General features: G+C 32.8%; 4 protein-coding genes and 2 long non-coding RNA genes across 7 annotated transcripts; 2 read left to right on the top strand and 4 right to left on the bottom strand.

Annotated features, from left to right (window-relative positions):
• Positions 1–37265: 37265 nt before the first annotated feature.
• Positions 37266–38458, bottom strand: LOC148176622 (uncharacterized). Its single transcript, XR_015770062.1, has 3 exons — positions 38198–38458; positions 37487–37544; positions 37266–37432 (listed from the first exon to the last, which is right to left on the bottom strand). It is a non-coding gene; the product is annotated as an uncharacterized LOC148176622 (long non-coding RNA).
• Positions 38459–38460: 2 nt separating this feature from the next.
• On the bottom strand, positions 38461–39106 carry LOC148176621 (uncharacterized). The gene is made up of 3 exons (XR_015770063.1): positions 39054–39106; positions 38854–39001; positions 38461–38602 (listed from the first exon to the last, which is right to left on the bottom strand). It is a non-coding gene; the product is annotated as an uncharacterized LOC148176621 (long non-coding RNA).
• A 10814-nt stretch (positions 39107–49920) lies between these two features.
• On the bottom strand, positions 49921–53498 carry LOC148176620 (uncharacterized). Its single transcript, XM_088035155.1, has 5 exons — positions 53459–53498; positions 50486–50819; positions 50148–50438; positions 50051–50094; positions 49921–49950 (listed from the first exon to the last, which is right to left on the bottom strand). The coding sequence occupies exons 2-5, from the start codon at positions 50769–50771 to the stop codon at positions 49921–49923; spliced, it is 651 nt and encodes a 216-aa protein (XP_087891281.1). The 5' UTR covers positions 50772–50819; positions 53459–53498.
• Positions 53499–62432: 8934 nt separating this feature from the next.
• LOC148176619 (angiotensin-converting enzyme-like) lies at positions 62433–64577 on the bottom strand. The gene is made up of 6 exons (XM_088035154.1): positions 64383–64577; positions 63648–64334; positions 62963–63600; positions 62773–62913; positions 62549–62724; positions 62433–62498 (listed from the first exon to the last, which is right to left on the bottom strand). The coding sequence occupies exons 1-6, from the start codon at positions 64575–64577 to the stop codon at positions 62482–62484; spliced, it is 1854 nt and encodes a 617-aa protein (XP_087891280.1). The 3' UTR covers positions 62433–62481.
• Positions 64578–69270: 4693 nt separating this feature from the next.
• On the top strand, positions 69271–78048 carry LOC148176618 (angiotensin-converting enzyme-like). Of its 2 annotated transcripts, XM_088033862.1 has the most exons (7): positions 69271–69664; positions 69759–69960; positions 76134–76820; positions 76868–77505; positions 77552–77692; positions 77741–77916; positions 77964–78048. In XM_088033862.1, the coding sequence occupies exons 2-7, from the start codon at positions 69760–69762 to the stop codon at positions 77999–78001; spliced, it is 1881 nt and encodes a 626-aa protein (XP_087889988.1). In that variant the 5' UTR covers positions 69271–69664; position 69759; the 3' UTR covers positions 78002–78048. The 2 variants fall into 2 exon arrangements, with proteins under 2 accessions (XP_087889988.1, XP_087889987.1); XM_088033861.1 differs by having other exon boundaries at positions 69271–69960.
• Positions 78049–81964: 3916 nt separating this feature from the next.
• Positions 81965–133202, top strand: LOC148176617 (centaurin-gamma-1A-like). Its single transcript, XM_088033738.1, has 2 exons — positions 81965–82460; positions 132645–133202. Exons 1-2 carry the CDS (start codon positions 82286–82288, stop codon positions 132728–132730), a joined length of 261 nt encoding a protein of 86 aa, XP_087889864.1. The 5' UTR covers positions 81965–82285; the 3' UTR covers positions 132731–133202.
• Positions 133203–135529: the final 2327 nt, after the last annotated feature.

Here is a 135529-nt window from a genome sequence, read left to right as displayed (position 1 = left end):
TCCTTTTTCCAAACTGATCAGAAATTCTGTTTGAATGCCTGTTGTCTCTTAAAAAAAAGTCGACTCTCTCGGGCGAATATAAAGATACAGAAAACGATTTTAATGGTTTTAGTAGTTTAAACATCGTATAATTGGTAAAAACTGTCGCAAAATCTAAAAAAAGTCCTCACTTTCAATAAATCTCAATTTTATTTTACTTACGTTCCCATCGACGATCAATAACAGGTAATGCAAATATATTTGTCAAATTATTCCACTTCCACTCAGATTCTGGAATGTCCAAAGCCAAACTTGTATTTTGGGAAGCTTCAGTTGTTGGTGGGTGCAGGAACATGGTTAAGTTGTTATTGTTGGTGGCACAAATGATCTCTGTATCTTTTTTCAGTGTGATTATTTCTTCGCATGATCCTTCATAGTTTGATAAAAGACATGAAGAGGCTACTATTCCAATCAAGCAGAACAATAAACGCATTGTAATTTCTTTTTTTTGACGAATTGGTTGATCTGAAATTCAAAATAAATAAACATTGCATATGGTTTGATCCGTGGAAATACATAGGTATACTTAGAAATATGTTAAGTATTCAATGCCGACAGTATTCGGCTGTTATCGACTCACCTCTCTTTTTGGGGTGGAAGCAAATTGTACCAAGTTTATTTTTAAAATAGTGTCTTTTACAAGTAAAACGATTTCAAATAATAAACGCTTAAACAGAACGATGTTTCCATTTTTTCTTAAACTGATTTCACATCGAATACGTTATATGCAAATTAAAAAAAAATCAGTTCATGCATATAATTTAAAAAAGGTTTGGAAAGTAGTTAAAAAGACTTTTGGTTCAATACTGAATTTATATTAAAAAATTGTGATGATTGAAAAAACTTAATAATACATTGAACTAAATTTATGAAAAATACAATTTAAATTTCCCAAACAACCAAATTTCGTCAAAAGATGCTGACGTTTCGATAGCACTGCTACCATCATCAGAGCGATGATTAAACTGTTTAATCGCTCTGGAGATTTCAGCACTGTTATCGTAACAATCTAGCATCTACCCATGTTAAGTTTGCCTCCACTAGCCGTCAGAGGGTGGTAATCTCGCCCCATTTTAATTCACCCTCTGTAAATGTAAAAAATCGAAAATGTACCCCAATGGCATTAGTGTCAGATTCAAATTGCAACCGCACACATTTGGCATTGCAAGTTTTGTAATAAATTCTAGAATTTTTAGTGAGACCCTTTGGGATGTAAATTACACCTATGAAACTTAATAATTACAATATCTCATTATTATTATTTAATGTTTATCTTCATAAATAAATTAAATTTTTCCCGAAAAGGTGGGATTTGTGTAATTGCAAAAATTGAAGAATTAATAGATGCACTGAGATCTTCGAATTTTGTCCAAGATTTTTGTAAATGTAACAAAAAATAGTGAACATAATTATAAATAATAATTATATTCTGTTGTTTAGTGATTTATCTATCTTTTAAAACCTTTAAATTACGAGAAATTTTTCAGTCATTTCACCACCCCAAAGTCATAATTTTGACAACAAGACGTTGTACTACTCTCTGGTCGTTCTCAAAATACGTATGTGTGAATTTTGAAAAGTCTACGTATGTGAAATGCTAAAAATTATTTCGCTTTCAGCCAAGTTTTCGTATTTAATTAATCAAAAAGTCATTAAATATTCACTTTACAAAAATTGTATACAGCATTTAACATAGTGCACTTTGAACAGATTCATATGCAAAAAACAAGAACCAATTTACTCAAGTAGTTTTCGAGTAATCGTGTTTGGAAAAATACATTAAATTTGCCTTATATTGAAATTTGTTTAAGATCTCCTTAAAAAATAAAGATATAGGCAAATATTTATCACCTAAAACTATTCTAAAACAATTTAAAATCCTAATTCATCAGATATAAAGTTCAAAATTTTAAAATGATTATCCTCAAAGCTACGTTCAGTTTGAATGAAAGAGAAAAATCTTGTTTCAGGCAAATTGAAGATTTTGTGTGTTTATGGAAAAGCTTCAGTTGTAAACTATCCCTTCGGCTACAAAATTGATTTATGGTACCCGCATTTCTACCTACCAGACAGACCTCTCTGGTACAGAGAAAAGAGATGTCACTGCTAGACAAGGATAACATGCTTTGAATATGAAATTTTCCAAACACGATTTTTCAAAAACTATTAACTTTCAAAAAAATAGATTTGGTCGATATTATGTAAAATTAGTCTACGCATGTGGAGTGCTAAAAATTATTTCGCTTTTAGCCAAGTTTTTATATTTAATTAATCAAAAAGTCATTAAAGAATCATTTTACAAAAATTATATATAGCATTCAACATAGTGCACGTTGAACAGATTCATATGCAAAAAACAGAAAGCAATTTACTCAAGTAGTTTTCGAGTAATCGTGTTTGGAAAAATACATTGAATTTGCCCTATACTGAAATTTGTTTGATATCCCCTTAAGAAGTGAAACTGACATAAAAATAAAAACCACGATTTTATGTTTTTTTTAAAGCCGGCCTTTATGAATTCGTCAAGTTTATTCGCGATATTTATAAAACCAAGATATAAATCTCATAGGGTAACGTCACTACAATTTTTTGTGCTGTTTCAAACACAAAAAACCGCATTAAATAGCTCTTTTCGTTTTCGTGCAATTTTGTACGAACTTTTACATTGAAACGCCCTATCTTCAAATATGGATAGTTCAACCTTGAAGTGAAACTGACGTAACAACGAAAACCACAATTTTATGTTTTTTTTAAAGCCGGCCTTTATGAATTCTTCAAGTTTATTCGCGACTTACGACACAGCCTGCTTATTAATTATAAAACCCAAAATCTTACCTAAAGGAAATCTTAAAATTGTCACAAAATTCAATCATTACTGTAAACGTGTTCACTTCAAATACTGCAATTTTATTCACTTCGTTATCACTTGAGGCGGAGGGGATGGGGTAACAAACAAACAAACCGATTGACGAGAATTCAAACATTCAAATTCAAATTTTTCTCATTGTAGACTAATTCTTAATTCTGGTAATTAATAATGGTAGTAGCGAGAGCAAATTGTACATTAACTTTAACCTAAATATTAGTAATAACGACAAAACTAAATATGTTTTACACGACCTTTTATTGTATTAGTCACGGCTTGTGCAAACATTGCAATTCCCATTGAACGCGTGATTCCAGAGAAACGGCGATCTCTCCCACTCAATTTGAACTCATCGTGTAAGTGCGACAAAAGAAGGCACGACAACGGAAATTATTAATTTAAATTATACAGTTACAGCAGGTACCAAATAGTGATTTTATGGCTTACTCACTACACAAAAGCAATAAACCGGTAAATTAGCAGATTCGGTAAAATTCAGCAGCCGCTTGTCTGATGGTCGTTTTTTTCGGGTGAGGATGGGTGTGGACTGTGGAGATCTCCCTTGACTTTCGATAAAATCGCGCCAATCTATTTTTTGATAGTCGAAATTTCAATAAAAGCCCGCCAAATACTTGCTATCTATGCAAATTTTTTATACAGAGTGTCAACAAATGTTTGTCCATCATATGATAATTTGTGATAAATAATGAATTCGTGCTTGTAAAGAGGAGTTTCGAAACATGCTTTCAGATGTTCAAGTGTAAGTTACGCATACATACCGAGAAAGCACACACCTTGATGGTCAAAGAGATCCTGTATTAAAAATAAGCCGAATTCGATTAATAAATCAATCTTGGCTAATGTTTTTTTCGTTGCTCGGACCGATTTAAATAAGTGCCGAAACAAAAAAGTCGTTACCGTACATGTTATGTATACAAAAAAATCAGACTCATGAGAGATCTTTATGACTCTCTCGACATAATAATGGTTATGGTTTTGTCCCCGAGACAACCGACGTACGGCGATATTTAAAAATCGATTTTGCGAAAATCAAACGGCCGGAGAGGACGAAAATCCGCCACTTTGTTAGTTTGGAAACTCGTCGGCGAAAGGGCAAAAGAAGCGAGAATGGTAATACGGTTCGGTCGTGAAAACTGTCAAATTTTTGACGTTTGAAAAAAATAGTAGATTTTGTTAGACGGCAGAAAAGTGGTACTTTTTGTCGTGCAATTAAACTGTAGTAGCAAGGCGAAGCGTAGCGTATGCAAAATTGCGAGACCGCAAAGCCACTTTTCGCCCAAATAACAAATACTACTTTTTAGAAAATAAAGCCTGTTATTTGATATTGAAAGTGTATCAATGTAAAGCCTAACAATCTATAAACCTATGAAAAAAAATTCAGTGCCACAAAAACGTTCAGTTCAATTCAGAGTACTTCAATCAATCTAGGTCCGTCAAGTTTGAGCATCATACATCGCAAAAAAAATTCAAACATATGCCATAATTTTGTGCTAATTCTGTGCCAATTTGTGCTGCAATTTTTAAATTCTGTGCTCTTTTCGTTTTCGAGTTATTCAAGAAACAAAAATGATGCTCAAACTTGACGCCTAGCATCATATGTCATCAAAATGAATCAAACTAGTCTTATAATTTTGTGCTAATTCTGTGCTAATTTGTGCTGTAATTTTTAAATTTTGTGCTCTTTTGGTTTTTGAGTTATTTCCAAAACAAAAATGATCTCAAACTTGACGCCTAGCATCATGACTCACAAAAATTGATCAAATTGGTCTTATAATTTTGTGCTAATTCTGTGCTAATTTGTGCTGCAAGTTTTAAATTCTGTGTTCTTTTGGTTTTTGAGTTATTCCAAAAAACGTACAAAAAATAGTAGGCAACCCGAAATACAGATTTTAACAATTTTTCTTTCAAGAAGCATCATGCATCACGAAACAGCTTAAATAATATGCCATAATTTTGTGCTAATTCTGTGCTAACTAATGGTGCAATTTTTAAATTCTGTGCTCTTTTCGTTTTTGAATTATTTAAATAAACAAATTAGAACAATCGTCAAGTTTGAGCATCATACATCGCAAAAGAGCTTAAGGGATATGCCATAATTTTGTGCTAATTCTGTGCTGATTGATAGTGCAATTTCTAAATTCTGTGCTCTTTTCGTTTTTGAGTTATTTAAATAAACAAATTTGAACAATCGTCAAGTTTGAGCATCATACATCGCAAAAGAGCTTAAGTGATATGCCATAATTTTGTGCTAATTCTGTGCTGATTGATGGTGCCATTTCTAAATTCTGTGCTCTTTCCGTTTTTGAGATGTTTTCAAAAATGTACAAAAAAAATTTAGGCAACCCAAAATACAGATTATAACGAATTTTCTTTGAAGAAGCGTCAAGTTTGAGTGAAGAACAAAAACTGTTGAACGAAATAGACAACTGGAAAGGAAAATGCGACAACAGGATCACGGAAACACCTAAAAGAACAAAAATCAAAAAGATTAGAAAAAGTTTTTATTTAAATCCTCAATCGGAGTGGTCAACAAATGAAATCAAAGATCAAACAATGGACACTCCTATAAAAATACCATTGTTAAGAAACGGTGGATTAGCAAAATCAAAAACAAAAAAAGTCAACTTTAGCACAGTGTCTTTAGCGAATACTTGCGCTGCTGATAGCATTTTACAAATACTGGCTGGCTGTCTGTGTGACAGCAAAAATTTAAATTTAAATTTTGCTTCTAGCAATCTTTTTGTACTTGCTAATTTATTAGCTCGAAATGACAACATGACTAAAATTTATAATACCCGTGCCGAAATTCTCTACGGAATTTTCCCTAACGAAAAGAACATACTTGGATTCAGTTTTATTAATTGCGAAACTACTATTTTTTCTGCTATTACGAGATGTAACATTTGTAGTATGGAAGAATCATATACGTGTTCTTGCCGTACTGATAACAATTCAAAATTTCCGACAATCCCGACCAACGTAAATACGTTAAATGAACAAGGCATTTCAGCATTAAATGACTCTATTTTAATGTATTTAAATCAAATTAAAAAGTTTTGTAAAAATTGTGGAAAAAAATTTACAATAAATAGAATTTTTAATGATATCATTTTCATTGAAACTACAAAATATGTAAACAATCGTGAATTTCCACAACGAATAACACTAGCTGAAATACCAAAAATTTTAAATTTAGATTCCGTTCCTAGGTATTTAAGAGGCGTTGTCGAATATCAAGGCGCAGGTGTACCGAATTCGTTGGGACACTTCATTTCTCATTGTCGAAGATTTGACAATTCTTGGGAAACCTACAATGATCTAAAAGAAAAAGTTGATAAAATTTCACAATTGTCTACCATGGATGTGTATGTTGTGGTTTACTCAAAATAATTTTGTTTAAATCAAATAAAGATTCGAGATACTGATGTGTCTGCAAATTAATGGCTGTCGTAAAAACTTTTTTTTCTAATTAGAAATTCGTTTGTTCATAGCAACCGTGATCGTGAATCGTTTATAGACATATTTTTTAAAGTTTGTGTTTTTATGAATGCATATTAATATTTTTGTATTTCTCAACAATAAAATCTGTAAAGAACAAGTTATTTTTTATTAAAATGTTTTCCGACTTTATATCTAGAACAGGTATTTACCAACTACTTCAATTATCTGAAATATCAGAGGAGTATGCATTGTCTCCAACTTGACGCAACTGAAATATCTCAAAAACGAAAAGAGCACAAAATTTAAAAATTGCAGCACAAATTAGCACAGAATTAGCACAAAATTATAAGACTAGTTTGATTCATTTTGATGACATATGATGCTAGGCGTCAAGTTTGAGCATCATTTTTGTTTCTTGAACAACTCGAAAACGAAAAGAGCACAGAATTTAAAAATTGCAGCACAAATTGGCACAGAATTAGCACAAAATTATGGCATATGTTTGAATTTTTTTTGCGATGTATGATGCTCAAACTTGACGGACCTAATCATTCTCCGATTATGTTTTCGTCGCCGCTGGGATCGATTTCAAGTGGCAAAAAAATCACTACCATAAATGTAAACCCTTTTGGGTGGCCGTCAGTAGCCGTATTTACATCTCAATCCCCCAAGAATTTTTCACTATGTCGACGAACATTCCTCTGTTTCAAAGCATTTTGAAACGTCTAGCACGTCAGCAAAACCGGACGAACAAAAACGATTTTCAAAAGTCTCTCACGCGAAAAGCAAAAGTTGGAAAAGGACAAGACCACACCCACCGTAATCTCGGGAAAGTGTACGTTTGGGAAAGCTCGGCGAAAGTGTCGAGAAAAAATCGGTGAAAGAAGGTACTCGCGCAAAACTACGTCACTCGTTCGCCGGTATTCTCGTTTTAAAAGAGGGGTTCCGCCTGTACACGTTTTATATATATATATATATAGTAATCATTACCTCTACAAGAAGATCTAAAATAATCACTACACTTCCGTTAAAGGTAACACTTTGAAAAATTTTGCAAAACGCACTCGATAAAACACAACACCTCCGTAATTCGGAAGTCGTACGAAGAATCCTAGATAAGGAAGCAAAATAGATAGACCACTCTCTTACACTTATTGTAACTATATGATTTTTACCGCCATCTATGAGATTGACGCAGACGTTTAGTGACCCAGCCACGACACGAACCAAGCATAAGTAGAAAATAAATAGTTGCACTAAATTTAAAAATGTCACTTCCACTTTGTAAATGTTTCTCTTTACCACTTTTCCACTTTTCGAGTCAGCTTTATAAGTATGCAGCTGAGACGCCGAGAAACGAACTTGGTCTAAATGTTCTACAGACTGTAAAAGAGCGGGTCTTAATAAATAAATTACAGCATTTTAAACAATGCATACTAATTCCCAAAAATATCCTAGACTTCTCTCACTGCTGCATGACAATTTGAAGTGAAATTTTGTTTCACCAGTCCTCAAATTTGCCCTTGGTGTATAATTCCTCATCTGCTTGTAACACTTTTTTCGTTTGTTGTTTGCGGAAAACTTTTGTTCCATTATGGGGTTGTCGAACAATCTGTAACGGTAAATTTTGCTTCAGAATTCTGCGTAAAGAAAAAATTATATGAAATATCTTAAACATCCAAACGTCAAATGTAGCATCTCCCTTTAACCCTCATTATTTGTAGACGGCACTCTTTTAGTAAGTACCTATTTTAATTTAATTTATCGAAACATGAACATTAAAATGTATCTAATACGTTTCTATGCTTAGATGTAAAGTAGATACATTATAATATAATGATGATACAAATAATTCATAATAACATAGTTAGGTACTCTTAATCCATAATATTCAATGTATTTTCGGAAATGAAAACAACTCCGAAGATTAAAATCTGATGATTTCCATTTATTTATATTAATTGTAACAAAAAATATGTTTAAAAATGGTTTCCTCGCTATTTCAAAACTTAAATAAAAAATTGGAAATTTGCAGAACTGTTGGGTGGTAGCATTGCCACCTTCATACATGTTTCAATAAAGCTTTGTATTTACTGTGGATATTAACTAATTCATAAAAAACTCGGACGTTAAGAAGTAATTATTTAATGTCCTTCTCAAATAATTAGCTAGAATCCATTCACAAAACATAAAAGTTATTATGGTTGGCGATAAAAAATAACCCTAAACGGAACAGTTGGTGAGAAACCAAATGGACATTTGTCAATTATAATGCTAAAATTTTAAAATAAAATCTTTAATTTCGACTCACTCTGCAAGAAAGCGTAAGAAATAGATAATTTCTACATTGGGAAATTTCAACAAGACACTAAGAAGTTCTGTAAGGTAAACTAAAATTAAACAAACTGAACTGACATTGACAACAAACTTCAAAGTACAGTCCCATGAAATAATAATTGAAAAGTACACTCTGATTTTACAGAAATCAAAGGTAACTTGATTTTTATGTTTTGTGAATGAATATTATTAAATTACGAACAATTTTTCAGCCTTTCCACCACCCAAAAGTCATAATTTTGACAAAATGACGTGATACTACTGTCTAGTTGTTCTCAAAATACGTGTGTAAATTTTGAAATGTATATGAGTGCCTATGTACATACAGGGTATTATATGCACTGGCTTTCAATAACTTTTTTCTTGCGGCCTTTTTCGTAATGCTTGAGCTTCAGCTTATAAACATTTTTTATAAAATTTAAGAATTACGTAATTCTGAAACAAAACAAACATTATTTTTGATTAAAAATTTAAGTTTTAAAAAACCGTAAAAATCTATTACCCATATTTTTAAGCTCAAAAAATAATTGAGTTGAGACAAAAAAACGGTAGCCAATCCGGAAGCTGAACAGAATATTGACAATCGATAACTATGGACACATACATCATCCATTGGTCAGGAGAACAATGCACTCGCATTGCTAGGAAATTGGGATGGTCTTCGGGATTGGTTGTCAATTTTTCATCCTTTCTCGAACCTTAATCAATTTTTATTTTTAATCAATTTACCATCTGTATTGTTGTCGGTATCCTCCCTTGCTCTATGGGTCATGACTCCTAGGACAGCCTGTACAGGTATCCCAGAACTTCCTTTTAATAGGAAATTTTCCATCAAAATCTGAGTTGATTATCGTATCGCACAATATTCAGGCATTTATAGAATCAAGTTACAAGCATTTAAAGTTAACCATTCACAGGGCATCTTTGTGCAATTTAAGGAAAAATTTTTGCTGGTAACGTAGCAACAGAATGTTATCTAAGAATTTATGGGCTGTGATTGGTCAACTTAAAGTGCTTGTAACTCAAAAACCATAAGGGCCTTAACATTGTGCGATACGACAATAAATTCAAATTTTGATAAAGAATTCCTATCATTTATAATACCTAAAATTAAAAACACAATAATTAATTAAAAAATCCACTAATTTTAATAATAATACATTCACTTCCAGAACTTCTCCTCTTCTTTAGCACCAACTGCTAAAAACAGTTTGAAAAATCCCTCTTCCACCTCACAGATCATCCTCACTTTTATTTGTTCCTACTGGTTGCCCAACCTCTTGGTAGAATTTTGCGGAAATTAGTTGAACAACTCTTCAAGTTCCTTCTTCTGTTCCTTGAACTCTTTACCTTCAGTGCCTTGGTTACCTTCCAACCAGTTGAATCTTTCATCAATTTTTGGAATCTTTAAAATCTAATTTAATTTTATCTCTGAACTGGTTGATAAAAGACTTTTTACCTAAATTCATGTCTTCTGCAGTCAATCTGTTCTGGTTAGTCTTGGATGGTTTTTCTCGCTAAAAAATAATTAGATTTAGTTCTAGCCATTTAATTCCTGAAAATTAAAATCGCCTGTTTTTTACATTTAACCATACAATTAATTTCTAGTCAGATCAAGAGAAAAAGCTTAGTTTAGTTATTGAACCTGTCAAGTTTTATTTTCATATCTCGAAAGGTAATGGTGCTGTAAATTTTTAAGTCAGACACTGCAACTTCAAGAATTTTCGGAAAAAAATTCATAGCTTGACAACGCTGCGACCAAAAATTTGAAAGTTGTGAGGGGCATTAGATGGGAGATGAAGCAGACCTTTAAAGAGTTTTAAACGTTTGATATGTGAACATGGCCGTATCGCGTAGCGTCATTTTTCTTGTTGCTTATACCACTAACTATACATCCGGCGGTAAATTTAAAAATTTAAATTGAAATACTACAAAGTTAACAGTTTTGAATAGCCTACCAAATAACTCATGGAAATTCTTCATTAAAAGTGGTAGATCGCATTTAAAGATAAAAAGTTGAATGTGGTCCTGCAAAAATAGTGCACTCCTCACAACTGAAATTAATTCTAAAATATGCATTTTTTTTAGACATTTACCTTTTCAAAAATATAAAATAGTTAGTTATAAAAGCGTCACAGAGAGACTACGCAAGCTTGACTCACCCTGTATATATGGCAGCTCTACAGGCCTTGTAGGCTTCTGGCTTTGATCTCTTGATGATCTGCTGCCATTTCCCTCCAGCTTGTTCTCTGCGCTCTTATTTTCTGGCTGGTTCCTGGTTTTTTGAACATATACTTGACTTCTCGGTTGGTTTTTCTCTTCCATTCCCCATCCTGTGTCTTAACACCCCCAAATATCTTCCGTAGCATTTTCATCTCCCAAATTTCAAGTTTTTCTTGATCTTCCTTATTGAGTGTCCAAGTCCATCTGTATAGAACAACCGGTCTTATCAGACTTTTGGAGTTTGTTACCCAAATTTATCTAAATGTCTTGCAATATACTTCTCCTTTCAAATTTAATTTTAAATGTTACTTCAAATTTTTTTACAGTTTCGTTTATTCTTAATCAATGTTACGGGATTGTTATAGGGCGCCTCCACCATGTAAGCTCAGAGAGAAGAATATATTCGGACGCTTAGTTTCTTTCTACTCGTTTATTTAATGCCTTAATCTACTTACATTGTTGCGCATATTGTTGTGTGGATCTGACCTCGCCAGTTTGGGAATCAAATGGAGTCATTTTACCTCGAAGGAACATTTTCCTCCGTCTCCTCTACAATTCTTGGTAACTGTACTATTAAAATTTGGTTTGCTACAAGCTCTTCGTCTAAAAAAGAAAATCGAATAAATTCAAAATTCACACTTTTTGGAGAAACTTACAGTCATGTACTTTCCACTATGTTTTTTTGTGGATTTTGCTGCAATATGAGTTGGACCTAAACCCATATATCTGTGAATAATATCGCCGTTCTATGATGCTATTTTCCAGATAAATTGTGAAGTGGATCCAGATGTTATGGGCAGTTTCATTATTGTAGGTGCCTGCAGGAACTTGGTTAAATTATTATTCTTGATTGACACAAATTATCTCTTATTTTGAGGGTAGTTATGTCTTCGCGTGATATTGCACAGCCCGGTGAAAGAATTAGAGATGCCACCATTCAATCAAGCAGAACAAAAGTTTTCTTTGGTGAATGTATTGACCTGAAATCAAAAACAAATAGACAATAAATATATCTTGGTAAAACTTTTCAGAAACTACAATTAAAAGTTATTTTTAACAAATTTGTTGTTGAATATATATTACATATCTGTAGGTCCTAGAACACGTGACCTAGAGAAAACAGGCACATGAACGAAAAATATTTAAGGCACATGATAATTGAGTTAAAACGGAAATACGGGTGGCCAATCAGGATCGTTTAGCCGACGATGGGCGAGGGGTGTCTTGTAATTGCTAGGATTCGCAAAATAGAAAGTCTACTTGCCATAACTAATTTTCCATAATCTACACACTTAAACTCAGTGCACGTTAAGAAATTGTGTGTATGTAAAAAAATCAGTATATTGAATAGATTTTGTTAATATTTTGATTAAAAATGTATACAGAGTGTCTCAGAACTCATGACCCAAAGAAAAAAAGCTTATGGAGGCAACAATTCTGAACCAAAATTTCGAAACGAAAAGCTTCCGGGATTGGTCGTTAATTTTTTATCCTCTCTCGAATACTGTTAAAGTTAATCAATTTTTGTTTTGATATTTACTATCTGTATTGCTGTCGCCACCCTCCCTTGCTCTATGGGTCGCGAGTTCTGGGACACTCTGTATATTCAAAAAAGCTAGTTATGGCCTCATACGGTCCTGTTATCTATATAGAAATTGTTCCAACGAAATTTTATCTTATCTTTCGGTGTGTTCTGCGACACAATTATTTATAGATTTACTTCTTTCCTGTAGTTCATGAAGTTTTCCATCTAAATGTTCCGCAGAATTTATATATTGTCACTTTTTTTACAAGATTTTGATCAAAAACAGGTAAGATCAACGTAAAATTGAATTTAATGACGGTCTATTTTAAGAAATATGAATCGTTATTTTTATTTAAATGAATCAAAAATAACCGCCTACACACAACCAGTATATTATGTTATTTGCTCATAATTAAAGTGACGGTTTTGAATAGATCTGATTACTTATTTTAGAAACAAAATTTTACTTGTTTGCTCACTAGTCCGGTCAAATTAGACCAAAAAGCTAGGGTGAAGTTACATAAATTCGTAACAAGCTGAATTTTGGTACAATTGTTTAAAATACAATTATAAACAAACCCTGAAAGTTCCCCATCATTCCCGTGTATGGAATTTTTTTTATTCAAGGTCAAAGATCAAAAAAATAGTTTTTCGCGATTTTCAGCAAAACGGTAAGTTTTATCATAAAAATACTTCAAACTAAAATTGTAGATCATAAAATTATCTACAAAAAATATATTAACACTTTTTTTCCTACAAGGCACCGTTTCAGAGATATAGCGATTCAAAAAGTTGTAACAGTTGTAATCGTCATAACATGTTTGAGTACGCCACGTATATTCATATCTAGAGTTGTATTATTATATAGTAGAAGTTAAAATATTTTTCTATCGGTCATTGTAACTTGCACTTAAAATATAAAATAACAGGTATAAAATGAAACCCAGTCCCTTTATTTATTGAATAAAATACTGAGTTCAAGTGTGGCTTGGTTTTTAGAAAAACCCAACAGACTGGGGTTGGAAGTTAGTAAACAATGAATTGGAACCAGTTCCAACTTTGCTTCCACCTGCGCCGGAAAAATTACTAAACGCAATTTTTTGCAACTGCAAAAAGGGATGCAGCGCAAAATGTGGTTGCAAAAAAGTGGGACTGTTCTGTTCTCTGGGGTGTACAAGTTGCCAAGGCAAGTCATGCTCTAATGTTGAATCATCAACAATTGATGATTTATTTGACTTCAACGAGCTGACTTGCGATACATCGTTATTGGCTGAATTTACTTGCACCCAAAACGAGAATGAAGCAGAAGAAGAACAAGAAGAAAATCGAGAAGCAGAATTCGAAAATTACGACTCAGATGAATAAATGTCTCAACTTTTTTTATCAACATCGCTTTTTTTTTGCTAATATCCATTATTTACAATAGTTTTAATTAAACAGGATTGTTACTGACTTGTGGAGTAGGCCTACTGGGGAAACCACGTTAAAAAAAACGCGCAAAGTACACTATCTCATAGGTGGCTGTTACAACTGTTTGAATCGCTATATCTCTGAAACGGTGGCTTGTAGGAAAAAAAGTGTTGATATATTTTTTATAGATAATTTTATGATCTACAATTTTAGTTTGAAATATTTTTATGATAAAACTTACCGTTTTGCTGAAAATGGCGAAAAACTCATTTTGTTGACCTTTGACCTTAAATAAAAAAATTTCCATACACGGGAATGATGGGGAACATTCAGGGTTTATTTATAATTGTATTTTGAACAATTGTACCAAAATTCAGCTTGTTGCGAATTTATGTAGCACCGAATGTCTAATTTGACCGGACTACTCGTGTTTTATGATAATTATAAATAATGTTCCTTTGTTGTTGTGTTCTGATGGGTTACACTATTACAACATGCAAAACTTACCAGTTTTAGAAATGCGATCTAAAGAAAACCTTGCAATGTTGAACGTCATGACATTAGCAGATGTTGAGACACTTTGTAACTCACAATCTTATCTTATATTCGTATCTTATCAAATAATAAACATTGTATTGGCGATTATTTATAACTTTGGATTTGCTAACCCGTGTCGACTATAAAAATGTTTTAAAAAGTCAGAAGCAGAGATATCTTGAAAATTAGAGTCATTGTTAAGGCTTAATATGCATTTTTTTGATAAATAGCCAACTCTTGTTTTTTCTAAATAAGTTAAATGCACTTCTGCATTAAAACTCTTTAAGACAGGTTGCTATAAGAATGTCATTTTCTAAGAGTAAAATGAAAAGTAAAAATTCTGTAACGAGGTTTGTGCTTGGGGTCTTGCAAGAACTTAAAAATAGTTCTTTCTCTAAATTAAAACCTCTGAAAGCACAATCCACCATTAACCGAATTTTATTTGAAAGTTCGGGAAAGCAGGACAAAATAGAATTTAAATTCCCATGTTATTTTTTTATGTCCAGTAATTTGCGGAACACCCGGTACATACATACAGAGTGAATCCGAATAAAGTGCAAAAATTTTAACCACAATATCAGACACCGCTGTAGATAGTAATTCTGCAAAAAAAAATCGAAATTCGAATGGGGCAAAACCCCCCTGGATTATTCGACGCTTTTCCGACAAATTTAATTACTCCTTTTCTTATAATTTCAACTCCATTTTTTACCTTAATGTTAATAAGTTAAATAACACATAAAAATGTGAATTAAACTCCTATTTGCCAAACGACGCTGATTTTGACATGATTGAAAAGGCAACTAGAAATGTTTGTCTTTTATTTTAAAGAATTAGATGAAAATTGTTGCGGAATTTAAAAATTAACAACCACGATTCAACGTAATTAAAATCCAGCGAGAAGATTTTCTGTCAATAATGACGAAGCAATGTATGTTTAAACTGCATTTCTGTTATTAAATATACATACAGGGTGATTTTTTTAAAACGGCAGGCGTTGTAGAATTTGTATTTATGAACCGATTTCAAAAATTTAAAAAACAAATTAAATGGTTTTTAATTTACTATAAACTGATGATTTTAAAATTTTTCTAAATGTCTTAGTATCTATTAGGCGATACTCAACTTTCTTATTATAAATTGACACCCATTTTTTTTTTCATAATTTAGAAGATATTAACTTTCTTGATTCAGAAATGTGTAATATGTTCTACTTTTACAAAAAATATTTAAAATAAAATATCAAAAATGAAAAAAATTAGGCAATAAAAGTTAATAAAATCTAGGTGCGTGGTGTCAAATAACACAATATCGTTATTGTAATGTCAAATAGCAGCAAATAACAGAAAGAACAAGTTTTCTTTCAACAAGATAGGCTACACTTTACATTGCACAATGCATTTCTCGTAGGTGTCAATTGTGCAATGAAAAAAACGGGATGGCGTTTCAACAGTATTTTAATTAAATTAGGTAGTTGTTTTTTCTGATTTGTAATTATTATTGTCTTTTGTTATTAATAATTTCAAAAAAAATGCCGATCCTTTCTGTTATTTGCTGCTTTTTGACATTACAATAACGGCATTCTTTTATTTGACACAATGCAATAGATTTTATTAACTTTTATTGCTTATTTTTTTTTCAATTTTGATAATGTTTTTAAAATATTTTTGGTAGAAATAGAACATATTGCACATTTCTGAATCAAGAAAATTAATATCTTCCAAATTATGAAAAAAAAAAGGGTTCCAATTTAAAATAGGAAAGTTGAGTATCGCCCAAAAGATACTAAGACATTTAGAAAAGTTTTAAAATAGTAAATTAAAAACCATTTAATTTGTTTTTTAAATTTTTGAAATTGGTTCATAAATAAAAATTCTACAACGCCTGCCGTTTTAAAAAAATCACCCTGTATGTTGCCGTTTTGAATGATATCATTTTATTGTCAATATTTCATAGAACTATTTATATAAATGTGATATGCGTTCAACGTACCTACCTATGATTTATAGTATGACCCCAACTTTTAACTGGTCATAGCGCAAATCAGATCAGAGTAGTCTTGTTTCGTTAAATCATTTTTAAAGTTAATCCTCATTTACATGTGTTATTTACCTAATTAACATTAAGATAAAAAAAGTTAATAGAATGAGAGTAATTAAACCTGTTAATTAAACATATTGTATGATTCATTAAATTTCCATTCGCAGTTGGCTTTGAGAAAAAAATTCATGTCGTAACTAACACCATTACAGTAGTTTCGACTTAATATTTGCGAGATTTGCTAGTTATCGAACAAGAAGTCAACGCACGTCCAAAATACACGGCCTACCTAGAATGGAAATTTAATGAATCACACGATATATCATCAAATATCATCAAGGGTGCAATAGGATTTGTAAATTTTCTGATCGCAAAATATAGTCTAATATATTTTAAAACCGGTCGTAAATCAAATTCGGTTCACTCTAGAATGGACCGTAGAAAGGAGGTTTTATGCAACTGAATTTAAACCCTGTTTCCCAATGACTGCAAAAACCGTTCAAACAAAAAACGTTTAAGCTCCCTCTTATCTTATCATTATCACTTATCATACTTGTTTAACTTTCACTTAATTACTGGTTTTAAAAACAACATTTTCAAAAGTGCCTATTGCAAAAAACTAATTTGTTTGAAATAAATTGGGCCCTCAAAAGAGCCAATCTTTATCTCGATCGATTGGTGGTAAAATGACTTTTTGTGGATCAAACTGAAACTTTAATTATAATCAAAATAACAAAAAAATAACCTGCAATTATTACGAAAACTGACCAAGTGCCCTCCATTGGTGATTTGTTAATTAGCGTTTTTCTTCCCAACACTCAACTGATGATGAATCCTTGACTTGTCCCAATAAATCAGTGTCGTCCGGCATTTTCTGCAAAAACTTTAACCATTTTTTTCTCGAAAACGGTGACGTTTCGGAACGCGAAATTTGGTCAGTATCTCAAAGTGCGTTGTCTGATACCGGGATTAAAATCTTTGCACTTTATTCGTGTTTACTTACCCTGTATATTACAACGTGAACTCAACATATTCTGGTTGCGAAGATAGAAACTGCAGAACAATAGTGCTAAGATTCCTCAGGCGCACATATACAACATACTGCAGCGTTAATCCGCTATTTTTATACCCTCTGTATTAAGATTATAAAAGCACTAATTTGTTATTAAGCACAAACTTCGAACTTTTCATTTCAACTTTAGTGAAGGCACGTCTTTTGTGAAAATGATTGCGTTGTAAACTTTACTTATCTACAGTAAACGCTTCTATTTAGAAATCGTTCCTATGAAATTTTATCTTATCTAAAACTCGATATCTATTTTCTCATATCATGTGACCGTAAATAACGGAAAATAAACCAATTTTACAAAATTGTGTGTTCTATAAATAGGTTTCCTTACGAATGCAGAATACCCATTTCAAACTATATTTTTTCGACGACCAAAATTGGACAGAATTGTTGTCACCTCAGTCGAACTATTTGCTGGAAGAACTTTATCGTGGAAACATTGTAAATTTGGGTTAATTCAGAAAAGACAATTTGAATTAGACAAATCATGAAATGGCAGACCTCGTTTACTTAACACAACATACATATTTATAAGGAGGTTTAACAATATTTTTTTTCCTATAATTTCTATTAATACAAATTAGTACATGTAATATAAAAAATATGATAATTTCCTGAAAGCTTAATGTCATATAAATATAATATCATAGGAATGTAATAATTTAATAATAATCTCAATTGCAAACAATAAGCAAGTAATCCTTTAACTTAAAAGTAAGAATTAAATTAAATATCACTTTTGTATATTTTTAGGATGTCTCTCTTTAGTTTGGACCAGTTATAGTACATCCGGTGAGAGATTGGGATATTTCGGCAGTTGACATATAGGTTGGCAATAAATTATGCTACAAAATACACTAAAAACACGAAATGGGTTGACAGGGTTGTCAGTTACTGGGGTTATATTAAATTTCGCGCGTATGGTACACTTTTTATTGCGTAGATTTAGTCACTTTTCTCTCATTCAAACTCTCACTCTACGAACTATAGCAGTCATCAATACAAGCAGGCACCTCACTCAGAGACCATTATTAAGAAACTTGAAAAATAAAGTCAGTACGAGAAGCACAGACGGCTTTGTTATTTCTAAAACAAAAAGAACATAACAATATTCCATTTAAAAATCAAATATAAATAAACTTACTACTTGATTTTGACGATTGTTCTAAACATTCTCCCGTTATTTTGTCGCAATTGTCAGAACAGGGACAGATTTTCTTACAGGATGGACCCCATGTTCCATTTTGACAAGCTAAAATAATTCGATTTCTGGTTATACCAACCAAAATCAAAGAGTCTAATTACTTACTCTCTTTGCATAACGGTCCTTGAGACCCCCAAGCACAATAACAATCAGAACGAGTGTTTTCACAAATCTGATACTCTTCACAAAATTTTCTGTCAGAACCTAGAATATCTTCACACTTTAGGCTGCAGTTTTGTCCCAGTTCACCAGCGTTGCAAAGAGATTGTGAGCTTTTCTTAAGTGATCCCACTGAAGAATCATTTTCGTTTAAAGTTTGACAAGTTTTGTTGGCAGCGACTTCTTTCGATGGTAGTTTTCTTTTAAAAACAGTGGGGCATTCTCTCAAGTCAATAATCCAAATTCCTTCCATGTGTGGCTCGTCAGTTTGTCTAGACAAAGTGATATTAATTCCGGATTTTGAAGAAATTTCTAGATGGTTCCACGCGTTCAGACTGCCGACGGCGGACTCTTTCTCTCCTAAAAGAGATTGGAGCTCTCCAGAATTGGTAACTTCAAGTCGACAGTGTGGGCATAAGTTAGCATACAACATCAAACACGAAATTTTTGGTAGCTGTATTATTGTTGAGTTTCTAGAAATTTGATCAGCTACTAGTACTTCGTCTAAAAGAGAAAATCAAATAAATCAACAATTAACATTTTTTACAGAAACTTACGGTCATGTATTTTTCTGTATGTTTTTTCTTTGGATTTTACTGCAACATGAGTTGGACTAAAATCCTGAATTCTGTGAATGATATCGCCATTTTTTAATATAATAGTGGAGCTATTTTCCTCGTAAATTGTGTAGTGAACCCAGGTGTTCCTTTTTCCAAACTGATCAGAAATTCTGTTTGAATGCCTGTTGTCTCTTAAAAAAAAGTCGACTCTCTCGGGCGAATATAAAGATACAGAAAACGATTTTAATGGTTTTAGTAGTTTAAACATCGTATAATTGGTAAAAACTGTCGCAAAATCTAAAAAAAGTCCTCACTTTCAATAAATCTCAATTTTATTTTACTTACGTTCCCATCGACGATCAATAACAGGTAATGCAAATATATTTGTCAAATTATTCCACTTCCACTCAGATTCTGGAATGTCCAAAGCCAAACTTGTATTTTGGGAAGCTTCAGTTGTTGGTGGGTGCAGGAACATGGTTAAGTTGTTATTGTTGGTGGCACAAATGATCTCTGTATCTTTTTTCAGTGTGATTATTTCTTCGCATGATCCTTCATAGTTTGATAAAAGACATGAAGAGGCTACTATTCCAATCAAGCAGAACAATAAACGCATTGTAATTTCTTTTTTTTGACGAATTGGTTGATCTGAAATTCAAAATAAATAAACATTGCATATGGTTTGATCCGTGGAAATACATAGGTATAGAAATATGTTAAGGCTGTTCTACCCCTCAACTAAAATTCGTGTTTTGAAAAATATGCAACCCAGCATACTAACCATTTGACACATGCCAATCATTCATAAGGGTGAAAATCGTCTGTAAAATTAGCATACTTCCTACCGCACTACAGCAATAAACCAGGAAGATAAGTTTGCCTTGGTTCAGAGTTTGTTTCATAGATTTTTCTTATTTCGAAATACGATGTCCCTCGAAATTAATTTAATGTATTGGAAAATTATCATTAATGATAATAAATGTTTTCCCATCTTGTTATTTCATTTGCTTCAATGTTTACGCGGTTATTAATAAAATCCATTGCAACAAATTTAAAAATCTGGCGCATGTGTGTTTTGAGCACTTCCAAATAAAACAAAATATTTCAGGTAAATTATTTTGGAAAACAAAATTAGTTTTAAAATCTATGTAAATGTGCTTTGACAGGTAGAGAAATTAGAGTGAGGTTTGCGAAGAAACCATAGTCATTACCAGTTTTTAGGTAGTCCTAAAAGCAAGAAAACTAATCCATCGTTCTAGAAGAATTCCAAGTATTATATTAAATTGTTTTTAAAATGTGATTAACTGACACTTCACATGACTGAATCAAAAGAAACAAACCCAACTGAGGGTGAGTTTTTATTTGATCTCTCGATACATACAGGTGTCCGGAAAGTCGCGGACCACTGTTATACTGGACCATAATGCCATAGATCACCGGAAAAATGTTAAAAAAAATCATGTCTTCAATTTTTCGAGTTTTGATGGATTAAAGAGAAAAAGTTTAGTGCCAGAATTAACGATTTCTGTGCAGTAATTTTAGGTTCAAAAGAATTTTTTACCTAAAGGACATTTTACGCAAAGGCATGGTGCAAAAAAGATCGAAAAAATTTTGTTAGAAATGCCAGAAAACTGTTTATAAGATTTTGTAATCAACAATCTCTATCAGTGTGACATCGTTCACATGAAATCATAGTTACATTACTCGTTCATGAACCGACCTGACTAACGCCAACAATACAACACTATGGCTTTGAATACTAGAAATTTAAATTATTGGGGGAACAGTTCAGCAATGTTGCCATTTTCCAAATTTTTTTTAGTCCTCCTGCAAAAATAGAGAGTCTGCACTTTTTTTTAAATTTTTTTAGTACTCTGGGGGACCACCCAATTACCTCCTTTCAAGATAGTGTGCTACTTTTCGGACACTCTACATATACAGTCGCGGACAAAAAATCTTAGACGTCAATGTCATTTAATTGTCGCATGGTGTAAAACCCTACTTAAAATATGTAACCTTACTTTTTTGTACTGTCAATTTTGAGTTATAATTTTTTAATTTCAAAATTTTCAGTGTTTTCAATATTGCAAGCAACTGACTGTAGATCATACCGCTCTGTACTAAAGATAATATTCTAATTTTATTCGTTTCAGTCTTGATAATTCTTAATTGTCAACTTGTCAATACTTTGATGTTTTAAACGTCAGTAATGGCAATGACAGTAAAGCACAAACTACACTCAAGTTTTTGAAACGTCAGAAAAATGACGTCTAAGATTTGTGAGATTAATTCGCAACAAACTAACAAACAATAAAAATCTTGGGTCAAAAAAAATACTTTGCCTTAGTACCTTACTATTTTTGCATCTCGAAAATTGAAATGTATCTTATATTCGAGTTGGGAATTTATAGTCGATAAATCAATAAAGATCAAGTCTAACAGATGGAAAAAGCATAGCGATTACTGAATTACTTATTAGGTACATATTTTTGAAATCCAAAGGATAGATTCTGAGATCCAATAGATAATTCAAAATTTGACCTCTCAAAACCAAGAGTGCATCTCAATTATACAAAAGATAAAGTTTTTTTTTTTAGAAATTTTTATTTTAAAAGTATAAAATATTTGTAAACACTGATTGCAAATAACATTAGCAAATCAGAATTTTACTTCTTAGAAATGTGTCAATCCGAAGAGGTAAACTGAGTAATTTAAAAAAAAAGAGGGGTATTATATCATTTTCTTTATTTTTTTAATTGAGTGTAATGTAATTGATAATTACAATTTTTGTTCGTTGGTAATTGGGCCAGCTTTATGCCTGGCAAGAAAATTTAGTAATAATAATCTTGATAAGAATGAGATTAAAATGTTATGGGATTCATGAGCTTCAGCTCTCGGTAGTGAGTAGGTATCTGGTTGGGATTCCAACGGTCAATCCCGACTCGGTCGAGCCGTAGTCGTCTAACCGTCATTAGGATTAGAGACCCCTGTTGTGAGGGGTTGTAAATCATTTGTATTTTGAAATGTTTGTTGCCGACATTTAGAAAATTGAGGACCATTTTTACATTACATTTTATTTTTTTTAAAAAAAACTATTCAAAATTGAAAAAAATCAAGGAGTTTCCCGGGTGTAGAATACAATTATCTATCTATCAAGTCGTAGTTCAAGCAAAAATTTCTAAAACTGTGTCCGTAAAACGACATGGCGTTTTTTCTGTTTTTATTTTTTTTAAATAAATCTATAAAGAATTTTTGAAAATCACAGAGTTTCCCGTGTACATTTCGATATTGTCTACACGTATAAAAAAAATCAAAACTCCAACTCTTAATTTGTGGCCGTAAAAAGTAATGGCGTTTCGCGCTATTTCCTATGCACTTCGGCCGGGTAAGACAGAGCCTTTTAAGTATTCAATGCCGACAGTACTCGGCTGTTATCGACTCACCTCTCTTTTCGGGGTGGAAGCAAATTGTACCAAGTTTATTTTTAAAATAGTGTCTTTTACAAGTAAAACGATTTCAAATAATAAACGCTTAAACAGAAAGATGTTTCTATTTTTTCTTAAACTGATTTCACATCGAATACGTTATACGCAAATTAAAAAAAAATCAGTTCATGCATATAATTTAAAAAAAGTTTGGAAAGTAGTTAAAAAGACTTTTGGTTCAATACTGAATTTATTTTATTAAAAAATTGTGATGATTGAAAAAACTTAATAATACATTGAACTAAATTTATAAAAAATACAATTTATTCCCAAACACCAAATTTCGTCAAAAGATGCTGACGCGCGTTTCGATAGCACTGTTACCATCATCAGAGCGATGATTAACCTTTTCACTGCGCAATGTTTTTTGGAAAATTTTGTAACTGTGCACGGTTTGTCAGCTCCTGCGACAATATACGTTCCGAGCAGTTGATCGGTGTTCTGCCTTAGCGTATATTAACGTCTTGAGCACTTGGCCGATTAACTAGTTTTAAAAATGTTCATAGAGATTTTAATTTTCCACAACGTCAATATATTAAACAAGGTAACATTGAGATGAGAGCTGATTATTATGGTGATATTACCTGGCCCTTAGTTCGTATCTACTTTTAAACTGCGTGGATAAAAAGATGCATGGAATAGATTTCAAATGAATTTTAGTCGTAGACGGATATATACGCTCTGAGCAGGGAACGGTAAAAAAAAATTATTTAAAAAAATGAAAGCTTTTGTGACTGTGTATTCCTCTGAGGTAGAGAACCATATTTGCGTCATCAAAAAATTACGTTTTGAGCAGTTGACCACTTCTTAATCAATGCGAATATATCCGCTCGGAGCAGTTTGAGCGAATTATTATTTTGCGGATTTTTCCGGGCCGAGCAGTGTAAAGGTTAAACTGTTTAATCGCTCTGGAGATTTCAGCACTGTTATCGTATTAAAATCTAGCATCTACCCATGTTAAGTTTGCCTCCACCAGCCGTCAGAGGGTGGTAATCTCGCCCCATTTTAATTCACCCTCTGTAAATGTAAAAAATCGAAAATGTACCCCAATGGCATTAGTGTCAGATTCAAATTGTAACCGCACACATCTGACATTGCAAGTTTTGTAATAAATTCTAGAATTTTTAGTGAGATGTCTGTGCGCTAGATGAAATATTTTGTACCTAGTTGGTCAGTCGTGTTCGATCTCTTCGTTGAAAGCGTGAGGGAAGGAATATACAGGAGACCGTACGCCGTATCTCCGCAATGTAAACTTTCTGAAACCTCGCAAGCACCGTTTTTGGCCCTTTTTAATCTAAGCGCACTGCTCAGCGCATGAGTACTTGACGGGAGATAAGAAACGAGTTTTTCCAGTGGCGTGGTTTGCACACGAAAGAGAGTTTTAGTCATTTGCTTGTGTACTTCTAATTTGTTTATACTTTCCGTATTTTTTTTGTTCCTTTGAGTTTTGCAATTACCGGCTTATTAAAACTTTATTAAAATTTGTTTTGTTGCAAGTTAAAATTTATTCATCGATTCCAACGAAACTTATTCTGGTTATGCCACTGGATTGTCGACCATGGTAAAGACCCTTTTATTGCTTTTACTAGTTTTGGCGCGTTACCACTTTCTCGTGGTCTCACTGCGTCCTATCATTTATTCGGCCATGGTTGAAAGGTTTCTAGTTATGGCAAATTTTAAAATCAAAGAGGATCACAACAACCGGGAGTTTTCGAGTGGCTATTTGCTCAATTTTGTGAATGGAAGAGAGATGTACAAAAGAAATGGTTAGAATTAGCCACTAGACTAAATTCATTGGGTTTTGGCGAGAGAGTCGTGGAGAAGTAACAAAATGTAAGTTCATACCTGTTTAATTAACTTAATCAAAATTATCAAAATAAAATGTGTGATTATGCAAACACTCTGTATATATTTTGTACATAAACCAAAAATGAAGTTTGGAAATTGTATTACAGGTTTCTTTTATGAGCGCCTCCCTCGGACATAGTCAAAACTATATCCGTGCGCTAGCACGGTTTTGTTCGAACGCTTGCACGGCAGTGACATGTTATAATATACTAAATATACCTAGACGGTGAAAAGCTAGTGGTGGGGGGTAGAAATCCGTGTTCCTAGCATGGGCCATCTTGGAAATAGCATTTGTGTATGCAATGATATAAATCTGATACACCGGCGTATCAAATGTTGCCTATATTGCAAAATCTGTTTTACATTTTAAAAGGTAAAAAAAATGTTATTTTAACTTTTCTAAGATGTTTATTCAACGATGGCATTAAAATAAGTTGACAAGCGTCGTTATTGATTAAATAATGAGTTAAATAATAATTTATTTGTAAGAAGTCAATGGTAGTCTGTTTTCTTTTCTTTGTTGTAGAATTCTCAGTGATTTTTGATAAACTAGTTCCATTTTATCGTAATCCAATGATAATGAGTGTAAATACTAAATGTTCTATAGTTTTTATAATGTATAATGTATAATTTTAATGTATAAAAATAGTTTAAAATTGTAGGAGTGATCAGTTTTGAAATTTTTTAAAATGGTTAAATAAAACCTAGTTATTAATTAAAGCTCTTATTTATAATTTTGGTCGTTTGGTATACAACTTTGGTCATAATTTATCAAATTTTGCATGTTTCTTTAGACTTTTTTCGGTGGTTTATTTAAACTTAGAGTAAAACATTACAGTTGAAATTTGCGGGTTGCCTAAAAATTTGAATCCACTATTTCCAATATGGCTGGTGAGTAGGAACATCATGGCGGGTACTTTGCACCATCTAGGTTATTTAGTTAAAGTCAATGTTGCACGGTAGTTTTTGTCTCTGTCAACACATGCATCTTTGAGCTAAAAATAAACCTCCAGTCGAACATATAATTTTTTCAGCATTTCGTAAGAACAAGCCTTATAGAGTATTTTAAAGGGCAATTGTATGAATCAGAGAGTGTGTTTGATGCAGTTTTTTGCCCGTAAGAAAGGAATCTATCAACAAGGCGACGAAAGCGCATTCTATTATAAGATAATAAAAATAATTATTTGCAGGTCGTTTGGGGACACCACTTCCTATAGCATAGTTTTTGATCGAAATGTGTCATGTATCCCAGCTTTAATTTTTTTTTTTCGACTATTCTGTGCTACAAAGTGTATTTGATTAATCCTAATTTATGGTAAATGTATAAGAAAAATATTTAATTAACTTAGTTAATTAAACTAAGTTATCAAAAAACAAACATTCCTTAAAAACCGTAATTCAAAAATTATAAAAAAAATCCCACAATTTTCTACAAGTCTACAAGACAAGTCATGTTAAAATTTGAAGTAAATCTAACCACCAGTTTAAAAGAAAACAGCTAAAAAGTACCTAAAAATTAAGTTTTTTGAAATTATCTAGAAGATCGCAGGACAGATTTTGTTTTAATTGTATGTCATGGTTTAAAATAAAATTTTACATCTTCAGGATTTTTTTCAAAATTTTTGAATTTACCGTGTTTGGGATAGGGGGTACAATTGAACCTTAAACCAAATGCTTGCAGGGATTTGATCGTGCGCTTGCAGCCAACATTTCTATGAGTGCCGTCTTTGGCATAACAAATTTTCCATAATCTACACACTAAAACTCAGTGCACGTTAAAAACTTGTGTGCATGTAAAAACAATTTAGTACATTAAATAGATTTCGTTAATATTGGGATTAAAAACGTATAATACAGAGTGATTTTTATAAAACGGCAGGCGTTGTAGAATTTTTATTTATGAACCAATTTCAAAAATTTAAGAAACAAATTAAATGGTTTTTAATTTACTATAAACTGATGATTTTAGAATTTTTCTAAATGTCTTAGCATACATATCTTTTGAGCGATATTCAACTTTTTTCCGAAACTTTGTTCGAGATATTGCGTGTTAATTAATTCGTGCAATGTAAATTGTAGCCCCATATTGTTGAAAGAAAACTTGTTCTTTCTGTTATTTGCTGCTTTTTAACATAACAATAACGGTATGGTGTTATTTTATTATTATTTAATAGGTTTTATTAACTTTTATTGCCTATTTTTTTTTCATTTCTAATATTTTTTGTTAAAGTAGAACATATTACACATTTCTGAATCAAGAAAATTAATGTCTTCCAAATTATGAAAAAAAATATGGGTGCCAATTTAAAATAAGAAAGTTGAATATCGCCCAAAAGATACTAAGACATTTAGAAAAATTCAAAAATCATCAGTTTATAGTAAATTAAAAACCATTTACTTTGTTTGTAAAATTTTTGAAATAGGTTCATAAATAAAAATTCTACAACGCCTGCCGTTTTTTAAAAATCATCCTGTATGTATATTAAAAGTTAGTTATGACCGAGCTAGCCCGCTCTGCAGATTTCGGTTTCGGCAGTGAGCTGTTACAAAAATGACCAGGCTACTGCTTGGGTCTAATAACCGCCATAAAAAAATCAGCTTAACACAATAAATTTTTTAAGGCGAGTGCCAAGACATTTTTCTTATGGAGAATTCCATGTAAAGTATCGTCTAAATATTTCGCTTATTTTTTAATGTATCAGTTTCGTTCTTATTCTCAACTGCTTGTATTCATATTTTCTTCTAAAACTAAGAATCAAACATTGGAAAAAACATTTAATTTAAAAGTTAAAGGACTTGAAAATTCGATAATTTAGGAGTAGTTTTACGAATAGAAGTTTATGTCCGATTTTTGTGAATTTTTAAACTTAGAATTAGTAAAGAATACTTTCAAAATCACTTTCCCGCTAAATTTAAATCGATATCATTAAAATTGGTCTAGTTATGAGTGAGATAAACTAAAAATTTTTCAATCGAAGCTCTGAGCTTTGCAGATAATTTACGACTAGGTTGATTTATAAGCGTACCCTCATTTGCGGTTTCTTGACCAGCTTTGGAAGTTGTAAATCAAGGGATTTCTTCTAAAATTTTTACCTGCTTGTTTCGCACAGAGGATAATAAAATGGTTACAATTAGAAGAGCGTTATTAAAAGTGCTAATAAGTACAAGCACATCGAAGTTTCATAATGCTTGATGTATGAAATTATAGAAACAACTATGTAGTATGAAAATTCATTTAATTTATAGTCATGTTTTCAACTAAAGTCTTTCAATGACACACGAATTAATTTCTCGACCACTTCACGGTATTGGACGTAAAATTTAGAAAATGAAATTTAATAAAATAGTAATTTATTATTATTTTTCTTATTACATATTTTATTATTTATGTTTATTTTTTTCTTATTTCACTAGAATTTAAAAGTTCATCAATGAATAAAAAATGTTGAATGAAACAAAATTGTTTTGAATGGTATGACTCTATGGAGCGACCTGACCGGATGCAATTTACCTGATGTTTGCAATATTGGATTAGAGTTTATCTAAGAAACTGACCGGAGTTTTACTAGGTGATGACAATTTCTTTCATTTTGCCTCCGGCCGGTTCAACTTTTACTGAAAAACCCACTAAATCTTGTTCCTTTGAGAACAATATAAATTTTTTTTGGGAGAATAAAAAGGTTGACTTCTGGTAACTAGAAAAAAATGGAACATACATTGTAAATTCAAATCATAATTGATATTACCAAATCCAAGGGCAGTTAAGAATAACACGAAAAAAAATGTGTATTCTGGGTGTTTGGTTTGGACAAGAAAGTGATATGAAATATGAATATATTTATGAAGACACAACTTTTTGGAAAAAAAAATGGAACCAAAATTGATTAAGTTTTATTTTGATCACATGTTGCTGGAATTAATTGACTCTAGGAAACAAAGATTGTCTATTCCGATCCGCCGTCATTGAGTTTGTATTACCTATGTATTAGTTAATTGTCAATATTGTAAATAAGTACCTATTATGTAAATACCACTTTTCTTATAAATACTTACTAACATGTACATATTATACACATTATTATACTATGTATTTTATATCTTTTGAGTATACCTTCATACCAAATACGTATCTATTTGGAAACAAATAAAATTAAACATAAAACAGATAAGTTTAGTTTTTTTTAGAAAATTTCTGTTTGGCATTCTAATATTAAATAATACTTTAATCTATTTATTATTTGACTAATTATTTTTTACTACTACTACTTTTTACTACGTACTAATGTACTTACAATTTTAAAATAAAAGTTTTTTATTCATATTATTTTACCCATGAAAAAGTATTTCTACCAGACAGAGGCAAAATAAGCATTTATTATTTTACAATCACTTTACGATAGCAGTAAGGGGTGTTGTAAACAGAGGTACCGCTTGACAACCTTCCCGATGTGACAGCTCAGCTCGAATTCTGACCAGCGACGAGTCTTGGCACTCGCCTTAAAGCAAATTGTAGTACCTAGAGATGTACTTTTTTTTATTTGTTTTTAGGCATTTAAAAATACCGGAATTTTTAATAAAGTAATATGCAATTTTTTCTCGATTTTATATTATTCGAGGTATATTATATATTTAATAATGAAGGAAATGATCAAAACCGTGACTAACTGATTGAATTAACATGAGAGCACAAAATTGCCTAATTTATATTAAAAAAAAAAATCCAAAATTAGTTAGAAAACAAATATGCGCCTTTTGTTCAAATGCTTACAGCTTATGGTTGATTACGCTCCAGAATATAACTCTTTTTTATCCTTGTCAACTTTGCGTGGAAACACTCGTTAACTCTTTCTGTGATAAAAAATAGTCTGTTTATATTTTAAATTTTATGCAAATTGTGTTTTTAAAATTTGAGAAAAAAACGCTCGTTTTCAATATCATGACGAAACACTTGCAACTACATTTATTCCAAATTGCACAAACCACTTCATTTATTGGTCTGAAGGTCATTTGCACTTGAGATTGTACGGCTTTTGTTACAATCTAAAGCGAACTAAAAAAAGATCGTTTGGTGTATGCGTAGTTCTAATTTTGACTAATTTGATAAAAACGAATTTTTCTTTAAAGTTTAAAAACAACTTGAATGAAATCTGAAAAGACAACTGAGATATCTTTAACAAATTGTCATATGTAAATAATCTATAAATACGTTCGATAATAAAAGTTAGTTCTTATGAGTCAATAGTACGATGTAGGGGAACGCGGGGTAATGGGAGCGGTCGGGTAATGGAAGCGATGGTAATTGAATGAAAAGTTGAACGGTTGTGTGTTTTTCGCTCCATGCTTATAAAAAACTGCCGATTGCCAGCGCCTAGGTAAGCATGAAGTTATATTCTACATTTATTTTTATTTGTGTAGCAAATAGTTCATTGTATTAATAACTAAAATCTTATTTAAAGTATGATTAGTTGAATTTTCGGGGCAGAGTAAATATAAGGGCCCAATTTCCCAAAAAACGTTAAGTGGGCTCTCATTACCCGCATGTGTCGGGTAATGGGAGCGACTGACTTTTTTTGGTAAAATCGTTATTGGACGTTATCAACCTATGACTGTAATTTATTATATTTGTGATTGAAATATACTTAAATAATGAATGTAAGAGTTCCTAATTAAAAATTATAAGAATGTTAACAAACGTTGTTTTTATCAACATTTTCCCTTAGTAGGCTCCCATTACCCTGTTTTCCCCTATACGCTATTTATTTTGAATGTGAGGTCCAAAGTCCAAAATGTGTTCAAATTTTTGAACTGTACGCAAAATTGTGTATTAGGTTGCACCTCCTAGTGATATTTTTTGGTTTATTAGGTTGCATGCATTGTTTTGTTGACTGTTGACTTTGTTTACAATGATAAGCTGCCATAATACAGGGTGATTTACGAAGTGAGGTAAATATTTAAACCAGTAATGGTCCCTCATATGGGAAGGCCTGAAAAAATTAAAAAAAAAATACTGCCAAAAAGGACCCAAGATATAACGCTTCAAAGTTTTGGCCAAACCGTTCGAGAACCGCTAGCGAGAGTGAAAGTTACTTAGTACGTGGATATGTCTGGTATGATAACTGTCATTAAAATGCTGAAAATTCATTTCATAGAACGAAATTAAAAATTCAAATTTTCAGGTAATAACTCTGACCAAATCCACAAAAATACAGACCTGTCGGTTATTTTAAAAGGGTAAATCCACTCACAGAGATAAGAAACGTATTTACATACCTGCATTCATTCACGCCTGTTTTCATACTATGATTCTGTAAATTTCAATGCAGGAAATAAGTACATTCATCTATATTTATCACCATCTTTATTAAAATTAATCCACATTTTTATGTATTATTTACCTTATTAACATTATGATAAAAAATTAGTGTTCAAATTAAAAGAATTGGAGTAATTAAAACTGTTTGGTTGTCACCAAATGTAGCAGTCCGTGTGGTGGTTCTGTGTTTCAATCAACTTGTCCGCCCGAATCGGAACAGAGGATTGTAAACCAAGGGTGCAATAGGATTTGCAAATTTTCTGACCGCAAAATATGGTGCAATAACTCAAATTCCATCGTAAATCAAATTCTGTTCTCTCTAGAACGGACCGTGGAAATGAGGCTTTTAAGGCTTTACAGCGACGTCCTACGTCCGGCTGACATACGCGATTTATAGATGCGTTTCCAATAGCCGGTCAAGCCAATTTGCATGCGATTCATTTTCACCAAGGATGAACCCAAATTTTACACTGAAATTCACCCAAATGTCGCTGCTGTGTCCAACAAAAAACTAATAATTATAATCGTTGTACATATTAGGCACAGATTTCCACTCTGCTCTGTAATTAGTTTAAATATGATATTCTTAATCGTGAATCTCTTACATCATTTAAATTAACACATTAAAATAATAAGTAATTGGAATTCCGAATATATTTGGGCAGATAAGATCTACAAACGTCTAATCTATTTACTAACTTTGTTTGTAATGCAATTCATCGAAAATCGTTGTTATTACTTCTGTCAAGTGTCTGTCATCTGATGACAAGATGATGACAACACCAGAGTACCAACATACAGTCGTAAAACTATCCTTTCACAGTACAACGCAATACATAAATTGTGTCAATTATCGTGTACAGTCCCAAAATTTGGACGAATAATGACCTTGAAATGTGGTATTCAAAATGAATAAGGTGTAGCATAAACCACATTTTCGGATCACAAAAAAAATGTGCTTCGAAATTACCCCGTTATAAATATTTACGCCCAAAACCGTTCTGTCCCTCAACTAATGTGTTTACCCAAACAGATAACGAGACTGTTATAAATTAAGTCCGAGTCCCGCACTTCTTGAGAGCTATATGACAAAATCCGAAAACTAAGTTGTTCGAAACGTTTAACATGGCCTTTAAAGCTTACTGAATTTCTTAGAAAGGTTACTTATCTGCTTGTTACAACTAGTTCTATCTAAAAGTGAAACTGACGTAACAACGAAAACCACGATTTTATGTTTTTTTTAAAGCCGGCCTTTATGAATTCTTCAAGTTTATTCGCGACTTACGACACAGCCTGCTTATTAATTATAAAACCCAAAAACTTACCTAAAGGAAGTCTTAAAATTGTCACAAAATTCAATCATTACTTTAAACGTGTTCACTTCAAATACTGCAGTTTACTTTAAACAGCAAGAATTTATTCACTTCGTTATCTGTTCTATCATTGATAGTCTTGAGGCGGTGGGGGTGGGGTAACAAACAAACAAACCGATTGACAAAAATTCAAACAATCAAATTCAAATTTTTCTCATTGTAGACTAATTTAATTCTGGTAACTAATAATGGTAGTAGCGAGAGCAAATTGTACATTAACTTTAACCTAAATATTAGTAATAATGACAAAACTAAATATTTTTTACACGACCTTTTATTGTATCAGTCACGGCTTGGGCAAACATTGCAATTCCCATTGAACCAGTGAGGTGACATATATAACTAGAGGCAGAAAACCTAGTGGAAGGGGCAAAACTTTTGAAATGGGCATGGAGTCATAGTGGAAATAGTAAAATTGCAACAATACTGCAGTAGTGACATACTGGTTGCCTAAAACTGTAAAAAAAAATTAAAACTATTTCCAATATGGAGTCCATGTGAAAACAATATGGCAGGCATTTTTCTGCCTCTAGTTATACAGCATTCAAATTATCGAAGTTTTTTCTCGTTCCGTTGATAGGTATTCAAAACAAGAGTCCCAAATCGTTATAGAGACCAATTGCCAACAGTCGTAAGTAATTAACACAGACGATTACTTGGTTCGTGTTCCGAATGATTTTTTTTAGGTTAAGTTTGTATTCACTGAAACATGATGTTTATTGTGATATTGCATCGGGTTATTAAATGATAACGGAGAATGGGTTCATTCTATCGAAGCCTGAAGAAATGAGTCGAGACTGGAAGCATGTCTAAAAGTAAATCGGAAATACCCCAAGTTAGTGAAGAGGTTGTGGGAGATTTGAGGAGAAGAATGGAACAAAACCCAAAGAAGTCTTTCTTCAAGCTGTCTTCACGATCTGCCGTATCATACAGCACATGTCTGAAGATTCTCAAAAAGAGGCTGCCTTTACATCTGTATAAAACATCACTCAACTTAAACCAGCTGATATTCTCCCTCGTAGTGCATATTGCCAATGGTTTCAAGAACACATGAATAATGAAGCTTGGCGTCGCCTATCAGGGAATACTAATTCGAAGAATTTGGGGCAGTGAAAATTAACGTGCTTTTGAAGAAACACCTTTGCATGAAATAAAAGTTGGTATGTCGTTAGCCGTTTCTCAAAGAAGAGTAGTAATTAGGCCAATATTTTTTGAACAGACAATGGTCAAAGGTGCAGGGAACAAATTAACATTGAAACTTATGATGAACCAGTTAGAATGTGAAGAGCTACAGTTGGGGTATTTTTAAGAGGATGGTGAAAAGAAGGGTAGATTTAAAGTTGCAGCAAAATCGAGAGCATTTTTAACACCTTGTGAAATTTTGACTTTGTACCTGTGCCATTCTAAATGAAGTGATGCCAGTTGTAATAAACAATAATAATAACGTTTTGTTGCACACAGAAAGCTTTTTATTTAGTGTAAGTACATTAAACAGCATCTTTCTTGGCCCTAAGTCTTTCAACTAGGATGTTTAAGATTGGGGAAGTTGAGTTCTTCAATTTTTCATGGGATCTCTTTTCTCTGTCTCCTCTGTGATTCTAAGTCTATTCACCATCTTCTCGATTTTTCTCTCCTATTCTCTCCTGCATTCGTGTTTCAACCACTGTTGTGAATTTCTTATGTGCCGTTCAACACTTCCCAATCATTCTCTCTGCATTTCTTGAACAACATAATGTAAACTTTCAAGAAAAACCTTGTGATATTGTCTTAACTAACAGTTTTTGACTCAACTTTTTTCATTTACTTGGCTCCGGATCAGGGTGCTGTTTTCGAATTTGAAGAATTCCTACTAAGATTCTTGTCATAGACTCTTCTTTATGTTGTTCAAATTGGGTTCCACAAACACTGGAGTTGGTTACAGTGTGGCAAGTATTGTCGTTTATCGTCGATTTGGGTTTGTAGATCTTCTAGTGCCTATATTAACAATAAAAAAAGTGTATTAAATGTATACCACATCCAAAAAATGCAATAATTGCAAGGAGTTGGCCACGTGGACTTTCGAAATCAATTAAAATTACAGAGTGATCAAATGAATTCTTTATCTAGTGGTCTGATCTCTTGTAAATGTGTGTCTTAACTTGATATAAAAACAGTTTGATAGGTGTCAGTTACTAATTCATTTAAAATGGGTTTGTCAAACGACCAAAAAACGTTCTTAATTGAAGCTTATTTCTGCACAGGAGAAAGAACAGCGAATGGAGACTGGCAAAATTTACCACGTTTGTGTATTAACGAGCTTTAACAACTTGATTGATTCGATCGATCATAGTTACAACCATCTATTTGCAACTGTGCAAAAAATTGTTAGGACATTTAGAGAAACAAGCACTGTGGGTCGAAAAAAGGCAGAGGGGGAATCTTAAAATGTACTGAGGAAGTCAAAATAAAACCATGCTCAAGAATCCTTCCATGTCAACATTTACTTAAGATAAATTTTTGTTCAATTACATTAAATTGTTGTTAATTAAAACTTTTATTAACTCAGCTTAACCAAAACCACAGAAAAATGTTTCAGTGATTCACTTGGCAAGTATCAAAAAGAAATTTGTTAAACTGAAAATATTGAAAACCTTGCACCAATAGCTTCGATTGCCTAAGACGTTTTAGAAGGCGTTATGATTCATAATACTCGTTATTGTAATCCACTAAATTTCAATAACAGTGAATGATAAAAATTGCAATGATTTAATAAAAATTTAATGTTAAACAAATCATTTGGAATCTTTAAAATTAAAAGTATAGTTAGAAAACAAGTAGTTCACTAAATTTAAAAATGTCTCTTCCACTTTGTAAATGTTTTTCTTTACCACTTTTCCACTTTTCGAGTCAGCATTAGGTATAAGTATGCAGCTGAGACGCCGAGAAACGAACTTGGTCTAAATGTTCTACAGACTGTAAAAGAGCGGGTCTTAATAAATAAATTACAGCATTTTAAACAATACTAATTCCCGAAAATATCCTAGACCTCTCTCACTGCTGCATGACGGTTTGAAATGAAATTTTGTTTCTCCACTCTTCAAATTTGCCCTTGGTGTATAATTCTTCATCTGCTTGTAACACCCATTTCGTTTGTTGTTTGCGGAAAACTTTTTTCCATTATGGGGGTGTCGAACAAACTGTAAAGTAAATTCTGCTTCAGAATTCGGCGTAAAGGAAAAATTATATGAAATATCTTAAACATCCAAACGTCAAATGTAGCATCTCCCTTCAACCCTCATTATTTGTAGACGGCACTCTTTTAGTGAGTACCCATTTTAATTTAATTTATCGAAACATGAACATTAAAATGTATCTAATACGTTTCTATGCTTAGATGTAAAGTACATCATAATAGTGATGATACAAATAATTCATAATAACATAGTTGCTCTTAATCCATAATATTCAATGTATTTTCGGAAATGAAAACAACTCCGAAGATTAAAATCTGATGATTTCCATTTATTTATATTAATTGTAACAAAAAATATGTTTGAAAATGCTTTCCTCGCTATTTCAAAACTTAAATAAAAAATTGAAAATTTGCAGAACTGTTGGGTGGTAGCATTGCCACCTTCATACATGTTTCAATAAAGCTTTGTATTTACTGCGGATTTTAACTAATTCATAAAAAACTCGGACGTTAAGAAGTAATTATTTAATGTCCTTTTCAAATAAATAGCTATTAAATTACGAGCAATTTTTCAGTCTTTTCACCACCCAAAAGTCATAATTTTGACAAAATGACGTGATACTAGTGTCTAGTTGTTCTCAAAATACGTATGTGTAAATTTTGAAAAGTATATGGGTACCTATGTACATACAGGGTATTATATACACTGGCTTTCAATAACTTTTTTCTTGCGGCCTTTTTCGTAATGCTTGAGCTTCAGCTTATAAACATTTTTTATAAAATTTAAGAATTACGTAATTCTGAAACAAAACAAACATTATTTTTGATTAAAAATTTAAGTTTTAAAAAACCGTAAAAATCTATTACCCATATTTTTAAGCTCAAAAATAATTGAGTTAAGACAAAAAAACGGTAGCCAATCCGGAAGCTGAACAGAATATTGACAATCGATAACTATGGACACATACATCATCCATTGGTCAGGAGAACAATGCACTCGCATTGCTAGGAAATTGGGATGGTCTTCGGGATTGGTTGTCAATTTTTCATCCTTTCTCGAACCTTAATCAATTTTTGTTTTTAATCAATTTACCATCTGTATTGTTGTCGGTATCCTCCCTTGCTCTATGGGTCATGACTCCTAGGACAGCCTGTACAGGTATCCCAGAACTTCTTTTTAATAGGAAATTTTCCATCAAAATCTGAGATGATTATCGTATCGCACAATATTCAGGCATTTATAGAATCAAGTTACAAGCATTTAAAGTTAACCATTCACAGGGCATCTTTGTGCAATTTAAGGAAAAATTTTTGCTGGTAACGTAGCTACAGAATGTTATCTAAGAATTTATGGGCTGTGATTGGTCAACTTAAAGTGCTTGTAACTCAAAAACCATAAGGGCCTTAACATTGTGCGATACGACAATAAATTCAAATTTTAATAAAGAATTTCTCTTTAAAGGAAGTGCGAACGTTCTGGTACACTCTGTATAATATCATTTATAATACCTAAAATTAAAAAGACAATAATTAATTAAAAAATCCACTAATTTTAATAATAATACTTTCACTTCCAGAATTTCTCCTCTTCTTTAGCACCAACTGCTAAAAACAATTTGAAAAATCCCTCTTCCACCTCACAGATCATCCTCACTTTTGTTTATTAGTACAGGTTGCCCAACCTCTTGGTAGAATTTTGCAGAAATTGGTTGAACAACTCTTTAAGTTCCTTCTTCTGTTCCTTGAACTCTTTACCTTCAGTGCCTTGGTTACCTTCCAACCAGTTGAATCTTTCATCAATTTTTGGAATCTTTAAAGTATAATTTAATTTTATCTCTGAACTGGTTGTTAAAAGACTTTTTACCTTAATTCATGTCTTCTGCAGTCAATCTGTTCTGGTTAGTCTTCGATGGTTTTTCTCGCTAAAAAATAATTAGATTTAGTTCTAGCCATTTGTAATTCCTGAAAATTAATTAAAATCGCCTCTCTTTTACATTTAACCATAAAATTAATTTCTAGTCAAATCAAGAGAAAAAGCATAGTTTAGTTATTGAACCTGTCAAGTTTTATTTTCATATCTCAAAAGGTAATGGTGCTGTAAATTTTTAAGTCAGACACTGCAACTTCAAGAATTTTCGGAAAAAAATTCATAGCATGACAACGCTGCGACCAAAAATTTGAAAGTTGTGAGGAGGGGCATTAGATGGGAGATGAAGCAGACCTTTAAAGAGTTTTAAACGTCTGATATGTGAACATGGCCGTATCGCGTAGCGTCATTTTTCATGTTGCTTATACCACCAACTATACATCCGGCGGTAAATTTAAAAATTTAAATTGAAATACTACAAAGTTAACAGTTTTGAATAGCCTACCAATTAACTCATGGAAATTCTGCATTAAAAGTGGTAAATTGCATTTAAAGATAAAAAGTTGAATGCGGTCCTGCAAAAATAGTGCACTCCTCACAACTGAAATTAATTCTAAAATATGCATTTTTTTAGACATTTACCTTTTCAAAAATATAAAATAGTTTGTTATAAAAGCGTCACAGAGAGACTACGCAAGCTTTACTCACCCTGTATATATGGCAGCTCTACAGGCCTTGTAGGCTTTTGGCTTTGATCTCTTGATGATCTGCTGCCATTTCCCTTCCATCCATCGCCACTCTTTGTCTCTCTGTCTCGTCCAGTCATCTTTTCTCGGGCGACCTCTTCTTCTATTCTCGCCAGTTCCTTCTTCTAGACATTTTTTCGTGACTCTGTGGTTGGCCATCCGCACAATATGTGCTAACCAGCTTGTTCTCTGCGCTCTTATTTTCTGGCTGATTCCAGGTTTTTTGAACATATACTTGACTTCTCGGTTGGTTTTTCTCTTTCATTCCCCATCCTGTGTCTTAACACCCCCAAACATCTTCCGTAGCATTTTCCTCTCCCAAATTTCAAGTTTTTCTTCATCTTCCTTATTGAGTGTCTAAGTCCATCTGTATAGAACAACCGGCCTTATCAGATTTTTGGAGTTTGTTACCTAAATTTATCTAAACGTCTTGCAATATACTTCTCCCTTCAAATTTAATTTTAAATGTTACTTGAAATTTTTTTACAGTTTCGTTTATTCTTAATCAATGTTACGGGATTGTTATAGGGCGCCTCCACCATGTAAGCTCAGAGAGAAGAATATATTCGGACGCTTAGTTTCTGTCTATTCGTTTATTTAATGCCTTAATCTACTTACATTGTTGCGGATATTGTTGTGTAGATCTGACCTCGCCAGTTTGGGAATCAAAGGGAGTCATTTTACCTCGAAGGAACATTTTCCCCCGTCTCCTCTACAATTCTTGGTAACTGTACTATTGAAATTTGATTTGCTACAAGCTCTTCGTCTAAAAAGAAAATCGAATAAATTCAAAATTCACACTTTTTGGAGAAACTTACAGTCATGTACTTTCCAGTATGTTTTTTTGTGGATTTTGCTGCAATATGAGTTGGACCTAAACCCATATATCTGTGAATAATATCGCCGTTCTATGATGCTATTTTCCAGATAAATTGTGAAGTGGATCCAGGTGTTATGGGCAATTCCATTATTGTAGGTGCCTGCAGGAACTTGGTTAAATTATTATTCTTGATTGACACAAATTATCTCTTATTTTGAGGGTATTTATGTCTTCGCGTGATGAAAGAATTAGAGATGCCACCATTTCAATCAAGCAGAACAAAAGTTTTCTTTGGTGAATGTATTGACCTGAAATCAAAAACAAATAGACATTGAATATATCTTGGTAAAACTTTTCAGAAACTGCAATTAAAAGTTATTTTTAACAAATTTGTTGTTGAATATACAGTATGTCCCCGGATTGAGTTTACAAGAGGAAAAAATACGTTATTTTTCATTTTACAGAAAAATGACAAAGGAATAATATTTTTTGCTTAATTTAAAATAAATAAATCTTTAATTAAAACTTTAATATTATCAAGCTGTGTTCTGGAAATCGAAAAAAAAACAAAAAATAACGAAGAACTTTTTTATTTTAATTTAGCAAAAAATGTCAAAGGAATGAAATTTGTTCCTTAACTCAAACCAATTTCTACTATTTGATTGACCCATTACCTGTTTTAGCACCTAGTTCAATTCTAACTCGTAATTCTTTGGACTGTTTCGAATTTTCTCAATTATTGTTAAGGATGCAATTGCATTTTTTTCCAATTTTTTAATACTTACACATTATTAGGTAAATTATACTTTAATATTTAACGCACTTTTTGATTTTGTGAAGCCACAGCTTGCTATTATTTGAATACGATTGCAAAATTTAATAAATAAAAATAAAGAAAAAATTAATTTTAAGAGTACAAACTAATAATTTTGAAATTTTAATTGCAGATTTATCTGTTTTGAAATAAGCAAAAATGTTATTCCTTTGTCATTTTTTTTGTAAAATGGAAAATAAACTTTTTTTCCCTCTTGTGAACTCAATCCGGGGACATACTGTATATTACATATCTGTAGGTCCTAGAACACGTGACCTAGAGAAAACAGGCACATGAACGAAAAATATTTAAGGCACATGATAATTGAGTTAAGGCGGAAATACGGGTGGCCAATCAGGATCGCTGAGCCGACGATGGGCGAGGGGTGTCTTGTAATTGCTAGGATTCGCAAAGTAGAAAGTCCACTTGCCATAACTAATTTTCCATAGTCTACACACTTAAACTCAGTGCACATTAAGAAATTGTGTGTATGTAAAAAATCAGTATATTGAATAGATTTTGTTAATATTTTGATTAAAAACGTATACAGAGTGTCTCAGAACTCATGACCCAAAGAAAAAATGCTTATGGAGGCAACAATTCTGAACCAAAATTTCGAAACGAAAAGCTTCCGGGATTGGTCGTTAATTTTTTATCCTCTCTCGAATACTGTTAAAGTTAATCAATTTTTGTTTTGATATTTACTATCTGTATTACTGTCGCCACCCTCCCTTGCTCTATGGGTCACGAGTTCTGGGACACTCTGTATATTCAAAAAAGCTAGTTATGGCCTCATACGGTCCTGTTATCTATATAGAAATTGTTCCAACGAAATTTTATCTTATCTTTCAAAACTTTTTACGGTGTGTTCTGCGACACAATTATTTATAGATTTACTTCTTTCCTGTAGTTCATGAAGTTTTCCATCTAAATGTTTCGCAGAATTTATAAATTGTCACTTTTTTTACAAGATTTTGATCAAAAACAGGTGAGATCAACGCAAAATTGAATTTAATGACGGTCTATTTTAAGAAATATGAATCGTTATTTTTCTTTAAATGGATCAAAAATAAACCGCCTACACACAGCCAGTATATTATGTTATTTTCTAATAATTAAAGTGACGGTTTTGAATAGATCTGATTACTTATTTTAGAAACAAAATTTTACTTGTTTGCTCACGTGTTTTATGATAATTATAAATAATGTTCCTTTGTTGTTGTGTTCTGATGGGTTACACTATTACAACATGCAAAACTTACCAGTTTTAGTAAGCGATCTAAAGAAAACCTTGCAATGTTGAACGTCATGACAGTAGCAGATGTTGAGACACTTTGTAACTCACAATCTTATCTTATATTCGTATCTTATCAAATAATAAACATTGTATTGGCGATTATTTATAACTTTGGATTTGCTACAGTCAGAAGCAGAGATATCTTGAAAATTAGAGTCATTGTTAAGGCTTAATTTGCATTTTTTTGATAAATAGCCAACTCTTGTTTTTTTTAAATAAGTTAAATACACTTCTGCATTAAAACTCTTTAAGACAGGTTGCTATAAGAATGTCATTTTCTAAGAGTAAAATGAAGAAAAATCTGAAAAATCACCAACTCAAAAATAGTATATTCTGTAATGAGGTTGCTTGGGGTCTTGCAAGAACTTAAAAATAGTTCTTCTCTAAATTAAAACCTCTTAAAGCACAATCCACCATTAACCGAATTGTATTTGAAAGTTTGGGAAAGCAGGACAAAATGTAATTTAAATTCCCATGTTATTTTCTTATGTCCAGTAATTTGCGGAACACCCGGTACATACATACAGAGTGAATCCGAATATAGTGCAAAAATTTTAACCACAATATCAGACATCGCTGTAGATAGTAATTCTGCAAAAAAAAATCGAAATTCGAATGGGGCAAAACCCCCCTGGATTATTCGACGCTTTTCCGACAAATTTAATTACTCCTTTTCTTATAATTTGAACTCTATTTTTACCTTAATGTTAATAAGTTAAATAACACATAAAAATGTGAATTAAACTCCTATTTGCCAAACGACGCTGATTTTGACATGATTGAAAAGGCAAGTAGAAATGTTTGTCTTTTATTTTAAAGAATTAGATGAAAATTGTTGCGGAATTTAAAAATTAACAACCACGATTCAACGTAATTAAAATCCAGCGAGAAGATTTTCTGTCAATAATGACGAAGCAATGTATGTTTAAACTGCACCTGTTATTAAATATACATATGTTGCCGTTTTGATTGATATCATTTTATTGTCAATATTTCATAGAATTATTTATCTAAATGTGATATGCGTTCAACGTACCTGCCTATGATTTATAGTATGACCCCAACTTTTAACTGGTCATAGCGCAAATCAGATCAGAGTAGACTTGTTTCGTGAAATCATTTTTAAAGGTAATCCTCATTTACATGTGTTATTTACCTAATTAACATTAAGATAAAAAAAGTTAATAGAATGAGAGTAATTAAACCTGTTAGTTAAACATATATCATCAAATATCATCAAAGGTGCAATAGGATTTGTAAATTTTCTGATCGCAAAATATGGTTTAATATATCGTGTGATTCATTAAATTTCCATTCTAGGTAGGCCGTGTATTTTGGACGTGCGTTGACTTCTTATTCGATAACTAGCAAATCTCGCAAATATTAAGTCGAAATTACTGTAATGGTGTTAGTTACGACATGAATTTTTTTCTCAAAGCCAACTGCGACTGGAAATTTAATGAATCACACAATATTTTAAAACCGGTCGTAAATCAAATTCGGTTCACTCTAGAACGAACCGTAGAAAGGAGGCTTTATGGAACTTAATTTAAACCCTCTTTCCCAAGGGCTGCAAAAACTGATCAAACAAAAAACGTTTAGGCTCCCTCTTATCTTATCACTTATCATACTTGTTAAACTTTCACTTAATTACTGCTTTTAAGAACAACATTTTCAAAAGTGTCTATTGCAAAAAACTAATTCGTTTGAAATGAATTGGGCTCTCAAGAGAGCCAATCTTTATCTCGATTGGTGGTAAAATGGCTTTTTTCGACTCACTTTATCGATCAAACTGAACCTTTAATTATAATCAAAATAATAAAAAATGTTACCTGCAGTTATTACGAAAACTGAGCAAAGTGCCCTCCATTGGTAATTTGTTTAGTAGCGCTTTTCTTCTCAACACTCAACTGATGATGAATCCTTGACTTGTCTTAATAAATCAGTGTCGCCCGGCATTTTCTGCAAACAACTTCATCATTTTTTTTCTCGAAAACGGTGACGTTTCGGAACGCGAAATTTGGCCAGTATCTCAAAGTGCTGGGGTTAAAATCTTTGCACTTTATTCGTGTTTACTTACCCTGTATATTACAACGTGAACTCAACATATTCTGGTTGCGATGATAGAAACTGCAGAACAATAGTGCTAAGATTCCTCAGGCGCACATACACAACATACTGCAGCGTTAATCCGCTATTTTTATACACTCTGCATTAAGATTATAAAAGCACTAATTTGTTATTAAGCGCAAACTTCGAACTTTTCATTTCAACTTTAGTGAAGGCACGTCTTTTGTGAAAGTGATTGCGTTGTAAACATTACCTTAAACTTATCTAAAGTAAACGCTTCTATTTAGAAATCGTTCTTATCATCAAAAACTCGATATCTTTTTTCTTATATCATGTAACTCGTAAATAACGAAAAATCTTAGTTTTAAAAAAAAACTATTTTACAAAATTGTGTATTCTACACGGTGTCTCGCATAAGGTTAGCTTCCTTAAACATAGAGAAAGTTGAAGGTTTTAGGATTAAAAAACTTTAATGGCAAATTGCGTTTAGAAGACATTTATAAAAAGCACTCAAAAAAGTAGAACTTTTGGGAACCTCTCTGTAATAATGAAATTCATCCTTGGACATTTACTAATTTTGTTTCTATGGTCATAAGGTATTGTTGGATCAGTCAGCAAAATTTGGGCCGTTTTGTGCTTTTTCAAGCATCCACTCGCAAAATTGAACTCTTTTAGGGTAATCTTCTGGTTCCAAAGCTTGCACACGAGAGTAATGAAACGGATGGAGTTGTTGCTCTCGGATAATACGCCATGCAGGTGTTCGCAAAACGTTTGCAATTCGCCTTTCGATTTCACGAGTGCTGATCACTGCTTCATCTTCAACAAGCTGAAGTATTGCATCTTCTGCTTCCAAAACTTCAAGGGTATGATGGCTTTCCCGATGGCGCAATGGTAATATCGTACCTGTAGTACGTAGACGATTCAATGAGTATCTCTGTGGGGAGCCACTCTTGCAGGAAAACGCTGATTATACAGACGGGCGGTTTTAGCAGCATTACATATGCATTCTCCATATAACAGAAGCATAACAGAATATTTCGCAGCAAAAAACACTTTTAAATTTGTGACAAAAGTCAAAATTGACAATTTAGTTTTGCTATAGAAAATTAACGGTTTCATTGTAGTTGCTTAATTGTAGATCAATGGTCCCAAAATTTCAATTTACAAAAATGCCTTTTTTTCGCTTATTATTCAGTTTAGGCCCAGATGATATATATATTTTTTGTTCCTTATAAACTCACAAATCTCACATTTTCAGGAAGCTAACCTTATGCGAGACACCCTGTATAAATAGGTTTGCCCCACGAATGCAGAATACCCATTCCGGAAGAACTTTATCGTGGAAACATTGTAAATTTGGTTTATTTGTTCCTCACTTGTAAATATCAATTTATCGAGTCACTGTATGCACCTTGAAAATGTCTCATAACTGGCAAGGCATTAAAGCTTTAAAACGCAAGCCAGTAAAATTTCACGCCTGCTCTCATATAACTTCGAACGTCAAAATTATTGAAGTGACAGCCAAATTTTTGAACACTTTAATTATTATTATTAACATTAAAAAATTCTGTCTTATTACTATCGTGTACATTAAATATAATAGTACAGTTGGTATTTCCACTAATATTGAAGATGCCAGGCAGTGCAGATGTTAGTTTTCCTGAGCTTGAACTTGTACCCTCGGTGCAAGCAGATGGCTGGAATTTTGAAAGTGGAAACTTTATAAAATCTAAAAATAAAAAGTTAATCAATTGACGATTTAAGTTTTTCAAAAATTAACCTGCGAACATCAATGTTTTCTTTAAGTTCCAAACAACTCTTCAACATCAACCATTTTGAGCACAAAGAATTAGGCTTGAACTTGTCGCTCAAATTGTTGAGGTAAGCCAGTACAACCTCTTCGGTAACGGAGGTCACTTCCTTCTTTTTCTGCCACTTTTTGAATTCTTTGACAAGGATTTTTTGGCAGTAAATTTGCCACTGCACTTGCTGCCTCGCACAGAATTTCCTCAAACCCATTCATTTTTATCAAAAACACTGAATGCACCGAACACCGAAGGGACGAAAAATTAGTGACATAAATAAACAACAAAACAAGTGACGATTATTTACTATGCAACGCATCTAAAGCTCATACGATTTTACATTCACAATCTTTTTAGACCGCGGTAAGCCATGGAAATCTAGTAACTTGGTTGGTAGTCAACCTTTGTGAGCTAAAGTTTCCTGAAAATGATTGACATTCGTTCTGTCGATTGGAGTTGTCACCTTTTTTTGGTTATGAATTGTGTCTGAAACCTTTCCTCTGTTGCCAGTTTGAACCGAACATTAAGAACTTGATAATTTTATTGAATTTTTATCTAAAATTTTGAAATTATTTTTCAACAAATGCGATATTAATCATAATGGAAGACATTACTGCTGGTATATTCCAATGGTAAAAAGTTTACCATTCTTAAGAAACACTTCTGCCAGGTCTTTGATCCAATTAGCATTTGACCCAGGGTTTAATGTTATGGAATCTCACACTAAAAGCAAACTTTGGCGAATTTCGTTAACTAAAAAGTGCAGCAATTTAGAATTTGAATTGTTTTTGTTTACATAAAGTCTTGTGATCGTTCACTTCTCTGTGTTTGTAACTCATAGACTTAATAATTATGAAAAGTGTTGTTTTCTCGGCATAAAATTCTAATTGTTGCCGCTTATCAGCCAAAAGTTTTCATCTTTGGTGTCCAGAACTTTGGAAATGGTTGCATGCCGCACCTAAAAATATTTTGAAAACAAACGTCTACGGGACTTTGTACCTTACAAAGAATATATTTGTAACACCTCAAATCGTTTGTTCCAGTCTTAAGGCGAGTGCCAAGACTCGTCGCTGGTCAGAATTCGAGCTGAGCTGTCACATCGGCAAGATTGTCAAGCGGTACCTCTGTTTACAACACCCCTAATTACTGTGCTATCGTAAAGTGATTGTAAAATGATAAATGCTTATTTTGCCTCTGTCTGGTAGAAATATTTCTTCATGGGTAAAATAATATGAATCAAAAAATTTTATTTTAAAATTGTAAGTACATTAGTACGTTGTTCAAAAAATAATTTAACTAGTCAAATAATAAATAGATTAAAGTATTATTTAATATTAGAATGCCAAACAGAAATTTTCTAAAAAAACTAAACTTATCTGTTTTATGTTTAATTTTATTTATTTTCAAATAGATACGTATTTGGTATAAAGATACAAAATACATAGTATAATAATGTGTATATGTACATGTTAGTAAATATTTATAAGAAAAGTAGTATTTACATACTAGGTACTTATTTACAATATTGACAATTAACTAATACATAGGTAATACAAACTCAATGACGGCGGATCGGAATAGACAATCTTTGTTTCCTAGAGACAATTAATTCCAACAACATGTGATCAAAATAAAACTTAATCAATTTTGGTTCCATTTTTTTTTCCAAAAAGTTGTGTCTTCATAAATATATTCATATTTCATATCACTTTCTTGTCCAAACCAAACACCCAGAATACACTTTATTTTTCGTGTTATTCTTAACTGCCCTTGGATTTGGTAATACCAATTATGATTTGAATTTACAATGTATGTTCCATTTTTTTCTAGTTACCAGAAGTCAACCTTTTTATTCTCCACCGCATCTTTAAAGTTTGAATTAAAAGCTTTATACGGGCATTTTATTTCAATAATTCTGTCTTCCTCAAAATGACCGTCAGGTGTGGCTCCCAAAAATTTATATTGTTCTCAAAGGAACAAGATTTAGTGGGTTTTTCAGTAAAAGTTGAACCGGCCGGCGGCAAAATGAAAGAAATTGGCATTACCTAGTCAACCCCGGTCAGCTTCTTAGATAAACCCTAATCCAATATTGCAAACATCAGGTAAATTGCATCCGGTTAGGTTGCTCCATAGAGTCATACCATTCAAAACAATTTTGTTTCGTTCAACATTTTTCATTCATTGATGAACTTTTAAATTCTAGTGAAATAAGAAAAAAATAAACATAAATAATAAAATATGTAATAAGAAAAATAATAATAAATTACTATTTTATTAAATTTCATTTTCTAAATTTTACGTCCAACACCGTGAAGTAGTCGAGAGATTAATTCGTGTGTCATTGAAAGACTTTAGTTGAAAACATGACTATAAATTAAATGAATTTTCATACTACATAGTTGTTTCTTTAATTTCATACATCAAAAATTATGAAACTTCGATGTGCGTGTAGTTATTAGCACTTTTAATAACGCTCTTCTAATTGTAACCATTTTATTATCCTCTGTGCGAAACAAGCAGGTAAAAATTTTAGAAGAAATCCCTTGATTTACAACTTCCAAAGCTGGTCAAGAAACCGCAAATGAGGGTACGCTTATAAATCAACCTAATCGTAAATTATCTGCAAAGCTCAGAGCTTCGATTGAAAAATTTTTAGTTTATCTCACTCATAACTAGACCAATTTTAATGATATCGATTTAAATTTAGCGGGAAAGTGATTTTGAAAGTATTCTTTACTAATTCTAAGTTTAAAAATTCACAAAAATCGGACATAAACTTCTATTCGTAAAACTACCCCTAAATTATCGAATTTTCAAGTCCTTTAACTTTTAAATTAAATGTTTTTTCCAATGTTTGATTCTTAGTTTTAGAAGAAAATATGAATACAAGCAGTTGAGAATAAGAACGAAACTGATACATTAAAAAATAAGCGAAAGATGTATTTAGACGATACTTTACATGGGATTCTCCATAAGAAAAATGTCTTGGCACTCGCCTTAAATCAAGCCGATCTTTTCGAAACTGCAAATAGCACAAGATAATGCCTTTAAACTGTTACTTTCACGATTAAAAGGAAACACAGGTATCAGAAAAGTGGCAAACTTGCATGCATGAAAGACACATGTCAGATGTGACAGTAAAAAAACTACCTCTGTCAGTCATTGTAGCCAACAAAAAGAAAAAAAAACATGGCCTACTCTGGTCTAAAAAGATCGTGAATGCATTATACATTATAAATTATTATTTACAAGTGAGGAACAAATAAAATATTCAACAATACACGCAATGTAACGGGTTTTTATAGTAAACCCAGTTGACATATACCTAGTAAATTTTATGGCCACATTATGAGAGGGCCGGGCAGTACTAATCCTTGCGATTGGAGACCATAAATGAGCACGAAATGAAGCGGGCCTATTCAACCATCGGTCAACTCTCTACCTAGAACTTTGTCGGCTGCAATTTACAACACGTCGCCTGCAATTTACAACACCCAGTTTTATTTCTATGGGTGGTTTGACTTAAGCCATAAAATGTTTACTAGGTATATGTCAACTGAGGTTACTATACTGGCTACAGAAGGTAACTGGCTCGCCTGGCGGCTCGCCAGTTATACCCTTCTGACCCCAGTAAAAACTCCTTTACATTGCTTGTAATGTTAATAACTATTACTCGTTTACTTAATACAACATTTTTATATGGAGGATTACAGTAATTTTTTCCTATAATTTTTATTAATACAGATCAGTACATGTAATATAAAAAATATGACAATTTGCTGAAAGTTTAATATCATCTAAATATAATATCATAGGAATGTAATAATCTAATAATAAATCGCAATTACAAACAATTAAACAATGGATAAGATCCTTTATCTTAAAAGTAAGAATTCAATTCAATATCACTTTTGTATATTTTTAGGATGTCTTTCTTTAGTTTGGACCAGTTATAGTAAAGCCGGTGAGAGTTTGGGATATTTCGACAGTTGACATATAGGTTGGCAATAAATTATGCTACAAACTACATTAAAAACACTAAATTCCTACGCGAAATGGGTTGACAGGGTTGTCAGTAACTGGGGTTATTTTGTTATTTTAAATTTCGCGCGTATGGTACACTTTTTATTGTGTAGATTTTACTTTTCTGTCATTCAAACTCTCACTGTACGAACTATAGTAGTCATCAATACAAGCAGACACCTCAGAGAGCATTATTAAGAAACTTGAAAAATAGAGCCAGTACGAGAAGCACAGTCGGTTTTATTATTTCTAAAACAAAAAGAACATAACAATATTCTATTTAAAAATAAAATATAAATAAACTTACTACTTGATTTTGACGATTGTTTTAAACATTCTCCTGTTATTTTATCGCAATTGTCAGAACAGGGACAGGTTTTCTTACAGGATGGACCCCATGTTCCATTTTGACAAGCTAAAATAATTCGATTTTTGTTAATACCAACCAAAATCAAAGAGTCTAATTACTTACTCTCTTTGCATGACGGTCCTTGAGACCCCCAAGCACAATAACAATCAGAACGAGTGTTTTCACAAATCTGATACTCTTCACAAAATTTTCTGTCAGATCCTAGAATATCTTGGCACTTTAGGTTGCAGTTTTGTCCCAGTTCGCCAGCATTGCAAAGAGATGGTGAGCTTCTTTTAAGTGAATCCATTAAAGAATTATTTTCATTTAAAGTTTGACAAGTTTTGTTGGCAGTGACTTTTTCCGATGGCAGTTTTCTTTTAAAAACTGTGGGACATTCTCTCAGGTCGATAGCCCAAAATCCTTGCATGTATGGTCCGTCAGTTTGTCTAGACAAAGTTATGTTTATTCCGGATTCTGAAGAAATTTCTAGATGCTTCCACGCGTTCAGACTGCCGACAGCGGACTCTTTTTCTCCTGAAAGAGATTGCAATTTTCCAGTGTTGGAAACTTCAAGTCGACAATGTGGACATAAGTTGGCGTACAACATCAAACACGAAATTGTTGGTAACTGTACTATTGTTGGTCTCGTTGAAATTTCATCTGCTACTTGTACTTCGTCTAAAAGAAAAAATTAAATAAGTTTAAAATTCACACATTTTAGAGTTACTTGCAGTCATGTATTTTCCAGTATGTTTTTTCTGTGGTTTTCACTACAATGTGAGTAGGATTCAAACCTACATATCTGTGAATAATAGCGTTGTTTTGTAATATACTAATAGTGCTATTTTCCAAATAAACTGTGTAGTGGACCCAAGTGTTCGATTTTCCAAACTGACTTTCAAAATAATTCAACCTTTCGTCATCATCTAAGAAAAAGGCAACTCTTCCGGGTGAATATAAGGATAAAGAAACCGACTTAAAAGGTTTGAACATTTTATAATAAGTAAAATTTGTTGGAATGTCTAAAAATTCTCATTATCATTTATATAATTACAATTTTATTACTTACTTTCCCATCTTCGATCTATAACAGGTAATGAAAATATATCTATCAAATTTCTTTTTTTCCACTCAGAATTGTTCAAAAACAAACGTGTGTCTTGGGGAATTTCAATTGTTGGTGGGTGCAGAAACATGGTTAAATTGTTATTGTTGGTGGCACAAAGTATCTCGGATTCTTTTTTAAGTGTGATTATTTCTTCGCATGATACCCTGCAGTCTTCTGGTAAAAGACTTAAAGCTGCCACCATTCCACTCAAGCAGTACAAAAGTTTTCGCGTAAGTAATAAATGCATTGTAGTTCTTTGAATCTCGTTTTTTCGGTGAATATATTGAGTTGTAATCTAAAACAAATACGTAAACGTTAAACATGTTACAAAAGCAATGTAGAAAAAAAGTTGTATTAAATAAGCAAATTAGAAAGAATAACATTAAAAAACTTGCTTTATTAAACCTTAGAGTTTTTTAATACGAGTTTTATAAAACTAGTCTTTGAATATATCGTGTGTTCATTTTGATTTGTTGTCTAGTCATCTTTAACCGAAATTGACGTCCGTCTTTTCTTTACTATAATTTTGACGTTTAGAACTAAAAACTTTGTAAATCTGTGATTTCAATAAACATTCTTGTTGCCGGTTGCTCATTAACACTTTAAGAGCTTTTAATTGTATAGGTTTAGGTTTTACACTTGAAAAGAAAGCTTCATTGTGAGCAAACTGTCATCCCTGACACCCAAAATCTCATAGCCTACTATACAATAATTTAAAATAAACACATGTTACTATTATGTAACACAACATAAAACGTCAAGTGTTTGAGTAAAAACTACGAATACTATTTGTTCATAATTTTTTTGAAGCTGTGCAATTGCCAGTTATATGATAACAATGTCATCAAATGATAAAATAGCAGTCAATATTTTATTATTTATTAGGTTGAAAATTCCAAGAGGACGAAACGTATTTTCAAAAGAGCCAGTCGAAAGAACCAGGAAGAAATAATGAACGAATTTTGTTCACTTCATCAGAGGTAAACAGACTGTACGGAAATTAAATTTCGTGCTTTAGAATTTATTAATAAAAATTTATTTTTACAAATTTTGTATTAAGCAACGGATGATCAAAAACTTTTCAAATTAGAGTAGGTTTTGGAACAATTATTCCCGTCTGTGATTAAGTTATACTAACAATGTTAATCCTAATAGCCTCAATGTCTAAACTTCCAAAAAATTAAAGTTTTACAATTTATTATTAAACTTAATGCAGACTCAGAAAAAATCATTCGATAGATTTCCCTAATCTGAAAGTTCTTATCACTCGTTATATTAAGCTACTATGCATTGGAAACTACTAAATAGGTTGTATATTTTAATTCTATACATACACCGTGGTCCACGAGTGATAAGGACCGGACTGAACTGAAACTGCAACCCAACATACATTTTTATAGCTGTCGTAGATACTTGAATTGAACGTCAAAGTTGACAAATTTTTCAGAACAATCAACTCACGCTATTATGATTTTAATTTATGAAGACTGCTAAGTTCCTCGGGGGAGATGTAATTCTACATGCGATTAGAAACTGTCTTGAGTGAAAGAATTTGTCGAAACACTGACAGCTGTCTTGTTGTAAATATAAATTTGGCAACGAATGCTATGAAAATGTATTTTGGGTTGCCGTTTGAATTCGGTCAGGTTCCTTATCACTCGCAGACCATGCCGTATAGTGTGGCCAATCTAAGACTTTCAAGTCTAATATCTTTGTTATTTATTGATCGGACTTAAAACCAAGATAACTGAAAAAGTACTCTTTAAAAATTAATTTTATCATGTCCGTCTAGCAGATCCACTTTCCAAAAATAAAAGCAACATCTAACCTTTTTTGTTTTAATTATTCAGGTTCTGTTGAATGGTATAATGGTACCTACATATATCCATCCATACACGCCCAAACGAAAAGACTCAAAGCGAGCAGTTTGAAAAATATCTTAAATTACGTATAAAATAAATAATGTCGACGTTGATATTTTCGGATATTTACAACAATTATTGCAATTTACAACAATTTTTAAATACCCAAAAATCAAATATTTTAAAGTAGGTACGGGGTTAAGTCTAGAGCCATATTCCACTTTTGAAAACCCATCAATCAAGATCAAGATCTAAAAACACAAACTAAACAAACTGAGCTTCTGCAACCCATTTTGATGTTTAGTATTTAGTCCGAATCTGTTCAAGTTGAAGTAATTTAATAACGATAATATTTCGTACGAAATTGTCAGTGACAGATATTTATTTTTATTACTAGAGATTCTTCTCTGATAAGCACTCACTGATAAGCTTTTTTATTTTTTTTTGTATTAAAACTAAGGTGCGTTTAAAATTCCAGGTACCTCTACGTTTTATAGGTACAAATTGATCGAAGTTGAGTCAAACTCTTAGCTGATCTATAAGTTGCATATTGAAGTACTAAATTGCCTTTTTAATATTTTAGATTACAAAAAAAAATCCAAAATTAATGTAACAAAATTGAGGTGCGTCTTAAGTTTATTATTAAAAAAAACAGGAAATTGATTTTTTTCAGAACAAAGATCGTTTCTTGCATCCTGAGAGTGAATTTGCAAAAAACGCATTACATTTTAAAATAGAATTATTTAAATTTAAAATTAATTTATTTTATAAATAATATTCAAATAAATACTCGAACATTATTATTAATTTAATACAGTAAAAGTGTTTTTGTTTTTTTAAAATGTAATTTCTTCCGATGATTCATAATATTATCATAATTTGTCACCTAGTTACAGTGGGAATCAAAGAGCGCAATCGTTAGTTTTTATTTCTAGAAATTCTATTGACAAAGTAAAGTAAACTATAATAATATTCCAAAGTTAACTAAATCTATTACAGTACATATAATGTTTTAAATTAAATTGCGTGGTATTTTTTTTAACTGCACTTATTAGAAAACACAAGAACTTACCTAAATAAGGTATAATCTTGAAATTGTCACAAAATTCACTTAGCTCTTTTGAACGCCATCATTTCAAATGCTGTGATAACTTTTAAATCTCCTCAATTTATACTATTTCTTATCATCAGATGCAGTAATCTGTATTAATTTAGTTTTAATTTTTTTTATTCCTATCGTAGGCATCTTATCCAAGTAGTGGTCTCGTTATTATTGCCTTGCTAAAACGATTATCGCAAACATTATCAGTGTTTTCAGAACTCTTTTCTAAAGATAGTCCCAGAGATTTCAAACCAGGACCGGCTGGCATTTATTTATTTTTTTTTCTGATTTCTTTTAAAAAATTTGCAAATAAAATAAATCATAACACTGCCTAGTAAAATTAGCATACTAAAAAACAATTAAAAATAAGTTATTCAGTATTTAGTGTCATGGATAGCTTTGGCACCAAATGCAAGTGTTGTGTCCGGTGCGGTCCTGGTCGAACCCTAGTGATGAGTTGCAACCGCAATTTATGGTCTGCATTGTGGAGAAATTTAACTTTTACACAAAGAGGCACCCTCATAAAAACGAGTCTCAACTTGGAAAAGTATGATAACGTTTTGAAAAGAAAACATTGAAGGAATCAATAATAATCATCTCGAACTAATACCTGGAAGAAGCACGGGACCACATTTTTCTACCTACTTGAAGATCTCGTAAATTGTAATTTTTGAACACAATAGCCTGTTTACACCGTCCACATTATGAGTGCAGTAAGATAATATTCGACTCTAAAAGTCAAGTACGCCATGGTAAAATCTACCTACTAAAACCTGCCTACTTTTTTTATACATAATCTATACTTAATCATAGATGTTGGAATCAAATTTTTACGATACACTAATAAAAAAAGTAATTGTAAATCTTTCTTTAACATAATTATGTCTGATGTTTCAAAACTTTACAGTTAACTCCTCTGGAAAATATGAAGTTTATGTCACAATTTACGGTTGACATAATCATTTTATTATTTTAGTTTATTTTTTAATGGGTAAATTTGTTTAGAACGAAAAATATACTAGACAATTTAACTTATTTTAAATGGAAGGTGTTTCATTATATTATTACACAGCGTGCCCTTAGAACTCGCACCCCAGAGAAAAAAAGGCAACAATTTTGAACCAAAATATTGAAACTCAAATTTTTTAACTCAAAAAATAATCGAGATAAGACCAAAAAAACGGTAGCCAATCCCGAAGCTGAACAAAATTTAAAAATCGGTAACTATGAACACATACTGTAAACCCAGTTGACATATACCTAGTAAACAATTTATGGCTTAAGTCAAACCACCCTTAAGGGCTCCACAAACCTCGTTCTTGCACGACGTTTCTGAACGACGGTTTCGACGGTTGGAACGAAACGGTCGGAAAAACCGAGGTCTGTGGGTAAAACTGTCGGTTCAACACGAAATAGAAATAAAACTGGGTGTTGTAAATTGCAGCCGACAAATTTCTAGGTATAGTTTAGCCAAGCTCGTTTTAGCTACCATAAAATCATAATAATTAGGCGGATTCCGCAAACGGACAGCTTGTGGTATTTTGAGATTTATGATTATGCCGAAATGGGACAGCTGGTCGGTGCAGGGAAAAATTTTTCGTTATCTCAGTGTACAAGTCCAGGTACATAAACCCAAAATAAGTACCAGGGCCCTTAAGGGCCCCACAAACCTCGTTCTTGAACGACATTTCTGAACGACGGTTTCGACGGTTGGAACGAAACGGTCGGAAAAACCGAGGTCTGTGGGCAAAAACCGTCGTGTTGAACCGACAGTTTTGCCCACAGACCTCGGTTCTTCCGACCGTTTCGTTCCAACCGTCGAAACCGTCGTTCAGAAACGTCGTTCAAGAACGAGGTTTGTGGGGCCCTTTGTCACTAAAGAGATTGTAATTCTAAATTAAATTATTTAATTTTGAAAATTTGCATACCCTCAAAGTTGATAAAGCTCTAGAAGCTGACGCAAAAATGTGATTTTTATTACGGATAGTTTTGACGTCGCCAACTTTTAGCTAATTATGAGTGTTTCTGAAATCAACCTTTATTTTTTTTTTCAATATAAATGTGTTAAAAATATCTCAGTTGTCATTTTGGATTTACTGCAAATTGTATTCAAAATTTGAGTAAAAAATGCAGTTTTATCAAGTTAGTTTTCAATGTCATTACGCTAAATTGGGAACAACCAGAGATTTGGGAATTAATAGATGGGGGGACATATAATGCATTCACGATCTTTTTAGACCGCGGCAAGCCATGGAAATCTAGTAACTTGGTTGGTAGTCAACCTTTGCGAGCTAAAGTTTCCTGAAAATGATTGACATTCGTTCTGTCAATTGGAGTTGTCACCTTTTTTTGGTTATGAATTGTGTCTGAAACCTTTCCTCTGTTGCTAGTTTGAACCGAACATTCAGAACTTGAGAATTTTATTGAATTTTTATCTAAAACTTTGAAATTATTTTTCAACAAATGCAATATTAATCAGAATGGAAGACATTACTGCTGATACATTCCATTGGCAAAAAAATTACCATTCTCAAGAAGCACTTCTGCCAAGTCTTGATTCTAGTCATAAAACCTTAAAAAAGTTTATTTGATCGAATTAGCATTTGACCCAGGGTTTTATGTTATGGAATCTCACACTAAAACCAAACTTTGGCGAATTTCGTTAACTAAAAAGTGCCGCAATTTAGAATTTAAATTGTTTTTGTTTACATAAAGTCTTGTGATCGTTCACTTCTCTATGTTTGTAACTCATAGACTTAATAATTTTGATAAGTGTTGTTCTTTCGGCATAAAATTCTAATTGTTGCCGCTTATCAGCCAAAAGTTTTCATCTTTGGTGTCCAGAACTTTGGAAACGGTTGCACACCGCACTTAAAAATATTTTGAAAACAAACGTCTACGGGACTTTGTACTTTACAAAGAAGATATTTGTAACATTTGTAATCATTTGTTCCAGTCTTAAATCAGGCCAATCTTTTCGAAACTGCAAGTAACACTTTTTAAAGGCAAATTTGGTTCGAAAACGAAATCACTTTAGGCATTTTATTGCAATATTTTGAAGATAATGCCTTTACACTGTTACTTTCACGATTAAAAGGAAACACACGATTTTTCCGGTATCAGAAAAGTGGCAAACTAGCATGCATAAAAAACACATGTCAGATGTGACAGTAAAAAAACTACCCCTGTCAGTCATTGTAGCATTATATAATGCATTCACGATCTTTTTAGACCAGAGTAGGCCATGTTTTTTTTTCTTTTTGTTGGCTACAATGACTGACAGGGGTAGTTTTTTTACTGTCACATCTGACATGTGTTTTTTATGCATGCTAGTTTGCCACTTTTCTGATACCGGAAAAATCGTGTGTTTCCTTTTAATCGTGAAAGTAACAGTGTAAAGGCATTATCTTCAAAATATTGCAATAAAATGCCTAAAGTGATTTCGTTTTCGAACCAAATTTGCCTTTAAAAAGTGTTACTTGCAGTTTCGAAAAGATTGGCCTGATTTAAGACTGGAACAAATGATTACAAATGTTACAAATATCTTCTTTGTAAAGTACAAAGTCCCGTAGACGTTTGTTTTCAAAATATTTTTAAGTGCGGTGTGCAACCGTTTCCAAAGTTCTGGACACCAAAGATGAAAACTTTTGGCTGATAAGCGGCAACAATTAGAATTTTATGCCGAAAGAACAACACTTATCAAAATTATTAAGTCTATGAGTTACAAACATAGAGAAGTGAACGATCACAAGACTTTATGTAAACAAAAACAATTTAAATTCTAAATTGCGGCACTTTTTAGTTAACGAAATTCGCCAAAGTTTGGTTTTAGTGTGAGATTCCATAACATAAAACCCTGGGTCAAATGCTAATTCGATCAAATAAACTTTTTTAAGGTTTTATGACTAGAATCAAGACTTGGCAGAAGTGCTTCTTGAGAATGGTAATTTTTTTGCCAATGGAATGTATCAGCAGTAATGTCTTCCATTCTGATTAATATTGCATTTGTTGAAAAATAATTTCAAAGTTTTAGATAAAAATTCAATAAAATTCTCAAGTTCTGAATGTTCGGTTCAAACTAGCAACAGAGGAAAGGTTTCAGACACAATTCATAACCAAAAAAAGGTGACAACTCCAATTGACAGAACGAATGTCAATCATTTTCAGGAAACTTTAGCTCGCAAAGGTTGACTACCAACCAAGTTACTAGATTTCCATGGCTTGCCGCGGTCTAAAAAGATCGTGAATGCATTATAGTCAAAAGTCTTAGAAACATATCTACGACTAGCTTTACAACTTTCGTCCTTGTCTGTTGCACGCATTCACTGGATACAATGTATACGTATCTCTCTCGCCAGGATGGAGAGTTTTTGATTGGCTAATTTTAAAATTTGACAACAGATTGACAACAATTATAATGTGTGACAGTTCAAAGCAAAATGAGTAATCCAACGTACTGTAACACAACAAGTTCTCTCAGCACCATGAAACTACCGACGTCGCGTACGACGTACGACGACAGAAAGTGAGTTCAAAGAGGAATTTTTGGCTCAAGACGCATTTGAACAAATTTGTGCGAGAATTGTCGAAACAGATTTTGTAATAAGTGTAGAATAGAAATGGTACAAATAGGGGCTAACTAGTGAAATAAAAATCAATGGAATATTACAACTGGCATGTTTCTGAACTAAATCGTCGTCTGTGGAGAAATTGAGAAGCAAAATATGAAAATTAACCACAGACTACAAAGTGCAAAGAAAGTGAATTATTATGCGATTAGCAGATGATTTATAATTGAAACGGAAGTCACCAAACATACGGAGAGGAAGAAAAACATGAATTTTGACGAAGAGAGAAAAGATCAAGATTCAATTGAAAGAAATATCCTAGTTAATAAAAATCCAAGGTGTACCTAACTAAATTGGATGAATGGAGAAATGTTCAAAGTATTGAAGAAAAATACATGAAAGCAGTAAAAAAATACATTAAAAAGGGACAAGTAGATTGTTGTGAACATCAAAAGAATATGAAGCTCAGAACTGGTTAACAAAATAATGGACAGCTCTAACGACAAGTAAGAACCGAAAGAAGAACACGCTAGGAAACCTGTGACATTGTAGCAAATAAGATTCTGTTTAAGATTTGGACAGAGGCAAAAAGGTTGACAATGAGTAGAAAGGAGTGAGTAAAAGAAGACCGTGGCAGATCGAGAGAAGACTGCGCTTTTTTCTTACACTCGGACGAGGAACAAAATCAAATTGATGTAAATAGTGGCAAATACATCTTAAAAGAGACTTTCTGCATTTTCTTCTTTAGAAGTCTGGGTCTAATGTAAAGTTTTCTATGTTCTTACAATTAATCTAGGCTGTTTGAATTAGCTTCTCCATTTTGCCAGGTTTCTCGTGTCAGACTAAAAAAGTGTTAGTCACACGTTGGTAATTTTGATTTTGTCATTAGTGTTTGACCTTAAACCTATTGAAAACTATGTTATGCACACTGAGAATTGTATCAATATCGTTTAATTGTGGAGCTATAAATGATCGGTTTTACCGCATTCATATTGTGAGAGTCTCCACTTGATGTAGAAGAGCTTCGGCCTATTAAGGAATGAAAGTTTCAACATTAAAAGACAGGAAAACGAAATCAAACTAGTGATGGAAGAACCTTGTCACAAAATTTAGCAACATACAAGAGAAATAACGTCTAAAACCTTTAAATTCACAAAACTTTGCATTCAAAGTTCTTTACTGACATTAGCTATGACAATTTGGATTTGCCATTTGAAATTAGAGTAACGATCTACGTCATGATCTCTGATTGGTTCCATCCTGACGAGAGAGACAATACTGCATAAGCGTATCAACGATAGCAATCAGTGCAATAGGTAGAGACGGAAATAAAAATTCTTGTTGCACATGTTTAGTGTAACGTATGTCCAAATTTCCATATGGTAACCGGATCTATTATTTTCCAAATCTCTGGGAACAACGTTTACACTCAACTGTCAACATCTTGTGTCACAAATGTCATGTGTCCTTTGGTTTGTTTTTAATTGTAACAAAAGTCTTACTTGGTGAAATTGTCGCTTTGTCGCGATGTTAATTAACGGTTTCTGGTGTCCATAAAGTGCAGCATGCCTCAGTTAATCAAAATTGACCTTTATACGAGTGAATGAAGTGACATTTGAAATTTTGGTGTAAACGTAGTTTGCCACTGCGCCGTTACAATTTTGAAAACTAACGTGATGAAATAGCGCTTTTTTCGTAAATTTTAAACACAATTTGCATTACATTTAAAATAAAAATCCAAACATTTGTATACCACAATCATGTTGGAAAAAATCTCAATTTGCAAATATTTCGGCAAAAACTCAAAAATCGCTAAAAATTATACTTCTTAGGCGTCGCGACGCCAAAACTATCGATGATAAAAACAAATTTTTTAGTCAGCTTCTAAAGCTTTGTCAACTATAGGTAAGCGCATGCAAATTTTTAAAATTATATTTTTAAAATTGAAGACAATTTTGGGGGTGAACACAAGTGTTGCCGGACTCTGTAGACTTAAGTGTAAATAGTTTATACTGACCCAGTAACTGCCGATTTGAACGATTGCAGTGTTGCACGAAATTTCGGTGTACCGTCGGCTTGCGCAAGCCTTCGGATTACAGCGAAACGTCATAATCTTACAGCAACGATTGCCGGTCTGAAGACGACGTCAATTTAAGTACTTGTTTTTGTATTTTTTTTAATTAGGTTTTGGTATTGTGTTACTTTTGAATACATATATTTGTCCCTGATTAGATTCTTTTTCTTTTTTCGTTGTTGTTCGGGTAAACTACACCGAGTACTTCGAATCCGGGTACTCGCAAGTCGTAGTAGGAGGATCCTGACGCCCTCAAGAATATCGGGTCGGTGAGTTTTAGCGAACCCACCCAGACTGAGCTACCGGCGTAAATTTGTCACCAGCCGGCCCGAGCGACTTTGGTTTCTTTTATTTTGCGTGACATATACAGGGTCCGGCAACACATTGTGTGTCCACCCCCAAAATCGTCTTTAATTTTAAAGTTACAATTTTGAAAATTTGCATACGCTCATAGTTGACAAAGCTCTAGAAGCTGACGCAAAATTTTTTTTTGTATCACGGTTTGGTTGGCGTCGCGACGCCTAAGAAGTATAATTTTTAGCCATTTTTAAGTTTTTGCGGAAATATTCGCGAATTCAATTTTTTTTTCAACATAACTGCGATACAAATATCTGAGTTTTTATTTTAAATCTAATGCAAATTGTGTTTAAAATTTGCGAAAAAAACGTTGTTTAATCAAGTTAGTTTTCAAAATTATGACAGCGCAGGGACAAACTACGTCTACATCAAAATTTCACAAGTCACTTCATTCACTCTTATAAAGGTTAATTTTGATTAACACGGGCATGTTGCACTTTATGGACACCAGAAATCGTTAATTAACATCGACAAAGCGACAATTTCACCAAGTAAGACTTCTGTTACAATCTAAAGCGAGCCAAAGGATAGATGTCATTTGTGACACAAAATGTTGACACATGGGTGTAAACGTAGTTCCCAACTTTGACGTAATGAAATTGGAAACTAACTTGATAAAACAGCATTTTTTTCTCAAATTTTGAAGACAATTTGCATTGAATCTAAAATAACAACTGAGATATTTTTAACAAATTTATATTGAAAAATAAATAAATTAGGGGTTGATATCACAAACCCTCACAATTAACTAAAATTACATTTTTAAGGCGTCGCGACGCCAAAACTATCAGTGATAAAAAACAAATTTTTGCGTCAGTTTCTAGAGCTTTGTCAACTGTAAGCGTATGCAAATTTTTAAAATTTAATCTTTAAAATTAAAGACGATTTTGGGGGTGGACACAAGTGTTGCCGGACCCTGTATAGTCAAAAATAAATTAGGTGGCTAAACACATTTTTTTTTAATGGAACATTTTAGATGTATTATAAATGCTATTTTCAAGCTCTTTTAATGTTAATTGACACTATAAGATTGTATAGAAATGTTAGAAACAGTTTCTAATCTGAACGCAAAAGTGTTTGTTTTTGCCATAATATTTTTATTCACGTAAGATTATTGTCTAATTTTTTATCTACTATAAGATATGAAAATCAACCAATTTATTATCCGTGTTTTTAGTGCTTGAGCATTATCATTATCAGACAATTTATAGTAAAGTTTGCGATAACATCACATACAGTTCTTAAAAAAAATGTAATCTTTTAGATAATGTTAGAAGAAATTATTTAAGGACTTAATAAAACCAAAAGGCCAAACTTCAAAATAAGCTTTAATACCTTGCTGGTACACTCTTGAGTCATTACCAGTCATTAACCAGTATCGTTCGATGGTACAGACGAAGTGCCTCCGGTCATGGGTCCCCGTACTCCCGTGGTCCTGTGGCGGTACTCGCTGGCCTAACTCGTGACCCGATGAGTCCCGAATAATTGTGGCCAACGCCCTGGTCCAACAGGAACGGACTGGGATCAAAAGGGGCCCGGTCAAACGGACGCTAACAATAAACTTGTCTAATTTTTTATCTACTATAAGATATAAAAAATCAACCAATTTATTATCCGTGTTTTTAGTGCTTGAGCATTATCATTATCAGACAATTTATAGTAAAGTTTGCGATAACATCACATACAGTTCTTAAAAAAAATGTAATCTTATTTTATCTTGTCATGTATTATTTTATAATGATTAATAAATATAAAATATAAAATATAAAATTGTTTCCTATACTATCTAGATACTTATAATTCAATAAAGATGTGGAAGTATTTTAGAGATACTGAAGGATTATTCTAATAAATATTAAAATAGTATTAAAGGAGCTAAATATAAATTTGAAAAAAAAACAAAAAACTGGAAGGGATAAATTCGACAAACAATGCCCATTTTCTTATTTAAACAATTTTTTATTCTCTTCTTTTCTAGTCATGCTCTCTCGTGCTTATCCACCTCTGCACACTAAAAATCAGCGTTAGGTACCTTAATTTTTTCATCTTTCCTTTCGTTACCTCTTTTAGTCTTCTCCCAACCAATAAATGCCCCATTTTTCTTATTTTCAGCCTCCAACCAATCTTGCAACGGTTTGAAGTACTCAATAAGAGCACTAGCGTCCATTGTTCTTTGTCCCGTCACGATTTCAATAGCGTCTGGCCAAGGTTTAGACGCACCTAGTTGCAACATTTGTCTAAAAAATAGAGTTTAGTGTATTAATTTCGCCCCATTTTGTTGGTACTTGAGAGCATTCCCGGCGTTGGTATTCTGGTAAATGTCGCACTCGTGCAGAGGCTTCGAAGGGTTGTTTGCTTCGTACTGCCCAGCCTTCTCACAGAGGGCTCTGTGGAACTGAAATTGGACAACAAAACTAACGAAGTATCTAAAATATGAAACGTGAAGTAGAAGCAGTGGTACCAACCAAACAGTACCTAATGTATGATATGTCGGCAACAGTATGGAATTTGGCCGCAGGATCAAAATCCTCCTCGCTTCGATCAACTGGGGGTTCTATCCCTTGGTACTTCTCCCTCAACTCCCACCACTTGCAATTGTACTCGTCTGGGGTGATTTTCCCCTCAAACACCCCCCATCTCCACAAATCCATCACGTACGCGTAAGGAATAAAAACAATTTTCGTCAACCCGATCTGGAACAAACTGTTTAAAACATTGTCCGGATCGTCCGTCCCGGACTTCAGAAGCCCAATCTTCCTAAGGTGCTTCCTCGACTCCACTGAAAGAGCAATCAGATCACCGATAGCCTCGTGGAAGCCACCGTTGGCGCCATTCCTGAAAATCGACGGGAGGTGCTTGTACTGGAGGAAGTACTCGACGTGTCCCATTTCGTGGTGCGCTGTGATGAAGTGCTTCAAATTTATCTCAGTGCATTGTTTGATTCGGAAGTCTTTCTGGTCGAAGAAATCCCACGCGGTAGCGTGACAAACCATCTCTCGATCAGAGGGCTTCTTCAGAATGGAGCGTTCCCAGAAGGTCTCCGGCATCTCAGTCAAATTAAGAGACTTGAAGAAGTCTTCAGCGGTGCGGAAGATCCGCTCGGGGGTGTATTTCTGCGAACACGATCTCAAGAACTGTGTTAACTAGAGAGTGATCTCACTTGGTTTTGGAGCTCCAGACTCAAATCCTCTTCTTGTTTCTCTGGAAAGGGCAATGTAAATTTCGAAACGCTCCTCCAGTTCTGCGCCCACATGTTTCCCAGGAGGTGTGCAGGAATCGGTCCTTTCTCTGTCACCACGTCTCCGAACTTCTTCCTTAAGTGGTACCGTACGTACGCGTGGATTTGAAGGTACAACGGTTTTATCTGCTCCCAGAGTGCATCAATCTGATCCCTGATCTTCGGGTCTTCGAAATCATCCAACCACTGCTCTGCATTGTTCGTAAAATTGTTCAAACGAGCTCCTTCGTTCGACAAATCGACGTACTCTTTAAAGTGGCGTCGACAGTGAGGACCAACAGCATTCCTCCATTCCACCCAAACGTGCTTCATTTCTTCGGGGTTCTGGGAGGTTGTAAGAATTTCGGTTAGTTCCGGTTGTAAATTTAGATCGCATTTCGAAGGGTTGGCAAAAGCACAGATTTTTGCTGTGGAGTAGATTCTTTGCATGTCGCTGGTGATGTTGTTGAAGAGGTTTAGTTTGTCTTCGGGGAGGGCGTCGTGTCCCAGTTTGGAGTACATGAGAAATTGGCGTTGGAGTTCGGGGTTTGATAATGACTTCCAGTCGAATTTGAGGACTTCGAGCCAACTTTTCTTGCGTTGTTTGGCTACCTCGGCCGTTACAGCTAACTGAGCAAGTGGAAAGAGTTTGTTAATTTCAACACACTGTATATTTACCTGATTCTGCAAATTAGCATCAGTTATGTTGGAAGCGTACGCCCATTCCGCCACATTGAGTTTGTGCTGTCCTTTTTCATTCCTTTTATCAAGAATTTGCAGAAAGTCTCTCGCTTGCGTGTCTTCAATTCCACCACAGGCGACACTTTGGTAGAAGAAGAACAGAAGAAACAGAAGGCTACTTGGATATGCCATCCTGTAAGAATAAGAAGCAGCTTAATAGTGCAGGAATTTATAATAAAAAAAACTCGTAAAAATGAAAATCTGTAATAATATGGCACTAATAAATGCAGTAATAAAAAATCTCGTAAAAGTTTTTCATCTCATAAAGTAGTAAATCATAATTGGTATAAACAACGTTGTTTGAAGACCTTGAAGAATTGTGTTCGTGGAAAAAGTTTCGATTTTCAGGCATGTTAAAAGCCAGAAAGTCTTAAGAGTTCTTCAGAAAAGTTTAAAGATTCTTTGAAGTTTATTCTGAGGGAATTCGCTGAAGATTCTTCAAAGTTTTTTGACAGGCTACTTAAAAAAAAATTTAGATTCTATAAACATCCGCATCTCTTAGTAATTTTAAATGTATTATTTAAATTTATTAATTTAAAATACAAACTGAACAAATACGAACTGTTCTCAGTATGTTGATGAACGAGCCTAAACACGCTTGTGAAACAAAGGAAAATGAATAACAAAATTAGAATAGTGTTTGTAGATAACAAGTGTTGACTTCAAGAAAATGAAATGATGAATTTCTTATTCTATCTTAAATACTTGTTTAAAAGAACAAAGTAAAATAAAATAGAAAGAAATGTATCTATATGTATTAATATTGTATTATTAATGTTTGATGATGATATCAAACCGATTTTAGGCTTAGATAGTGATAGTGATAAGCAACCAATTATTAACACACTAGAAACTCGATTTTGTCTTTTATGAATTTATGCACATGTTCTTTCACCTTTTGTCAGATCAAGCAGATAATTCATTGTCTGAATCAATGTTTTTAATCTTATCAATAATCTGTTTATCACTCTAAGTTGTTTGCAACTTAATTAATCTCGCATTTAAGTTTGATTGCTGACATTTGATGGAATTAAATATTAATTTTAATTAAAGATGTAATTTTTAATTTCTAATTAATTTTTTAAAACAATTGATTATTCTAATTCATGTTCATTTTCTTCATACAATTTACTTTTGTTGCTAAAAAAATAAATTTTAGAACAATCAATTTAATTTTATAAATAATTTTATTAATCCCCGACTTTTCTGTTGTTCCTACTTGGTCTTTAGGATTACAATCCCTTACTTACCTTCAGTGACAAAGGAACTGGAAAAAATTTTCCAGGATTTAGACCTCAAAGTAGTTTTTACTTTGGGTCCAAGCCTCCAAAGTCTTCTAGGTAATCCTAAAGACCAAGTAAGAACAACAGAAAAGTCAGGGATTTATGAAATTAAATGTAAAGATTGTGATCAGAAATATATTGGGCAATCAAGAAGATCAATTTTATAAAGGTTCAAAGAGCATCAAGCTTATCTCAAATTTGAAAGGTTCGAAAAATCAAGCGTTCCCCAACATGTTTTTGACAATGACCACCACATTGATGAAAGTTGTCTTCGTTTAATTAAAAATGTAAATAATTGTAAATTTCTAGACATTTATGAAAGTCTAGAAATATTTAGGAATAAAAATGTAATAATGAACGGCCTCATCCCCACCTCCTCCCTCTACTCTCTTCTACCTGCGCCAAAGGGGACGGGTCGACACGCTTTTAGTATATAAGGACGAATTATTTGTTAGTTTTTATACTGCTGAAAAGGCCAAAAGCCTCACCAGCAGCCAAATAGAATGTATATTTTAAGAACCCGATGTAAAAACCCAAAAACCTAGAAATAAATGTATTTAAAGTTAGTTTTTATTTTAATCATCGCTCTGATGATGGTACCATTGCTGTCGAAACGCGCGTCAGCATTTTTTACGAAATTTGGTATAATAAATTGTATTTTTGATAATTTTTGTCAACACCAAGATTTGACCTAATTTTATGATTACTAAAATATTTTAAAGCCGGTTCTGGTAAGTTCAGGCAAACCATGATTTATTGTTGGGACACGCGCTTGCCGATAAGGGGTGATACTTGACGGTCAAAATTTTTATTAGTGCAATATAGCCTTATACTTTTTGGGTTACTTTACTTCAGTGCTATTAACGCGTTTTTTAAAAATTTAATTAAAAAACGCAAAGTTTTAAGTTTTCCTCGCGATTAAGAACTCGAGAGCTGTTATTAAATAATATATCATTGCTTTGCGTCAAAACTAATATGACTTTTTACTTGCAAATAATACTCTTTCTAAACAATTTTATACAACTCGTAGCAGTAATTTTGGAATTTTGAAAGTTTAGATATTACTTTATTATATGCTAAACCACAATCCAAATTAAGTAGATTTTTTTGAAGTATCGGGATAGTCATTTAAAACCAATTTTAATCTCTAACGATAATAATAAATCAAGTTGCGTTGTTTGTCGTCATAAGTGTTGTTTTGAACAAAAATTACGTAGATAAGGTGTGTTAAGTTAAAGTGAATCTGTCCAGTTTCCGCGCACTGAGTCATCACGATCTGACAACTAACTTTTCTGTATTTTTCCAAATAGCAAACTTCCCAAATTTAGTTCTAATAGCATCAAAATTACTAAAGTTACAAATTTAACTAGAATATGTCAGAAATATTCGTTCGCCTAAAATATAAAATTTTAATTTTATTATCCTTTCGCTTTATAATTTTGTAACTTGGCATAATTAATAAGCATGTCTGAAATAGCAATCCTTTTAAATTTAGTGTTTTTAGATCATTAAAATAACGAGAATTACAAATTTAACTAGAATATGTCAGAATTTTTGTTCTCTCTAAAAATAAAAAATGTTTTTTTTGCTCTATAATTTTGTAATCTTTTACAACTAATAAGCATGTCTAAATTAGTAATCCCCTAAAATTTCCTTCGAATAGCATTAAAAATAGTTCCGTCAAGTTTGAGCATCATACATCGCAAAAAAATTTCAAACATATGCCATAATTTTGTGCTAATTAATTCTGTGCCAATTTGTGCTACAATTTTTAAATTCTGTGCTCTTTTTGTTTTTGAGTTATTTCAAAAAACGTACAAAAAATAGTAGGCAACTCAAAATACAGATTTCAACGAATTTTCTTTGAAAAAGAGTCAAGTTTAAGCATCATGCATCGCGAAACATTTTTAGTAATATGCCATAATTTTGTGCTAATTCTGTGCTGATTGATAGTGGAATTTCTAAATTCCTGTGCTCTTGAGTTATATTTAAAAATGTACCAACAATAGTAGGCAACCTAAAATACAGATTTTAACGAATTTGTATTTTGAGTTGCCTACCATTTTATATCACTTCATGTGTATATTCAGCACAAATTGGCACAGAATTAGCACAAAATTATGGAATATGTTCGAAATTTTTTGCGATGTATGATGCTCAATCTTGACGGACCTATCAAAATTACTCAAATCAAGTACTAATACTAAATATTTAGCTTAATATAGGCAACTCAAAATACACGTTTTTACATCAGTCTACTTAGAGAAGGAAACTTCGAATATGTCTCCAGCTAGTACTAAAAAAATATTTTTTAGGCGACTTTCACTGAAAATGAAATTTTTAGGCCTTAAAAGCGGCCTAAAAGTGAGTCTTTTCTGGCCGCAAACATTTTCGGCCGATCTATGGTGGCGCCATCTATCCATAGTTTTACATATTACATCAAGATACCGATATTACCCTCAATTTTATACTTATTTGGGTAAAATCAAATCGACAAACTGCTGTAAAGTGCAACAAAGACGTGTTGAATTATTGAAAATGAACATGTCTAGCAGTGCTCCTGCAACAACATTAAAAAACACATTAAACCTAATTCATACAAATTGTCAAGCTACACGTGCTGAAACTGCAAAGGTAAATAAAGAAAATATGAACTTTTCTCAAGGATTCATAAATATTTACAATTATTTAGATGTTATAATTGATTAAATCAATAAATCATAAATAAAAATTAATTAACTTGTAAATTTAATGATGTCGCCTAAAAAATCTTGTGTGTAACACGGCCAATAAGTGCCATTTTGCCCTCGCCTTCTTTCTGGCCTCAGCTAGCGCCTCGGCCATTAAAAAAAGACTCGGCCAAAAAAGAACCACTTTTTGGCCTTGGTACACAAATAACTATTTTTTTGTATTATTCTACCCATTGTTTTAGAAAAGTCAGACCTCATTATTCACAAAGTGATCTTCAATTTGTATATAGAGTCCATCTATGGAGTGTTCCAATTAAAGTACGAAAGTCGACTATATACAGAAAGACAATATAACAGAAATTACCACAAAAAATTGAATATTTTTATTCGATTTGTAGTACTCGCTTCTTATTGTCGTCAAAATTCCAAATCCCCACTATTTGTAGTTTTAAAGAAATAGTCAACAACCCCATTGCGAACCATCCTGTATACCCAGTATAAAATTTCACAAAATACAAAAATTTTGAACCATTCCTTGAATTAGCCTCGTTCTCACCACAAACCTCGTTCGTGTCGAAACTCAAATCCCAACCATGGTATAATGAATACCCACAAACCATGACACGAACCTATCAATGACATGACCCATTGCATGGTACTGCGTACCATCCCAACCAGAAAAAAAGTGAAACCTCATCAGACTCGTTATAGTTAGACAACCGAGATAAGTCGAGACCTTGGGACAGTCGTCGGTCAAAGAACCACCAAAAATCTCCACGCGACATTTTCTTTCCCATTACGGCGGTTTTCACACCTCCCAAGGTGACTCGATTCGCATCTCTTTCGGAGAAAAAACCAGTTTGTGATGAACCACAGTGTTGCACAGAAACGAAAAACTGAAAGTAACGATAAAGTAGCGAAACTGTAGGGTTTTTCAAGGTTGTGTCGCTGCCGTGTTTACTGTGTTCGAATTTTTGCCGAGATAAAATAATCGCGTCCTTCGTCTTGGTAATTGATTTCGGTTTCAAAACGATAAACTCATGACACTAAAGTGACGAAATTCCGTCAAAAGTGGAATTTTAGTCATGGGCGTCGCTCTTTACCCATTTCGCTAATAGTCGCGAGTGAAAGATTAGTTCTTGGTGACCAGCGGTCGTTGGCCATCCCAACCGGTCTTGACGGTGTTGTTATAAAACAGAAGATAACTATTAACTGTGATTCACCACGCAGTGCTGCAACGCAAAACGTAAGTCCTCAGTCGTCTTTTGACCACCGAAAATCGCCGTTTTGCGTGCAAACGTCTCCAAGGTCTTGCTGTAATTTGACGGTTTTTGTCGCAGGATGACAAATCGAGCACTTCTGGTGTTGTTGTTCCTATTTGGGAATGTCGCCGCGACGGATCCTGAGATCGAAACTGAGGAGTTGAGAGCGAGGGACTTTCTGCAACTTTTGAATAAGAAGAATGAAGAGGAGCAGAACAAACTCACGTTGGCGCATTGGGCGTACGCTTCGAATATCACCGATGCGAATCTGCAGAATCAGGTGAATATACAAGGTGTTGGAATTAACTAATTTACGAAATTTATTCATTTTATTGACATTTTTGTCTCGAAAAAATTTCAAGAAAGAAACGAAATTTTGCTCCCGCTTTGGTTCGTTTTTCTCGCTTGAATTGAGTGAGAACGAGTTATCATTTTTGCATGCATAGACTAAAAAAATAAATTTTAGAATTTTTTACGTCAGTTATAGAAAATGTATTTGTGGAATATAATAGCCAAAGAAATATTGTTTTAGGAAAAAAATATCTCATTGATGTCACTTGACGCCATCTACTTTAAAATGGCGACTAAATGACAAATTTTAGTTTTTGTCTTGAAAATGAAAATGTCTGAAATCCGTCTCTGTTTTTTAAACAGAGTGTCGAGAGGTCAAAAATAATAATCTTTTCACATTTCAGCGTCTCAGCGTCAGAATTACCAAAGTTACAAGTCCGAATAGAAAATTTTGGAAATTTTGAGCTCGTCTTAAAAAATAAAATTTTTACAAACCGTCTTTGTTGTCCAAAAAATTTGAAATTTTGGACAGGCAAACAAAAGGTTAAAAAAAGTAATGTGTTCAAATTTTATTGCTTTAGTGTTAAAACTATCAGAATTACAACTCCGAGTGAAAAATATTAATAATAATTTTTGGCTCGTCTTGAAAACGAAAATTTCTAAAATTCGTCTGTTGCTCAAAAAATTTGAAATTTGGAAGAAACAGTCGATAGGTCAAAAACAGTAATTTTTCTAAATTTTGTTGCTACTCGGCTAAAATTACAAAAAGTACAAGCCCAAATGGAAAATTTTGGAAATTTTTAGTTTGTCATGAAAATATTTTTTTTTTTAAATTTGTCTCAATTGTTTAAAACATTTAGAATTTAGGACATTCTTCTAGAATTGAAACTACCAAAATTACAGGTTTGAATTGAAAATAGAAATTTTTAGTTCGATTTAAAAAAAGAATTAAAATTCGTTTCTGTTGCCCAAATATTTAAAATTTTGGACTGGCAGACAAGAGGTTAAAAGTAGTAATGTTTTTAAATTTTATTCTTCTAGTGTCAAAACTGCCAGAATTACAAGTCCGAGTGGAAAATATTGAAAATTTTTGGCTCGTTTTGAAAATAAAAATTTCTAAAATACGTCTCTGTTGCTCCAAAAACTTGAGATTTGGGATAAACAGTTAATAGATCAATAGTTTTGTTTTAATTTCATTGTCTTAGGGTTAAAACTGCAAAAAGGACAGGCTCAAATAGAAAATTTTGAAAATTTTTAGTTTGTTTTGATAATGAAAATTTTTAGAATCCGTTTGTGTTTTAAAATTGAAATTTGGGAAAGACAGTCGGCAAGTCAAAAATGGCAATTTCTCTAAATTGCATTGCTCCATCGTTAAAACCACTAAATTTACACGTCCGTATAGAAAATATTTGAAATTTTTCGCTTGTCCTAAAATCGAAAATTTCTAAAATCCGTCCTAAAAAAACTTGGAATTTGAGACAAACAGTCAATAGATCAAAATTCGCAATTTGTTAAAATTGTTTTGCTTTAGAGCCAAAACTAAATAAAATACAGGCTTAAATAAAAAAATTTGAGTTTTTAATTCTGCTTGAAAATAAAAATTTCGAAAATCCGCCTTTGCTGCCTAAAACAACTAAAATTTGGAACAGAGACTCAACAGGTCAAAGTAAGAATTTCCTTTAATTTTTAGTGTCCAAGTGTTAAAATTAGCAAAATTACAGGTCCGAATGGAAAATATTGGAAAATTTGGGCTTGTATTGAAAACGAAAATTTCTAAAATCTGTCCCTATTACTTAAACAACTTAGAATTTGGGACAGATAGTCAACTCGTCAAAAATTGTAATTTCTCAAAATTTCATTGCTTTAGGGCTAAAACTACAAAAAGTACAGGCTCAAATGAAAAATTTTGGAAATTTTTAATTCATTTTCATAATGAAAATTTTAAAAATCTGTTCCTGTTTCCCAAAATAATTGAAATTTGGGACAGATCGTGGGCACGTTTTAAATGGTAATCTCTCTAAATTGCATTGCCCTATTGTCAAAACCATCAAAGTTACAGGTTCAAATAGAAAATATGCGAAATTTTTTGCCCTTCTTAAAATTGAAAATTTTTAAAATCCGTCCCTGTTGCTTAAAAAACTTAGTATTTGACACAAATAGTCAACACGTTAAGAATAGCTTCTTTTAAAAATTTCATTGCATTCGGGCTAAAACTACAATAAGTGCAAGCTCAAGTGAAAAATTTTGGAAATTTTTAGTTTGTTTTAATAATGAAAATTTCCAAAATCCGTTTTTGTTTCACAAAAAAATTTAAATTGAAGACAGACAGTCGGCAAGTTTAAAATGCTAATCTCTTCAAAAAACATCATTATAGCGTTAAAACCACCAGAGTTACAGATCCGAATCGAAAATATTAAAAAATTTCACCCGTCTTATAATTATTTTTTTTTAAATCCGTCCCTGTTGTCTGAGAAAAACTTGGAATTTGGAGTAAACAAGTTAATAGATTAAAAACATTAATTTCTTAAAATTTTATTTCTTTAGGGTGAAAACTCAAACAATACAGGGTCACATAAAAAAGTTTGAAAATTATTAGCCCGATTTAAAAATAAAAATTTTTAATAGTCGCTTCAGTTGCTCAAAAAACTCGAGATTTAGGACAAATAGTTAATAATTGCCTAAAATTTCATTGTTTTAGGACCAATATTACAAAAATTACAGGCCCAAATAGAAAATATTTGGAATTTTTAGTATGTTTTGATAATGAAAATTTCTAAAATTCGTTCCTGTTTATTAAAATAATTAAAATTTGGGATTGGCAAGTTTAAAATGGTAATCTCGCCAAATTTCATTGCTCTAGCGTCAAAACTATTTAACTTACATGTCGGAACGAAATATGAAAATTTTTAGCTCGTTTTGAAAATGAAAATTTCTATAATTCGTCTCTGATGCTCAAAAATTTTGGGATTTGGCACAAACAGTCAACAAGCTAAAGCTAGTAACTTCTGCAAATTTTATTGTTTTAGCGTCAAAACTAGCAAAATTACAGATCCGAATAGAAATCATTAGAAATTTTTAGCTCGTATTGAAAACGAAAATTTATAAAATTCGCCTCTGTTACCTAAAAATTTAGGACTTAAGGGACCCATAGTTAACAGGTCAAAAGTAATAATTTATTTAAATTTCATGGTTCTAGCGTCAAATTACTAAAATTACAAGTCTCAATGCAAAATATTGGAAATTTTGAGTTCGTCTTGAAAACGAAAATTTCTTAAATCCGTCCCTGTTGCCCAAAAATTAAGAACTTAAAGGACACATAGTTAACAAATCAAAAGTAGTAATTTCTCTAAATTTCATGGTTCTAGCGTCAAAATTACTAAAATTACAGGTCTCAATGAAAAATATTGGAAATTTTGAGCTCGTCTTGAAAACGAAAATTCCTAAAATTCGTCCCTGTTGCCCAAAAATTAAGAACTTAAAGGACACTTAGTTAACAGGTCAAAAGTAGTAATTTCTCTAAATTTCATAGTTCTAGCGTCAAAATTACTAAAATTGCAGGTCTCAATGCAAAATATTGGAAATTTTGAGCTAGTCTTGAAAACAAAAATTCCTAAAATCCATCCCTGTTGCCCAAAAATTAAGAACTTAAAGGACACATAGTTAACAGGTCAAAAGTAGTAATTTTTCTAAATTTCATGGTTCTAGCGTCAAAATTACTAAAATTACAAGTCGCAATGGAAAATATTGGAAATTTTGAGCTCGTCTTGAAAACGAAAATTTCTAAAATTCGTCCCTGTTGCCCAAAAATTAAGAACTTAAGGGACACATAGTTAACAGGTCAAAAGTAGTAATTACTCTAAATTTCATGGTTCTAGCGTCAAAATTACTAAAATTACAAGTCTTAATGCAAAATATTGGAAATTTTGAGCTCGTATTGAAAACGAAAATTTCTAAAATCCGTTACTGTTGCCTAAAAATTAAGAACTTAAAGCCTCATTTCCACGGTCCGTTCTAGAGAGAACAGAATTTGATTTACGATGGAATTTGAGTTATTGCACCATATTTTGCGGTCAGAAAATTTGCAAATCCTATTGCACCCTTGGTTTACAATCCTCTGTTCCGATTCGGGCGGACAAGCTGGTTGAAACGCTGAACCACACCACACAAACTGCTACATTTGGTGATAACCAAACAGTTTTAATTACTTCAATTCTTTTAATTTGAACACTAATTTTTTATCATAATGTTAATAAGGTAAATAACACATATAAATGTGGATTAATTTTAATAAAGATGGTGATAAATGTAGATGAACGTACTTATTTCCTGCATTGAAATTTACAGAATCATAGTATGAAAACAGGCGTGAATGAATGCAGGTATGTAGGTAGGTTTCTTATCTCTGTGAGTGGATTAACCCTTTTGAAGTAACCGACAGGTAGTATTTTTGTGGATTTGGTCCGACTTATTATCTGAAAATTTGAATTTTTAATTTCGTTCTATGAATTGAATCTAACCTACAATACAAAGTTTACTGCTTCAATTGAACGAACTATCTTGTCTGTTCGACATCGGTTCGGCGGACATTTCAACACAGAACAAAACATAGAACGCCCAGAATTGATGTTAAAATAACTTTTCCACCAGTAAAATAATGTCAGGAATCATCAATTTAAATCCAGTAAGATTTTATTTATTCCTACTTAACGTGAAACAAAAATTTTGAAATGCATTGTTAATTTAAAGTTTTCTCCAAAGGAGCGGTTAATATCAATGATTCTGTGCGTTTTGTGTTGAACTGTCCCGTGTGTTCTGTCCTGGTTCTGCGTTGAAATGTCCCCCGAACCGATTCTGTCTTGGTTCTGTGTTGAATGTCCGCCGGACCGATGTCGATCAGACAAGATGGTTCGTTCATTTGAATCAGAACAGAATGTTTCTGAATTTATTTCATTTTCATTTTATTTATACTTCAAGTTACCTCTTACGTGGATATGTCTGACAAAATTAAAAATTCAAATCTTCAGGTAATAACTGATCAAATCCACAAAAATACAGACCTGTCGGTTATTTCTAAAGAGTAAATCCACTCACAGAGATAAGAAACCTACCTACCTGCATTCATTGACGCCTGTTTTCATACAATGATTCTGTAAATTTCAATGCAGGAAATAAGTACGTTCATCTAGATTTATCGCCATCTTTAAAATTCATTCACATTTATATGTATGTGTTATTTAGCTTATTAACATTATAATAAACAAATAGTGTTCAAATTAAAAGAATTGGAGTAATTAAACTTGTTAGTTATTATCAAATGTCCGTGCGGCGGTTCGGCGTTTCAACCAGCTTGTCCGCCCGAATCGGAACAGAGGATTGTAAACCAAGGGTGCAATAGAATTTGCAAATTTTCTGACCGCAAAATATGGTGCAATAACTCAAATTCCATCGTAAATCAAATTCTGTTCTCTCTAGAACGGACCGTGGAAATGAGGCTTAAGGAACTCATAGTTAACAGGTCAAAAGTAGTAATTTCTTTAAATTTCATGGTTCTAGCGCCAAAATTACTAAAATTACAGGTCTCAATGAAAAATATTGGAAATTTTGAGCTCGTCTTGAAATCGAAAATTTCTAAAATCCGTTCCTGTTGCCTAAAAATTAAGAACTTAAGGAACTCATAGTTAACAGGTCAAAAGTAGTAATTTCTTTAAATTTCATGGTTCTAGCGTCAAAATTTCTAAAATTACAAGTCGCAATGCAAAATGTTGGAAATTTTGAGCTCGTCTTGAAAACGAAAATTCCTAAAATCCGTCCCTGTTGCCCAAAAATTAAGAACATAAAGGACACATAGTTAACAGGTCAAAAGTAGTAATTTTTCTAAATTTCATGGTTCTAGCGTCAAAATTACTAAAATTACAGGTCTCAATGAAAAATATTGAAAATTTGACTTTTTGTACATTTTTATTCTTTGATTTTATTCTTTTATTTCTATCTTAATATTCTCTTATATTTCTTTGCATTTATTAGAATACTTGGATTTTTTACATTATTTAACTTAAATTGTTTTGATTGTTCTTCCTCTATTTCTTCAAGATTATACGACAAATTTTTAAATATATTTATTTTGAGTATTTACAAATTTTATTAAATTCTCTCTGTTTCTAGTTAACAGTAAGCGCAGAGGTGGCCAAAGAGCGCAAGAAAGACTGGCTGGAAGTCCTCAAATTCAACTGGAACACCTTCTCAGACCCCGACCTCAAACGCCAATTCAAAAAATACTCCAAACTCGGTTCCGACGCCCTCCCCGAAGAGAAACTAAACCGCCTCAACAAAATCATCAGCGAAATGCAGAAAATCTACTCCACAGCAAAAATCTGCTCTTTCGACAACTCCTCCAGATGCGATCTAGCCCTAGAACCCGAACTAACCCAAATTCTTGCCAACTCCCGAAACCCCGAAGAACTGAAGCACATTTGGGTGGAGTGGAGGAATGCTGTCGGTCCTCACTGTCGACGCCTCTTCGAAGAGTACGTCGATTTGTCGAACGAGGCGTCGCGTTTGAACAATTTCACCAACAATGCTGAAGAGTGGTTGGAAGACTATGAAGACCCGAAGATTAAGGAGCAGATTGAGTCGCTCTGGGAGCAGTTGAAGCCGTTGTACCTTCAAATCCACGCGTACGTGCGGTACCACTTAAGGAAGAAGTATGGAGATGTGGTGTCGGAGAAAGGACCGATTCCTGCACACCTCCTGGGGAACATGTGGGCGCAGAAGTGGAGGAGCGTCTCGAAGTTCACTTTACCCTTCCCCGAGAAGAAAGACGAGGATTTGACCCAGGAGCTCCGAAACCAGGTGAGATCCGTCTTGAACTAACACGGATTTTAAGGTGGTGTTCGCAGAACTACACCGCCGAGCGTATCTTCCGCACCGCTGAAGACTTCTTCAAGTCTATTAACTTGACGGAGATGCCGGAGACCTTCTGGGAGCGCTCCATCCTGCAGAAACCCACCGACCGCGACATGGTGTGCCACGCCTCAGCGTGGGACTTCTACGACCGGAAGGACTTCCGGATCAAACAGTGCACTGAAGTGACTTTGGAGCACTTCATCACAGCGCACCACGAAATGGGACACGTCGAGTACTTCCTCCAGTACAAGAACCAGCCGGTGACTTTCAGACGTGGTGCCAACAGCGGCTTCCACGAGGCTGTCGGCGATCTGATTGCTCTTTCAGTGGAGTCGCGGAAGCATCTTCGGAAGATTGGACTCCTGAAGACCGAGACGGACGATCCGGACAACATTTTGAACAATTTGTTCCAGATCGGGTTGGACAAAATTGTTTTTCTTCCTTTCGGGTACTTGATGGACCTGTGGAGATGGGGCGTGTTCGAGGGGAAGATCACCCCAGACGAGTACAATTGTAAGTGGTGGGAGTTGAGGGAGAAGTACCAAGGGGTGGAGCCTCCGGTTAACCGAAGCGAGCAGGATTTCGACCCTGCGGCCAAGTACCATATTGTCGCCGACGTACCATACATTAGGTACTGTTTAGTTGGCACCACTGCCTCTACTTCACGTTTCTTTTAGATACTTTGTCAGTTTCGTCGTTCAGTTCCAATTCCACAAAGCCGTCTGCGAGAAGGCGGGGCAGTACGAAGCAAACAACCCATCGAAGCCTCTGCACGAATGCGACATTTACCAGAACACGGACGCCGGAAATGCTCTAAAGTACCAACAAAATGGAGTGAAATTAACACACTAAACTCTCATTTTCAGACAAATGTTGCAACTAGGATCGTCTAAACCTTGGCCTGAGGCTATTGAAATCTTGACGGGACAAAGAACAATGGACGCTAGTGCTCTTCTTGAGTACTTCAAACCGTTGCAGAAGTGGTTGGAGAGTGAAAATAAGAAGAACAACGCGTTTATCGGTTGGGAGAAGTCTGAGAAAGGTGAGGAAATGTTAGGGGAAGAATGTTGACTAAACGATGATTTTTAGTGTGTGTTGGTGCACAAAAAGACGAGAAACATGATTAGGAAGAAGGTAATAATAAAGATATGTATAAATAAAAAGAAGAAAAGTTTTTGTAGTGTTTTTTTATGCTCTCCCTTTCTTTTATAGTTAGTTTTCCTAAACGAAATGTGCATGAAATCCTCAAAAGTCGTCAATAAATCACCTAAAAATCGTATAAAATGACGATTTTTGCTAGAAACGCACGATTTTCAAACATGCATTTGCAAAGAACTGGAAGTTTTGAAAGAGATCTAACTGCTGTTTATGCAGAAATCCAGCGAAAATTTTTAAAATTCCTTCCTGTTGCTCAAAAAATTTGAGATTTGGAAGAGAAAATTAATCGGTTAAAAACAGTAATTTCTCCATATTTCGTTGTTTTAGGGCTACAACTACAAAAAATACAGGTCCAAATAAAAAATTTTGAAAATTTTTTGCTCGTCTTAAAATTGAAATTTTAAAATTCGTTTCTTTTGCTCAAAAATTTTGGGATTTGGGACAAACAGTCAATAGGCTAAAAACAGTAATTTTTTCAAGTTTTATTGCGCTAGGGTCAAAAATAGAAAAAATACAGGTCAAAATAAAAAATTTCGAAAATTTTTAGTTTGTCTTAAAAATAAAAAATTTAAAACCCGTCTCTGTTGCTTAAGAAACTTCGTATTTGGGACAGACACTCAACAGGTCAAAAGTAGTATTTTCCTCACTTTTCATTGCTTTAGTGTCAAAACTACCAAAATTACAGATTTAAATGGAATTATGAAAATTTTTGGCTAGTCTTAAAAATGAAAATTTCTAAAATTTGTCCCTGTTGCTTAAAAAATTTGGGATTTGGCATAAACGGTCAACAAGTTAAAAATAGTAACTTCTTTAAATTTCATCATTTTAGCGCCTAAACTAGTAAAATTACAGGTTCTAATGGAAAATATTGGAAAATTTTTGTTCGTCTGAAAAACGAAAATTTCTAAAATCCGTCCCAATTGCCCAAAAAAATTAGAATTTGGGACAGATAGTCAACACGTCAAAAATAATAACCTCTGCAAATGTCATTGCGCTAAGGCCAAAACTAGAACAAATACAGGCCTAAATAAAAAATTTTGGAAATTTTTCGCTCGTCTTAAAATTGAAATTTTAAAATTCGTTTCTTTTGCTCAAAAATCGTAGGATTTGGGACAAACAGTCAGTAGGCCAAAAACAGTAATTTCTCCAAATTTCATTGCGCTAGGGCCAAAACTAGAAAAAATACAGACCTAAATAAAAAAATTTGAAAATTTTTAGCTCGTCTTAAAAATAAAAATTTTAAAATCCGTCTCTGTTGCTTAAAAAAACTTTGTATTTGGAACAGACACTCAACAGGTCAAAAGTAGTATTTTTCCCACTTTTCATTGCTCTAACGTCAAAACTACCAAAATTACAGATCCAAATGGAATTATAAAAATTTTTGGCTAGTCTTAAAAATAAAAATTTCTAAAATTTGTCTCTGTTGCTTAAAAAATTGGGATTTGGCATAAACAGTCAACAAATTAAAAATAGTAACTTTTTAAATTTCATTATTTTGGCGTCAAAACTGGTAAAATTACAGGTCCTATAGAAAAATATTGGAAAATTTTGGTTTGTCTTAAAAACGAAAATTTCTAAAATCCGTCCCAATGGCCCAAAAAAATTAGAATTTGGGACAGATAGTCAACACGTCAAAAATAATAACCTCTGCAAATGTCATTGTGCTAAGGCCAAAACTAGAAAAAATACAGGTCTAAATAAAAAAATTTGAAAATTTTTAGCTCGTCTTAAAAATAAAAAATTCTAAAATCCGTCTTTGTTGCTTACAAAACTTAGTATTTGGGACAGACACTCAACAGGTCAAAGGTAGTAATTTCCCCTATTTTCATTGCTCTAGCGTCAAAACAACAAAAATTACATGTCTGAATCTGATATGGAAATTTTTGGCTAATCTTAAAAATGAAAATTTCTAAAAGTTGTGCATAGACAGTCAACAAGCTAAAAATGGTAACTTTGTCAAATTTCATTGTTTTAACGTCTAGTAAAATCACAGGTTCGAATAAAAAATATTGAAAATTTTTTACTGGTTCTGAAATGAAAATTTTTAAAATCCGTTTCTGTTGTTAACAAATTTGGGATTTGAGGCAAACATTTAACAAGTCAAAAATAATTACATCTTTAAATTGTATTGTTTTAGACTTAAAACTAGCAAACTTACAAGTTCTAATAGGAAAATATTAAAAGTTTTTGGCTTGGCTTGAATTTTTTTTTATTTTTTCTGTGGCTCAAATTATTTGAGATTTAAGTTAGATAAGTAGTAAGTAAATTAAAAATAGTCCTATTTCTAAAGCTTTTTCTTCTAGCGCAAAATTACTAAAATTGCAGGTCAGAATCTAAAAAAAATTGGGATTTGAGACAAATAGTGAACACGTTCAAATAGTAATCTCGCTTTATTTTATGGCTCTAGCATCAAAATTACTAAAATTACTGGTCCAAATGGAAGATATTAGAAATTTTTGCCTTGTCATAAAAATGAAAATTTTTGTTGCTCAAAAAATTTAAGTTTTGTGACAATCATTAAGTCAAAAATAGTAATTACAACAGATTTTATTATTTTAGTGCTAAAACCATCAAAGTTACGGGTTTGAATGCAATTATTAGAATATTTTGACTTGTCTTAAAGACAAAAATCTCTAAAATTCGTTCGTGCTGCTCAAAATATTTGGGATTTAGGACTAATAGTCAACAGCTTAAGAGTAATTACTATAAAGTTTTATTGCTCTAGCGTCAAAACTACCAAATTACAGGTCGGAATGGAAAATATTAGAAATTTTTAGGTGTTTGTTGACTTTTTGGGTTTTTTTAATTCCCTGATTTTGTCCTTCAATTTCTATCTTTATATTTTCTTGAATTTTTCAAAATTTATTGTAGTGGTTAGACTGAATTATTTTGAGTATTTTTTCTCATTACTTCTTGTTTTTGGAAAAATCGATCAAAATGTGCTTGAAATCATCAATAGTCGTAAAAAAATACCAAAAAATGACTATTTTTTTGTAAACACAGGGTTTGAAGCTCAAGAAGCATCGTACTGGGAGTTTTTAAGGAGATCAAACGATTGTTTTTGCAAAAATCGACCGAAATGTTCATAAAGTCATTTAAAGTCGTCAATAAATAATTACTTAAAAACAGTACAAAATGACAAGTTTCTACGAATTTTGCTGATGTTAAGCACATTTCAGCCAATTTCTCAAAAATCAATCGTTGGATTTTGACAAAATTTTATTATCTTATGCATTGTTATTTCTACTTTGCTTATGGTTTTGTTTTGGAGATTCTGAAGGAAATCCAAGGGTTGTTTATAAAGAAATCGATCGAAATGTAAATTAAATTTTTGAAAGTCGTCAATTAATCTAAAAACAATGCAAAATGACGATATTCTTTATAAACACACGGTACACGTGTATTTGCAAAAAGGGCACGAAATACATCGTCTTGTATACAAAAACATTTTTTGTAGGCGCCAAATTTCAAATGAGGCGCTCTGATTGGTTTAGTCTGTGGCACCATCTAGTAGTAACAATTAACATGTATTTATTACAGGTATCTAACTTATCTCGTTCCAATCATGTTGTTTTTTAAAATTGCTTTTTTGTAAATCTGTAAATTTTCTGGAGGAAAAATCACCAAAAAACTAAACCGGTGACCGACAAATCAGTGTTGGATTTTCAAATTGACATTAACATTACTGTATTGTTGGTTGCATACCATTGACATTACATAATTAATAAGTAAGCTACAAGTTGTTGTATTAGTTTTTAATTAATACCACATTAATTCTTGTTTATTTCTTAATATTTGTGTTAGTTATTATCTTTTTTTGTCTCGTTTTTATTAATTAATTATAAAAATGTACAGCGCCCTCTACCAGTGGCTCTACAAACGTTTTACAGTTTCCTGTTTTATCGCGCTCTCTGGCGACGCGTGGCGCAAGCCGCCAGTGTCCGCCATCTTGTCGTGTCGGTGCTCTGTAAAGTCCTTCAGCGCGGCCCTCCACCGAGTTCCTCTCTCATTTCTCCGAATTCCCGCTCGAATCCACATGTTTTGTCGCCTCGTTCGCCAAAACACAAATGGAATTAGTGTGGTGGGAGTGTTCGGACGTCTCATCCTAACCTCTCCGTTTCAAATCGTTCCGATCGTTCGATTTATCGTGTGCGTCCCAGTGCCTGAAAAATCAGTGTTCCGCGACTTTCACCCGTCACGAAATTCCCGCGAGACAGTGAAAAAAATGTTCCCATGTTTGTAACAGTGCGAAAATGAACTCACGGGCCCAGCTGCAACCGTTCCTCAACAACTCCCTGGCGATCCGCCAAGAGATCCAGAGGTTCGAAAGTGTGCATCCGTCGATCTATGCGATTTACGACTTGATCGATATCATTCCGGATGGGTTGGTGGCTCAGCAGATCAGGGACCACGTCGTTTGCATTGAAGGTGAGTGGGGCTCTTTTGTGTTCTCTGCTACCTGTGAGGAAGACGCAGGTACAGGTTTCGTTTCGGGGGAGAATGGACGTGATGCTAACGGTAAACGCATACTTGTTGCGGAGGTCCGAAAGAAGCCACAAAGAACGCGGCCGTTGCGAGCGGTTTTCAGAGGAAGTGGTGCAACCACGAAATGTTGACCTCATCCAGAGTGCCGTGATTTTTCACGTATTGCGTCAGTTAAGATGTCCACGAGGCTTTGCAATTTCACAGAGTTGGCAGCATTGCCGTCACTCATTTCTTTCAATCAAAGTTGGCTACTGAAAATTGACGCTGTAACCACAAAATGTTGACCTCAGTTGGCTAAGAGTACCGTGACATATTGCGTTATTTGCGATATAAAGTAGGCCTTGCATTTTTGCAAAGTTGGTAAGACTGTTCAGTCATAATTGACGAATCCGCTTTGACATCGTTTTATTTACTCAATATGATTGTACAGTGCGATCAAATAAATCTGCTACCAATTTTTGGGATTATTATTGTTATTTCATTTTATTTTTTTGGTTTTATGTCAAGCTAAGGCACACATTTACAAGTTGCCAACCAGTTTAATTGATAATTATTAACTTTGTAAGCACAAAATGATTACTTGGTGTTGTGGTCATGTCAGGTTATGGGTGCAGCAATTTTTTTGATACATTTAGGGAGTTTTAATGTCATTTTTGCAATGTTGGTAGAACTGTCATCACCATTAGTGGCCACAATTCGTTTACTCAATCAAATTTTTTAATTAGTTGGTTGTGGCTTTGGCAACGTAAGTCTGGGATTGATATCTTTTAGTTATTTCATGCTTTTATGTCACGCTAAGACACACGTTTACAATTTGCCAACCAACTACTTAAATAGTTTTATTGATCACTCTGTATAATAAGAAACTTTGCATTTAAAATACGTTGTTTTTGTCAAGAGTGCCGTAATTTTGTGCCACCAAATTAACCTTGAATTTTTGCAAAGTTGGTCACACTGTTATCAGTCGTCACGATTCGTTATCTAGTTGGCTGTGGATTTGGGAACGTATGTTTTTATATCCATCAAATATTGCATGTTTCTAGGACAAGCCAAGACACACGTTCACAACTTGTCAACTAACTAGAGAAATAGTTCCATTGATCACTCTGTACAATTAGACACTTTGCAACGACAAAATGTTGTTTTGACTTGGTGTTCTTGTCAAGAGTGCTGTGATTTTTTGACATATTGCCTCCAAAAAATCTTGCATTTTTGTAAAATTGGTAGTACTGTTATCAGTCGTCACAATTCGATTTATTCAATTAAATTCATTATCTAGTTGGCTGTAACGTGAGTCTGAGATTGATATCTCTCAGTTATTTCATGTTTTTATGTCACGCTAAGACACACTTGCTCAGTTTGCCGACCAGCTGAATAAATTGGTCACCCTATATAATCAGAAACTTTGAAGCCACAAAATGTTGTTTTTATTTGATGTTTTTGTCAAGAGCGTCGTGATTTTTTGACATATTGCCGCCAATAAACTTTGAATTTTGACAGAGTTGGTAGTACTGCGGTCATCAATCGTCACCATTCGCTTTGTTCAGGCAAATTCTTGATTTAGTTGTTTGTGGCTTTGGGAACGTACGTCGGAGATTGATATTCTTTTGTCGTTTAATGTTTTTATGTCAAACTAAGGCACAATTTTTATAAGTTGTCAACTAACTACATGCATAGTTTTATTGATCACTCGGTATAATTAGAAACTTTGCAATCACAAAATGTTGTTTTTAGTTCGTGTTCTGGTCAAGAGTGCTATGAATTTTTGACATATTATGTGTCAATTGCGCCAGCAAATAATCTTTGCAGTTTTGTAAAATTCGATATCTAGTTAGCTGAAACGAAAGTCTGCGATTGATATCTCACGATGATTTCATGTTTTATGTCAATCTAAGACACACGTTTACAAGTTCACAACTAACTAAATAAATAGTTTTATTGGTCAGCCTGTATAATTAGGAAATTTTGGGTTTTAGTCAAGATTGTCGTGATTTTTTGACATCTTGTGTCATCATAACCAATTTTTTTTTATTTAATTAAATTAGTTATCTAGTTGCTTCGAGAACGTATGTCTTGAGATCTGTCAAATATTTCATGTTTTTATGTCAAGCTAAGACACACGTTCACAAGTTACCAATCAAGGAACTAGAAAAATTGAATTGCTCATCTGTACAATTTGAGACAAAAATGTTGCCTTTACTTTCGGTGAAGAAGGCTATGATTTTGTAACACGATATGAAGGAGACATTGCAGTTTTGTAAGGTTGGTAGAATTGTGATGTCAAAATTCCAAAGCCTGCCTTTATCTCCTAGGCACGCGTGTGCCAATTACGTGGTGTTTTTATGTCAAGCTAAGACACACGTTCACAATGTACACAACTAGATCTAATTGATCACTCTGTATAATTAGAAACTCAACTTTTTTTAACACTCGGTATAAATAAGAGGAAAATTGGATTCCTTCAGTACAAAGGCACTCACTTTTAATTAATCACTCTTGCGCCCCCCAACTACAAACTTTGACACTTATAATTAATTACCATCTGTCATTTGTCGATAAGAATTGATCTGTTGCGCTTAATTTGGTTTAGATATCGAGTGTTCAATTAAAACAGTCATCAAGTTGGCGTTGCTTGTTTGTAAACATCGAGAAATATCGGGTGTTCAGTTAAAACGGTAATCGAATTGCCGCTGCTTTTGCGTATGTCTATTATTAAACCATATTTTGTATTTGACATTTGATTTTTTGAGTGGGTTAATTATGTAATTTATAACAAAACAACGCCGACTTGATTACTTTAAATGGATATTTGATGTGTCTTATAAATTTGGGCAATTTAACCTCACTTTTTCGCTAGTTTTTTTATATTTAGCTGTTTTTTACTTTTTTGTATTCGTTTTTTTGTATTAAAATTGTTTTTTCAGTTATTTTTCTGTTTTCTTAAGTTTTTCATGTTATACGCTCATTCTGTATATGTAAAACTTACAAACTGTGTATACAGGTGAGAAAGTATGCGGAGTTTTTATAATTCAGTATACAGGGTGATTTATTAACAATCGATTTAGTTCTTCTTAAGTTTGTTCGAATATACAGAGTGTACTACGAAACACTATCTACAGTCACTATTTTTTGCTATACAGTTTTATATACAGGGTGTGTTATTAACAAATTTACAACTGAATTGTGTGTTAGACCGAATAGATAAAGTTTTTACTATACAGGGCTTTTTTTATTCGTTAGTTTGAAAGGCACGCTATAAGCGATCACACGGTATATTTCTGTCGCCGAAACGTTCGCATTCCGCGCGTTTTCTTCCGCAATTTCCGAATGTGGATCAGCGAAATGGACTGTAATTAAATCATGATATAGTTATTTACTTTTGTGGCCTGTAAATACTGTGGCGTTCATAAAAATGAATGCTGGCGCCGCGACGCTCTCAATTATCTTTATTACGGCGATCTGGGGTGAATTATTATACCACCAGCGTCGAGTGGAAGGGTACGTTTTGAACGACACCAGAATGCCAATGTTTAAAAAAAAAACTGAATACATATAGCCGTAAATGTTATATCTCACTAACACCGTGATTGACACGAACAATCAAGTTGTCGCGCCGAATTAAAGTCTGAAAAGATCCTAGCCACCTGTTGTCTACAGGCTGTCTCGTAACTAATAGAAAATCGCGTGTTCAACTGTCGCATATTGTTGAAGCTTTATTCCTTTGTTTTGCTAACAATCGTCGTCATCTAGCAACTATCGCTTGTAAAATAACAGTCGACGCTGGACGATCGTACAAAAGCTGCACAAATCGATTCATCTAGGAAGCCGTGACGTTTATACAAATGCATTGCGCGTCATATTGCGTGTCCGCGGTTTCAAGTTACGACAATGCAACAATTAAGCTTCGACATGCTCTCAAAACTCCACCGCCCACTCCAATCACTACTTTTATTTGATCACCGATTAAAAGAAAGGCAATCCAACACCATCTGCACTTGTCCAAGGTCGATAAGAATTATTTGTTGTTATTACCGATCGAGTAATTTATTCAGAGAGGTGTGAAACACGAAGAATACGGAAAATGGAATTGTCGTTTGCGCGGATTTCGTCTGAACCGCTCCCGATCCGTGTAATAAAAATGCAAATTTCATCATTGTGCCTAAAGGTCAGCCCACATGAGGCTCGAGCCCACGTGGATAAAACGTTGATCCTTGTAATTTAAACGTAATCAGGAGAGTGCCATGAAAAAGTGCTCGGTTGGATTTAAATCTGACGGTTTTTAATTAAGGTAGGGATCTGTATTACCGACACGAGGTGTTTTTTTTAGTGAGGGAACTACAGTTTATCAAACGCTTTAGTGCGGTTATGGCTTTGACTTTTTAAATCGTTTATAGCCACCTAACCGCAAACCCCCATAATCATAATTTAATAATTGGGTCTCATTTGGCTTGAAATGAATCGCAATAAATATTCTCAATATCTTTTCAAATATGCAATTTAAAAGCGAATTGCGAGTTATTGATGACTATTTATTTCAAATCGTGCGTAATAGTCGTAATTTTTGATCCAAAAATATTTTTTGGGCATATTTTTACACTTGGTTCCTTATGCTTCTATAAGAAAAATTAGATTATCTGGACCACTTAGTAATAGAAACTTTCAAAAAAAATTAACAATGTTTTTGCAAAAATAAAGATAATACCGTTATTAGAAATAATGGCTAACAAAGATATATTAAAATTAACCCAAATTCAACAACTTTTATGGACTATTTAACCTTAAAAATAACTTCCACAAATTTCGTTCTTGTGGCACCAAAAATGTGGAAATTAAATCGCGTTCAAATTTTTTTTTATCTACTCGAAATAAAAAATTCTACAAATTCTCCTTTTCGCTCTAAATTTTTGTAAATAGGCACTGTAAATAAGATAGTCAAGAGTGATAATCTCCACAAATTTCGTTAAAATCACATAACAAATAAAGTAGTTGCAGGATCTTAAAAAAAAATTGGTGGTATTTTTATGGTCTTAAAACGAAAATTTTTAAAAATTCGACTTTTTAATCAAAATTTTTGCAAATTAGTGATATTACTATAACAAACAAAAGACACAACATGCATAAATTTCGTTCCTGTCGCACTAGAAATAACGAAATTACAGTGTTGAAAAAATTGACATTTTCAATGTTGTCCAAATAAAAATTTCTAAATATTTTCCTTTTTTGGTCTAATTTTTTCTAAAACTCTTAATAAGACAGTTAAGACGTATAAACTTCACAAATTTGGTTCTAGTGGCATTAAAAATGAAGAACTAACAGGTCGTTTAAAATTTTTGGTCAAATTTTTTTTTTAGTTAAAAACAAAAATTTTTCTTCGCTCCTCGAAATCAAAATTTCTAAAAATTGTCTTTTTTGGTCTAAATTTGTCTAAATCGACGCTCTTAATAAGGCAGTCGAGAGTGATAATCTGCACAAATTTCGTTAAAATCGCATAAAAAGTAAAGAAATTACAGGATTAAAAAAAAATGGTGGCATTTTTTTGGTCTTAAAACGAAAATTTTTAAAAATTCGATTTTTGATCTAAATTTTTGCAAATTAGTGATTACTAAAACAAACAAAAGAAACAACATGCATAAATTTCGTTTTTGTCGCACTAGAAATAACGAAATTACAGTGTTGAAAAAATTGACATTTTCACTGTTGTCCAAATAAAAATTTCTAAATATTCTCTTTTTTTGATCTAATTTTTTCTGAAACTCTTAATAAGGCAGTTAAGACTTATAAACTTCACAAATTTGGTTACAGTGGCATTAAAAATGAAGAACTTACAGGGCGTTAAAAATTTTTGGTCAAAAAACAAACATTTTTCTTCGCTCCTCGAAATCAAAATTTCTAAAAATTTTCTTTTTCGGTCTAAATTTTTCTAAATCGACGCTCTTAATAAGGCAGTCGAGAGTGATAATCTCCACAAATTTCGTTAAAATTGCATAAAAAGTAGAGAAATTACAGCATTAAAAAAAAAAATTGGTGGCATTTTTTTGGTCTTAAAACGAAAATTTGTAAAAATTCAACTTTTTGATCTAAATTTTTGCAAATTAGTGATTACTAAAACAAACAAAAGAAACAACATGCATAAATTTCGTTCTTGTCGCACTAGAAATAACGAAATTACAGTGTTAAAAAATTGACATTTTCAGTTGTCCAAATAAAAATTTCTAAATATACTCCTTTTTCGTTTAAATTTTTCTAAATTGGTACTATTAACAAGACAGTCAAGACTTATAAACTCCAATTTCCAATTGTTCCAATCCACGGATTTTTTTCTTTACTATCCCCAATTAATATAATTGCGTTTATCATCAATTTGAGTAAGTTTCAAACAAAATCACCTCGAAATGTAGACCTGTAAAGAGTTGATTTGTAAGACTGACCAGCTGGGAAAAAATATTTATTACATAAGACCCAACCATTTAGGCGTTATTATGTTTATGGGGGTTTGCGGTAAGGTGGCTGTAAACGATTTAAAAAGTCAAAGCCATAACCGCACTAGAGCGTTTGTTAAACTGTACTCGGCTCGCTATCGCTCGCCTCGGAACTTGGCCTAATTACCCGGCGCAACGTCTTTCATCCGAAATTTGCATGGAAATTGAAGAGGAAGCTCATGTCTGATTATCGAGCTCGCGTTATGCAACAAGAAGTTTGTATGCACAGTGCCAGGAATACGGCAATTAACATGTGGCTATGAATTTGCGGTGCGATAAATTGGAAGAGGTGTTACCCGGGTGTATTAATTAGCAACATTGTCATGTTTCATGCACTGAAAGATTGAAAGAGCGTTTCCACACCCACGATTTCAATTTTAATCACATACCCACGACGTCCTCTGAATGCAACGAGTTCTATTTACATTCAAAGAAGTGCGAATGCCATCGTGGACAATAGTCTGGTATTTTTAGCCGCGCGGAATTCCTTAGTAGAAAGAATGGCACTGTTGTGATCGACGAAGAGTAAATATTGTATCTCACTAACGGGTGGTGGACGGCGCGTCTATAAGTTGGCAGATTTTGGTTGTAGTTTTAGTGCAGCCCACACGTAGCCTAATTATTACGATTATTTCTAAGCCCACGCGGCGCCCAACAATGGAGGCCACCACCTTATCGACCTACAAGCTCACATAAATCAAACGAATTCGCTATCGATTTTCCTTGATTCATGGATTCTTCTTCTGCGGCGACATTTAAAACGCCGGATTACTCATCCTGAGTCATTTGGAAGTCAGCACGTTTGTTTCCTCCATATTTGTACATCTTCGGAATCGCCGAATACGATAGACAATGTATTGATAACGCAACGGAAATTACGAATAGCGTTAGCGTCCTGTAGGAAGCTGAGCTCCGCACCGGAAATACGCCTGACATCGGAAGTTGATTACGAAGGGGATTCGACAGGATGAAGGATGTCTGGTCGCGGGGTGGTCACGAAATCGGGAGGTTTTTAGGGAGTTTCGGTTTGCGGAGTTTAGTATTAACGCCAACTACCCGCATTGTTTAATTTACCGGCGCGCCACTTCAATTATCTTCGCATAATGGAACTGGATTTGCATCAACGAAGTGGATGAGAGGACGATAAAGGAAAAGTGGCAATATAACGAACGAGGAAGTAACAAACAAAAAAAAGAGGAGAGAAGGTCGCTGGTTGGAAAGCGAAACAAAAAATTTTAATGTCATTGGAGTGAAAAGTTCAGTGCGTCCTCGGCTCGGGGGAGGAAACTCGTTCGGTGGTAAATCGAAATAAAATGGAGTTACGTCATTGATGTTTAAATAATGATGTGGGGCGGTGGTTGTCAACAAGTTTGGAGTTTGACGAGATATAGTGAAGTCTCGGTAATCCGAACTTGACTTTTGTTTTGGTAATTCGGATATTCCTTGTTTAATTTGATCCGGATTAACGAAACCTTACTACTGTACAGCGAAATTAGGTCAAATGTGGTACCACTGCTCGACTATCAAATGCTTTTGAGTTGTATTCAAAATTTTCGGTGTTAAGAATTAGGAGGCCAACTCAGATATAATATTCAAACTTTTGATTTTTTTTACAGAATTTTAAATTTTTTAAAATTAAAGACTGCTTCATAACTCAGTTGTTATTTGGACTAAAGTTTTGAAATTTTTGGAAATTGACCTCTTGATATTAATTGTTAGATCTACTATATTCCACAACTATTGAAAAAGCTAGAAAAAGTTTAGAATTTTTTTATATGAACACTAATTTTTGAAAAATTTTACAATTAGCTTCAAAATTTTGGTTGTTTTTTGTACGAGGACATAGACATTTGGAGCAGTTCCTATGTGCTTTTTGCTTCGAATAAATGGGTCAAATTTTAGAAAATTTCGTTTTTTTAACAATCAAAATTTTCGTCGTTTTTTGTAGAGATTATTGGTTTAAACTTTTTTTTTAGGAGAGGTTTTAGAACACTTTTTGAGAAAACCAAAAAAATTAAAAATTTAAAAAAGTGCTCACTCATTTACATATAGTAAACCTATAACTTTCATGTTTGTATTGGCATACTTTCACGTTGCTAATAAACCATTAAAATTACAAAAGTTTTGAACGCACGGCACAAATTTCGAAAATTTTGAGTTTTAACGATCGAAAATTTTTCGATATTTTCCAAAATATGTTGATAAATGAGTTTTTTTATTAACCTTTTTACATTACGAAGTTGTTGAACAATCAGATTCTAGAACATTTTACTCTTTAAGAAAACCAAAAATTTTTAAATTTTCGAAAATGTTTTTTATTATTTTTATTACATTTCGACCTATAAGTTTAATGTTTGCATTGGCATAGTTGCTAATAAGCTTGTAAAATTGCAAAAAGGAATCAAAATCAAAATTTCAAGGAATCAAAATTTTTATTAATTTTAAAAACATTCATAGAATTGTTAAGTATTAGACTATTAGTTTAAAGTTTACGGATATTACTCCTTTGAATTTTTTTCTTCTTGAAAACAAGAAGTTAAAAGAGATTTTTTAATTTAAACCAAAATTTTGAAAATAATTTTTCTATTCATTTTACCCATTGGCCTTTAATTCTGACGTTTGTTATGACATACTTTCATATTGCTAATAAAACTATAAAATTGCAAAATTTTTGAACGCACAGCACAAATTTCGAAAATTTTGAGTTTTACGATCGAAAATTTTTCGAAATTTAATAAATTGTCGTTGATTGGAAGCGATTTAAAATAGTGTACTTTAAAATGGCACAATCAATTGTTATTTTTCTTTTGTTTTACATCTCCTCAAGCTTTTTGGAAAATTTTGAAAACACTGTCCCAACCCTATATGCATGAGAGTTAGATCATTTTAAAGCTAAATCTTCAGAGTTCATCTCGGATTTCTTTCAAATTTTTCCATTGCTTAGTTTCTCAGTTATAGCAACTTAAACTCTGGTCTAGTAAAAATAACTAGAAATTAAACGATTTTCCTATTGGGCTTGATATTTTCTAATCCGACCCTGGAATTTCAATGAAAGTAAAATCATTTTAAAGCTAAATCTTCTGAGTCCATCTCTGAATTCTTTAAAAAATTTCCGTTGCGTAGTTTCTCAGTTATAGCAACATAGGGGTCGATTTCAAGTGTGACTTGCGTTACTGCAAATCCCATTTGCAACATAGCAACGCCAATCACATTGCTCATACCTTGGCAACGGTTGCAAATTTGCGTTAACGCAGTGACTTGAAATTGACCCGTTAAACTCTGGTTTAGTAAAAATAACTAGAAATTGAACGATTTTCCTATCGGGCTTGATATTCTCTAATCCGGTCCTGGAATTTCAATGAGAGTTAGATCATTTTAAAGCTAAATCTTCAGAGTCCATCTCTGATTTCTTTCAAGTTTTTTCGTTGCGTAGTTTCTCATTTATAGCAACTTAAACTCTGGTCTAGTAAAATAACTAGAAATTAAACGATTTTCCTATTGGGCTTGATATTTTCTAATCCGGTTCTGGAATTTCAATGAGAGTTAGATCATTTTAAAGATAAATCTTCAGAGTTCATCTCTGAATTCTTTCAAATTTTTCCGTTGCGTAGTTTCTCAGTTATAGCAACTTAAACTCTGTTCTACTAAAAATAACTAGAAATTAAATGCAAATAAGAAAAAGAAAATAATTATATTGGTAAAATGTTTACTAAAAGTTTCCACAAATTTTCGAATTTTAAAAGATTTTCGAAAATTAATTTTTAAATGGACTGGAATTTTGAATTTTGTACATATTAGTATCTAAAATTTTTCTACTAAAAAGATTTGTTAAAATCTCAAATCGTTAAATGTGTAAGACAGGTTTTTGAAATTAAATTAAATCTTGAGAAGGAACTGAAATTTTTCAAATCAATGAGCCGAATTCCAAAATTCTTGATAGGGCGAAACAGAATTTTAGAACTTTATATATTTTTACCTATTTTGAACAAACTTTTTTTAATTGTCAAAAATTGATTCGTTATTCGATTATTTATTGAATGATCGCATTAACATTTGGAGATGATGAGATTCCAACTTTTAATTTATTCAAAAAATGGGAGAAATAAAAAATGTAGGAACCAAAATTTTCGTAAATTTAAAAATACTTTCACGTATTGGACCATTTATTAGTTAAAAGTATACAGAGCTAACTTTTTGAACTTTTTTTTTAGTTTTTTTATATTAAAAGGTTTGAAGAGATTTTAGAAAACAAAATTTTGAAAAATATTGAAATTATTTTTTTCATTCATCGGTCTATAAGTTTGGCGTTTCTTATGGCTTAGTTTTACTTCGATATCAAAAATTATTAAAAGCGTGACACAACTTTTAGAAATTTTGATTTTCTACAATTCAAAATGTTTCAATATTTTTGATACTGTACCAGTATATCAATTATTGTTATTTACATTTTGATTCATATGTTTGTAAACTTTTTGGAAATTTTTGAAATCTTTTTTTTGGGACACTTGTATAAATACTTTAGTACTTATTTGGTGTTTTTATGCTAGAGAAAAAATGCAAACCGAGATGTTTGTTACACCATTACGAGTTTGAATCTTTTTAGTTAGGGTATCTAAAAATTTTCAAATTTGAAAAAAAAAATTGTAATTTTTAAGTGGACCATGGTTTTGAAATTTGAAGAGATCTTTTATTTGATCTGCCAAAATACAAAATCTTTGAAGGAGCAAGACTTTCGAAATTTTTACTTTCCAAAAAACTTTTATTTTTGAAAGTCTAAAAAATGGATTTCAAATTTGTTATTCTACTTGAACTTAAGAATTATTTCAAAAATTTGTTAATAGGGTAGTGAGCATTGAAAGGATGAGTCGTATTTTTAAGAATCCAAAATTGAAAATTGAGCTCCCCCACCGGTTGAGAAGCGCTGCCGTCTCGTATTGATTAGTAAAATTTGTATAGATTTCGGTATACAGTGTGACACTGTCACTATTTATTTGTTTAGTTTAGTATACAAACTGGTTCCACATGTTCTGTTAATCTAAACAAGCAGCTTTTAAATAAATATGTCAACACAGTCGTCTCGCTTCCGATAAAGGGCCCCCGTTCACTTTCCCCACTTGACCCTATCTGCCATTGACAAGATTGGCACAGCACCCATTCCAAAATTTGAATAACAAATATCTCCTTTACATAAAAAGAATAGAACGACAGCTCTGGTAATTACCAGGAAGTCATAGGTGAGTGAGTTTGTGTTTGTTTTGCGGTTTCCGTTGAGTAGAACAGTGAAATTGTGTTAATTAATTTTACAGTTGGTACTGCTGGAGGTATTTCCCGTGTTAGCTGGTGCAAGCGACGCATAAGTTTAACATAATGAAGCAGATGAAAAATTACAACGAAAGGTCAAACGATCAATCGATTGATTTACGTTGTGAATAATGAAAGTGAAAAGTCGCGCTGTGAAAGCGCACAATATTTTTTCAATCGGAGGTGGCGTGGATTAGCTGTCAAAGTCAAAGACGGAGTGATGTCAATTCTAATTAATACGATCGTCGCAGTGAGCTGCGGATTTCATTAAAATGCCGCTGTCGTAATGAGATTTGTGGGATATGCAAATTTATCATAAATTTCATTAGCGAAATGGTGACTTGTCGTTTTGTTATTGGCGGAAAAGTAATTGGAAGAGCAGCGGAAGATGGTTTCTAGGGTTTTTTGAGTTGGCATTATTTCAAACTGGGGTTTTTTAGGTTTTAAGGTTTACAGGTTCTCACTTTCACGTTCGGTCAAGTCGCGTTTTTGTAGGTCGCGGTTGTAGTTTCAGATTTTTTAGGTTATGGACAGGTTGCTGCGATTTGTTTTTTGTTTTTTTGTCACGTTTTACAAATTCTCAATCATATTTTGCGAGAAATTTCAAAATTTTAGTCTCTTAGGTTTTCTTAGGTTTTAAAGTTTCTTTGTTTTAGGTTGTACAATTTCGCAAATTTTGTATTCTTGTTTAATTTTACGGTTTTCAATTGTTTTGAGAAAAATGAATATTTTAGGCTCTCTGTTTCTTAGGTTTTCCCAGGTTTGAAGTTTTTTTTGTTTCAGGTTGTACCAAAGTTTTTGTATATTTGTCCAATTTTGAGATTTTTAAATTGTTTCGAAAAATTTCGAAAAGTTTCTTAGTGTTTTTCAGGTTTTAAGGTTTTGTTATTTCAGGTTGTAACAGTTTTTAATTTTTGTATTTACGTTCAATTTTGAGATTTTGAATTGTTTCGAGAAAAATGAAAATTTTAGGCCCTATCAGTTTCTTAGGTTTTTCCAGGTTTGAAAGTTCTTTTTTTTCAGGTGTGCAATTTCTCAATTTTTGTTTAATTTTGGGATTTTTTAATTGTTTCGAGAAATTTCAAAATTTTAAGCTTTCTCATTTTTATAGGTTTTCTCAGGTTGTACAATATCTAAATTTTTGTATTTTTCTTCAATTTTCAGATTGTTGAATTGTTTGAGAAATTTGAAAAATTTTGTCTTTTCAGTTTCCTGGCTTTTTCCAGGTTTTTTTCTTCTTTGTTTTATGGATATATTGGAAAACTCGTCGTTTTTATGTTTAGAAAAACAAAATTGACTAGAAGACAGGGCCGTAACGTTAAATTCAAAATTTTGGAAATAATTTAAAATTAATTTTGTTTCAATTTTGGAAATTCCGCCTTTTCTTCTGTGGATATTCAGCAATTGTTCTACGCTGTGAAAAAAAAAGTTAAAATTTTTGAAATTTTGCGATACCTTTTAAAAAATTTTGGTTGGCCGTAGAAATAAATATTTGTAAATTTAGGTCTATAATTTTGAGGGTTGGCACAGTTAATGAACAAGCCAAGAGCAGTAATAGCTTCAAATTTGATGTTAATTACCAAAATTATACGACTTTATGAAATATTTTGGACATTTTTGGTTTGTTTAAAAACTGGAAAGATTGTTTAATTCGCTTTTTGAAAACTCAAAATGTCTCAGCAACTGTAATACAAATTAAAAATTCGATACACAGTATTTTATTTTTAAAATTTTTAAGATGAAGATGAAATAATTAAAAATGGGACAAGTCTAAGCTTAGATACAAAAAAGTAGGAAAATTGAAAAGGTTTTAAGGTTTTCTTATTTCAGGTTGTATAATTTCTGAAGTTTTGTGTTTTTCAACTTTGAGAGTTTTGAATAGTTTTCAAATTTCAAATTTCAAAATTTTAAACTTTCTCATTTTTATAGGTTTTTTCAGATTTTAAGGTCTTATTTTAGGTTGTTTGTAATTTCTAAATTTTTGTATTTTTCTTCATTTTTCAGATTGTTGAATTTTTTAAGAAATTTGAAAATTTAGGCTTTTCAGTTTCCTGGGTTTTTTAGGTTTTCTTTTCTTCTTTGTTTCATTTATATGTTGGAAAATTCTTCGTTTTTATGTTTAGAAAAATAAAATTGACTAGAAGACAGAGCCGTAACGTTAAATTCAAAATTTTGGAAATAATTTAAAATTAATTTTGTTTCAATTTTGGAAATTCCACCTTTTCTTTTGTGGATATTTTGGAAAAATATTTATTTATGAGTTCGAAAATTAATATTCAAACTCGAAATTTTTGAAGTAATTATAAATTAATTTTGTTTCATTGTAAAAACTTTGTTATTTTGGTTTTTGCGAGTAAAATTTTCAAAATTTGAATTCTTGTGTTTCACAAGGTTTCGAATAACCATCAAAGTTTTTTTTATTTAAGGACTTTAGGGTTGTACCTTACTGGCTTGATTTTCATAATTTTTGAGTTTGCCAAATTTTCAAATAAATTGTAGTTTGGGTATATCCAATTTTTGAAAAAATTTTAGGTTTAGTATCTCACATTTTCCGTTTAGTTTTTAGTTTTTTTTTTTAATTCAGATTTCACAAGTTTATCAAGTTTTCAATTTTTTTTTGTTTTTGTTTGGAATTTTAGGTTCTGCAATTTTTGATTACAAAATTTCAAATGTTTTTACATTTTTATTTTTGTTTTACGATATTTTCAGTTTTTAAACGAACCAAAAATTTCCAAAATTTTTCATAACGCATAATTTTGTTAATGTGTAAGATGAAGTCATCAAACTTGAAGTTTCATCTGTTCTATTAACTGTGCGAATTCTCAAAATAACGACGAAACAGACGAAGATTTAAAAATTTTATTTTTTGAAAGAATCAAAATTTCGAAAATTTTTTATAAAGTTGTATAATTTCGGTAATTTGTATGCTAAACACATGAAATTTAAAGATATTACTAGTCTTGGCTTAACTATTAACTGTGCCAACTGTCAAAATTGTAGACCTAAAATTACAAATTTTTGTTTCCAGGACTAACCAATAATTTTGAAAATGTATGTTGACTTGTAACTTTGGTAGTTTTGACACTAGAGCTCTGAAATTTAAAGAGATTTTTATTTTTGGCAGGTCATTTGACTGTGTCAACTCTCAAAATTGTAGGCCCAAAACGACGATTTTAATTTTTTGACGAACGAAAAATTTCCAAAATTTTTCTATAAAGTCGTATAATTTTAGTAATTCGAATGTCAAAGGCATAAAATTTGAGGATATTGCTACTTTTGTATATTCCCTTCTAATCTATCAACTTCTGGCCCCAAATTTGAAACTGGGGCGTTAGAAAAATTTTGGAACTTCTTAATTTTAGTGCGATTCTGAACCAGAGCGTAAATATCCCATTTTTTCTCTTGTCACCGTTTCCAGAATCTTATTTTCCCCTAACCAAACAAACCCAATTATCCCATCCGCCGCCATTATATTTTCCTTATCATGTAAACGAATTTAGATCTTCGCCCCCTCCGAAAAGACAGTCTTCATAAACTGATCCCCTAATAAAAATTCGTCCTGTTCGTGGCAATAAAACCCATTTTTATTGCAAAGGAAAGTTAAAAACACTACAAAATTTTTATTACCGAAGCGCCCAAGACCGACAACGTAAACACAACCGCGCCTGGCGATCCGGAAGTCTAAATTCTCCGGGTCAATCCACCTGTAAAATCCCATTAGTTTAGCTTTGATTCATTCAGCACTGACTGCACCCTCCATGCTGATTTTACTACCCTTTAATTTACCGAAAGGGTTGACGCACCTACTGCATCGTGGGTGAACAACCCTGGCGTGGGTGGCGCGGCAACCATTAGAAGGGTATTTATGGTGCGAACGCGAAAAGGGCAAACTTAAAATCTCAGGGGCGATTACCGGAACGTGTGCGTGAATTTCACACACGCACCTCTGCACATTTCTTATGCAAAGTGAAAAGAGATACGACTCCAATTGAATTTCTAAAACGCCCATTCACTGATAATGTGATAACGAAAATGGAATAGGGAGATAATGCAATTCGGCTGGTGAAGAATTATTTGGAAACGCCGAGATGATCCATCAAGTGGGTAGATAACAGGTGGCGGAGTCTACAGGGTGGTTCAAAATAGCGAAATGAAGTCGTGGTCTACTAATTTTTTTTAATGATCGCGCGGTATAATCACCTGCGGTACCGGTTGTCCTATTATCATCGTAATAACAGCACACCCGCATGGTGTGCAGAACAGGATATTCATTCAGACGGACCTTGAGGGCCACGTTTACCTTTGCAGATGAAGTTATTAACGTCGGAAATGGCATTTGCTCGTTTTGTTGATTGTGGGAGAAAACGTGCTCAGAATGCTAAACACCTGATGGCTTGAATTCAAAATAAAATGGTCCAAAAACCTCAAAGTAGCAAATTTTTACCAATCAAAATTTTACAAATTTTACAAATTTTGAAAAACTTAGATGACTAAATTTTGAAATTATGAGGGCAGTGTGACATTTCTGTCTATGAAATCTGAAATCAAAAAGTTTCAGCAACTGCTTTACGCTTTGAAACAAAAAAATTTACATTTTGAAAATTTTTGGTTGGTCATAGAAATAAATATTTGTAAATTTAAGTTTAAAATTTTGAGAGTTGGCACAGTTAATGGACAAGCTAAGAGTAGTAGTATTTTTAAATTTCATGTTTTTAGTTTACAAATTACAAAAATTATACAGGGTGATTTTTTTAAAACGGCAGGCGTTGTAGAATTTTTATTTCTGAACCGATTTCAAAAATTTAAAAAACAAATTAAATGGTTTTTAATTTACTATAAACTGGTGATTTTAAAATTTTTCTAAATGTCTTAGTATCTTTTGGGCGATACTCAACTTTCTTATTTTAAATTGACACCCATATTTTTTTTTTCATAATTTAGAAGATATTAATTTTCTTGATTCAGAAATGTGTAATATGTTCTACTTTTACAAAAAATATTTAAAAAAAAAATCAAAAATGAAAAAATTTAGGCAATGAAAGTTAATAAAATCTAGGTGCATGGTGTCAATTGTGCAATGAAAAAAACGGGATGGCGTTTCGACAGTATTTTAATTAAATTCGGTAGTTGTTTTTTCTGATTTGTAATTATTATTGTCTTTTGTTATTAATAATTTCAAAAAAAAATGCCAATCCTTTCTGTTATTTGCTGCTTTTTGACATTACAATAACGGCATTCTTTTATTTGACACCATGCAATAGATTTTATTAACTTTTATTGCTTATTTTTTTTCAATTTTGTTAATTTTTTTAAAAATATTTTTGGTAGAAGTAGAACATATTGCACATTTCTGAATCAAGAAAATTAATATCTTCCAAATTATGAAAAAAAAAAATATGGGTTCCAATTTAAAATAAGAAAGTTGAGTATCGACCAAAAGATACTAAGAGATTTAGAAAATTTTTAAAATCATCAGTTTATAGTAAATTATAAACCATTTAATTTGCTTTTTAAATTTTTGAAATCGGTTCATAAATAAAAATTCTACAACGCCTGCCGTTTTAAAAAAATCACCCTGTACAACTTTTTGGAAATTTTTGGAAATTTTTGGTTCTTCTAAGAAATGAGAATTGTTAATCATTGTTCTGTCAATTTGTTTTAAAAGTTGGCAGAGTTAATAGACTAGCCCAGTGCAGAAATAACTTCAAATTTGATGTCTTTTGTCTTACAAATTACCAAAATTATACAACTTTATGGAATATTTTGGTTAGTTTCGGTTCGTTTAAAAACAGTAAAGATTGTTAAATTCGCTTTTTAAAAACTCATAATGTCTTAGCAACTGTAATACAAATCAAAAATTTGATACAAAGTATTTTAGTTTTTAAGTTTTTTAAGATGAAGCCAAAAAAAAATAGAAATGGGACAATTTTAAGCTTAGAAAAAAAAATGGAAAAGGCGAAAATTTTAAAATTAACTTTGAAAATTATGCACTTATTTGAAAATCTGTGGGAATATTAAAAATTTTGAGAATTTAAAAATAAAAATGTATGAACATTTAAAAATTTGTAATCCAAAATTGCGAAGGTAAAAATTTCAAAACGAAATTAAAAAAAATTTTTGAAAACTGGACCATGTTAGGTTTACTTTTGATTATGAAATCTCAATATGTATAAAAAACTAAAAAAGCATCGTTAAATGTGAAAAACTGATGGTAATTTAAAACCCTGTACAATGTCTAAAACTCAAGAATCCAAATTTTGAAAATTTAACTATGAACGGAATATTAAAATTGAAACAAAACAAATTATTTTCAAAATTTTGAATTTGAATTTGATTTTCCAACTCATAAATACAATTTTTCTGAAAAATCAACAGAAGTGTAAGAAATGGAGTTTTAAAATTGGAACAAAATTAAATTTCTTGAGTAACTGTTTTCAAAATTTTGAGTTTGACGTTACGGTTTTGTCTAGTCGACTATATTTTTTCCGACTCATAAAAAATATTTTCCAAAACATTCACAGAAGTAATTATTGAGGATCTTTTAGAATTGAACTAAAATCAATTCCGAATTATTTTCAAAATTTAAAATTGGACTGTATGGCTTTGTTTTTTAGTCTGTTTTATGTTTCTGAAGACAAAAGAGAAGAATTTTAAGAAAAGGCGCGCGATTTTATAAACTGAATCTAAATTTATTTCTATTTATTTTCAAAATTTTGAATTTGACATTACGGCTCTGTTGTCTAGTAGGTTACTTCTTTCCCGACTCTATTACAGAAGTAATAAAAAAAATTTAGTATTAAACTCCCTAATTAATTTCTAATTACATATTTTCAAAAATTTTAATTTGGCTTTTAGTCGACAGAAGAAAAAGCGGAATTTTTAAAATTGAAACAAAATTATTTATTTCCAAAATTTTTAATTTGACGTTACGGCCCTGTCGTTTAGTCGATTACATATTTTCCGAGACAAAAAATATTTTCCAAAATATCCACAAAAGTAATAAAAAGAGGAATTTTCAGTATTGAACTATAATCAATTTCTAATTAATTCCAAAATTTTGAATTTGACGAAATCGCCGTGCTTTATAGTCGATTGCATCTTTCTAAAGGCAGATACAGAAAGTTTTCTAAATATCCACACAAGTAAAAATAGGCAGAATTTTTAAAATTGAAACGAAATTCATTTTTATTTATTTCTAAAAATTTAAATTTGACGTTACGGCCCTGTCGTTTAGTCAATTTCAACTTAAAAAATATTTTCCAAAATATTCTTAGAAGTAAGAAAAGGCGAAATTTTAAAAATTGAACTAAAATTAATTTTTAATTATTTTCAAAATTTGGAATTTGACGGTATGGCTCTGCTTTCTAGTTGATTTTAATTTTTTTAAGGAAGGAAACAGAGTTTTATAAACTATTCACAGAAGTAAGGAAAAGCGGAATTTGTAAAATTGAAACGAAATTGAATTCTAATTACAAATTTCAAAAATTTACATTTTGTCTTGCACTGCATTTTTCCCGATTAAAGTAATTTTGGAATTTTTTAGTTCGTCAAAAGTTCCACAAAAATAAATTTACATATCGAAATTGTGTTTTTAAAAAAATTAGAAATTGTATAAATTTCTTTTTGCAACTCTTCGCTTTCAAATTTGGAATAAGGAATAAAGAATTTCCAAAAATCCTCAAACTCAAAAATTTATAGACACTTAAAATTTTCTCTTTTCTGGGTCAAATTCTTGTTGCAAATCGAATCCAATCAATTCATTTCCATCTCCGCCTGAGAATCACTTTGAAGTCGTATCTTTTTACAACCACAGATGTTCAATGTACCAGAAAAGAACGTGATTTGATAAAGACACTCAAACAATCCAAGTCGATTTACTGCGAAGAAACACAAACGGTATTATGTAACGCAAAAATCTCGTTCTTCCATGAGAGTGTGGGTCAAACGGTAGTCGTAACATTTCCAAGTGGTTCACATAACTTTTCGATGATTAAAAGCCAATTAAAAAGTGAAATTTCGCAGGAATGCCACAGTAATACCCAGTAGCATCACCAAAGCGTGTCTATAAAAACAAAATTCATGGTGACTTTTCACGTTTTCTTTGAAGAAGATTGACAGATTTGACTCTACAATTTGACATTTACTGATTGAGGTCGAATTGACGCTACTGTTTCACCCTGTGGAATATCTATCACTCCTAACATTATTATTATTATTAATTCGCCGGCTCCGTGAGTGGCGTCAGTCATATAATCGTTTGTTTATTTACATAATTCAGGTAAACAAACAAATGATTACGTTCACAATTTCGGTTTAATTTAAACATGAATTCACACGAGACAATGCAAGGACTTTGAGAATCCTCGTCGACCTTGCGTGTGTAATGTCGGTACTTTCTTTCGCGTTTTTTTCGAAGAGCGTTCATTTCAGTGACCCCGCTTTTTCTTTCTTCGGTTAATTAACGATTATGGGTCTCTTGGGGTGACCTCAAATTTCTTCTCGTGCTTAGAAAACGCGGTAAATGGTGAGTGATGGCACGCGAGGATCAAGAAGCCTCGTTCTCTTTGTGGCGCTCAAAAGTTCTCAAATTCTGGGATTCTTCGATTTCTAATTTGTTTAAATTCCACCGTGGATGTTAGCTACGACATGACTTTTTTTCCACAAGAAACTTGAAAGTTCAAAGCACTAATATCAGTGTGGATGCTAGGGACATGTTTTTTTCAAAGCCTACTGAGAATTTAAATTTTTTTGGCCACACGAAACTTGAAAATCTAAAATACATTAAATGTCAAAAATTTTGCAGTGAGCTACGACGTGCTTTTTTTCTGCAGCCACCTGAGAATATAACTTTTGGAACCTCTGGTGTGAGCTAGGACGTGCTTATTTTTTATTTTTCTACAGATTCCAAAAAAATTAAACTTTAAGAAAACTACTTGAAAAAGAAAAAATTCGAATTCTGCGGTGGGTCTTAGCTACGACATGTCTTTTTTTCAAAGCCCACTGAAAATATTTTTTTTTGGTCACACTATGTTTGAAAAACTAAAAAAAGTAATATAGTGTGTTTCTGCAGTAAGCTACGACATGTCTTTTTTTCTAAAGTTTCCTGAAAAATAAAACTTTTAGACTACATTACTTGAAAACAAAAATACTAACTCTATGGTGGGTGTTAGCTACGACATGCCTTTTTTTTCAAAGTATTGAAAACAAATTTTTTTTGGACACACGATACTTGAGAAATCAGAAAGTAATTCTGCGGTGGGTGTTTGCTGCGACATGCCTTTTTTTTCAAAGCCCACTGAGAATAGAATTTTTTTTGGCCACACTATATTTGAAAAGTTGAAAATGAAAAAACTAATTCTGCTGTGGGTGTTAGGGACGACATTACTGTTCACCCAACTGGAAATGAAAAAATTACAGATGACACAAAACATTTTCTGCAAAGAGCTACGACATGCCTTTTTTCTTTCACTTTCTGAGTATAAAACTTTTGGACTACACTATTTGAAAAAGAAAAATAAAAACCAACGCTGCATTCAGCTACGACGTGCCTTTTTTTTAAAGCCTCCTGAGAATACAAATTTTAGAGCACACTAATTGAAAAACAAAAATCCCAGATCTGCCGTGAGCTACGACATGCCTCTTTTTTAAAAGTTTTTTCACGGACTACTTGAAAAAGAAAAATTCGAATTCTGCGGTGGGCTTTAGCTACGACATGTTTTTTTCTCAAAGCCGACTGAAAATATAATTTTTTTGGTCACACGATACTTGAAAAACTAGAAAAAGTAATATAGTGTCTTAGCTACGACATGACTGTTCACACAGCCAACTGAAAATAAAAAAAATTAGACGACTCGAAAGTTCTTCTGCATTTAGCTACGACATGCTTTTTTCTCTTTAGCTTTCTGAAAATAAAACTTTTGGATCGCACGCACCACACAAAAGTACTAATGTCTTAGCTACGACATGTCTTTTTTTCAAAGCCTACTGAAAATAGATTTTTTTTTTGGTCACAAGATAGTTAAAATACGAAATAAATAACATATTGCACTAAGTGTGCAATACAAAAGTTTTTCCAATCCAACTAAGAATACAAAAATTGGGGACCACATGTAAATTGAAAATTGAAGAAATATTAAATTTCAAAAATTATTCAGTGAGCTACGCCTCCTGAAAATAAAACTTTTGCATCACTCTACTTAAATAAAAATAAATACTAATTCTGCAGTGAGCTACGACGTGCTTTTTTCTGCAGCCTCCTGAGAATAAAACTTTTGAAGTACACTACTTAAAGACAAAAAGAAACGAATTTTGGAGTGAGCTACGACGTGCCTATTTTTCTACAGACTCCAAAAAATTAAACTTTTGAACCGCACGCACTACTTGGAAAACAAAAGTACTAATTCTGCAGTGGGTCTTAGCTACGACATGTTTTTTTTCAAAGCTTACTGAGAATAGAACTTTTTTGGTCACACGATAGTTGAAAATAAAAAAATAATAGGTAAGTGTGAACTACAAATTTTTTTCCTAAGCCAACTGAGAATAAAAAATTTGAGAACCTCATGTAACTTGAAAATCGATGAAATATTAAACGTAAAAAATTATGCAGAAAGCTACGACATGTCTTTTTCTAAAGCCTCCTGAGAATAAATTTTTTTGAGCACACTACTTGAAAAACTAAAATACTAATTCTAGAGTGATCTACGACGTGCCTTTTTGTATAAAGTTTCTTAAGAATACAAGTTTTAAATACAACACTACATATTTGAAAAACCTAAATATTAATTCTGCAGTGAGCTACGACGTGCTTTTTTATCCAGCATTCCGAGAATACAATTTTTGGACCAAACTACTTAAAAACAAAAAAAACTAACTTTGCAGTGGATGTTAACTACATAAGTTTTATCAAAGCCAACTGAGAATAAAAAAGTTAAGGACTACACCTAACTTGAAAATCAAAAAATATCAAACGGCAAAATTCTGCATTGATCTACGACATGTTTTTTTTTTCTTAAACCTGAAAATAAAACTTTTAAATCACACTACTTAAAAAATGAAAATAGATACTATTTCTGCAGTAAGCTACGACGTGTCTTTTTTCTAAAGTTTTCTGAGAAATAAAACTTTTAGACTACATTACTTGAAAAACAAAAATACTAACTCTGCGGTGGGTGTTAGCAACGACATGCCATTTTTTTCAAAGTCTTCTGAAAACAGAATTTTTTTGGCCACACTATATTTGAAAAATTGAAAATGAAAAAACTAATTCTGCTGTCGGGTTTAGCGACGACATTACTGTTCACACATCCAACTGAAAATGAAAAAATTAAAATTATAAACGACACAAAACATCTTCTGCGATGAGCTACGACATGCCTTTTTTTCTTAACCTTCCTGAGTATAATATTTTTGGACTACACTACTTGAAAAAGAAGAATAAAACCAATGCTGCAGTGATCTACGACGTGCTTTTTTTCTAAAGCGTCCTGAGAATGCAAATTTTAGAACACTAATTGAAAAACAAAAATTCTAATTCTGCAGTGAGCTACGACCTGCCTTTTTTTCAAAAGTTTTTTGAGAAATACAATTTGGACCACCCTGTTTGAGAAACAAAAATACTAATTCTGCTGTGGGCGTTAACTACGAAATGTCTTTTTTTTTTAATAGCCCACTGAGAATAGATTTTTTTTTGCCTACACGATATTTTTTGAAAAACCAAAAAAGTATTTGCGGTGGGTTTTAGCTAGCTGACTGTTCACACAGCCCACTGAAAATAAAAAATTTATACACGGGACGAAACTTTTCTCCAATATGCTACGACGTGCCTTTTTTCTTTAGCTTTTTAAGAATAAAACTGTTTGACCACACTACTCGAAAAACCAAAATACTAATTCTGGAGTGAGCTACGACATGCCTTCTTTTTTAGAGTCTCCTAAGAATACAATTTTAGGTCCACACGACGTGAAAGACTAAGAAAACTAATTCAGCAGTGGGTGTTAGCTGCGACTTGCCTTTTTCTCTATTCAACTCTAAATCGAAATTTAATGCATCCCACGAAACTTGGAAAAACAAATTTAATTTGATTGTGCACAGCCGACTTGTTAAACTCTCGTTTCGACTAATGATTGATCGTCATTAGGGGCGTTCTTGATTGATTTCGCCTTCGCTGCGTTATTCTTCAGGGGTAACTTACCCCGTTGCTTGTTTGCACAAGTTCCTAGGGGTTGACGAGGTATCAAGAGGTAGTTATTGCGGCAAAACCATCAATCATCACTGGCAGTTATTATAGGGAAAGACTTAATTTTCATTTCACCTTCCATGCTTAATAACGCGAGGAACAAAAGGCGGAACGTCACTAAAAGAGAGTGCTGTTACCTGTTTGTTACCACACGTCAGCGAACTATTTATAAGTGTCGTCGGAAGTTGCTCATTAAACGCATCCATTTTTCTTCGCATTTACATTCCCAGAATGTGAGTCAAAGTTTGTAATAAAAGAGGCGAAAAACTTGTAGAACTTATCTAATCACAGACATTCGTATTCATGGCGGCCGTCGGGGTAAAAAGAGAAATCAATACCGTAATGGTTAGAAGTTGTGACGTCTTCATCACAATTTTTCGCACAAATCGAGTGGAATGTCTAATATTGAGAGGTAATTGAGTGAATTTCATTAGCGATAGAGTTTGGTTGGCAATAATGGAAAATGATCGGATATGCTTGATCTAGTGGAACTGGAACAGACCTGCGGGTATTTTGTGTAATTATGTTGTTATGGGGTCGATTTGTGACGTTTTATTGATAAAGTAGGTACAGCAATTTTCAGTAATTGAAAACGGCACTTTGATGGGACGCTAATTGGCTTGAAATTCGGGTCGGTTTTTAATGTGATCTGAGTACTACAAATACTGGAGGATGGGGAAGTTTGATCGAAATCATTCAAATGAATCGAGTCTGCACATTACAATATTAGACGTAAAAACTAAATTTTGAAATTTTGTTTTATAGAACCAAAAATTTCTAAAAAATTTTCGAAAAAGTCGTATAGCTTTGGTATTTGTAAACTAGAGATATGAAATTTTGAGCGACTATTACTCTTTGCTAGTCTATTAACTGTTCGAATTTACACCCTTGTACGACAAAAAAGACGACGTTTATTAAATTCTCATGTTTTAGAGGAACCAAAAATTTCCAAAAAGTCGTATAGTTTTGGTAATTTTTAGGCTAGAGACGTGAAATTTGAAAAGATTACTACCCTTGGCTTGTTTGTTAACTGGGTCAATTCTCAAAACGATGTGACAAAAAATACGAAGTTTCTAAAATTTTCATTTTTCCAAAGAACCAAAAATTTCAAAAATTTTCTATAAAATCGTATAGTTTTAGTAATTTGTAAGCTAGAGATATGAAATTTTGATATTACTACTCTTAGCTAGTCTATTAACTCTTCGATTTTTCAACATTCTACGAAAAAAAAAGACGAATTTTATACAATTTTTTTTCTTAGATAAAACAAAAATTTTCAAAAAGTCGTAAAGCTTTGGTAACTTTTAGGCTAGAGACATGAAATTTGAAGAGATTACTACTCATTAAAACGATGTGACAAAAAAGACGAAGTTTCTAAAATTTTAATTTTTTTAAACATCTAAAAATTTCTAAAATTTTTCATAAAGTCGTATAGTTTTAGTAATGTGTAAGCTAGAGATATGAAATTTTGAACGTTTACTACTCTTAGCTAGTCTATTACTTGTTTGAATTTTCAACACTGTACGACAAAAAAAAGTTTATAAAATTTTTATTTCTCAAAAGAACCAATAATTTCCAAAATTTTCCATGAAGTCGCATAATTTTTGTAATTTGTAATCTAGAAATATAAAATTTGAAGCGATTACTGCTCTTGTCTAGTTTATTAACTGTTCCAATTTTCAACATTCTACGACAAAAAAGGTTTTAGAAAAACCAAAAATTTCCAAAAAGTCGAATAGTTTTGGTAACTTTCAGGCTAGAGACATGAAATTTGAAAAGGTTATTACTCTTGACTCGTCTATTAACTGTGTCAATTCTCAAAACTATACTAAAAAAAAGACAAATTTCATAGAATTTAATTTTTCAGAAGAACCGAAAATTTTCAAAAAGTCAAATTTTATAGAATTTTCATTTCTCAAAAAAATCAAAAATGGTTTTAAAATCATATAATTGTGCCAATTCCTAAGATATAAACGTGAAATTTGGAGATATTAGTACTGTTGCCTAGACGCTTAACTGTGTCAATTCTCAAAACCATACTAAAAAAAAACACAAATTTTATAGAATTTATTTGTTCAGAAGAACCAAAAATTCTCAAAAAGTCGTATAATTTTGATAATTTCTAAGCTGGAGACGTGAAATTTGGAGAGATTACTATTGTCTGTTGCTAGTCTATTGACTGTGGCAATTTTTATAACTAATACAAAAATGGCCAAGCTAATAAAACTTTTATTTTATTCAAAAACCATAAATTTTTAAAATTTTCTAAAAAGTCGTATAATTTTGGTAGTTTCTTAGTTAAAGACATTACATTTGACGAGATTGCTATTCTTAGCCAGTTTATTAACTGTTTCAATTTTCAAAACTATACGACCAAAAAGACGAATTTTATGAAATTTGTATTTCTCAGAAGAACCAAAAATGTCCAAAAAGTCATATAGTTTTGGCAGTTTCTAAGCTAGAGACTTGAAATTTGGAGAAATCACTGCTCTTGGGTAGTCTATTAAAGGTGCCAACTCTCAAAACAATTCGACAAAATAGACGAAGTGTGCAGAATTTTAATTTTTCAGAGAAACCAAAAATTTTCGAAATGTTTTATATAGTCGTATAACTTCGGTAATTTCCAAGGTAGACATGAAATTTAAAGAGAATTCTACTTTTGGCTGATCTATTAACAGTGTCAATTTCAAAACGATATGACAAAATAGACGAATTTTAATTTTTAAATTTCCCAAAAGTCGTATAATTTTCTTAATTTCTAAGCTAGAGACGTAAAATTTGGAGAGATTACTACTCTTGGCTATTTGATTAATGGTGCTAATTCTCAAAACTATCCACGAAGTTTATAGATTTTTTTAGAAAAAACAAAAATTTCCAAAATTTTATATACAGGGTCTATCAGAACTGGCGGACCAAAATCATCCCATGGATAAATGATCTTCTGCAGATAAAGAGAAAATTGTTTAAAAAAATCCATTCTTGTTGGCTTTTAAAATAAGAACGGTTTTAATTGACCAATCGTGTTGTAGATGTAAAATTACCTTAAAACATATATTTTTTACCATAGAAACCTATTTAATTGTTGCAAAAAATAATTGACTGTTATGTCATAACAAAGTATTTCTGACAATTAGACAGTCATTCCAAACGTTGATTTGTGGTTTCATTGTATTTAATAATTAATTATGTTTACCCCGGAAGAATATTTTGATATGGTCTTGTTGTATGGAGAGTGTAATCGCAGTGCAACAGCTACTATCCAGCAATACGCACTTCGTTTTCCAAATAGGGAACAGCCTAGCCGAAATGTTATTTTAAGATTAGTACAGAGAGGAAGAGAATCTGGTAATTTAAAAGTATGCAGAAGGGAGGTTGGGGGTGCCCCAAGAACTGCGAGAACCGTGGACAACGAGGAAGCGGTTATTGAGATTTTTGAAGAGGAACCTGAAACGAGCATTAGTATTGTGGCCAGAAATCTTGAAATGTCCACCTCTTCTGTTCAACGTATTCTTAAAGACGAACGAATGCACCCATTTCATTATACTAAAGTGCAATGTCTTACGCCGAAAGAGTATCCTCTAAGAGTGGAGTTTTGTACTTGGCTTCTGCGGGAACATGAAGCAAATGAGAACTTCGTCAAAAGCATATTGTTTACAGACGAATCTTGCTTTCAAAAAGATGGATTTTTCAATCAAAGAAATTTTCATGTTTGGGGGCGAGATAATCCGCACGTCTTCAGGCAAAGTAATCCCCAGCAAAGATTTTCTGTCAATCTTTGGGCTGGAATTTTTGGGAACGCCATAGTAAATTGTTTTGAGAACAAGTTATACGCAATTATAAAACATCACATTCTTTCAGGTTGGCCCGTACGAATTTCCCGCCAGACTCAACGGCCAAATTTATACAAATTTTTTAGTTGATGATTTGGACATGCTGCTAGACAATATTCCTCTACAAAGATTAAGAAATGTTGACATTAACAATATTTGGTTCCAACATGATGGATGCCCAGCACATTTTGCAAATGTAACTAGGAACCATTTAGATGTTAGATTTCCTAATGCATGGATAGGCCGCGGAGGCCCAAGACGTTGGCCTCCCAGGTCGCCAGACCTTACGCCCTTAGATTTTTTCCTTTGGGGACACGTCAAGAATTTGGTGTACCGAAATATGCCTGAAAATATTAACGTGTTAAGAAACCGCATTCAAGAAGCATTTGCTTCAATAACAGCTGAAATGGTCAGTAATGCTAGGGCAAGTCTACTGAGAAGAGCTGCTCTGTGCATTCAAGTGGAAGGAAGAAATTTTGAACATTTACTTTAAAAACTATTTACCTATTTTTTCAAATTTATACCGCTAATTCATTCATTTTTGTTATTTCTGTATTCATTTACTAATCTGTTTTTCGGATTCTGTTAATTTTAAAGTTTGAGTTTATTATTTCATTTTGTTGGTCTTAAAATAAACTTGTCAATTTTTATGAGAAGACGTCACCTAAAAAATTACGTCAGTGTAACAACAATGCAAAAATATTTAAGATGCATCCATAGTTACAAATAAAGCAGGAAAAGCTAATTTTCAGGTAACTTAACATCAGCAACACGATTGGTTAGTTTAAATTGTTCATTTTCTGATCACTATTAAAGATGGATTTTTTTAAACATTTTTCCAATTATTCCCAGAAGATTGTGAATACATCGTTTCATTTTGGTCCGCTAGTTCTGATAGACCCTGTATATATTTTTATATATTTTATAATTTCAGGAATTTCTAGGCTAGAGACATGAAATCTGAAGAGATTACTACTTTGGGTGGTCTATTATTACCTGTGTCGATTCTCACAAGTATACAACAAAAATGGCGAAATGTATAAAATTTTGAATTTTTAGAAGAACCAAAAATTTCTAATAAGTCGTATAATTTTGGTAATTTTTAAGTTAAAGACGTGAAATTTGGGGACACTGCTTCTCCTGACTTGTCTATTAACAGTGCTAATTCTCAAAACAATTTGACAAAAAAAGCGAAGTTTAAAGAATTTTTATTTTTTAGAAAAACCAAAAATTTTCAAAATGTTCTATATAGTCGTATAATTTTGGTAATTTCTAAGCTAGAAACATAAATTTTAAAGAGATTACTACTCTTGGAGAGTCTATTATTTGTGCCAATTCTCAAAAGTATACGACAAAAATCTATTGTCTATAAAAGTCTATAAAATTTTCGATTCTTAGAAGAACCAAAAATTTCCAAAAAGTTGTTTAATTTTGCTAATTTCTAAGCCAGAGACGTGAAATTTGGAGAGATTACTTTTGGTTAGACCATTATTAACTGTGCTATTTCTCAAAACTGTATGACAAAGACGAAGTTTATAAATTTTTATTTGTTAGAACCAAAAATTTCTGAAAATTTTCTATAAAGTTGTATAATTTTGGTAATTTCTTAGCTACAGTGATGAAATTTGAAGGTATGACTACTTTTGGCTTGTCTAATAAACGGTGCTAAGTCTCAAAAAAGCCGTTTTTGAAATTTTCATTTCCCTAAAGAACCAACATTTCCCAAAATTTCAAATGAATCTTTTCTATCTGCCAGTTGTAAATAATAAACTCAGATTATGACAATCAAAACAATAATACAAAAGACGAATAAAAAAGAAGAAAAGAAGAGAGGCCCCGTGGGAACCACCTGTCAAATATTTCATTCCCTTTGTTCCTATCGTTTGAATCCGACCCGAATTATCATAACTCTTAAACTGAATAATTAAACCTTTGTTTAGTGCACGCTAATTCGCCCGTCATAACAATCAGTCACGCAACAAAGTATCGACTAGATTCCTAGAAAGAGAAGGAAAATAGGTTTTCATTTCTCAACAGGTATACATAGAGAAAGATCAATTTTAATGTGAATCTAGTTGGCCAGGTTCGTGTAAACGTGTCTTTACTCGACAAACAAACAACAAACGATTATTTCCAGACGTCAATGGACATCGAGCACTCGCCAACTAGATTCGTTTTTCAATAGGCTCCAGCTCTGGCTATTTCCACGTCGCAGAAAACCTCCGCATCCTGCGGAAATGCGAGCTGTCCCTGAGGTTATCGTCCCTGGGTCGTCTCCCTTCACAATTCCACTGATACTTCCATTAAGGGATGTTGCGTGGGCGTCCCGAGTTCGTGACAAAACAATCTCATCCCTCATCCACCTGTACGACACGAAATGTCCCCTCGCTGTTTATATACAGGGTCCGGCAACACTTGTGTCCACCCCCAAAATCGTCTTTAATTTTAAAGATAATATTTTGAAAATTTGAGTACGCTCGCAGTTGACAAAGCTCTAAAAGCTGACGCAAAAATTTGTTTTTTATCACTGATAGTTTTGGCGTCGCGACGCCTTAAAAATGTAATTTTTAATTAATTGTGAGGGTTTGTGACATCAACCCCTAATTTAATTTTTTTTCAATATAAATGTGTTAAATATATCTCAGTTGTTATTTTAGATTCAATGCAAATTGTCTTCAAAATTTGAGAAAAAAATGCTGTTTTATCAAGTTAGTTTCCAATTTCATTACGTCAAAATTGGGAACTACGTTTACACCCATCTGTCAACATCTTGTGTCACAAATGACATCTATCTTTTGGCTCGCTTTAGATTGTAACAAAAGTCTTACTTGGTGAAACTGTGGCTTTGTCGATGTTAATTAACTATTTCTGGTGTCCATAAAGTGCAACATGGCCGTGTTAATCAAAATTAACCTTTATAAGAGTGAATGAAGTGACTTGTGAAATTTTGGTGTAAACGTAGTTTGCCGCTGCGCTGTCAGAATTTTGAAAACTAACTTGATAAAACAGAGTTTTTTTCGCAAATTTTAAACACAATTTGCATTAGATTTAAAATAAAAACTCAGATATTTGTGTCACAGTTATGTTGAAAAAAAAGGAATTCGCGAATATTTCCGCAAAAACTCAAAAATCGCTAAAAATTATACTTCTTAGGCGTCGCGACGCCAACCAAACTGTGATAAAAAACAAATTCTTATGTCAGTTTCTAGAGCTTTGTCAACTATGAGCGTATGCAAATTTTCAAAATTGTAACTTTAAAATTAAAGACGATTTTGGGGGTGGACACAAGTGTTGCCGGACCCTGTATAAACGTGCCATCCGTCGATGGTCTATGTTTGTCTTGTTGCGGTTCGTGTCGAGACACGGAGGCTGAGATAGATGGCTCGTGTTGCGTCATTTCCGGAAATTTGACCGTGAAAGTAGCAAAAGGATCGTAAATATGAATAGATTTGGTTTATGGAGGCGGCAGCTTCGTTTACACGTGTCGGAAAGGTTTATGGGTGCTGGGAGGAGGGTCGCGTGGGCGTTGTGAGAAAGCGTGCATTAATAGACGCATTAATCAACGATTTTGGGGGTGTCTAAACTAAATTTATATAATACCCGATCTAGAAGGTCAAGTTTGTGGTATCGCTTTATAACCGACTTTAAATAAAAATGATGTATTAATACACCCCATTAATCAACGATTTTAAATTAGACAATCTACACATTTGGGTTTTATGGAGACTGCAGCTTTATTCACACTCGTCGGGAAAGTTTGCGGGCGCTGGGAGAAATATCACGTGGGTGTTGTGAGGAATCGTGTATTAATGGGCACGTTAATCAACGATTTTAACGCTGTAAGAACTAATTTTGGACAATGCTCAATTGGAAAATAAAATTCCTGGAATTCGTTTTTAAGTCGAGTTTGAGTAAAATCATGCGTTAATGAATGATTTTATATTAGACAATCAATAGATTTGGAGACTGCAGCTTCATTTACACTCGGCGGGGAAGTTTGTGGGCGCTGGAAGGAACATCAAGTAGGTGTTGTGAGAAATCGTGCATTAACGGACTTATTAATCAACGATTTTTTACGGCTGTTAACCAAATGTCAAAACTAAATTTGGATAATATCAGAGTTGGTATGAACCTAATCGAGTTTAAATAAAATGTATGCTTTAATATACCCAATTAATCCACGATTTTAAATTAAACAATAGACAGTTTTGTTTTATTTGAAAGCTGCAGCTTTGTTTTCACATGTCGAGGATGTTTGAGGGTACTGGGAGGAGAATTATCTAGGCGTGGTTAGAAATCGTGGATTAAGGGATTTATTAATAAACTATTTTAAGGGTGTCAACTAAATTTGAAGAATCTCTGAATTGGAAGCTTAGATTGGTGAAACTGTTTGTTAATTGAGTTTTGAGTAAAAATTATACATTAGTACACCTTATTAATCAACCATTTTAGGTCAGAAAGTGAATAGACTTGGTTTATGCGGAGGCTACAACTTCGTCGTCAACTGTGGTGAGAAATCACAATACAGTGGTGTATTAATGGACGCATTAATCAACGATTTTATGGGTCGTTTCTTTATTGGAGTTTTATTTAAAAACCGTGCAATAATACACCTTATTAATCAACGATTTTAGATTAGAAATTGAATATATTTGGTTTTTACGGAGGCGGCTGTTTTTTTACCCGTCCTGGGATGTTTGCGGGTGCTGGTAGGTAAAGCAAGGAAGTGTGGTTAGAAATCGTGCTGTAATGGACCCATTAACCAACGATTTTAAGGGTGGCAATTAAATGTCAAAACTAAATTTTGATATTGTCAGAATTAGATGGTGAAACTGATGGAATTGTTTTGAATTTGATGTTAAAATCATACAATAAAACATTTCATTAATCAACGATTTTAAATTTGACAGGTTAAGATTTTAAATTAAACAGGTTAAGTTTATGGAGGCGGTAGCTTCATTTACTCGTATTGGGGATATCTATGGGTGCTGGAAGGAGAAACATACAGGCGTAGTGAGAAATCGTCCATTAATGTGTAAATTAATCAATGATTTTAAGGGGGTCAACAAAATGTCAAAACTAACTTTGGAGAGTGTTAAAATTAGAACCTTAAAATCGTAGAATTGTTTTTTAATTGAGTTTGAGTAAAATCATCCTTTAATTCATGTCATTAATCGACTATTTTAGGTTAGTGTATAGATTTGATTTATGTGGAGTCTGCAACTGTGTTTACGTAGCCGTGGTGAGAAATTGTACATTAATCAACGATTTTAAGGGTGTTATTTAAACGTCGTTTCTTAAGATTTTATGTAAAAATCATGCATTAAAACACTTTATTAATCTACGATTTAAAAGCGTCGACTAAATGTTAAATTGGAAAATGTCAGAATTAGATGGTGAAATGTGTAGAATAGTCCCTTAATCGACTTTTATGTAAAAATCATGCATTAATACATCCGAATTATCAACCATTTTGAATTAGACAATGAATAGATTTGGTTCATATGGAGACGTCAGCTTCGATTACACGTGTCGGGGATGTTTATGAGTGCGGGAAGGAGAAACATGTTGGCGTGGTGAAAAATCGTGCATTTATGGGCGCATTAATCAATGATTTTATGGGTGTTAACTAAATGTCAAAACTAAATTTGGACAATGTCAGAATTTGAATGTGAAATTAGTGGTATTTTTAAATCGAGTTTAAGTAAAAATTATGCATTAGCACATCCGATTAATCGACGATTTTAAATTAGAGAATGAAAATAATTGGTTTATATGGAGACGGCAGTTTTTTAACACGTATCGGGAATTATATTGAGTGCTGCAAGAAGGAGCACGTGGGGTGGTGAGACATTGGGTATTAATTGACTCATTAATCAACGATTTTAAGGGTGTCAACTGTCGAAACTAAATTTGAACAATGCCAGAATAAAACGGAGAAATTGTCCGAATTTAAGGAAAAAAAATCGTTTATTAATACACCCAATTAATGAATGATTTTAAAATTGGCAACTAAAGATCGAATTTGTACACCCGGCCGCTCTTTGACACTTGAAATTCAGCGCTGCCAACACGTAAAATGCACGGCCTACTAAACCCCCATCCATCGATTATCTTAAATGTCACCCGCTTGGTTAACACTCCATGTCATTTGTCCAAATATGACACCACAATAGTCGGCTTAGGGCGTCTTCCCTTTTCAGGGATGCCAACCTAATTGATCCCCCATCAAGACAACGGTTTTATTGTTCACAGTTTAAAATTTTCGTGTCGCCGAGTCCATCGAACTCTCGTATGAATTGCGGTCTCACCTGAGGATAGCCACGGTAATTTCAAGGTCGCCGCATGTTATTTTCGCGAAAATGTCGTAATGTTCTGATTCTATCGTTTTTGCTGTTGCATGAATCACGCGAACATGTCGTTCATATTTTTTGAGGCATAATTGGATTCCAATTTATGCTTATCCGACTGTACTTTATGTTTTATGCTTATTTTAATTACAGTTTTCTGTTTTTTTTTGCAGGTGAGTGACCGTGGGGGACCAAATATGACGAGAAATCGATTTATTGCTATTTTTAGTGAGTATAAAATCATGTTTCTAAATCAACAAAGGTCGGTACCGCGTGATGCGAACTAATGATAAATCAATATACCAAGTGATCGTATGAAATTTGTGATCAGAGGTTGCCGTGGCAAGCGAAACAGTGACAATTGATACATTTGTCGACTTTCGGCGGTCTTTTGTTTTCCACGGCACACCTGATTAATATGGGGTGGCCACTGTATATGCAGATTTCGCCCCCCTCTCCGTGCGTTAATGAAAGCGGCAGATAACTTCGTTTCAGGACTTGGAAATTTGTTAACACCTCGTCTTTTGTTAACTTATTAGGAACGGTAATTGACGCAGAATGCAGAGATTGAACGTTGTTAACACGTCGCCACCGTTAATTAAGCGGTTTTTAATGTGTCGTTAATTTTACGTTTACGGCGCACTTAATACCTCGTTATTTTGATTGGCCGTTTGTTTCTATGAATTTTTTGTACTTTTTTATGTAATTAAGTGGACGCGTGGCACGAGAATGTGAAGTTTAGTTGTTTTTTTTTTGTTGGGAGCGTCGTGGCGTCGGTTGACGTCTCGCCGCCGTAAAATTCGAGCAAAGGGTTGTTAATGTTGCTTGGGGGTCTGTGGTCGTAAATTTTAATAAGGGATTTGGTTATTTTTTTGCGTGCAATCTTCTGATGGTTTGTGGCGACACCTTGCGGTGAACGGCGCGATTGGTGAGTTATGCAGAGTAATAAATTATTTATCTAGTCGGCTGGTGCTTTGTGAACGTATGTCTGAACGTTAATAAGTCAAATAAATGACAGATGTTAGGCAACGACAGGTATCAAGACATACGTTTATAGAGTACCAGCCAACTAGATTAATAATTTATTTTGTCGCTCTGTGCAGTTATTTTAGACTTTAGATTCTTTAGATTCTTTAGATTCTTTAGATTCTTTAGATTCTTTAGATTCCTTAGATTCCTTAGATTCCTTAGATTCCTTAGATTCCTTAGATTCCTTAGATTCCTTAGATTCCTTAGATTCCTTAGATTCCTTAGATTCCTTAGATTCTTTAGATTCTTTAGATTCTTTAGATTCTTTAGATTCTTTAGATTCTTTAGATTCTTTAGATTCTTTAGATTCTTTAGATTCTTTAGATTCTTTAGGACTATTTAGACTCTTTCGACTTTTTCGACTTTTTAGACTCTTTAGACTCTTTAGACTCTTTACACTTTTTAGACTCTTTAGACTCTTTAGACTCTTTAGACTCTTTAGACTTTTTAGACTCTTTAGACTCTTTAGACTTTTTACACTCTTTAGACTCTTTACACTCTTTAGACTCTTTAGACTCTATAGGTTCTTTAGATTCTTTAGATTCTTTAGATTCTTTAGATTCTTTAGATTCTTTAGATTCTTTAGATTCTTTAGATTCTTTAGATTCTTTAGATTCTTTAGATTCTTTAGATTCTTTAGATTCTTTAGATTCTTTAGATTCTTTAGATTCTTTAGATTCTTTAGATTCTTTAGATTCTTTAGATTCTTTAGATTCTTTAGATTCTTTAGATTCTTTAGATTCTTTAGATTCTTTAGATTCTTTAGATTCTTTAGATTCTTTAGATTCTTTAGATTCTTTAGATTCTTTAGATTCTTTAGATTCTTTAGATTTGTTTAGGCTTGTTCAGGTCAAGTCAGGTTTCTTTAAGTTTATTCAGGTCAGATTCTTCAGATTTTTCAGATTCTTCAGATTCTTCAGATTCTTCAGATTCTTCAGATTCTTCAGATTCTTCAGATTCTTCAGATTCTTCAGATTCTTCAGATTCTTCAGATTCTTCAGATTCTTCAGATTCTTCAGATTTTTCAGATTCTTCAGATTCTTCAAATTCTTCAGATTCTTCAAATTGTTCTGATTCTTTAGATTCTTCAATTACACATTGATACATTTTCCGATTTTCTTGAAATTCCAGGATTGGACTCTTGGTTGTTGGGCCCGAATTTTATTTTTGTTTAAATCTGAGATGTCTTTTAAGAGCTTTTTAATTTTTTTAGTATTTTGTATAAATCTTAAAACTTGAGTAGAAATGGTTGTGACGTAATACTAAAAAATCAGACCCGTATTAGGAAAATTTGGAAAATTTGTACTTTATGTCGGTTTGACCAAAACTTCGTAAAATAGAAACCAAGTGATACTGAAAATGTAGAAAAAATTGGAACAAGCTGTAAAATTACAGGACCGTACTAGAAAATTTATGCTCAATTATTAAATTTCGCCTATTTTGCTAAATTTTGTATTTTCGAGCATTTATTCTTTGTGAAGTTTATTAAAAAATGCAAGAACCATTTTTGGAAAAACCAAAAATTTTAGACTTTTTGCCAAATTTTGAATTTGCGCAATTGTCACTAGAGATGTGTAGACAAAAATTTTGGGCTATGCTAAAGCGATATTGTGAATCTTTTAATTTAACCGTGCATAAGGTTTGTTAAAAATTCCAGGACTGGATTCGAACGTATTGTAGCCCGGTAATTTTTTTTAAATATCACGTGTAGATCGTTCGGAATGGCTCAAATTACGACTATTTCTGGAGACTTGTTTAATTGTTTTATACTGTCAGAGACTTCTGAGTTTATTTACAGCGATTTTAGAAAACAGGACCGTATGCTGAAAATTTTAATAATTCTCAATGTCATTGGAAACGCTAGAATTCCTGACCTTTAGATTCCTGTCGATCCTCAGATTTGTTTGAATTTTCCGTTTGTTTTTTTAAGACGTTTAATACGACTCGGCTCGCGTCGAAGCCTCAAAATAAAAAAAACATCTCAAACTTTTGTCCAACTTTTTGATGAGAAACTAATTACTCGTCTCGCTGCCGCTCGTCTCGACATAATTCAACTTTTGAAATCCCCGACAGCGAAAGTCTCGGGCTTTGTCTCCACGCCAAAGACATCCCCCAGAACAACCAACCAAACCATAAAAATCCCCAGAATCTCGTTAAATTTTATCGTTAAAAGAACCGCGCCAAGTCCTTTCTTTTCCTCGCGTCGCGACGTCTCGCCACCCCGAAATCCCCAACATTAATTACGATTTTCCAAGGGCCCAACTTTTAATAAACGACCAATACAGTTTGACCAACTTCAAAGAAAACCGCCCCACTTGCCCCACATTTAATTCTCGCATTGTCAGCAACAGGCGGAAACTTTTCCGAGGCTTCCCTACATGAAAGCGCAGTTTAAACGACCTGCGGTTCTTAAGAGGATTCGACAGCGGCGTCGACTTCCAATTTGCACTTTCGCTCCAATGTAATGACTTTTCCTGGTCCAACTAGGAAGCGCAACGATTGAATTCATCTCCGGCCCGCTAATGTACGGATGGTTCGTTTCTGGAATAATAATCTCGCTCTGGAATGACTAATCCGGACTAAATTAAGACGCGCTGACCCACAGTCAGTTGGCTAATCCACTGTTCTAAAATTAATTAATTTCGGTCTGATTTCGTATTCGGTCGGAAAATTGCTTTTCGAGAAGTTCGAGAGAAATAATTTATTAGTTTGTTGGCCGGCGCCGGATTTATCGATTAGAAAGTGTTTTGAGAGATTATTGGAAGTGCCTAATCGAGGCGTGCTGTGGCCACCTTGATCAATTGTTTAGATAGGCAACGTTGGTTGCCTAGGCGAGGCGGGCTGCGGCGGTTTCGCCACCGCCCGATAGATGGCGCCACGATGAGTCACGTATTGTTGGTTGCCTAAGTAAGCTGAACCCGATAGATGGCGCCCCTTCACATTTCATCCGTCGGTTGTGAGAGGGCGCTGCCTTCACTGACCCACAGTCGATGGTGTCGTAACCTGACGCTAGATGGCGCTGAATTAAATACCAATAATAATAATTTTAATGCAATAAATGGGCAAAAACGCGCAAATTTTGCAACCGTTGCGTAACACTTCTTCTGCGGTTTCGGTTCAAGGAAACAATTCCAGTTACGCACCGCTTGAGAAGAAAACTCCGCGCGCGCTTTTTACATAACTCGCATTTATTGTGTTTACTTTCTCATTCATAGCGCGGCGAGCTCAAATCTCCAATTCAAATGGAGATTTTCGAACGATTTCAATTAGTGGGGTCGCGGTGGTCAACGTGCGCCATCTGCCATTTGACACCGAGCGACACTTTTCAAAATAATCTCATTACTTCCGCTGGTGTGGTTCGCGCTTTTCATTAAGCTGCGGGGATTTTTTTTCTTTATGTCGAACTGTACTGTATGATGTAAGAATCCGTCGCAACCCCCTCTGACGTTTGGGGTGATTGAAAACGACACGGTAGGAAAACTTGTTTGTAAAAAGCCCCGCGGGCATAAAATGTGAAGAGTTTGGCGTAGTCGCGAGCTTTTGTGGCGGGATTGAAGGGAGTTCGGGCGATGCATGGAAATGAGGTTTTGCATGTTTGAGTTGAATTTTGCGATTTTTATGTTGGCAGGCGGTGTTATAAGGTCTGCGGAAATTTTGGTTTTGTTATGTCAATGTAAGCTCATGTTAACTCTCAATTTTCGTATTTCTTCAACTTACGTTTTTATTCAAGGAGTTTTTTTATTATCATCAACTCTCAATTCTGTGTAAACTGTTCAACTGTCTTACGAGTGCTACGAGTTATATTGCGTACAATAATTGCCTCGTTTTCGACTGTTTTTCTAGTTTATCAACGATAACTCTTAAAAACTCCTAAACTTTTGTAATATTGTTAACACAAACTCCCAAATTTAAACTGCATGTTTACTTCAACATTAACTCTTAAATTGGTATTAACTAGTCTAATGTTAAGCCAGAGGCGTTAATTTTGTCAACACAAACACAGTGTTTGCTTTTTGAGAGTTAACTCTCAGTTTCATATAAACCTCTCCTCCTCCGTGAGGTTTGTCAACAGTAGCTCTTAATTTATTTTTGAAGAAGAAATTTTAGCAAACTTTTTTATGAGTTTCGATTATGTTAAGACCTTTCTTTAAACTGTTTGATCAACTTGTTTATTTTTTGGGAGTTAAGTTTTTCTATGCCAACTCTTAAGTTATTATAATTTGTATAATTTTTAATTTTTTTTTGAGTTTATTTTGCCAATAATAACTTTCAACTCTCAATTTAATAAGAGAACCGCTTCAACCAAGACCGCCAGGAGTTTTTTTTTTTCAACATTAACTCTAAATTTTATGTGAACTGTTCAATTGTTATTACTCGAATTCATCACCATAGTTGCCTCAATTTACGTTGTTGACTATATTTTTTGAGTTTGTCAACGATAACTCTTAAAAACTCTTAAACTTTTATAAAATTGTCAACACAAACTCTAAAATTGAAACTTCATAATATTTACTTCAATATTAACTCTTAAATTTTTATAAGCTAATCAAATGTTAAGCTAGAGAAATTAATTTTGTCAATACAAACTTTTCTACTTAACTCAGTGTTTGCTTTTTGAGAGTTATCGGCATTAACTCTCAGTTTTATATAAGCTACCTCTTCTCCGTAGAGTTTGTTAACAATAACTCTTAATTTCTTCTTAACTTTTTGCGAAGAAAATTTGGCTAACTTTTGTTTTTTTTTGTACGAGTTTATTGTTTCAGCATTAACTCCCAATATTGTATTAACTGTTCAGCTGTTTTTGCAATCACGGTTTGACAGCTTTTTGTGGTTTAAGCTAGCTAAATTTATCAACATTAACTCGTCAACTTACTCTTTAGATTATTAATATTTTAAGAGCTTTCTTTAAACTGTTTAGCCAACTTGTTTATTTTTTGCAGTTAGCTTTTTCTGTGGTAACTCTTAACTTATAATTTGCATAATTTTAGATTTTGCTAATTTGTTCACCTCTCTTTTGTTAACAATTCTAGTTATATTTATCTTAACTTCTTAACTTATGCTTTTGATTCCTCTACTGAGTATTTTTAGGAGTTGAGAACTCTTTATAATTTGTTTTTTGAGAGTTTATTTTGTGATTATTAACTTGCAATTTGCTAACTCTGTTTTTTGCAAGCGTGGCGGGCTGATTTATTTAATTAATAAAGACCTCCAAAAGTTTTTTTTTATCAACTAACTCTCAATATCGTGTAATCTGTCTATTTGAGTTAATTGTGTTGAATTTATCACTCAATGCAACCTTCCCGATTATGGCCTCCGAGGGTTTTTTCTCAACATTAACTCCCAATTTTATGTGAACTGTTCAACTGTTTTTTTGGAGTTTATAAACAATAACTCTTAGAAATTTCTAAACCTGTAAGCAAAACTCGATACAAACTCACATCTAACTCACTTTTTGTTTTTTGGGAGTTTACTGCGTCACCATTAACTCCTAATGTCGTATTACTGCGCAACTGTTTTTTTGCGAGCGCAAAAAATTAATGTAATTAAAATTAATTAGTCAACGGTTAACATAGTCAACTTGTGTCTTGGAGAAATTTTGGGAGTTAAATATTTTGATAAACTCCCAATTTGTTAGAATCTGTTCAGTTTCAATTTGTGAACAGCACTCGTTAAATTTATCAACATTTGCTCTTCATTTACTCTTCAACTGTAACTGTTATTGACCAGTTTCACCAACTTAACTATATTTTGGGAGTTAACTTTGTTGCTGCTAACTCTTAAATTATTTATAATTTTTTTAACTCATCAATTAACTCGTCCAATTTAGGGTTTTAAGAGTTAATTTTGTTAAAATTAATTTCAGTCTGCTATTTGCGGCTTTTGCGAGCGCAGTGAGCCAACTTCATTGAGACAACCGCCTCATCCAACGCCTTTGGGAATTTTGTATGAACTCAATTTTGGGTGAACTATTCAATCGTTTTTATGAGTACATTGAGTTTTATTCATCACCATAGTTGTCTCAACTCACGTCTTTGACTGTTTTTTTGGAATTTATCAACAATAACTCTTCAAATTTTTTTGGGAGTTAACTTTTTAACATTAACTTTTTAGATTTAATTAATTTCTTAGAATCTGTTTACGTTTTTTTTGTTAACAAAGCTAGCTAACGTCAACTCTTCAACTTACCTTTCTTCTGATTGCTTCAGTGAGAGTTTTTTAAAAACTAACTCTTATATTTTTTATAATTTGTTGTAAACAAAACTTGCCAAAATAAAAGACGCTATAGAGTATATAGATGACAACATTGTGATCTGCTTGTTGGGAGAAGATGTACATATCATTTTAGCACGGAATTAAATATTTGATCTCGATTAAAGATTTAATTTATCATCAGTAAACGGAGCCAACATCTCGACACATCTTCTGCAACACTGAAGAATTAACGAGTCTCCTGAGTCCTCTTAATAACAACATCATAAAATTTCAATCCAAACGCGTGTATCTTTGCAACCGGTTTAAAAAACTCTTACAAAGTGTGATTAACTGCGAACCGATCCCAAACCGATCGACTTGGCGCCCAATTTAGCCCGAAATTTATGTCTCCTCCGAACACCTGGAAACGCGTTTTTTCCTCCCTGCAAGATTCGCTCCTAACCCCCTTCCGGCAATATTAAATTCGCACAATACAACGTTAATTGCATGAAAATAACGGGCTTCGTGTATGTAATTGGTGCTAAATTTTCGTCAATAGTGCCCCGAGGTGCCACTCTACCTGTTGTATATTTATGAAAATTGAACTCGTAAATTACGATTGTATGAAAACGTTTAGGGTCGCTAAAATGGGAAGCTGCTTTATTACAACGAGTGCTACAATCTGTCGCGACGAGTTAAGAGAAAATCAAACCCCAATTTATGCACCCCAGGGTGAGTCATCACCACCCTCGTAATTACAGATAAGCAGCGAAATTTTTGGCGGCCCCCTCAGTCAAACACACCTTTACAATTGTCAAGTACGATGTTTACAAAGAAGCAGTCAAGTTGGCGTCTCCATTCCAACCATCAAAACGAGAATATAAAAACAGTATAGTATATTACGCATCGAGGATGAAAAAACCGCCGTTATAACCCGAGCGTGAAAGTCGCGCGGGTGGATGTACCTCTTAGGAGACTCACTTTCAATTGTCTTTCCACCCTTTCTGGAGTCAGTTAATAAGCACCGGATCCCCGACACGTGTTGCCCGCGGGGTGAAATAAAGCACCAAGAGAGACGGTCTGTGTGGGGGGCGTTCAAACAATGCGAATCAATCCGAAACTCTCCAGACAAAGTTGTTCTTGGCGTAATTTGTGCAGTCACTAATCGGGAATGAACTTTCGAGGGATTAAGTCGGCGGTGGTTTATTACAAAACGATTTTGTCGTCTGTACTTGAAATGTAGAATCTAAGTGAAGACAAGTTGGAAGTTGGGGATCAATATCAAACGGTTTTAAGAGAGAATGGAGTTGACTGGGTGAATGCGAAAAATTACAGTTGAGACTTAATGTTAAAGGAATCATTTCTCAAAAAATCACGGAAACTACAATATTAAGAGTTAATATTGGTACAGTAAACTCTCAAATTAAATTGGGAGTTTTATATTTCCGAAATTAGCAAATTTTGATGTATTAAGTTACGCAATAAGGAGTTAATGTTAATAAAGTTAATATTGAGAGTTAATGATGTCACCGTAAATTAAAAAAAAAACAGAACTAAATGAAGTTGAACAATTGAAATTAATGAAATTTAAGTCAATGTCAAAAAATTTACTCCCAAAATATTCTTCCAAGTCTTCTTTACATTCTAGAAAAGTTTGGTGCTTCCGTTTCTCTTCAAGTTTTTTATTTTTTTTAGGTTCTTTTTCTTCAATTCTTTGTTATCTCGTTTTGAGTTCCTCTTTACAAATCTTCAAATTTTTCGATGTTTTAATTTTTACAAAAATTTTTGATTATTATTGAGAATTTCTCGGAATTCAAACGATTCTTTGAGTTCTTGCGATTCTTCTTTTCTGGAGTTCTATCTTTGAGATTATTTGCATTTTTTTAGGATTACTACAATTGGCTTTTTCTGTTTGTATTCTTCACTTTCTTTGGTTTCTTTTTTTCAGATTCGTTCGTTTCTACAGATTTTTTATATTGCTTTGTACTAAGTTAATTTTTTCTTTGAATTGCACAAAATTTTCATATTTTTCGGGTTCTCTTTAATTCTTATTCTTCTTTTTGTTTTTTTATTCAAATATATATTTTGTTATATATGATTGTTTGTTTTTTTTCGATTTCTTTTTCTCAGGTTTGTCTTTTTTTTCAGATTTTATAAATGGATTTATCCTGCTTTCTAAGTAAGTTTCTTCTTTGAATTCCACAAAACTTGTATATTTTTCGGACTTGCTAAAGACTTCTTTCTTCCGTCTTTAATTTCCTCTTCTCAGATTTGTTCGTTTCTTCAAACTTTTAGATAGATTCGCACTTTCCAAGTGATTTTCTTGTTTAAATTCCACAAAATTTTCACTTTCTTCGGATTCTTTCTTATCTTTTTATTTTTATTTTTGTTTGCCTTTTTCTTCAAATACTACGGATTCGTGCGTGTTAAATGGTTTTTTTCTTCCCATATGGGTTTGTATTCTTCATTTTCTTTGACTTTTTCTTTTAAGATTCCTCCATTGTTTCAGATTTTTTAGATGGAATCCTACTGCTTTTTGAGCGAGTTTCTTCTTTAAATTTCCAAAAAAATGTATTTTTTTCGGATTGTCTCTTTTTTATTCTTCTTTTTCTTCAAATTCGTCGGATAAATGACTAAATGACTTCTTACTTCAGATTATCTGTTTGTATTCTACACTGTCTTCAATCTCCTCTTCTCAGATTCGTCCGTTACTTAAAACTTTTTAGATTGGTAATTTCTAAGTGATTTTTTTCTTTAAATTCCACAAAATTTTCACTTTCTTCGAATTCTCTCTTATCTTTTTTATTCTTCTTTTTGTTTGTCTGTTTCTTCAAATATTTCGGATTTGTGCTAAATGACTTTTTTCTTTAGATCAAGGATTTGGATTCTTCACTTTCTTTGATTTTCTCTTCGAAGATTTATCTATTCTTTCAGATTTTTTAGATGGAATTGTACTGCTTTTTAAGTGAGTTTTTTCTTTACATTCCACAAAATTTGTATATTCTTCGTATTCTCTCTTTTTTTATTCATCATTCAAATTCGTCGAATTGATGCAAAATGACCTCTTTCTTCTAATTATCTGTTTGTACTCTTCACTGCCTTTAATTTCCTCTTTTTAGATTCGTCAGTTTCTTCAAACTTTTTAAAATGAATTTCTTTTTTAAATTCCACAAAATTTCTGCTTTCTTCGGATTCTTTTTATTTTTTTTTGTTATACCTACTTTTTGTTTTTCTTTTTTTTAAATACTTCGGATTTGTGTTAAATGGCTTCTTTCTTCACATTCTCTGATTTCTTTTTCTTCAATTTTTTGTTTCTACATATTTTTAGATGGATTCGAACTGTACTGTAAGCGATTTTTTTTAATCTAATGAAATTTTAATATTTTTTGAATTATCTTTTTATTCTCTTGTTCTTCTTTTTATTTTTCTTTTTGTTCAAATAGTTCGAAGACCTGCTAGTCTTTGTAATAGTTTTTCAGGCTTCACATTTTTTCTATTATTTGGCATTTTCTTTTTTATTTCTTTAGCTTGTTTTAAATGTTGCTTTCAAATTTCTTCAAATTCAAATATATATTTTATTTTCTATTTTAATGCTCTTCTAGATCCTTTCTTTTTCTTAAAATGTCTTTCAATGCGTTTCGATTTTTGTATTGTTTTGTTAGCTTCTTTTTTCTCTCTTTTTTTGCGGTTCTTTTGTTTTTATCTTTCTCCTTTCTTTATATTCTTCTAAATCTCTAGATCTTAGAGAAGTTTTGCTTTTTTTGAAATTTCATTTAATTCTGTTTTTAGCCTCTGGGCATGGTTCACTTTTATCATGTTTCCTTAATTACGTCTTCTCGCTTCTTCATTATGAGAAAAGAGTGCGAAATCTTCACTCTCCATCCCCAATCGGGCGCCATTCCGTCCTCTTCCCAGTTAATAAACCACCTTCGATCAACGTAAATTTTTCGAAACCGGTTGCAAACGATACACGAGTTTGTATTGAAATTTTATGATGTTGTTATTGCAGCGTGTATCTAGTGCACTCACGAGACGCTGGTAAAGGTCCAGGTTGCATTCGGACCCCTCAATTCCAATTTAGAAAACAAGAGGGGACATCCATCAAGTGGATTTACCGGTCGGACTTTTTCTTGACCATTTTTTTCGCCGTCACAATGACCGGTGGTCAGATAAGACGATTCTGAGGTTTCGGTTGACCAACAACCGGTGCAATGCCTCCAGGGCCCAATTTAAAAATTCAAAAAATTGCCACTATTGTCCTTAAGGTTGATTGTTGCGATTGGCGATTACAGAGCTCTAACTTATCGGCTTCGCAATTTTCCCTTTGTCAAAGGTGTTTTTGCACAAAGTCGTCGTTTTTTTGCAAGATGGGGGTAATTTCACGCTCTCATTACACGTTTCAACCGTTTTCTTGGTTGAATTAGAGTTTCTACCGGTTGACCAACGCGTCTTGTCACAATGCGTTGATATTTATGAGACATGTAGCTATTGTAGACGCACCGCAAATGGTCACATTTAAAACGTTGGCAGCATTGTCTCGACTGATTTATTGAAGCAGTGGAACGTATGAAATTTTCAGCGGTAATTACCTTAGCCATGACGATTCCTGGGCGAAAGAGCGTGAAAAAGGTACAGAGATGGGACGGTGTTGACGTAAGTCGTTTATTGATTGTGTGTGTGTGTGGAGATGATGACAAAAGATTGAGTCATCGGGCGGTGATAAGCATCGGGGTGCCTATGCGATTTGGGGGGTGTAATTATGGGATCGGGTTTCCTGAGTCATCAGATTGACGGCCAGTTTGGGCTTATCTGAAGTGGGTAGATAAGCGTGAAGCGGTGGCGGCCACAGATAACCATGAGACTTTAAGGGTGGTTTCATTATCTGAGTTGGACACGGAAATAATAAGATCATAAAGAATATAGATAAATAAAAAAATATGAAAAAAAAAAAAAAGAAAATGAACACAGGAAAGAAGAAGTTGAAGAATTTAAAGAGAATACTAAAATCCGAAGATCTAAAATAATATAAAAAGAGGAGAAAGTAAAAGGCTTTAAAAAAAATGAAATAAATCGGATGAACTGGATTAATTTGAAAGGAGAAAATACGAAGAAAACGAAGAATGGAAACAGATAAATTCGGAGAAAGAGTCTCGAAAATAGATGCTAAGCGTCTGAAGAAGTTGAATATAAAACAGAAAATCCAAACGAAAAATTTGAAGTAAAGGAAGGATCTAAAAAAACCATTAAAACTGAGTTTAAAGCAGAATTTAAACAATCTATGGAAAGAATTCGAGAAAATACAATGAATCTCTAAAATTTAAATGAAGTTAAAGAGTTAAGAAGAATATAAACAGAAAATCTGAAGAAAGAAACCATTTTGCACCCGCAATAAACGGGTTTCTTTAAGAACTTGGATGATTTCGTGCAGATTTCTACTGTTTTCTTGCAATTCAGCTGTTGCATTTTGATAAAAATAGGTGTTTTTGTAGATTTCGAGCTCTTCTTTGCAAGTCCAAGCCAGAAAACGGCGAGAATCAGCGACGAATCGTCGTTTAGCATCAAAATAAGCGAATTTCTTTAAGAATTTTGATGATTTCGTGCAGATTTCTGCGGATTTCTTACAATTGAGCCGTTGAATCTTCATAAAAAGTGGTGGTTTTGTAGATTTTGAGCTTTTCTTTGCAAATCCAAGCTAGAAATTCGAAGTATTTGAAGAAAAGGACAAACAAAAAGAAGAATAAATAAGATAAGAGAGAATCCGTGGAAAGTAAAAATTTTGTGGAATTTAAAAGAGAACTTCACTTAGAAAGTACGAATCTACCTAAAAAGTTTGAGGAAACGAACGAATCTGAGTAGAGGAAATTAAAGACAGTGAAGAATACAAACAGGTAACAGGAAGAAAGAGATTATTTTGCATGAATCCGACAAATTTGAAGGAAAAGAAGAATAAAGAAAGAGAGAGTTCGAAGAATTCACAAATTTTGTGGAATTTAATGAAGAAACTCACTTGAAAAGCAGTATAAATCCATTTATAAAATAAGGAAAAACGGACAAATCTGAGAAAAGGAAATCGAAGAAAACAATCGGATGATAGAAGCCAAATTAGGTCGAATCCAAAATATATATTTAAAGGAAAAAACAAAAAGAAGAATACGAAATAATGAGAGAATCCGAAGAAAATGACAAAATTGTGGAATTTAAAGAAGAAATTTTTTTAGAAAGCAGTACAAATTTATTTTTAAAAAACTAAAAAAAAACGACGAATCTGAGAATGGAAAATCAAAGGAAATGTAGAATACAAATTGATATTCGAAAGAAAGAAGTCATTTGCAAGAATCCGAAGTATTTAAAGAAATAGACAAACCGATAAAAGAATAAAAAAAAATAAAGTAATATTATAATTTTTTGGAATTCAAAGAAGAAATTGTCTTAGAAACCAATATGAACCCTTCTAAAAAATCTGAAAAAATGGACGAATTTAAGAGGGGGAAATCAAAGAAAGTCAAGAATACAGACAATCGGACTAAAAAATCTATTTAGTATTTGAAGGAATAGAAAAATAAATAAAAAAATAAAGAGAACTTGAAAAATATGAATATTTTATGGAACTTAAAGAAGTAGTACGAATCTGTCTAAAAATATGAAAAAACGGATGCATCTGAGCACAGGAAATCAAAGAAAGCGAAGAATACAAACAGATAAAACGAAGCCATTTAGCTCGAAGTTGAAAGAATAAAAAAATAAGGAGAGAATCCGATTAATATAAACATTTTGTGGGATTTAAAGAAGAACATCACTTGAAGAGCAACACGAATTTGTCCAAAAAAATATGAAGAAACGGACGAATTTGAGAAGAGGAAATTAAAAAAAATGAAGAATACAAACAAATAACTGCAAGAAAGAAGCCGTTCAGCGGAAATCCGAAATAAGAATAGATAATATTGTGAGAGTTCAGAGAATATAAAAATTGTGTAGTATTTAAAGAAGTGATTGACTTAAATAAATACGAAACAATCTAAAAAATAATAAGAAAAATAAGGAATACAAACAGAAAATTTGAAGAAAGACCATTTATATTTTCCCAAAGAAAATCCTGGAAAAGATGCGTAGAATTTGGAGACCTGAAGTATATACAGAAATTACTGATTCAAGCATTAAATAAGAGTTAAACAAACTTATGAAGAAAATCCGAAGAAATCCAAAAGATTTACAAAGAATCTTTAACAAAAAATTTGAAAAATCTGCATTTAAAGATTCTAGAAAAAAAATTCGAGCATTCCAATGTGCAAGAATGTAGAGAGGACTGCGAATCTAAAATGACCATCAGATAATAAAGAAATTTAAGAATTGCTAAAGAATCTTGCAGAAGCATAAAAGGTTCGAAGAGTCAAAAGAACCCACTGAACCAAAAAGAGAATTTGAAAAATACATATGTTTGCTACTTGTATGTTCTCAAATAGAAATTCGTTTTAGGAACCACTAAAAATCTGATGAATTTGAAGAACTTGAAGAATCCGAAGACAGAATCTGAAGGTATTTTTAAGAACCTCCAGAAATTGACTGAAATAGAGAAGTCGAAGATTCTGGAAACTTGTCAAGAATCCAAAAATCTGAAGAATGCTAAGTAAAAGTAAAACAAAAAAATGCTTAATCTAAAGAAGATAAAGAATGTGTGGAATATCTGAAAAGAATCTGAATAATACAAAAAAATTAAGATGTGAATTTCCAAATCACAAGTTGAAAGAACTTAAGGATAGAATTCCAGAAAAGAAGAATTGAGAAAACTCGAAGAATTGGTTGAATTCTGAGAGATTCTTCATAAATTAAAACATTTTGGAAAAATTGAAGAAAAAGACATCAAAGAATTTGACAGATTTGAAGAATCGTATGAGATAATGCAGAAGAAGAACCTAGAATGGGAAAAAACTTGAAGAACTGAATTAGTTTTTTTCACTCTTTTCAGTTCTAAAAAGATTTTTTTCCTTTTTACTTTCTTTTCGTAACTTATTCAAAATCTTGTTTCAAAGTTTTTAATTCTGCGAATTTTTCGTCCGATTTTTATCTTTCAATTTTTTCATTTTTTTATGCTTTAGTTTCTCTTTCTTTGCATTTTTCTAAGTTTTGATTTTGATTTTTGAGTTCTTTTTTTATGTTCTTCAAATTCTTAAAATTCTTCTTAAAATCAAGTTAGTTTTTATCCTCTTTTTATTAGATCAGTATTCCTAATTCTCATCTGAATTCTGCAAAATTTAAAATTCCCTTCGGGTTTGCTTTAATAAAATTTGACACGTTTTTTAGTTTTTGTATTATTTCCTGAATTATCTAATCCGAACCTCGCTAATAATCCGTCCAGGATTTTTATATTTTTATTGCAGAGGTCAAAATTCTGTAGAAAACTAAACATCAATGTTAACGAAATTAGCTCGCATCGCTGACTGTCTAGACAACTTTCCGGAAACGAGCAAAAGCAACTTCTCGCCTAACGAACATCCCTCCTTCAAAAAACTCTCCAAATTTCCATTAACTTGTCAAACAACCCCAATAAAACTACAATCGCGACTTTAAAAGAAGTGCCCTTCGCCCTCCACTAAAATGATTGACGCGAGATTGATTCATTTCAACTTTAATCTCCCAACAATCAATCACTTTTCTATGAAAACTCGACATTTTTATTTAAATTCGTTTGTTTTGACTGTTTCTTTTTCTTCCAGGTGAGTTACAGCGCAGAAACGGGGGAACTGTAATTGAATTCAAGACGGATCGTTGTACGATAAATCATCCTCTGCGATTCTTGTAAGTTTTAATTTGATTTCCATCCGGTTCAAACAAGCAGATAAATTGAAGAACTCGTTCGTTTTGATGGCTTTGACCATTAGAAAACTATTCTGATGTAATTAGAGACATTCTTAAAAGGTAAAATATTGTCGTCTAATGAGCGGTCCTTCGGTTAGGGCCGGTTTAAGGGCTTTGTTCGCACCTGAACTAATAAATAGATAGATTCTAGGAGAGTATTAGCATAGGGATGGGACGGTGGCTAGACGAAGGGAGGTTTTTTTTCAACGACCGGAGCTAACCGGAGCGAATTGAATTTCTCTATTAATGGTTGGCATTCGTGATTCATTAAAGTTCCGGTTGCGATTGGCTTTGGGAAAGAATGGTGTATGTCGTAGCTAACACCAGCGCGGTTTTGACGGGCGAAAACTGACAATTTGGGAGTTTTCGAACAGATATCCGACGGACGTTCAAAATTCATTCATTCAAAATTTTTATTTTTTAAAAAATTGAATTCTATCAAATGTGTAAAAAGAGATGTTGAGAATCTCCCAAGGATATTTAAAAAAAAAGAGGAACTGTAATGAAGAAATAGTACGAAACTCCGAAGAATTTAACGATAAAAGGTAGAAGATAAATTGAAGCATACAAAGAATTTGAAGAATCTGACAGAAGCGGAGGTTTCGAAGAATCGAAAAAGCAAAACTAACGAGAAAAGCTAGAAGTACTGAAGTGTGTAGAGAATTTGAAGATTTTGAGAAATCTCATGAGAGAATGTGAAGAATGTAAAGAGAAAATCCGACGATAGAGGCCAAAGGAAGATAGGTGCAAAAAACGTCTTCGAGAGTCAGAAGACGAGAAAGATTAATCCAAAATGAAGAATGAGCTTAAAAGAGAATCCGGAATCCGGAAAATATGCTTGAAACTTGTGGACTTTCAAGAAGAAATGGACATAGAAATCACCAAGAATTAGAAGAATTTAAAGGACCTAAAGGATCTGAGAAACTGTAGTGACGAGAAGAAGAAATTAACGATTAAAGTTACAAGATAGATTGAAGCGTAAAACGAATTTAAAGAATATGACGAGGATTTCGAAGAAATTGAAGAATCTAAAGAAAAAAAACGACAATGGAGAATAGGAGCATAAAATGTCTTCCAAGACTCAAAAGATCTAAAACAGGAAACGAAAATGCAGAATGAGCTCTAGAGAGAATCTGAAATATAAGTTTGAAACTTGTGGTCTTTCATGAAGAATTGTACATTAGAACTCACCAAGAATTTGAAGAATTGGATGAACTGAAAGAATCTGAAGAACTGTAATGAAGAAATACTACGAAAATCCAAAGAATTTAACGATAAAAAGTAGAAGATAAAATGAAGCATACAGAGAATTTGAAGAATCCGACAAAGAATCGGAAATTTTAAAGAATTGAAAAAGCAAATATAACGAGAAAAGCTAGAAGAAGTACTGAAGTGTATAAAGAATTTGAAGAATTGGAGAAATCTGACGAGACAATTTGAAGAATTTGAAGAATCTAAAGAGAAAATCCGACGATTTCTAAAGGAAGATATGTGCATAAATCGTTCTGAAGAGACAGAAGACGCGAAAGAAGAATCCAAAATGAAGAATGAGATTTAAAAAAAAAAACGGAAAAAAAGTTTGAAACTTGTGGAGTTTTAAGAAGAAATGGACATGGAAATCACCAAAAATTAGAAGAATTTGAAGGACCTAAAGGATCTGAGAAACTGTATTGAAGAAACTACGAAAATTTTAAGAAATTGAGGAATCTAAAGAAAAAACAACGACGATAGAGGTCAATGGGCCAACAGGATCATAAAATGTCTTCAAGACTCACAAGATCCAAAACAGGAATTGAAAATGAAGATTGAGCTCTAGAGAAAATCTGAAATATAAGTTTGAAACTTGTGGTCTTTCAAGAAGAATTGTACGTTAAAATCACCAAGAATTTGAAGAATTAGAAGAACTGAAAGAATCTGAAGAACTGCAATGAAGAAATACTACGAAAATCCAAAGAATCTAACTTTAAAAGTTAGAAAATAGATTAAAGCATACGAAGAATTTGGAGAATCTGATGAGGAATCCGAAGATTTTGAAGAATTTACAGAGAGAATTTGACGATAAAGCTAGAAGACAGAATAAAGGCTTCATGAAATTTGAGGATTTAAAAAATTTCACGAAAGAAGTTGAAAATTTGACCGCATTTGAAGAAAATCTCACTATAGAAGCCAGAGGAGGATAAACAAAAAAAGCAGCGGATTTGATGAATACAATGTGAAGAACCGAAAAAAAAGAAATTCCGAGCGCCGAAAGAGCGAACTTAATAAACGTTTAAAAAAGATAAGAATCTGAATTAAATTAATAAGAGACAAATAGCCCTTCAGTGGCACAAAATTGCGTTAATGCAGTTGCTAAGGTAGCATTAGTTTGATTGGAGTTGCTAAGGCGCAATTCTTATTTGCACTGTCTCAATTCAACATGAAATCGAACCTAAAGACACTTGAAAGAAGCAAAAATATCTAAAAAAAAATTTGGAATAGATATTAAGAAAAATTTGTAGAAATTTGAAGAGTCCATCAAGTCGACAAGAAAACTCAAAAATTCAAAGGACTTGAAGATTCTAAAGGGGAAATCCAACGATAATCCAAATTGGATTGAAACAATTTTTGGACAATTTGAAGAATTTTGGAACAGAAGCAGGAGAGCTAATATAAAATAGACCCTAAACAGCTAGAAGACACTGAAGAAAAATTTGGGAATGGGAAAATGAAGACCATGGAATTCAAGAAATTGGAAGCCAGAATG

Source organism: Gnatocerus cornutus, chromosome 4 (genome assembly GCF_029298725.1).
Source record: "Gnatocerus cornutus isolate USDA-ARS CGAHR chromosome 4, icGnaCorn1.1, whole genome shotgun sequence".
Classification (NCBI taxonomy): Eukaryota; Metazoa; Arthropoda; class Insecta; order Coleoptera; family Tenebrionidae; genus Gnatocerus; species Gnatocerus cornutus.
This window is presented reverse-complemented; position numbering and strand designations above follow the sequence as displayed.

Excerpts from the sequence above, each read along its gene's own strand:
- LOC148176617 (XM_088033738.1), top strand. The coding sequence starts at position 82,286 with ATGAACTCACGGGCCCAGCTGCAACCGTTCCTCAACAACTCCCTGGCG. Across the intron at positions 82,461-132,644 it reads CCACGTCGTTTGCATTGAAG|GTGAGTTACAGCGCAGAAAC; the intron begins GTGAGTGGGGCT and ends TTTTTCTTCCAG.
- LOC148176619 (XM_088035154.1), bottom strand. The coding sequence starts at position 64,577 with ATGGCATATCCAAGTAGCCTTCTGTTTCTTCTGTTCTTCTTCTACCAA. Across the intron at positions 63,601-63,647 it reads GTCTGGAGCTCCAAAACCAA|AAATACACCCCCGAGCGGAT; the intron begins GTGAGATCACTC and ends TCGTGTTCGCAG. Across the intron at positions 62,725-62,772 it reads AACGCCGGGAATGCTCTCAA|ACAAATGTTGCAACTAGGTG; the intron begins GTACCAACAAAA and ends TCTATTTTTTAG.
- LOC148176618 (XM_088033862.1), top strand. The coding sequence starts at position 69,760 with ATGACAAATCGAGCACTTCTGGTGTTGTTGTTCCTATTTGGGAATGTC. Across the intron at positions 77,693-77,740 it reads GACGCCGGAAATGCTCTAAA|ACAAATGTTGCAACTAGGAT; the intron begins GTACCAACAAAA and ends TCTCATTTTCAG. Across the intron at positions 77,917-77,963 it reads TTGGGAGAAGTCTGAGAAAG|TGTGTGTTGGTGCACAAAAA; the intron begins GTGAGGAAATGT and ends GATGATTTTTAG.
- LOC148176620 (XM_088035155.1), bottom strand. The coding sequence starts at position 50,771 with ATGCATTTATTACTTACGCGAAAACTTTTGTACTGCTTGAGTGGAATG. Across the intron at positions 50,439-50,485 it reads TATAGATCGAAGATGGGAAA|ACATTCCAACAAATTTTACT; the intron begins GTAAGTAATAAA and ends GAGAATTTTTAG. Across the intron at positions 49,951-50,050 it reads TTTCAACGAGACCAACAATA|GAGAAAAAGAGTCCGCTGTC; the intron begins GTACAGTTACCA and ends AATCTCTTTCAG.